This window comes from Calidris pugnax, unplaced genomic scaffold (genome assembly GCF_001431845.1).
Source record: "Calidris pugnax isolate Ruff unplaced genomic scaffold, ASM143184v1 scaffold31, whole genome shotgun sequence".
In the NCBI taxonomy this organism is placed as follows: domain Eukaryota; kingdom Metazoa; phylum Chordata; class Aves; order Charadriiformes; family Scolopacidae; genus Calidris; species Calidris pugnax.
The window spans coordinates 2600956-2745134 of record NW_015090786.1 but is presented as its reverse complement, the minus strand read 5'-3'; the positions used below and the strand labels follow the sequence as shown (position 1 = coordinate 2745134).

Below are 144179 nucleotides of genomic sequence, written 5' to 3'. Positions count from 1 at the left end.
CAACGCTGTATGTGAAAAACATTAATATTTGGGAACATTTAGGTCTAGATCCTGCTTCATGCCTCAGAGCCATTGCTAACTTGGTACAGTGGATCATAAACTATTTTAAAAAAGCTCTGTTTTCGGAGAGGAGTTTATCTAAACAGGAAGATTTTATGTTTTGTTCCAAACCCATAATTCTACATTTATCTTTCGGTCTCTGTCTCCCGTTTGTACAGTCTTTCAGAAGGGCATGGAAGGGACAGACCAGGTCTCCAGTGATGAAATAAAATTTACCAAAATCAAATGATGGTACTGTGTTCTGCCTTTTGCCAGTCTCAGGATATGGAGAGTCAGATCCAATTTCCTAGTCTGGCATCTCCAGCATGGCAATAATTTAGGAACACAAAGAACTAATGGTCAAAGCCTTGTCCTACTAGTCAAAAAGATTGTGCAATCATTATTTGCTTAATTTGTTAGTGTTTTTCTTCTTTCCAGTAATACTGGAATTTATGCTATGCCACAAACATTTTTGACCTGCTTTAAGATATTTGGGCTATAAAGCTGACATCTTGTGTTTAAGGTATGAACTACTAGAAGGATACTGTTGGGGAACAACTGAGTCAGACATCCACAGTATAAAAGTGTACAACCCTATGGAATAGAAAGCTGTCAAATATGATAAATATTTCAGGAGAAAACGCAAATTTCTCCTTAAAAATAATAAAAACATTTTGGTTTGCAAATTAGGAAGAGCAAGAAATACTAATGACCTCTCATTCTGTGGAGCAGCTCTTTCTCCCTCTATGCTTCGGAGTGCAATGTAAAAAGAGGTAGTAGTGGAGTAGAAGGGCAAAGGCAAGAAATATTAAAAGCATAAACAGTCTTTAGGTTTTTCTTATTTTATTGGAAGACACCAAAACACAATACATTTTAAATTCTTGTTGCAAATTTTTGTTTTATTAGCAGATCTCTGTATCTCAGAAGATGAATGAGGCTTAAACATGAGGAGACAAAAAAGTCAAGAGCTACAGCTCTAGTCCCGCCTTACAGTTTTAAAGGAAATAATAACTCCAGTATAATTATGGTAGTGGGTAGTGGGATGAGAGCTGGCAGCGTGTGCTGCTGATGTTTTAAAGCTACATAGGTTTTCTTCTATAGATTTGCTCAGTTAAGCTATGAAAAATACAATTTCTGCATATTTAACTGCTACTCTATGAGACCATCGGTTTCTAAGAGGGTTATATGAAGTCTTGATCGCATATTTAACTGCTACTCTATGAGACCATCAGTTTCTAAGAGGGTTATCTGAAGTCAGGCAAACATAGTTAGCAGATGACTTCTGTCTAGCTTTAAAAATAAAATAACAACTACAAATAAAGTAATAAAAATGGGAAATAATAAAAACCCTTCAGGATTTTGTGTGTGCGAGGGGAAGATTTAGGTTCAGTTTCAACTGACAGGAAGAGAGTGAACCATAGATCTCTAACATGAATCATTGTCCCTTGCTCTTCATAAACTACTAATTTTCAAGTAGTTTAGCCTCAGATTACCGGAAATAATTTTTGGTTCCACTCTAGATAATGTTGATGAGCAGCTGTAGATTTAAGGGTCATTAAAGAATTCTTATTCACAAAATTATGCACTTACCTTTAATCACATATTTAATTCTTATTGAAGGTAATGGGGCTTAAAAATGTTCTTCAGTCCTTTTGCTTTCAGTGGAACTTTAACATTTTCTTTGACTGTAGATTTCCTTAAATGTTTTTCTTAACTGGGGGTTTTCCCATCTTCCTGCTCTGCAGGATCAGCCTCCAGGTCATTTCCCCATGGCAGGTTCCAGCCTCCCAGGCACAGGGAGCAGAGAGAGCCAGGATCTGAATGGGGAGAGGGGTTGAAGCTCTACTGCCTCACTTTTCTCTGCAACGGGAGAGACACTACATGAACCACCAGGGACAGTGCATACCTGTATGGGAGAAGGTCTGGAGCCTCCCTGGTACAACAGTTTCTGAACCACCATTCATGCAGCACAGGCAACAAGTACTGCACCTTGTTTTTCCTGCTTCAGATACAACTAAAGATTTTTTTCCCCCTGCTTTTCTTTGGACAGAGAGACACCATTCATGCAGCACAGGCAACAAGTACTGCACCTTGTTTTTCCTGCTTCAGATACAACTAAAGATTTTTTTCCCCCTGCTTTTCTACATATTTGGACAGAGAGATGATGGTTTCCATTATTATTTTTCTGCTATAAGTGTCTTATACAAAGAAGTACTAGTTAGGATCTGATAGATGATTTTCAGTCACTTGTCCTCAGCATCTCCTTGTCCCTGGTGTGTTCTCTGCTTTCTAGGGAAATTTTCCATTTTGTACATCCAGCTAAACATCCTCAAATGCAAGCAAGAGAGCAGTATCTTGATATTTCATTTTATAAGGTTTTATGAAGAACTGTATTGATTATTGTTTACTATTTTGTTTAAAGGAGAAGCTCCATCCAGGGACAAAGAAAGCAACCCGTTCGGTATAACCGGTCAAATGACATTCCAGGAGCATTAACGTCACTGGGGGTCCCTAGTGACTGAAACTTAAAAATGTTTGGCTTCTCTCTGTTTATTTAGTGACAGAAAATGTGGAATGCTTAACGATGAGTAATCTGAGTTTTCTGTCTGTTTTTCCATTCCCTGTGAAATTCAGCAGTAGCACCTAAATTCATTTGTGATGTGCTTCTAGCCACAGAATAAGAAAAAGAAATGTCTGTAGTGAAAAATATCTGACTATGTATTGAATATAAGGCCAGGATGGAGAGCCATGGGGTAGTCAAAGAGAAACATGGGTAAATGGATTTTGTCAACTTCAATGTGGAGCCATTTACTGCTACATATCACATAGGCAAGTTTACCTAAGCTTTTATTTACCAAACAACCAGTTTGTCTTTTTTTTAAAAAATACCTCTACATCACTGGAAGAAAAGAACATAGTTTAATTTTATTTTTCTTTGCCCCTAGGTAGAAATGTCCTAATTTATTTTTTTTTTTTTTCAATTTGTAAAGGAAGAAAGATAATGCTAACAATTCTTAATTGTTACATTTGTTAAACATTGGAAAGAACCATAGCTGTCACCCTGGTTCACAAAAGTTCTGTTAGCACAGAGAAACACTTGTCTGCACTAAGGTCAGCCCATAACTGAACGTGCCACCTACAGAACCGGCTCTGCCTGACCTCTGCCAGGACTAGCCCTTCCCTGGTGCTGGTAGAAGAAACTCAGGGTCTTGGAGGATTTGTTCTTAATGAGTTTTCCTCAGGACCTCTCTGTACTTCTGCATGGTGAGTGCTCGCTTTGCAAACCTAGACGTCCCCTGAAACACCAAGAACCAGAGACCTGTGGGATCCCTCTCTTATATCCCAGGGGACCCCACCTGGTACCACTCTTAAAAGTATACCCAGGCCTGGGCCAGCCAGAGCTTTCCAGTGCCAGGAACATGGCTGTGAACACCTCCCTTGGCTTTACATGCAGGGTAGGCGTGGGATGGCTGGGGCTCCAGGCGTGAGTCTGCTCCTCAGGGTAGCAAGTCAGGAGACAAATGCTGTGCACTATTTCTAGCAGGAGACAAGACCTGTTGTTATTCAGTTCCCAAAATAACTTTGTTCTTTTCTCCCACAGAGGTTGAGGTGAAGATGTCCCCAGCGCTGCAGAGAGGAGCCTTCCCTGCAGGCTCCATGCCCCAGGGCGGTGCAGAAGTCACACCAGCTGCTTTTGGACAAAAGGTTTGCTGAGCAAGTATAGAATAGCCTGAAGCAGGTCATTTAACAAGAAAATAGAGCAGGCCTTAGGCTTAGCACATTTCCAGGTTTGGCCCTCTGAAGAAACCTACCTCAGCTGCAGCTGCCATGCTCCTCCACTCCAGCACGCCCAGTCAGCCCCCATGAGACATGGGAGAGCTCTGCCCAGGCAACACTCCCCCTCAGTTGCCTCCAGCAGCACCACAACGCTGTAGGTACCCCAGAGAAACCAGGACCTGTTGCCTCTCCTGAAGGGTCTTCCCAGTCTACCCTGTCTTCTCCTCTGGTTCAGTAGGAACTTTAAACCCTCAGTTTCACAGAACTTCAGAGGGATGCTGTCCTTAAGGCATTCCAGGGCAAGACCTCTGCTCTGTGTTTCAGCAGTGCATATGGAATCAAAAAGAAATACTGGTCCAAAACCTGCTCTTCAGCATCCCCTGTATTCTCTTTATATCTTTTATATGTCCTTGCTCTTCAGAACAAGACTGCCTGAGAGGACTCCCTCACTCCCAGCAATGCCAGTGCTCAGCAGAAGAGGAGTTTACCATGACTAGGACCCTTGCCAGAGGCCAGTGGATGAAGAGGAGAGTGGTGAGGCTGAGGAGGACAGAGCATTTGATAGCACTGGTGGCAGTGGAGTGGGGCAGTGTGGTAAATATAACACAATATTTTGTATCCAGATAAAAGCCATGGATGTTAAAGTTGTCTCTGTCTGAGTATTCATGCAGCTGGGCTACAAACAGGGCTGGTGTCTGTTAGAGGTGGCCAGCTGGCTAGAATAAGCTCCAATGACTTTTATTTTCTTTTGGACTGGGGATGAGAAGGAAAGGTAACAAGGAGCTGCCCTGGGACAGAATTAGAGTCAGACGCAGACACTTGTGGGATGCAAGCCAGTGAGGTACGATGTTATTTTCTTGAGCTTTTCCAGCTCTGCTGAAGCTGGCTACCAGGGAGATTTTGTCAGCTGACAATCACCAGTAACAGAGAAGAGCTCAGGATGGAGAAGGAAGGGGAGATACTGTACGTCTGAGGCAAGGAGCTGAGGGAGGCAGCCATTGCAACCACATTATCCAGGCAGATCTCTGCCAGCGTGGTATAGGGAAGGCACCTTCTGACTCTGGCCATAGCCCATCCCTGGTGAGAAGAGCATGTTGGCTCAGCTCTGGTGAGCGGGACATCTCTGTCCAGCTGTTCTGCTGTCATGCAGAGCGTACGAAGAGGCTCAGCACATGCGTGAGCAGTGACAGTGCTGGGATGCAGACCCAGGCTGGTCAGGCTGTGCTGCTTCATGGATCCTTCAGTGAACTTGGGCTTCCGTCACTCCTTAAGCCTAGAGGAGTGCAGACTACTTCAGAAGGTTGAGGACTAGGTGCCCTCAAGGTTTTTTTTCCCAATAACCGAACTAGAATGCTTTTTTTCTGATTCTGGGTGGCTAGATGCAGTCAGAAGCTGCAGAAGTTACCCTTGAAAGCACTGTGAGAGGCAGCCTATGAAATCATATCAACCTTGTCATCTCACCTTGGTCTGTGCTTGCATACCTGTTTGTATACTCCTTGCCATCTTTTACTTTGCCATATATATTCTGGTTTAGCAGCAGACCAAACATCTGAGATACAGTAACTAGGTAGCCACCATAGGAGAGGCTATAGGCTTCTCAGGGAGGTGCTGAAGTACCATTCTCTGGAGACATTCAAAACCGCCTGGACAAGTTCCTGTGTGACCTGCTCTAGGTGGACCTGCTTTGGCAGGGGGGTTGGACTAGGTGATCTCCAGAGGTCCCTTCCAACCCCATGTGATTCTGTGAGAGAAAAGATTAAAAACTTGTTTAGGAATAGGAAACAGAATTGAAAGAAACAGTCAGGCCTTGAAGTCAAGAAGACTTTACCAATGTAGTTCAGATCCATCCAGAGATCTCTACTGTTCAACGTATTTGTAGGCAACCATAGCTCGCTCAGTGGCAAAGAAAGGTTGTATATGATCCTAATTTGTTTCAGGTGGTAAGGCTAACTGTGGGATGCAGGAAGATGTCACAAGACTGAGTGAGCTGGCAGCAAAATGGCCAATGAAATTCAATGTATGTGCACGTGAAATACGGAGGTGATTTTTTCCACTGTGAGATGTGGATCTAGCTTCTCAAGCCAAAGAGGTAGATGTTAAAAGGAGATCTGGAACAAGTTCATAGCAGAGATACTAAATGCATAGAAGCTATATCTAGGCTTGAAAGGCAACAAGCTGGAAATAATTGATGGCTGGATGAGCATTAGATGTCTGCATTGCACATACTTGTCCTGTTCTTACTCTTCCCCGAGCGATCTTTTATGACTACTCTTGGCAAGAGTACAATGAGCTAGATGGACTGTTACACAGCAAGCATTATACCAAATAAACCATGAGCATGGATAGCACAGTGCTTGCTGTTCCTTCCTATCTTCCTGCCTTCCTTCTTTCCTCCTCTCCCTAATGCAAGAATTGTGTAAAAATGTTGAAGGTTAAACAGACCTTTAAAATTTTCAGCAGCTGCTATTTGTAGGGGGGAGGAAAAGAAACCCTGCGTGGTCACTGAAGGTAGGTGTTTCCAAAAGGAAACTTTTAATTTCCCATGATGCTCCCTCAGCATCCATTGGATGAAGACATGGGCAATAGGGGACAGGGTTACATTGACTGAAAGACAAAAGGCAACCGAGGCAGAGAACAAATTGCTCCCTGTTAGTGGGATGATTTAAGGGCTTTATTTTATACACATGGCAACACTGTTGTAATTGTGATAGTCTAAGAATGTAGATGCAGCAATTTTTGAAGAAGAAATAATACCTTTTGTTAGGCAGACTGATAAAGCAGCAAAACCCATTGTGCTGTGCTGGAGCAGAGGCACCGTGGCCTTGGGCACACACAACCCTTCCTCCAGGCTCAGGCAGACGGCTCTGTCTGGGACACAGTTTACTCTGAATCAGGATTTTTTCCCTGAGATGGGAAGAAGGGCTTCTCTGCCTGAAAGCTTGCTTGCTTTCTGCAGCTCTACCAGCTGGTCTAATACTGGAGATCACACCTCACTTAACTTGCTTGTGTCTGTTAGGGATCTCAGAGATGATGTGCCAGGAGACTCTGTGCAAGAGATTTCAGCACCACTTTTTGGATACTGTGAGACAATTTAAATTTTTCTGCAAATGTATTTTGTGCACGGTTTACACTGAGGCTTTATGAATGGGACTTCATAAAAATAAAGAATAGGGAACCTAAGATGAGAAACTGTCAGCAAAAAAAATGTTGGTTTATTCAGTAGCCAGTAATAGATAGATATTGAGTCTCCTCTTCAGACAGTCTGTGGGCTTCATCTGCATTGCTGGCTGTCTCAGGAGGTGGGGAGATGGTGTAAGACATGGGCAAGGAGCCACAGCTCGTCCTGTTGTCAATCGTCTGAAGTTTACTCTTTAAAAGGAGTGTAGGCATAGCCAGGACAGTCCCACACTTACAAAACCATTTTGCAAACTGGGGAATGCAGGCAGGGAGCTTTGCCTGCCTGCTTTTCTCTTTCCCGCAGAATCGCTTTGATGTGGATCCTCCACATCTCGAGTGAGCTATCTAATAAGTCACCTACTGTGTAAAAGCTGGGTACGGTTCCTCTTCCCACTGTATTTTTTAATGAAAATAACCATAGCATCTGCTTTCGTCAAGCCTTCAGGGACATAGCTTGTTTCATCTCATAATAGGGCTTGAAAGGAAAATAGGAGCCCAAATTTACCTATGTTACCAAAAAAATATGTAGGGAATTTTTCGGTTCAAACAAGATTTGATGTATCCCCTGACCAGGACTTTCATTTCATCTAACATTGGTCACCTAAAAGGGAGGCATCTGGTCTAGTCCTGACCTTCTCTCAAGCAATAGAGAAAGTACCTTGCAACAGGAAGGCAAGTCATCCCCTCTCATGTCAGTCCCTGTTTAGGGACGGGGTAGGAGCAACCCACTTCTCTTCACTTTTGCCAGTCTGTAGTGCAGGTCCAGGACTACCTTTCTATGCACAGAATTTTACTGGTACTAAATATCCATTATTCAGATGGTCTCACAATTACACATCATAAGTATGCACAGACCAAAAATATAATGGTCAAATAAAAAGCAACCATAGGTCATTACTAGTCTCTAGGAAAAAATGCAAAAAATCCTCAAGTATTCACTCTGAAGTAGAAAAAAATCCAAACCATTTCTGTGTATTAATTATTGGCCAAGCCCTTCAATCAAGAGCACCAACTTCTCATTACCATAGAAGATAAAGTGATAAAACCTGCAAAAAATACAATTCCACAGGGTCAGTTTTCTGTGGGAAGATGACATTTAAATTTATACCTTTGATGATTTTAAAGACAGAATGTCTGTTATTCCAAGCACATCATAAATATTAGCAAAAAAGACCTGTAATGTGTGGTTTAACTCCAATAATGGCATTAGAAGCACCTGAAATGTGATGCCAAGGCTGCACTGGAGTCTGTAAGTAGGACACTACAGAAGACATAGCCTCTGAAATCTCAATTTTAGAAAACTGTGTATGAACATAACAAAGTACCCTATGTGTGAGAAACAAAACATCAGCACATATATTACATTTTTGGACAATAATTCAGATCATTCATAAAGTCATGTTAGGTACTCCTGGTAAATATTGCTGGGAACTTTCTATGACTATTTCTTTCATACTTGAAGGAGCATTTATAGTAGATACCTGTGTTTAAATCTGCTGAAGTTCTTGGTTCAGTTTTTAGAAAATCTTTCAGAAAGTTAACTCATGGTGCATAGTTTGAGCCACTGTAATCAGATCAGGGATAATCTTACAGAAGTTATAGCTTTCGGTGTTATTTTTGGGTTATTGTTGCACTATTTGCAAATTAAGTTTAAAAAAGTCAAAAGAGAAGCAACTTAGAGCTTGTGCACACAACAAAATGGCAAGAACAGACATATTAAGGTGGGAGAGTTATTTTTCTTTTTTATCTCTAAACTCCATGCCTCTACTGGATGAATGTAAAATTAGCCTGATTGCTCTCCAGTTCCCATCTTTCAGACTGACTTATCTCAGCAGTTCCAGTAGGCTGTTTTCCACTTGGCTGCCCCTTCTGCACTCACCAACACTTATGCCACGATCATCTCATAATCCTAGGAGGCGTTTACGTCACACAAAGCAGTCAAAAAATCTTTGTAAGACATATTTCTGCAGTTGGAACATACAGGTAAGATTAAGAGCATTGACTGATGTTAAAGTCCTTACGTCTTGGCTACATCGAGCACAAAATTATTTAGAAACATTTTTAGAAAAATGGCTGCCATTAAAGTTCAAGCTATTTGCCCATAATTTCTAGCATCCTTTAGCTTTGCAAGGCTCCTTTAGTGAAAATCAATCTGGTCCTAGAGCCCCCTCTCCTGTGCATTTATCACCAGTGCAAGAAATTCAGCAGTTTGGTCAGCTCTCTGGCGCTTATTTCTTGCATACTTATGTAGGGACTTAAAAGTTTGCTCATTATTCCAGGTTTGAACAGTTCATAGCTAGTAGTGAATTTATCGTCATTGCACCTCAGTGTGTTAGGGGTGTGCCATTAAAGCGAGCAGCTAAAAAGAAGGCAGAAGCAGCCGCAGTTTTTAAAAGACTTATGAAGATCAGCACCTGCTGGGTAATTCAGCAGGCTAAGTATCTAATTTTCAAAGGGAGTTTATTAGAACCTTGTTTATGCTTATTTGTCTCCCTGCTAAATGCCAGCCTTCACCCTGGGGCTTCTAAACGCCTTTGAAAGTGTGCTGGAGAAGAGCTGCACGTCTCGGCTCCAGTGGAGGCATTAAAACCAGTTGAGAGCCGGATTTCATTTTTCAGTGTCACTCCAAGGTCAGTCAGAACTTGCCTAGTAGAATCGGAGATTAAACCAGGGATTTAATCAGGAAGCTATCATTCCTTAGGTAAAAGATGAAGCTAATTTTTGTGCTGGTGGCTCTTCCTCAAAAGCCAGCTCTGTCAAGCTGTCTGACCTGTCTGTCACACACAGTTCAGTCGCCGTGGCTTCCTTCACCCCGGCAGCACAGCACTGGCAAACTCCTGGCCAGCTGAGAGCCAGTGGAGCCTTTTGTTCTCTGGCTGGAGCTTCTCTTCTGTACCAAATTCATCCCAATTTACTGCATTGCTTATTCTCCCGTTGTTTTCATGGGAGGCTTCTGTGTGTGACATAGGGATAGGAGCAACAGAGCTGCTGCCACGTGCCTCCTCAGCTCTGGAGCAGTCCCAGCTGCAAACAACTGCTAAAAGTAGGTAATATCTGCAACACTAATGCAACTACTGCTTGGGTCACCAGCATTACCTTAACTCTTATCTTGGTAGCATCAGTATTACTTAGCACTGTTCAGTATTACTCAGCCTAAAATCGACCCCAGCCAGACTGACAGACTTCTAACCCGTTGTTATATACTCTCCTTACAATAAAGTTAAACACGGGATTCCCTCAGAAAGACCCATCTTGTTGATAGGAAGATGGAAAAAGTGAGAAACAGAGCACCAATGGATGAGGTGATGTGTGGTTGGAAGAAGAAAGTGCCAGAAGTTGGCATTTGGTGTTTCTGCAAGCCTGGCCCTGGTTGTTGGCTAACCACAAGAGACAGATGTTGGGCACAGTGAGTGGCCAGCAATGAGCAACTGGGTTTAAATGCCCTGGTCAGGACCACATAAACTCTGTGATAGAGGGTTGTACAGAATCCATTTCCTGGCTTTGAAGCTGACAGAACGGGGGCAATGTTCAGTTGTCTTTCCTGTGAGACCACCCCGTCCCTTCCTGTGACTGCCAACCTCATCCACCACGCACTGTTTCAGCTCCTCAGCAGAAGATTTGTAAGGATACAGCTCTCCTTCACCGCACTGTTCCTCAGAGGCCTGTCCTTTATACTGAACTCTGCAGAAAGAAAAAAGAGTGAAGGAACAAATATGGAAAATAGAGGTGAAATAATGCCTTTTTTTTAACATCCTGCAAAACTCTGGCAGAGGTACTGCAGAGAAACTGTGGAGAAAATATAATGCAGTTGACATAGCCCAAAATGGGAAAAGATTTTTCATGCTGAGCACCTGGTGTATCAAATAAGGTAAGTAAGAAAAAGCCACAAGAAGATACAACATAACCACTGCAGGTGAAATATTCAAATTATTTGGCTATAACCTCAACAGTCTTTGCTGTACATGCGGGATTGTGATGGACTTATAATTTGACCAATTTTGGAGGAATTTTTCACATGAATTATCAAAGAGAGTATGTTGAGACCAGTCCTCACCTGAGACCGCAGTATCACTGTAATGTATCAATAAAGCATTGCAAGGACATTTCTAATACCAATAAACGCATTGTCACATGAGTTTATTTTTTCTTGATGCATAAAAAAGCTTTGTCTGGGTGGAGAATTTAAAGAGAAATTTTCTTTAGGCTTTAGTCAGCTGAAAATAAGCTCTCTCTGACAGGAAGATCTGGGCACACCTAGCTACACCAATACTACTATCTCTGCTTACCTGGCTTCACAAACCAACAAATTTTATCAACAGAGCTGCACCTGTGGACTCACCTACTGCCAAAGAGAGTGGATTTTGTACCTACTGATCAAGAAGATTGGCATATCTTACTGCACATTTTCTGCAGAACAGCATACTTTGTAGATATACCTATTCTAGTCTAAAACAAGATTAACCCTTAGACATCGTGTTACACATTTTGCAATTCCAATAGTCTTGCCTTTCAGATTTACTCTTCTGCAAAACACTATGCCTGTAAAGCACAATTGTTAAAAAAGAAGTCACCTTTTCCTCTGATGGGGAAAAAAGGGAAACGGAAGCATTTATCTGTACCATTAGTTGTAGAAGCACTGTTGCAGATTAAGAATTTCAGCATTTGTCCATAAGGAATTTGGGTTCTGACTGTATCATAATTTAAAATAGAGGGTCCAGCTGCACTCCTAAGTATGGCTTTTACATGTGATACATGGTTTACAATCACTTTCGTGGTTTGAATGAGGGAAGTCTTCACCTACTTTGAGCCTGGGTGTAGGACACTTCACTATGAGTGTGCGTGGATCCATATGAAGAACTACAAAGTGACATTTCAGCTTAAGAAAGCACCAAGGCAGAGAAAAGTCCTGTTCTGGGCATGAAAAAACTGAGGTTTACCACCTGTGTTGGTAACCAGTTTATCACCACTGCTGTTGACCCATACACAGCCCTAAGTGCCGATGAGGACAAACCCTGGTCAGTGCTAAGACAGCTCATTTGATGCAAACAGCCAGGAGGAAGCTGCTGTGACCTGGAAGGTCCCTCCATGGTGCTGCTCCCTGACACTGAGGCCTTGTCACTCCCTCTGCTCACAGTGAAAGTGTCCCCAAACTCAGTTTTGGCAGGTAGTTGGCAGGAGAGGCAGCCATGAGGCTGCTGGAACGGGGGTTCTCCTGCTGCTCCCTCAGGCCCCAGCCCTCTCCTGTACCATGCACCCATGCCTGGAACCCCAGCTATGGCTCATAGATGATCTTAGTATTTGGAGTCAAAACTTTTTTAAAGAATGTGATTTAAGTCAGTAAATTTAAAGCAATAATTAGACATGAACTATTGAGTTTTGTGGGATGGTGCTTTTCATTTTCCACCTCATCCATCACCCTCAGGAAACCCGCAAATTTATTGCTCCTCCATATGCCTGACCTAGTAAAGCTAATCTGATGGTGATCTCCAGTGAGGCTGCAGAGGAAGTACACTGGTTAGTCCCCTTTTTCCTTAAAATTCAAATGAAAAGAGAACACCCTCATTAATCTAGTACTAAAAGGGTGATCTGGGACACAAAAAGTGCTGCCTTCTGCCTGCTGCAGCACACCCTTCCCCCCTCCAGAAACGTCTGGCCCAGGTTGTAGAGTGGTAGCATACCAGTGAGAACAACCTAAATCCCTTCTGTTGGAGTTACTCTGCTTCCCATGAAATAACAAGTGCTTCACAGGGATCAGAAGACAAAGAGAGCGCTGTTGGAGCTGAATAGTTGGGATAACCCCATGGTTTCCCTTCTTGGCTCCAAGGGCTGCTCACTGACTTCATACTGTGTAACATATAGGCATGAATGACATGAATAGAGAGTGCTCAGAGGAGAGACTGGAACCCAGGGGTTCCTCTGTCAACATCAATCCCTATCATATTTCCTCTGGTTTTCCTTCCCATCCTCCCCCAATGTTTTCTTCTCCTTTTCTATGCTATGACTGAAAGAAAAATAGATAGGAGCCAAATTTCAGTTCTATTTGGGAGGCTGGAGATGTTCAATTATTGCTTTTAAAATCACTGCTTGGGAGAAAAGCCATTATAAAACCAAAAATCGTTGTACTATTTAAGTGTTTCTGACCAATTGGACTAGTAATTCATGTATATAAAGAAAACAATATCCCCATACATTATATATTATGGATATCATGGTATTCATTAGCAGGGAAAAAAAACACATAGCAATGAAATGTAGCATTAGGAACGTTTTAAAGACTTTATCATTTACCAAATAAGTACCGCAGGGTTATTGTGGAGGGTACAATTTAAGGCCACCCTCCTGATCTTTACTGAGATTTGAGAGGGGGGAGAGCAAATGTGTATTTTTGTCCTTTTTTTAGGGTTTTTTGGGTTTTTTTGTGAGTCATTACTCTCTTCTTCTTAGTGCTTCTTATAAGAGTCTCCATGAGCTGTATATAATAATATCTTAGCTTATTTATGGATGCATTAAGTATCTTTTAAAGTTCAGTGCGTTCTATTCCCTCCAAGCTACTCAAGCCCTTTTATTACTTTGTTCTTCTGAATCACTAACAATATTTTACCCTGCTCTGATCATTATACAAAAGTAGCTGTTATATGGAAACAGAGATATGAGGAATCACTTTCTCTTATTTTCCTGGAATGAAAGCCTCATTAACCAGACTAATTCTGCCTTGGCAACTGCTCATTTTGACCCTGGTCTGGAAATACATAATGTTGTGCATAGCACATCACTAAAACTTGGAGAGTTTTGTTATGTATGGTCCCAGTGGGGTACTCATACCTGGGCTCTCATACCTGTTGAGAGTCTTTAATGTGATTCAAAGACAGAAGCAGAGTTAAAAGCTCCGAAAAGAAGTATCTGTTGTATTTTATCACTGCACACAATCAGATTGGGTGGGAATAAGCTAGCCATGAATAGACTAACATTTTCAATTAGTAGAAAGGGCCTAACTATGTGAGTGGAAAGGTTCAGAGACAGCATGTTTTGGCAGCAAAGCAATTTGACCTGTTTTAAGGAGTTTGATAACTATTCAATCACTTGGGTTAGTGACGAGCTAGGAGAGCTCACCCGCTGCTCTGTTCCCACTCTACATATGCTCAGTGTGGACATTGCAGAAAGAGTTTCAGCTGACTCTGTGCCCTTGCCTTGTTTCCTCTGCCTCCAGAGGAAGATTTTCTACATGGATGTAGATACTGCAGTGGTGAAGTTAAACTGTTCTGATCTTTCTTTGTCACTCGGAGTGCATTCCCAGTTCAATGTCTATCAATATCATTCTCTCAGGAGGCTTGCACTACTCTCAGATCATGGCCTGGACTGCTGCCTCCTGTGCCCGTGTGGTTACCTGAGAAGTCTAACTTATTTGTCATGCCTGCAAATTCTGGGAGCAATAACTTTGCTTCAGAAAGAAAAGTTATTGCGTAATTATTTATTAGACAAAATCACAGAACTTAACGCAATACAGTTACACACATTCACTCCTAGTTTGCAGCTTTTACTTCTTACAAAATCACAGAACTTAACGCAATACAGTGACACACACATTCACTCCTAGTTTGCAGCTTTCACTTCCCAAAGCCTTGAGTCCCTGAATGCTGCCTTACATAATGGCAAAATTGTCTCTTTGCTTTGGAATTTATCATCTAAATTTTAGCCTAGTCCTTTGATGTCTTCACTTAGATAAAGCCACCGCTGCTTAGCTGTCTATAGCCTTCTGCTATCAATGACTACCTCCAGCAACAGTAAACAAATCCTGTGACGTGATGGAGACAGAATGGAAGAGGTGTGAATTGAGTAGCTCCTAACGTCATTTTACAAACGTACACCAGAAATCCCACAGCCTTTATGCTTATCTTTCAAAAATTTTCTTTTTCTCTCTTGTTAATAGGTAAATAAAACCTTTCAGATGGAACCGTTAACAATTCAGTGAAGGTATTTGCTGTGTCTAACCAGAGCCAGGGCAGCAACCACACTGATGTGTCAAGGAAAGAATAAAATGGAGTTGTTGAAAGAGTGTCATTGTATTGAGTGGCTGGATGGTTTTCAGACACGTGAGCTCAGGTTCAGCTCTGGATAAAGGCATCTAAATTCACATGTCTACATGTAAGCTTGGTGTCTAGACTTCCACTATTCTAAGAGGCATTTAGGGTGTCATTCAACAGAGGAAACACAGATGTCTTATTTGGGGCCGAGAATCAACCAGAAAACTCCACAGATGGCATTGTCTAGTGCCTTGACTCAGTTATCTGAACACAGGAATCTAATTTTGCTTGAGATGTCCACAACGGCTTGGCTGAGATGACACACGAGCTGCAGAAACCCATGCCCTTCTGGAAGAACAGCTGGAGGTCAGTGAGGCATTTCTGGGTGTATTACTTGTCTCTGTGCGCGAATGTTTCAGCAAAAAACCTGAACCCTTGAATTCCACTGATAGCTAAGTCATGTGCAGAGGCTTAAATAGGTTCCAGTGAGCACAAGGACAGCTCTTGTCTCTTGCATTTCCTGGGGGATCTTCTGAGCCTGGGAAGAGGAATAAAGAGGCATAAAGCCCAACCTCAGCAGAAGTACCGTGGAGGCTCTGCAGCCAGTTCCCCCCTCCTGTGCTGTCTCGCTGAAGGTCGCTGCCTGCATACGTTTTCAACAAATGCCTTCAAGTTTTACTCTTTCATCAATAGATGGCACTAGGCAGTTAGCAAGAACCACGTCTGTTTATGGTATTTTTGCTCAGTAAGTAGACTATCTGTTTCAGTACTCAGTACCATGTACTTTATATGACTTAAGATCATATTTTCACAGATTCTACTGCTCTTCAAAATTTTCTTAGTTCTAAAGGACACAAGATGTAACAAGAAGCTTGCAGTTCTGACAAAGAGCCTCAGTAATGGTAAGCTTGAAGATTCTTTAATTAAGATTGTAAGCATGGCCTGCAATGGTAGCTTTCTCTGTGAAAACTCTGACCCAATCTTGATTTGACTGAATTTTGTTTGTACCCATAATTTCAGATCAAGCTCCTTAGCACTATTCTGAGCTGCAGGGAACACTTTGAGGCTATTGACAGAATACATTTTCCAGTTTAGTGGTGTATAGTGAAAATACCTTGTGAAGAAGGAGAGGGGGGAAGGAAAAGGTGATAGTGGGGGAATCCCATGAATTACTGATCCCATGAATAATGTGAATCTATCACATGTGATCAGGAGGGCAAACAGAGATATCGCTAGGTTTCTGAGAAGAGACAGGCATTAAAATCTCACCTGTAGCTCTACAGCTTTTTCCATCAGGTCGAAGTAGTTAATCCCTCTGCAGCATGTCTCATTCGTTCTGTAACTGTGATTGTTAGAGAAAAGGAAGGGGGAGAGCTGATAAGGTACTTTTAGCTCTTGTAAAAAACATTTATGAACCAGGATTAAGATTTCTTGATGGACTCAAGATAAAGTACATCAAATCCCCAAAAGAAGGTACAATAAGACCAATGGGAGAAGACCTTCTATTCGTGTCCAATATACAAAAGTACAAAGTGCAGTTTAGTCTGTTTAGCCTGGCTCTGTTAACAGACCCAGCTGCTCTCTCAGCAGACTGCATATGCAGCACTCTGTTAATGATCCAGAGCTATTTTATCCATGCAGGTTTGTTGCATGTATAAAAAATAGTAAGGCAAATTTAATTTTACTTTCCCCCCAAACTAGATTAACACATAATCCTAAGAGCGGCTGCTGGTGTTACATTTTCTGATGAGGCTTTGCCATACGTTTTGCTCTCGAGGGCAGCCTGATCTGAGTGTTGGAGCCTGCCTGCATGTCAGATCACAGGCACAAAGCTGAGTGCAAAAGAACCTGGAGTCAAATAGCGAAGAGCTCAGTGGAAGGCGTAAGTTTCCCATCTCTTTATTTCACCTACTGTTTTAGTAAGACAAAGCATTTTGGTCTGTCTAAATGCGCGCAGTGTTGGGTTGAGTAGGATAACTCTTCCTCATTCCAGCTACTGCTATCTACAGTATGTGCTGGGACTTTTCCTGCATTATAATTTTGCACTGATGACACTCTGGTGCTGTCATGAATGATGGAGATCAAAAAGGCATCAGGAGGTGCCTTCTTCTGCTTATACTTGCTGAGCCTGGGTCTTCTCTTCTTCTTGTATTAAAGTGCTATAAGCAACAAGCAGCCTTAGTTTGGAAGGAATACACCTTGCCACAGTCATTAACTGCTTTTAAAAATAGAATCTCAGCATTCAAGAGTGAAGGAAAAGCTGTAGATGCTCTATGTTTGGATTGCACTCCCGCCTTTAATTATGGTGTCGCACAAAATTGTAATCTCAAAATTAATTCAAATTGACTTGGAAAGGAAAACTTGTCATGCAGAGTGAAAGCTGACTGCAACACCATAAACAAAGGGTGATAGCAAATACAGATGCACCCCATTCAAAGCCAAAGGCTTGTGGCCATTCTGAGTTATAAATGACTGATACCATTTAACAACTTAGTGAATCATTTAAATTGTCTCTTGTCTGAAGCTCAGGACTGGAACAGAGAGTCTCTAGGGTTAAAACATGAGGTTGCTATGCAGCCTGAACTGTTGATGGGGGCTGCAAAAAACTCGCCTGCTCTGCAAGTGGAAGTACCAGGGGCATTTTTATCTTCCATGAGGCAATAAGTTACATTGAGACTATACATAACGCTGACATATGTAGATACTGGCAATAAATGCAAACACCCAGGAAGACAAGGAAAAAGCCTGACTCCAGTTCTCATAAAAATAAAGGAGATGATCACAGTCTGGTTTTTTTTCCCTGTTGTTTGTGTGTTTAGGTTTTCTTTTTTTAAAAAAAAAATCCTTTAGTTGAATCAGACTAGGAAAACAATGAAATGTGATTCAGTAAAAGTCATAGTAAGACACTAGGGAAGCAGCAGGTGCAATTTAAAGCATGTTCAGTGGGTCACAGGAACGTGGGAGCACCACAACTGAAAGAGACCCGTGGGTGATGGCAGACAGCAAAATTGTACTGCTCTCAGTCTCACAAGTTCAGGCTACGTATCTAACAGTGTAGCTGTGAAATTCTACACATGTATTCTACACATGATATCAATTATTTCAATACACTCATTTTTTAAAATGCCTAAAACATTCAGGCATTTTATGAAGTGACTGATTTTGTTCTTACAGTCAGGTTGTTCATCCTGATGTTCTGAGCATTTTGTGGTGCTGTGGCCGTGAAGAGTCAAATCATTATTGTGAAAGTGTTCTCAGCAACTTTTTACTGAAATAAATATGCAAAGTAAAATTTTGACAATATACAAAACTTACATAATATATTTTGCAACACATGCCACTGCCCTTGTATCACAATGTCTCCAGCTGTATCCCTCAGGCACCGCATAATGTCTAATGTCATGGGGCCCCAAGAAGTTGTTCTCTGAGTGCTGATGAAACCTGGTTTTAGTATCTGTCTTCATTGCAAATGTCAAACTGAAGGGTGATATTAGCCACTTCCTCAGTTTTTTTTCAAGCCTACTCAGCTGTCTATCTAGAAATGCCTCCCACCCAAACCCTACCTTTATAGGACTCACCTAGAACTGTGATCTCTCCGCTTCTGGCCACCTTATTTCAAAGTCCAAAGTTTTCGCTTAAACATGGGTTGCAGAATTGCATAATCCTTGGTTTCTAAGCAGGCAAAAGATGATCACAAACTGCAAAAATAAACGATATACATGTCTCTGCCGGCAGACAGGAGCTGAGGGAGACCAATTAGCTGAAGTACCGGTAGATCACAGCTACGCAACCTGTGTTCAGTTTGCAGCATGGACAGGGTTTGCTTATGGATGCCTGTAAACTGCCCTGAAAATTCAGATATCATGCAGAGCCAAGGAGTATGGCAGAAGTCTGTTTTGTCACAGACCTGACTGATGGGCATTACTTAACCTGAGCCACGACATAACACAGCCCTCTCCAACTGATTTGTGCCAGAGCCCTTTAAACATGGAGTTCTCCAAAGGCTGTATTAAACTGTAAGGTAATCTTGTATAAAACAGCAGGGGAGCCACTGCTAGAAAATGTGTTATGGGACAGAGTATGAGGAGATACTGATTTCAAAGTACCTGGACATGGTGCATTTGTAAGCAGGTTCTTGGATTACTCCAAAATTAGCAAAGTCTTCTCCAAGTTAATTTGCAGCTTGCAAACGTACGTACCAGAGCAAATGTGGCATCGCACTGTAGATCAAGCACCCTAAGTTTGGACTTGCCTCTGAACTCATGCCCAAAGGGTCTTCCCCTTAGCCAGGAGAAAAGAGGTGACTCAAGCTGGTTGTGAGGTGACCCCAGGCACGAAGGTGGCTGTGGCTGTGCCCTGCTGGTCCTGAGTTCCCATCCCCTTTGGCCACCAGTTGCTGCTGCCAGCACAGAATTTAAGGGAGCTGCTCCTCCAGAGGCTGGTCTTGTGTTCACTTGCACTTGCCATGTAGGTGGATGATTCAGAAAAGCCCAAGAAAGCCCTCTTCTCCCTCCCGCCATATCCGAAGAGGTTGAATAAATCCGTTATCAAACTGATGAACAAGTCTTGAAAGGCTGGCCTGCCTTCTCGTGCTAAGTAGATTTTCAGATAAGCACCAACTGCTTCTTTTGTGAATAAACTCCTTGACACTAAGCAAAGCAATTGTACTGGGTCTTCTGGGAATTAAATGTATTTACTGCTGATGTTGTTTTTAAAATAGATGTTTACAAGGTGTCAGATAGTAAGAGTGTGTATGATTCATAGCAAATTGCAGCATACCAGAACTTTAAACTCTCCTTGCATGGTAATTTGCCTGCTAGCTTGGTTGGATGGAAGGAGAATATTCATCTTTCTGCTGTAAATATATTTTATGATTAGCACTCTTAAAACAGAGAATGGGAAATACAGCACAGCAACTTCTGCTAAATTTGATATAAACAGCATTAATCAAGTTCCTTCTGCATTGTATTCTCCTTGTATTTATGCCCCAAATTGACCATTCTCTTCATCCTAGAAAACATTTTCTGTTACAATGTCTACCCTGTATTGTTTTTTGTAGTTTTTGTTTGTTTTCTTTTTTTAAATGTATATGGTTTGAATTTCATTTCAATGACCTTGCTAGACATCTAGGACATTTTGAAATATGTACGACCAGTTACTTCATTATTTATTGCACTGTAACTGCCCAGAAATGAATGGAAGATTCTGTTGTATTTGCCGTGGCACTGTTGGTGCAGAACCTGATTAGACCTGCTAGCATGATGCATACAGCTGCATGGGAATTTTTTTTGTGTCCTTACAGAAACTGCTCATACACAGTGTGGCAGCTCTTTTGAGCAGCTTAGACAAGAGAGGCATACACTGATTTTTTGTAGGTAATATTTTCTTACCTGTTGGAATGAAAGATGTCTTCTGCACGGGGCAAGCATGCCATATACTCTTTGTAGAACTATTTATCTGCTTCCAAGAATGCTTTCTGTCCTGAACTCAGATCAATGGTGGTAGAGCTAGTCTAGGAAGGCCTGTGAGAAGGTATCACCACTCCTGACTCTCTTCCTGGTCAGCGGCATCATCAAGGGACCAGAAAAGTGGGGATGAAGAAACTGGTGTAGGTATCCTAAGCCTTCCCATAGACAAATTCTATTTTACATGTTATACCAGGAGCTAGAATATAGACTATGGATCTATGTCCTATTCCATGCTGGGGATAAGTTTCTTAATTTTGCCAACCATTTAAAAGATCTGTATACTTGCTGGCTATTGGACAGCACTGAGACGAGAGATTAATTTTACTCTTGATAGATGGGTCATCTACAATACTTTTATTAATTAACTCTCCCCTGCAACATGCATACAATGTAGAAATGGATAAACACACACGTTCACTTAATTTCTGCAGATATTTTCAAAATATTTTTATTTAGGCATCGTTCTTACCTGTACTAAACAACTTTATTCACCTTCTGAGGTGAAAATACCTCCATGAAATCTGAAGTGGATTTAACTAAATTTTGATTTTAAATTTCTACTGCAAATCAGAGCTGAGGTTTGTGCTTGTACCCATGAGAATCTTTGACCTCAAGACAGGCTTTTAGATCTCCACAGCACACATCACCATCACAAAATTAAAGTACTATGGGTTATGGTGGAAATCAGAATAATGGCAACATTTATCTAAAATGCATCCAGTGAAATGTTTGGTGTGTCATTCTATTTAACAGTTACAGTTTGCAGAAGTTCATTTGTCTACTATTTTTCCTAGTGAAAGAAAAAAGTAGAAAGACAGCTTTAAAATTCATACATAAACCGGTAAGGGGAATACATCATGAACTAGTTCTTCTGCTATTGTAGTTCTAAACATTAGAGCAGTGAAAAGTATTTCTTTTTCATTAAATTAATTAATTTCCATATTTTTCTCTCTTTTCCTCTCTCATTCCAATTATTCTTTTCCTTTTTTTTTTTATAATGCTCTTGTTAAGTACAGCTGTAATCTGTTGCCACAGCATTTGTAAAGCTGAAAACACTACTGCATTGTCAGCATGTTTTCAACTTCATTAAATGTGACAACCTGGTAATCAGCTGTACAGACTGTACTACCACAGTTACAGGGAAATCTGAGCTATTTTTCTGCCATTAAGTCATCCTAACAGTAACCAGCACACTACAGAGCTCAGCTCACGTTTTCATGTTTCCTAATAAGTTGCTTTGAGAGAATTTGGAATTTGCTTTTGTACATCTCTCTGGAACAAAGGCTGCTCCAAACCCACTGTTTGAACTAGTGGTAGAGTGTCAACGTAGTTTGCTGGGTATGACCAGTTTTGAGGTAAAGTTTGAGCTGTTCTTCCACTGAATTGAAGAACTGGAATTTATTAGGGGCCAAAAGTCCTGTTCAAAGAGAACTGACTTTGCTTTGCATAATGCTGATTAAATTGCATCTTCATTTCACTGAATTGTGGTCTTTTGGAAATGTCATGTATGCACAGGTAGGCCATTTCGATTTTTCTCTAATTCCACCAATAAAAAGCGTAATGCTTCCTTACAGAAATGTTTTGAAAGAGGGCAGAGGCTAAAATCGGCACAAGTGAAAAGCAGTGCAATCAAGGAAGAAAAACTGGAGAATGACAATAACATTTTTTCCTTAAAGAAAGAAGAAGAATCAAATTGGCCATTCCTGACTAGACCTTTAGGACTAGGACAAAAGTATTTTAGGCATGGTTTGGTGGAAGAAAAGTAATAACTTGGTGCCAAGTTTGGAGATGTTCACACAAAACATAAGGGTTAGGATGGAGGAAAGTACAAAGGTGCTGATAAGAGAAAAGTCTAGTCAGAGTCAAGACAAGAATTGGTGACAGAGCAGAATTGAACCATGGGAAAGGAGACTAATTGTTTGTCACATAAAAGCCAGGTGATATTTTCTATAGGAAATATAAAGGAAGTAATCTGAAGTTGATGCAGGGAGACTTCTTGGAACAATTTAAGAGAGAGAGTCAAAGAGACATGCAAAAGAAGTGGTTCTCGGGCATCAGATGAATTTAAATTGGAAATATTTATAGAAGGAACAAAGCGACAAAAGCTGCAGTAGTCAAATGAAGCATCTCTAAGAGAAAACAGAGCAATTTCAGCAGGGAAGGACACAATGAATATATGAACAGAGGAAGAGGAGAAAGGAGCCAAAGATGACTTCCTGGTTCATAAGAATCATTGATTAAAAAATACATGATGGAGAGCTGTATAGCCAGAAACCAGGTATATAAATGAAAAAAGAAACAAATTATGAAGACAGCATCAAGGTATGAAAAGCAGTTGAAGGAAAGCATGTGGCAGAGCACAATCACAGGAAGCATGTAGTATCTGCCAAACCACATCATTCAAAGAAAAATGCTCTGAGGGGGCCTTCTTGCCAAACAGTTGATGTTCCAAGACCAGATAAATTTGCTGTTGGCTAGGGCCCTTGCATTTTTCTGATCAGAAGTCCCCAGACAAGAAGCATACAAATGTGGTATATCAACAGCAAGCATCTGACACGTGGTGTGTGTGTGTTGCAATGGCTGTGCATGCACTGGTTGCCCAGATTTGCAGTGCATGCATGGATCAATTCAACAGCACATGCTCAGTGGTTTCAATGAACTTGAAGTTGTGTGGGACTTGCTCTAAGGAGGAGACAAAGCTACCTTTTGTGTGGACAGTGACCATTTCTCTAGGATATCAGGATATCTGCCAGCCCCAGCTCATCCTTTTCTGGAAGGTGGAAGAGGTGGAAAGCTGTGCTAGTGTTGTCAGATAGGGATATTAATGAAGCATGTAAAAGCAAAGCATTCTGCACAACGTAGGCACAGAGAAAACTACAGTCCAGGTCCTTGCAGAGCAGGGATGGAGAATTACCAACAACCCAGCCACTTTCTCTTTTGCTGCAATGCAGTATGAGGAAATGTACTTATGCACATGGTTATGTCACCTGAACTAGTCTGGCAGAATAGACAGAACAACACGGTGTGTCAAGTCTAAGACACAACATTCATATATCTTGTACTGGCAAGGCTGATAGTGTCATGAAGGCATGCTGGGGAAATGCAGGTTCAGATGTAAGTATTTAGACAAATCTTGATGCCTGCGTGGTAGCGATGACAGCAGAGCCACTCCTAAGAACGTTTGCCTTAGCATCAGGAAGCCTGTGGGATGCCTATAAACTCAAGAGCCACTCCTAAGAACGTTTGCCTTAGCACCAGGAAGCATGATATCAGTGTTATAGCCTGTGGGATGCCTATAAACTCGTCTTCCAGCAGAAAAGATTGAGGAAGAATTTCTTGGTGTGTTTAAAAGATACCTGGTGCCTCCTGGACTCAAAGAATCCAGGTATGTCCAAATGCAGTGTGAGTAGTGCACGTGCCGTAATGACTGCACTAGTGACAGGGGACAGCAACATACAGATGAGCATAACTGAAAAAGGAGGAAACCTCAGAAGTTGAGATTATCAACACTAGCATGAGATAACTGAGCACGGACCTTCTGTACCTACCAAAATCAAGCATGGAGACTAAGGAGACTCTCTGTGCTGAGCCTAAGCTATCATGCAGCTCCCACACTTCTCCCTTCTGCTAGACTATGTGATCACAGAGGACATGACCCTTAGGGCAAGCGTCTCACTTGTCTCTTCTTCCCCTCTAAAGCCCAGTCTAACCACCCCAGAGGACATCACTTACAGGCCCTCTTCAGCAATTGCAGTCTGCTCCTGGACACTGTTAGATTGGACAAAGAATGAGTTGCAGTACACTTGTCTATGTAGAAGACAGCTCTTCCAGAATATGCCTTCTGGTATATTCATATAACATCTGCACAAGTCCAGAAAGGGTACAGTGAAATATTAGATGGAGCAGGAGTCCTTGCTTTTGACAGTCTAGTATATAGAGACACTCAACAAAAACCTAATAGCACTACTCATAAGATGGAGTGCCATCTAAAACTGAATCATAGCAAAATAAAAATTGGTATTGTGTGAGTTACTTTGATCAGACCTTGGAAAAAAAACACCTCTGGATCTGTTCAAACAAAGTGAAAACAATAAAACATTTTCAAATCTCCAACTTCTTGGTGGAAAATCAGAACCCATGATAATCACGATGGTTTACCTAGCACAGATTCATACAGCTCCCTGCTATGAAGCCCAAAATAAAAAGCAAAAAGCACATCTTATCGGGAAAAGTTGATGAGAACTTTGACAGCACAGGAGCTGTATAATTTTTAAACCACAATAAATGACAACAATAAATGGCAGCAACAAAGTCACTGGATGAGTTCCAGGGTATGTTCCTAGAAATTCAGGTCACAACACTGAAAAGGTAGGTATGCAGTAAATAGTGGACGAAGCAGTATTTTGCAGGAGACACTTTGGGGGCATAAGGATTGAGAGTGTAGAACTATCACAGGAAAATTATACTCAAATAGAAAAGAATTTACCACTGTCACTGATGTCAGTACATACTATGCAGTATAGCTGAAATAGATCACAAACCTTCGGGGATATTCTTGACAAATCTTTAGTTTCTGCACCATCTAGACTTCGCACATGATCATAAACCTACAAAGGCATGACTTCAAAGAGAAATACAAGCCCAGAAGAGAAATTCCTGCAGCAATATGTACTAGTGTCTGCAAAAAAGGAGCAGAAATTCTGAGGAAAAATAGAGAGCATCAATGTGATGAATCTTTTAAAAGAATAGGTCAGGATGGCTTGCCCAAAACCAAGTTCTCTTGGCCTATCAGGACTTCTGGAGTGTAAAAAAACCAAAGTTAACTGGAAAATGAAAGGAGAAAAAGCAGTGACACTGAAGAAAACTCCTTCCAGGCATCTGAAAAGATTTATGAATCTAACAATGATGTTATGGGAAGTCTGAGGATCAAACATACTTCACTGGTCCCAAATGTGTGTGAAAGAGTACATGTGGTCAGGACATGCCGATGCTTTGTATCTTTTTATTTCACATGGCAATAAAAAATGTATGGCAACATTTGAATAAGCTAATCTGCATTAATGAATTAATAGATGCTTCCACTATGGAAACAACTAAACAGATGATGCACTTTAGAGAGCCCAGGAGCAATGGATAACTGATCTAGAGGATACCCTTAACCTGATACCAGACTGTTACTACAAAACTATTTTTGAAGTAGCTCCAATAGACAATGCATCGCTGATCTCTGGACTGGGTGGAACAAAGGGGCTGCTCGCCAGCTAAAGCAGCAGTAACGACCTTGCTTCACACAGTGAACCATAGGGCACATCTGAAAAATTTCAAAGCACTGGCGTTTCCTTAACGTGCAGGCACAGACAGAGGAGCAGAGGCAGGAGCAGAGGCAGGAGCAGAAGCAGCCTCCACCACTGCCCATCGTCCCGGGGGCTGGCTGAAGTGCATACAAACCAGCAAACGGATTCTGATACTGTTCAAGGTGGTCCAGAGTGCTACTTTTTTGTTTATTAAGCTGCTAAAATGCACCTCGGGAGGCCAACATTTGACCTTCCCAGGCTCTAGCAAGCAGAAAGCGCAAAGCTGTAACCCCTGTGAAAAGAGTGTCTTTTCCTTTCGAAAACCTCACGCCAGGGTGAAATGAAAGAGCTGAGTGAACAGAGGGGAAAAAAGTAGAAATACTACTAAAAGATAAAAATGCCAGTGTACAAAATTGCTTCCAAAACACTAAAAGATAAAAATGCCAGTGTACAAAATCCCTTCCAAAACAGTATTGTAAGGGTTAGAGCCACTCTGTTGAGATAACTGATCGCCCTGGGCTGGGTGTTAGTGGGCCAAAGAGGGGGTTCCTCTCTGGGTGAAATTGCAGATACTTAGGGGCTGCTTGTATCAGTATGAGCATGGCAGGTGGTGACCAAATGACCTCTGTGACACGTGGAAGGTGATTCCCAGCAAACGACCTGCCTCTGGGAATAAACAGGCAACGCAACTCACAGCCTGCACACCCCATGGCTGACCTAGTGGCAATACATACGAATACACAGAACAGGCCTTGATACATATGTGGGAGAAAATCCAGAGTTAAAAGTCAGGGGGGCTACATCAGCATCTGCTGAGATGTCTCCCCTCTGTGGCTTAACCATATTAATTGCTAGCATCCTAACTCTGGTTCAGACCTTGTGGTTTCTTCAAGCCTCATTTTCGCTGTGAGAGCAAGCACCCAGAGCTTTTGCTCAGAGACTCCAAAGGTATGCTTACTTACAACACGAGACATTTACTCTACACAGCGAGTTTCCTAAATGCAATGTCCTCTTAGCTGGACTTGTGTTACCCGTGGAAGGTGGAACTTCACCGTCACATCAACTGAAATGGAAATCCTGTCCACCTGCATCTGGGTAAGCAAGCTCATGGTTTGGTCTTGTAAAACCTGACCAGGCTCTCTCTTGATATGAAATATACACATCTGGTTCATGGCCTGCTCTAAAGCTCCTTCATTCTTTCAGGGTCTTCCTCTGCCATGAACATATCTCCTTTCTAACACTTGCCTTCCTTATTTAACTGTTGATGACCTTCTGGTACCCGTCTAAAGAAAGAAGTGGAATAGCACCAGCCACCTTCTCAGGGTGTCTAGGGGAATTCAACCTACATGGGAGCTCAAGATCTAGCAACTCTCTGTGATAAGATCCTCCAAATCTCACAGGCAAGATCTGGGGTACTATCTGTTCCAAACATCTTACTGCCTTAAAGGTTGAATTGTTTCCTATCACCATTTGTGCATTCAAGGCAGGTACTGAGCTGATTTAAATGTTCTGCAGTGATTCTAGCACTGCACATTTTACAATTTTGTATGCTTAAACTTATGTAACAGAGAAGCGTATAGACCCTGAGTTTGTAAGAAGAGTCATGCTAGTCTCAAACGAAAAGCTCTGCTTACTGGCTGCCAAGGATGCCTGCTGCTGCCCTGCAAGAAGACACGTTTCCCTGAACCACAGAATGGCTCAGGTGGGGAGGCATGTTGGAGATGGGCTAGCCCAACCCCTGACTGCACAGGGACATGGAGCACAGGTTGCCCAGGTTCTAAGTATCTGCATCAGGTTTCTGAAGTTCCTTTGCATATTCGAGGTTTACATTTTGACAGACAGCATTTCATTAGTGAGAAACTTCAGGGCTGGTATCCCAATTTTCAGTGAAGTAAAAAATTTGCAAGTGATGGGATGAAGGAAGGGGTGCATTTCAAGTCCAAAGGGTGCTTTATGAATAAGAAGATGCAGCAGCAGACTTTTTACATCAGCTTGGGGTCTTATTTGGAAAGACAATACCCAAGAGAGGTGATCTGTCTAAGGAATTAGGCCCTAATTCTGATGAGTGTGAAACTGTCATGTCAGCTTTGCCAGCTGAGCAACTCGGGCAACACAGCCCAAGCCTCAGCCAGTACACGGAGCATTTTTAAGGTGTGCTGTCATTTCATTTCTTCGTACTCACTTCCAAAGCCAATAAACAGTTCCCTGACTTTTCTCCATCTCTTCTACAGTAAATATCTCTTCTTTAAAGTTATGTTTTCTTCCATTTCAGGAGCTATTTCAGGCTGCTGTGATAAATATTAATAATTTTACTCTTCAGGTTGGGAAAAGTGCCTGGAAGTTGTCGCATGTATCCAAGGCACTTCTCTACTAACTAACAAGAACTGGTTGATCCCTTGCTATCAGCCAAAGGCAGGGAGCAAGTGGCAGAGAGATGCAGAGGAGCCCTGAGACCTGAGTGTCGTACTGACTTTGACACCTAACCTCACTCCTCGCTGACAGCACGACTCTCTGGTGTGACTCAGACCTGCAAACCCACCATGGACGTGTAAAGGAACATTTTGCCAGAGAGCAAATTCCTCAGCGACAGTTTCCCAAATGCCCCAAGCTCCCAGGTTCTGCACTGAGACTCTCTAAATCCCCATGGAAGATGTGCCACCACAGTTCATCCACAGCTACGCCGAGGGCTGGCATCTGCAGATTTCTTGTTTACAGCAGAGTGTGACAGAACGCGGCTGGAGTGCAGTGTTTCAGGATGTTTCTATAACACCACTTTTTCAAGAGAGGCATAGTAAATGACCCCTAAATAGTGTTTCTTGGTTGCTATCGGGATGTGCCAAGCCTGAGGTGCTGATAACAGAATGTTTTTTACATCATTATTAATTCGAAAGCCTGTTACATTTATTTCAGGCTAGTCTGATCCTAGATCAGAAGTCAGTGCAGTAGGAAGGGCAGTGAGACTAGCAGCTGTCACAGCCAACAGGATTGGGAAGAAGACCTTTTTTCTGAACCTGTCATTGAATGGATTAATAATTTGTTGCTATGTAATGCCATTGATTTCCATTCTTTTCAGTGCAGTTAAGACCAAAGCCTGGATGGAAGTCAGGGTAAAGTTATGCTGTTCAAGATGAGAAAATAAGAGAAGAGACTCTGAACTTTTAGTAGAGACAGTTATTAAATGACCTGGTACCTGATATTAAATGGTACCTGCTACTTGGAGAAAGAAAACATTATATATGCAGTTGGAGGCTTCTGAAGTTATTGAAATGCTGATTATACAAAGGCTGGCAAGTCTTCTTTAAGAAAGAAAAAAAAAACATTTTTTTTAAAAGCAGTTTAAGCTCACAATCTTCTGTTTTAGCTACCTACACCATACTATGGCTCCTGTAAATACTAGCTGATACCTTGAAATCATCTTCTCCAGGACACCATGCTCAAGTACATGTGCCATGCCCATAGCTTTATGTCCCGTTGCCACGCCTGTGAGTAATCTATGCCTTCTCACATTTTTTTTTCTCTCTTTAACAGAAAGTGTCAGCAGCAAACCAGACACGTGCCGGTGGTATTTCTGCAGATAGCTGCACACAAAAGCCAAAGCCTGACGGTTACCATGGGATTCTCTCATTAAGCTTTTACTGAATATACTGCGTTCTTCACTGTCTGTTAATCTCTGCTGCTCTTCCCTCCCCCTGCTCTCCTCTAATTCTCTTGCCCTCTGTGCAGGAATGTGAGTTGTACCAAACCCCGGCCAGGGTAGGAGAGCTGCTGTGCCCCAGCACCCGGCGGTGGGGTTCCACCATCACATTCAGCTTGAGAAATCTTTCAAACTCTCACCAAATAAGCATCGCTGTGCATTTGGGAAAAAAAATAATAATCAGCTGCTGCACCTGTTGTTATTTATGGATAACAATAAAAGGCTTTGAAGAAGGAGGGTACTTAATCTGCCCTCCTGCTGAGCGTCGGACTGGGTTCTCGTTCTCATGAAGGAGGCTCCCTTACTGCTCTGTTAGCAAGTGCAGGAGCTTTCAGATGGGTGTGTTTTGCACTCTCACTGCCCGGAATGCCCCTTTGCACTTTCAGAGAGGCACAAGAGGGTCCCAGTAATAAAGATTTCATGTGAAGCAGTCCTTTCTGGTTAACAGGTGTGTCCTGTGTGTCCAGGCTTACAGGCACGGTCCCCTGGGGAAGACGTGGCTCTGCAGAAACATCAACTGTACCTCGGCGTCTCAGCAGACAGATTTCTGTCCTTTTGGATCCTACAAAGAGCACGATATAACCAGCTATACCGAAACCCCCAAGGGAGGCCGGAGAGACGCTTTAATGCACATCCTGTTTTACTTAAGAGAGCAGGGCTTAGGAAGGGCTTTTTTTTTTCCCACTTAGCTTCTCAGGTAAAAGAGCCTGAGTGACAGATTTTTTTTTTTCCCTCTGTTGTCGAAATCTCCAGTATGCTCCAGATACGTCAAAAAAACCCGTCAGCTATCACACTGCTGGGCTGCTATGGATGTGCCTTTTCTGAGACAGCTGCAGATCTCCAGTATGCTCCAGATACGTCAAAAAACCGTCATCTATCGCACTGCTGGGCTGCTATGGATGTGCCTGTTCCAAGACAGCTGCTAGCCTGGATGCGGCGGCCTGCGCCAGGCCCAGGTGTTTTTCGGGGCCTGCGGCACAAATCCGTGGCTGCTGCAAGCCCTCCGTGGGTTTAAGAAAGAAGGGAATTATAGTGACTCGCTGCTGGCACATTCCTGTGTTTGCTCACTTTCTTCAGGATCTTATGAGAATTACCAGTGAATTCGGGTAAGTGACAGGATCTTGGTCATAATTAGTAGCAGCTTCCCTTCTGACACATGGGAAGGGCTAACAACATTTTTCTTTAGGCAGAGTTGTTATGTTATCCTCCAGAGGGGTGCTTTAAAAAAAACCCGCATTTTCTGGCAAAAAGCCTCTCCCACTTGTTTAGGACAGATGGGAGAGGAAGGGATTCTGAAGTGATGGAGTTAGAGGCTAACAAAGTATTGTACAAACTGTGGCAGTGTGTGGGCTGTTGCAGATCAGCTATTTTTGTTATTACTGACACGCATCTGTTGTATCGTGAGCTCAAAAAAAAAGTCACCAGTGGCAAAATAAAAATATCAGCGCAGATGTGGATGAAGTTTCTATTTCTCTCTCCATACAAACCATGAAAAATCTCGGGGAAATTAGCGGAGTCTGATACATATAGAGCCCTGAAACTCGCGGGCTGAATCAGATTACTGCCTTTATTTAGCCTGACAAGAAAAGTGTACCTGTCCTCAGGGTCAAATCACAAAGCACTGATTTTTAAAGGTCCTTCTGTTCCATTTCAGAGGAATTTGAAAATGAAAATAAACATTAGTGGGACTTTCTAAAAGGCCTAAGAAGCTAAATACCCAAGAAGACTTTCAGTGAAACTGGGGGGTCTGGTTTGGGGTTAACTCTCCTCGAGGACACCAGAGAAATAGGTGCCTGAAGGAACAACTTCGGCTGCTGAGTTCAATTCTTTACAACTGCAAACGGCCCCATAATGTTTGAGAAGGCTCAGTCTGAGGGACCCTTCCCCACCTGTGTTTCCCTGGAAAGTCCTGTAGTTTTATGTGCCAAGATATCCTTCTAGGAATCCGTCTGGTCTCTCTCTCCAGGGACAGAAACAAAGTACAGAAAAGGAATAATTCGGGGACAAAATCTGAATTATGAACTTCCATCTCACAAGCTCTTAAGAGAGCAAGATATAGCAAAAGCCATACGGCTGGGAAATGGTCTGGGGGAGTGACTTCTCAACCCACTTAAACAGAACTTAACAACTTGACTTAAACAGAGCTTCTAGCCGTAATTTTGATGGCTTCCAAGACTGAGAAGTTTTTTTCAGTGTCAATGGTCTGTAGTTCTGAGTTTGGGGATGAGATTTTCAGATTGATCCTGATGGTTAACACAGCAGTCCTCCAGTGTTGTATAACACTTTCATGTCAATTTTTCCTGCTATTTCCTTTGATTTTTCTAAATGTGAAACGTACTTCTAAAATGCAAAATGTTCCCCACTGAAACGGAGAATTAAATAAGTAAAGCGAATAAGTACATCAATAAACTAATAAAATAATGACACTAAATAATTGTGCATGTGACTCAAGATATCTTCACATCCATAAAAGAGGTTTGAATATGTTCAAGTTCAAATAGTGACTTAGCTTTTTCATCTAAGGTTTATTTTTCAGAAGTGCACCTGAGCTATAGCTTTCTCAATGCAAAAGTTTTGGAGTGTTGTTCCTGCTCGCCAGAACTCCCTCCTCTAATTGAACTAACTCTTTAGCAAGTGCAGAGTCTCTGAGGAGTGAAGCAAGGTAGGGCTATGACACCTAAAATATAAAAACTGGAGCCAGGCAAAAGTCTGACTGCTTCTCCTACATGAAAGGCATGATCCAAGTTAAAACAGAGACCTGGGAAGAGATTCTTGCGGACCTAGACTTCCTTTTTTTGCTGGTGTCAGGAGGATGTGCCTTCTTGGATGGTCCCGTTGGTTGGGGCAACAGTCTTAAGCATCCAGGTGTGAGAAAGACGAGCTCAAGGGAAGAGGCCTGAAGGAGCACTGCTAGTTTCTCATATATTTCCTTGCATGGAGCAGAATTTGAGGTTGTACATGTCAATGACTGTAAGGGTGTGGGTCTCACTTGGACAGAGTTTTGTCAGGAACTACATTTCAGGCTGTGAAATAATGAACGAGAGGGATTTTTACACAAGAGGAACTCCAGGCTGAGTGATGCTTTTGGCAAAAGTATTGGATTTCTAGAAGCACTAGATATTATTAGCCCATCTTTTGAGGTTGTGCTTTATCCTTCTGTTATGTGAATTAGTTTGCTCAATGGAAAGCTTATCAAATCTGAAGAGCTCTGTGCAACTGAGCAGGAAGCTAGAAGGATGTGAAATATTTAAACTGAGAATTGTAGGTTACAACTAATACTTCACATTTATTTATAAAGGAAAAAAGATATCATGTAGCAGATTCCCACTATCACATAGGCCATAACTATGGAAATGTCTTTGGATTCCTCCTTAAGACTCATGTTTTGCAGAAAGTCTCCCAGGGTGCTAATCCCCTGGAGTGATATTCATTCACATGAAATGAAATACACAGAAGAGTGGGAATGATAGAAAGATTTTACTGGTACAAATGTGGCAATGAGCAAGTTATGTAGGTCAGCACAAATGAGTATAGATAAAATTTTTATATCACCATACCATACATTTTGCAAATGCTCCTAGCCACCTATAGTGAGGTCAGATTTTGGCCAGTGCTGATGACGCCTGAAAATCACACCCTTGCTGCAAATGTGTATGCAATGAACATGAGAAATGTTTTTGTTTTAATTTTTTTAGAAATTCAGTGTTCCTGATAGTTTAAAATAAAAATATTTGTCCAAGTCAAAGCATGGTTTCCATTCTGTTTCGGGTCTTCTTCCTTCACAGACCTCTGTTGTGCCCAGCATCTGCCATTTTGTAATTGGTAATTTGATCTAATTTTGCCATTCCTATGTATTGACTTTGAAGCATATGCTATGACAATATTAAAATAGAAAAGATATCTAATGCTATGGAAAACATGGTGAAACTGCTGGCATTCTTAAAACATTCTTGCATTGTTCTCCTGGATTTGAACTACAAAATATAAGGCCAAATCAAAGATGGAAAAGTTATTTTATTTAGCGTCAACAGTGTTCAAAAGGCTTTTCATAGTAAGTTTCTTTCTAAAATTTAAGGAGGTGCCCACATATTATACTAGACAAGACCTTACATCCCTGTCATGTTGAGCAGACAGTGAAAGCAAAGATTAATGGAAAACATGTCTGTATATTAATTATAGATGGCTAGAATTTCTCAGGACCTGAGGGAAATAAACAAAAGTTCTCAGCTACTGGAAGCTTGGAGTGTATTGCTTTAAATCAGTAAATGTGGAAAATTTACATTCGCAACATGCCACATATCGGCATAAAAATATTTGTCAGAAATTGATGAATGAAACAAGAAGAATAATGAAGAAAAATGACAGTACACATACCCTCCAGAGAGCAAAATAAACAATGTAAGTGTTTGGTAAATAAATCCCTGCAGATCTCTTAGAAATGACTTACTGATTAATTGAATCAATCCATCAACCTTTTGTGATGGCATCAATTTGCAGTCCCTTCAATGTTGCTCTTCTTCCATAGCTACTGCTTTAGATGCCTCTAAAATGTAGGATATTATATAATACATTCATGTGGAGTTATCATAAATAATTGGATATTCTAGTGACATATAATTGGCTGATTCTTTTTTTCAACTCCCATATGTACACACTTAAACTAACCATATCACCTTATAATTGTACTTTTACTTCCCCTTTTTTCCCTCCTTTCTCCTTTTCCTGAAGTTTTTTGGCACCCAATTTTTTGATTAATCAAAATTTAACAACAGAGTGGGACTGTGAGATAATATTTTTCTTTTTCTTTTTTTTGTAAATTGAAATGGCCTCATTTACTTTATTTAACATACAAACTCTTTGCAGAAAGGGCTGTCTTATTTACTATGTTCACAGATTGTACCATGCCTGTACATCCAGTAAGTATCAGAAATTGCAACTTTTGTAGACAGAGTGCCCATCTGAAAAATAAACACTTGAGGTTTGAATCTCTTAAGAGGAGGGATAGAAAAAGCTAAGTAGAAAAGGAGAAAGACTCTGTGTGTGGTTTTGTATCCCCACCTTGAAAGGTATGCAGATAACAGATATGTATGTGTATGTGCATGTATGAATGAACCAACATTTAGCTCAAATGCACATAGATGCATGAATACTGAGAAACCCATGTAAATTAATGCAATTGCACATACTTACGTGTTCTCCTAGGAACAAAAAGTTCACCTGCATGAACAGAAACCAATGATCCAAATGTTTGCAAGAGAAAAAAGCAAACTGAGACAAATTTGAAGAGACTGAAATATGAATCTGATTCAGTCAACGTGTTCACAAACACATTTTCTATGAATTTTCTTCTAGTTCACCTGTGCCTTTTGTAGCTGTGGATATTTATGACTCTCCTTGTACTCACTGAACTATAGCTTTAGCAAATGTAATTGCACATTTGAAAGTGTTTCCTGCTAGGGCTCACTGTACCTCACGGCTTCTGTAACACTGCCAGCCTTTGCCCTTCTGTTAATGGTCTCCTGTATCTGGGGACTTTGGGGGATGTACATAACCTTTGTGCTTCCTCTTCTTTGCACATATCCACAGTGATACTGTCCTCCACGGCTGGTATCACAGTCATTATCTGAACAGTTTGAAACAATGGATGTGACAAAGAACAGTACGCAATTTGGGAAGGGTATTTGGAGTTATGTTCAGGCAGAGGGGAGAGTGAGAACGGGACAAGAAGATGGTGACAGGGAGAAAGAAATGAAATATGTATGGAATAGCATTCTGTGTGGCAGAACAGAAGACTGCTGAGTATGAACATGCTTCTTCACATTTAGGTCCATATAACTTATTTCCCAGTAAGATGATGGTGGGGATACGAAAATGGTTAGGTAACAGATGGCAGCAAAGATCCTCTTCTACTGATGACTATAGAAGTCTGGCCTTTGAATGGGACATTCATTTTTGAATCAGAGATGACCACAAGCAGTTTTTAAAAATTCTTAGGTTTCACAGTGCTCCTATCTATCCAAATTAATAATCTCAAGGCATTTGGAAATCCCAAGATCTGTCTACTACTGAACAGAGAGCAGGAAAGGTGGTGTTTTGATAGGACCTCATTAAAAAACTCTTAAATGATCTTTGCATGATTTGGAAGACACTTGTAAAAGACATTATCTGTCTTGGTTTCTGAGAGATAAAGGAAGAGTGCATTTTAAAAGAGCCTTCTTTCGTACATGCAGAGAGAGATGCGCAACAAAGGTATGAAAACGCCACATTTGGTAAAATATCTTTTTTCCTGTCCCACTCAGCTATGCAAAAGTCACATCTCCAACTGGCTGTAATTGCCCCTCTTGGTGAAGGTCTGAAAAGAAGGGAATTGTCAGGACATGAGACCAAAGAGAGATGATTTCTCCAGTCCATGGCTGGGAATGAAGCATATTAGTCGCTACAGGAAGGAAACGTCTTTTGCTGGCTCTTTCTGTGTTGTGCCAATTCTATACCTGAATGAATAGCTGCAGTCTGAAGGGCAGTTTCTTTTGTGCATGGTGATTACATTTTATATTGCACGTAGCTTGGAGCGGACTGATTAACATAACAACAGTATACGTCTTTCTCCAAGCAGCAGTGGACACGGTGCTGTCTGCAGTATTTCTATGCATCAGCTTTTCAATAAAACCTGTCTGTCTCACCTTTGGTGCCTGGCCCCAGTCCACATGCACTGTGAAGAAACCAGATTCAGATTAGCTAGAAAAACTCAAGAAGTCTGTCAATTTTGTATCAGCTATATTGAAGAGACTCATCAGGAGAAAGAAAGCAAGCAATACCTACACATTGAACATTCATGGGGCTTTCCACCTTTGTGAGAAAAACCCTCATCCTCTGAGTAATTGCGCTGAAAAAGGACACAGAGGACTGGATATAAATATATTACAAGCTGGAAGAATTCACGGTGTATGGGTTTTTGTTTTGCTTACTATCAGTGTGCTCAAATGGAGGGGGAGAGTGCAAATGATCAAAACCTTCAGACACTGAGTTAGTAGCCACTCCTTTCTGGAGACATCCAGGGATCAATAGATACTGCACTCGCCTTTGTCAAAATGCTATATGGCAGTTGAGTATTGCAACCAGTACTATAATTCAGCAAGTGGAGCACAAACCGTTTCTCCTTACCTGACTGAAAAGTGTCACTCACACTATAATTATGGCATTAAAAATCCTAATAACAATAATTAATGAACGCTCTTTCTTAGGACTAGTTTTAGGATAGCACAACTGAGTATCTGCAAATGTAAACCGTTCTGCTCCACCTTTATTAAAGGATCTCAGGCAAGCTGTCAATATATGTGAGCACTATAAAAACGTTGCCTAAGACAGGATTTCATCATTTCAGCATAGGGACAATGAACAGCTTATAAAAGAATATTAATGCAGTGGCAATATCCATGTTACATAGCTCCCTCTTAACAAGGATTACTTTTGCAATACTTAACACTGCTGGCAACTGTAAACCTATCATAGGCTTAAAATTCCTGATGAGTGGGCAAAAATCCCCATTTTCTAAGTGAAGAGTCTATTGCATTCAGCCTTGTAAAAGAAACCTTTTAGTGTCAGTGATAATGAAAATACCTGCTACCTATGACAGAGCTAAAATGGTGTCGTGACCTGGCGATTTCTATTCAATGCTGTCACATCCGTGCACTGCACAGATCAGGATTGTCATCATGTAAATGTAATAGCATTCTTTATCCTGCATTGTTGCTCAGTTGGGAGCAGTAATTCTGAGTTTCCTGAAAGTTGTGAATAGCAGCAGGGGGGCATGAATAGCTTGGAAACCTATATTTTTTCCATTTATTTTTTTAAAATGCAAATTACACTAGTAAGTCAAAAAAATCACTTTTGTTAAAAATACATTCAGAATTAACAAATGCCAAAAAAGAAAAGAAAAAAAAAGACACATTTGGATTGTATCTCTTGCCTTCTGAATATTTAAGTTTATAACAAAAGCCCAGCTTAGAAAAATAACATTCTTTACTGGATTTTGAGGAGGATACAGCTGTACAAATCAAAAATGTCATCCAGATATTCTCACATCACTGTGCTCTAAACTGCTTCCAGAAGAGATCTGTCCACTAATCATTTAGTAGTCAACAGTCCTAATTTCCTTTTAATGGTGGTGCTTTAACTGCAACTTAAGCAAGATTATGAATACCAACTTCATACAGGTATGTATGTATATATATATGTATACTGCATGTATGTGAGTGTGTGTATATCTACTCTATATGTAATATATGAATACGCCTGTATATTGTAGCACTTAATAGTTAGATGTGCTTCCTATTTCCTAAGCGCATTACAAACATTAACAATTTAGACCTCACAAAAAGCCTGTGAGGCACATATTATTCCCGTTTTACAGGTGGGAAGACTAAGACACAGAGAAGTTAAGGCCAAAATTTTCTAAATTAAAATCAGGCCTAAAAGCTACATGTAGACACTTCACTAAATTGTCTGACTTCTAAAATTGCTAACTACCAGCAGCTGCTGTAGTGGGAAATCACTGAAACGTATGAAGAATTATCTTCTGAAAATTGGGTCACTGCTTAGGTGCCTAAACTGGTTTCTTTTAGGGTTTAAAAAAAATCATCTTTATAGAAATATGATTTTGCTTAACCATTATACAGGGAAAACCAAAATACCCTGTTATGACATTTTCAGTCCAGTTAAGCCTCTACATTGTGTTTAATACTGTACATCTGCTATACTTAATATCATGTGGAGAGGGAACTTTTCCAGTTTTTTAAGTTATGGGAAATTTCAGCCTGGCTCTTGGAAGGTGCATGATTTCCCAGGGAGTGAAAAGCAGCTCTACTCAGAACAAATTCAGAAGTTCTGGTACCCAAGTATGAAAATTTAAATTTGAGATGCAAACTTGCCATGAATGCTTTATGGGAGCCAGCCTGGGGCACGTGCCTGATTCACACAGGATCCAGCAGGGTCTGGGGCTGGAGCCCTTGGCCCCCTTTATCCTTGGCTTCCTGGGTTATGCAGCCCCTGTCAATAGCTATTCCTGTGTATTTTATATACAGAGACATACACACACACACTCTTACATATATATATATATATATAAATCGCTCTGAATAAATGCAAGCATAGTTCCTGAACATGTCCCGTATCTTGTTTTCACTGGTGAATGCCTGTTCCTCTGTCATTGTCCAGAGTTGTTGCTTGTGAGACTGTACATCCATGCAGAGACAGCAAAGGGCACAGGTTTGTACAGGGATGGATGAGTGGGAGCTGTGCAGGCATGAGGGTCTGGTCAGCAAGGAAGAGGGAGATGCCCGGGGGCAGCTCAAGTCTTTCCAAGCACTGACCTTCCCCCTTGCCCTCAAAAGCTAGGTGGTCACCTCAGGTGTGGGAGGTGCGTGCGTTCGCCTATGCAAGGTCTGAGCAAAGAAACAATGACAATCCAAGTTTCTTAAAAGCCTGAGCAAAATATCGGGTTTTTCCTAATGAAAGCCACCTAAGTGCTTGAAAATACAGATCAGATGTAGAACAAAACATATGTTCCTAGGAGTTCAGAGTATTTCATATACACATTGACCTACTAGCAAAATTCCCAAAGGCATCTTGTTGCCAACTACGTAACAGCACAGTTTTTTTTTTCAGCCACGATAATACAGGAAGATAAAGTACACGTTCTAACACACAACAGATCCCCCAAATATACCACAAAAAGGTCTTCAATATTCTTCAACTCAACTAGCCCCTCCCTGCCCTCCCTAACTGAAACCATAAAATAAAATATATGGATCCCTTATGGTTCAATTAGAAAAAAAAGCTCACTTACAGAGAATTTTCAGTTGAAATTAGATATAAAAGAGTAAACGTAGCTAGTACATATTCAGTTGGCCTTTGTTGATAGAAATCTGCAGATGTCTCTGTAGTTAGTAAAAGACATTTAGAGATAGCTATAAAAGCACCTACAGTGCGATAAATAAAAACAGCGGGATTAAGAAGCACTGTTTCTGCTGCTTATTTCCAGTAGGTTCAATTATTAGTTTATGTTACCCTTTTCCCCACCCCAACCCCCAAAAGGTCTCTTTTTTTTTTTTTTTTTTTTTTTCTTAACCATTATAAACTGTTTGTTTCTTGACCACTGTGGAGCCTCAAAAGTAAAGCACTTCTCAGACAGCTGGCAGTTTTCTACTTGGTCGCTCTGGAGCTGTGGAGCAACAGAGCCTTATTCCCTGACATGAAAACAAAACAAAACCAAACAGAAGAAAACCACTGACTTAGAAATCGTTCCGAATTAACAGCAGCATGTTGAGCCTAAAGGATGTTACTTCAGAAAGCTTGCACGGAGTTTCTCTGATGTGCAATGCAGTTGGGTTAAGGCAAGTATGAACTGTACAGCCTTCAGGGCAAACAACGTGCTGTCTATTGACTTCTGCTGCAAGGTCATCCTGGTATTTTTAGTGGTGTGTTGACTAAGGAGACTCGATGCAGCCAGGAGTGCAGAGTGGGCTCCGAAAGCACCAAATGGGCTGGGTTCATGTCTTAATCCAGACGGGCTGCACCGGGGGCAGCCTGGGTAAGGAAGAGCCAGAAGATGACACCAACGCCTCTGCTCTGGCCCTCTGGTGCTGGGAGGAAGGATGTCCAAGGTGGGGGTCTGGGGCATCTCCCTTAGTACCTGTTAGAAAGAGGGGCCGAAGGCGTCTGTTGCTTTTTGTCTCACTGTTCAATCAGCTATTTTAATTATTTTAGCATAAAAACTGGATTTTTTTGAAGAACCAGGGGTCATCCTGAAACAGTTTCTCTGACAGGTCCTCCAGCCCACGTTGAGTAGCCCCTTTGTTTACTTTGACCTAGAAGAAAGGCAGAAAAAGAAAGACACTTATAAACCAACATGTACTTATGCAATCCTTGCCTTGCTGCTCTGGTGCCCTGGTGCTGCTCTGATGCTCTGGTGCAAGTAAGTGTAAGCCACCAATCAGTAATGGTTCAGGTACACATGGGATGAAGAGGACAGAAAGGTAAGTTGTTTACTCAGGTGATCGCTTGGCTCACTCTAGAGCATCATCAGAGAAATCAGCTCAGGTTTTCTAAAGGTAGGAGTGGTGTTTATTTAGACACTTAACCATATAACCGTGTGTCAACTGGAAGATGACCTGAACTGTAATAATTCATCAGAAATATATCTGTCTTCGTAAAAGCAAGAAGTGATGCAGCATGTAGGACAGAAGGGCTGAATCTCAGGTGCCTGGGTAAGTCACCAGAGGCTCTTTTGCAAAGCTGAGAGCATGTGTGAGTGCCACAGCCCTGTACACCTGAACAGTCCTGTCCCAAAACTGTGTTTTGTAACTCCAGCTTTCAGTCTAAAACAGACAAGATGTTGCTGGTTGCTAGACAAGGACTAGCTACTGGTTTGTTTAAATGAAATGTTGCCCGTAATGTCTGAATCCCACAAACATGAATCTTAAGGAGACCATAGCACATCGGATTTGTACTCCATAAACTTGCTAAGTGTCACAATGGTTATAGTCCAGGTGCTGTTTTTTGTGTTGTGCTTATGCTTCATTTATACTTCAAGTGAATGGTAAAGTAGGTGGTACTTTCAATATGTGCAATTATTTAGACAAATACCTGCAGCCTTAGAGTAGGAGACCATGACCAGCATAATGCACGTGTAAATACAGCAGAGAGAAAAGATAGGGCCAGATACCAGGGCAACTACATTAACCCCTCCTACACCCCTTTGTCTCTGAGTTATTGACTTGAAATCTCTCTAATGTTTGTGAAAAGTAGGGTCTCATTAGCCAGAAACTATCATTAAGTGCCTTCTACTGAAAAGCAATGCCTACCAATTCTTGTCTTGTGTAGCAGAATACACATAAGTGAACATAGATATATACACACACACACATATATAAATGGGTCTGTGTGCACATAGATGTGTGTATTTCTATGCATATATAGTATGTGTATATACATATAATACAAAGATTCATAGAATATGAGAATAAGTGAACATAGATATATACACACACACATATATATAAATGGGTCTGTGTGCGTATAGGTGCGTTTCTATGCATATATAGTATGTGTATATATATATCTAATACAAAGATTCATAGAATATGAGGAAAGCAAGCTTCACTTCAGGGTTCAACTGCTTTTGAGCAATTTCTCCAGTGCATTAGGCATCAGCATCAGACACGCATGCTTTTTTTTTTTGCTTCACTTCTTCTTTTCTTGAGCAAACAAGTTTACTGTGAAAAACTTAAAGAAAAATCTCCCCTCCCTCCTTCCTTCTATTTTTAGAGCAGTGATCATGCAGTGCAGTCTTGTTCCACAACTACAACTGTGTTTTCTCATATGCAGCAGACCCAGTGCCATGGAGTATTTAGTCACCTTCCTCGGTCACCTCCCAAGAGCAGAATTTTCTCTTGACAATTGATTTCCACCATCTTATTGTGTTCTTGTCCCATGGTCTGGAAATGAGCACCCGCATCTCCCACACAGAGTGCCAGGAAGCTGCTTTTTAGTACATCAGCTGTGACCACACTGCAAGAAGGTACACGAGCACCGGTTCTGTCCCGTTCTGTTTAAAAAGCGTATTCGTTTTGAAGGGACTGTCTGGGCTTCTTGGCTTGTACAGCATAGAGCACACTGTTGGCACTTAAATAATAGAAAAAAGCCATTTATAACAGGTAGATAAATGTCATGATAAGAATTCTCCCCCAAAACACCAGTTTTACTTAAAACATAATTTTAAATGGAATATATTTTTCTCTATAAAAAGTAAGCTGATTTAAATTAAATGTGAAACTGGAAGAGATGATAAGGAGAGTTATGATTGGAATTCAAAGCCTAAAACATAGAGAAAAGAAACAAAGTGAGACTGAACCTAATAATTCTAGACTGTTTAAGGAAACAGTAGCCAGAGATTCAATTCACTATCTACAGCTAATACCTCTTTTTCATAAATCAAGATATTTTTTCCTTAAGTATCCTGTTCATTTATGGTATTTTTACATAACTGCTGAAATTTCACACAAATATACTGTATGTGTTTAAACCGAATAGGAATGTTTTTATAAGTAGAGCTTGATTCGTATCACAAATAAAAAGTAATAATTCTTTAGATAAAACAATCCTGACACAATAGAAATGTAAACATGAGAAACCTGAATAAATCAATATAATTATTTAATTGCACGTGTAATTTTGCGTAGGTTCAGTATAACCTCCAAATTAACAAAATGAGGTGCTAACTTGAGCACACAGGAGGAAACTGGTTACAAAACAGTGTGTCTTAACAGTTTGCAATTACTAAACCCAGCATTTCTTCAGGATAATAATTAAACTGTGGATGTATAAAACAGTTAAAATTGATTTAAATTACTTGGATGTAAATCTGTCTGGCTTGAATTGAAATAAAAGTTTGTGTTGATGGAATTCTGTCATAGCAATCCACTAAATCAACTCACATCAAGCAGCAGTATGTGGGTGATGACTGAGACCTAGTACAGAACTCTATATGTCTTTAAGTGTTGTACTATTTCCGTATGTGACTTGATCTACCAAATATAGGGGGGGTTCTCTGGGTTTATTGCTGAAATACATGCTGAATTTTTAATTTTGACAGAATCTGTACAACCATTAGAAGCTGATACTGTTTTGGTAAGCTCTTCAAAGCTGAGGCCATATGTTCTCCTTCGCTTTTGTAGCATGCCTACTACACCTGTAGGTAATACCATGCCACAGACAACAAAAAGAGGTGTTACTGTGCCTTTGGATATAGACAATAACCAGGTGGTTTAAAGGAAACTGCTTCCTATTTCTCTCATAACCTCAGAGATCCACATGAGTTGCACCCAGTGTGAGCCTCAATAGTAGAGGATGCAGAGGGGACAACAAGCTATCTCCATATTTTCTTGAACTTTTGCAAGAATTAGACAGGTTGATGCTTAATATATCCTCCTCTGCCTTTGGACTTAAAGATGTTTTGTAGCAATTGATAAAGTTGTGGAAATAATTAGATGAATACAGCTACATGGATATGTATGGGTATGGTTGTATCATGATGGGTGTGATTATACCTTGGACGGTGGTGAGGGTATGGCAATGGACTGCATAAAGCAGAAGGTGTATGATTCTTACCATTTACTCACCTCCTAGAGATGCTGAGCATTGTAAAGTGCAGGTGATATTGGCCAGAGAGTAATATAAAGTTCTGTATTTTTTTTGTTTTCTCTTCTTGAATACTAGGGTGGCTAACACTGACGTTCTTTGGTGGCTAACACTGACGTTCTTTGGTGAACAAGATCCCGAGGGAACCATACCCTTCCTTCCAACAAATAAAGCTCCAAAACACCAAGTGTGGCTTGCTGTTGTCATATCAGTGTGTTTTGATTTCCAGTATGTAATATTGTTGTAAATAGTGCTACAAGCAGATCAAACCACGGCTTGATTAATTTGACATTCGAATTTGTCACTCCACTACCTAATGGTCTGCCTACATTTACAGAGCAACTGCAGTGTGAATACATATGCATGTGTACCTGCTGCGCCTCAACTGTAAATAACAGAAAGGTATTACTAAATGCTGTAAAGGGCTCTTAAAGACAGACTGTAGCAATTCTAGAGAACCTTGTCAAATGCTATACAGTCAGAGAGAAACATGAAGTGTCTTTGTTTGACTGTGGCTGGGACATGGCAATACTTTTGGGGGTTGATTGGACAAAGTGTCAGCTCACATACTGATTTCTGTCTTTCAGTGAAGACAATGAAAGAACCTATAGTCTAGCGAGAATGCAGCATTGAAATAAGGCGAACACAGTTTACATGGGTTAATCACATATCCCTTCATTTCAACTACAAGCTTAAAAATATTTGCCTCTTTTTTTTTTTTCTGCAGGGCTAGCTTTCCTTCCACTCAGCAGGAAGATGCTCTGTAAATGCAATCTGCTGTTCCGGAAGAAACACTGAGAACATAAAGAGAATGGGATAATATCTCAGCTAGAGGGCCCCATATGTTGATGACAAGGTATGGTATACTGAGAAAGAAATAGGATTAGAATTGTTCTAAGTACCTATGAGCCACACATAATACTTGGAAGGAAATAACATTTTCTAAATGCACGGCGCTGTGCCACAAGTGCAGGTGAAAAATCTTTACTTGAGCACAGACAGATGGGAAGCTGAAGTTAAGATGGCATTGGAGATACGCACTATTGTAATTTGAGATTATTAAAAAGCTCCTAGCAAAGCTCCCAAAGGGCCCAATCCTAAGCACTACCGCGGAATTGATTGTACCTCTGATAGAGGGGTAAATGTCAGTTCCATGCAAAAATCCACTAATCCATTAGCAGACTTGCTTCCACTAATCAGAAGAAATGAAATTACATTCAACAAGGGTGAATGGAAGTGTATGTTGGGATGGATATTGTTTGCCTGTATTTAGTTCTTTTCCTCAAAAGACACGTTAAGAAGAGAAACAAAGGAAAAAAGTAAATGTTGCCCCTTTGTGAGCTGTTCTGTGCTGTGCTTTTACTGTGTAGGTGATGGCAAAGAGTGATGGTGAATAACAAACATTTCAAAAGGCTGCAGCAGTGAGGTAAGATTTATCCGGGCAGTTGGGCCGTTCTGAATTGCAGTTGGCATCAGTACAAGAAATATTTGGAGATGATTATTCCTGGACTGGTCTACAGCTGGGTGTTAGCTCTTGTGTGAATGTATTCCAGTTGTCTGCTTGTGCTGAGATTTGATTACCCATTTAATCCCCAAATATATCAGGCTGCATTTCTAGGTGGTAGATGGAGTTGTCACTCACTGGTTAGGTAAAATACTGTCTTGTATTCAAACTGGTTTTAAAAGCCATATGTTGTTACATTTGTTCTATTTATTTATTTATCTTAAATGTGGAGACTGGAAATGAGGTACCTCAGTGAACAGATGCGCTGGTAAAACAAATGCTAAATGCATCCACTAAATTAGCGAATTGCTGAACTTTTGATAAATCTTAATAAAAAACACTTTGCAACCAAGATTTGTAAGATCTGACTAGTTTTTACTACACCATCACCTCTGAGTGGAACCTGCTGTAATGAAAGTGGGAGAAAATCAGATAAAAGCTGGGTGCTATTTAAACAACCGTGACACATTATATCCTGCCCTAAGAAATCATTATAATTTGATAGAAGAGTAATGTTGGCTCTTAAGTGTAGCTTGAATTCGGTCTATCAAAAAAGGATTTTGCCTATTCTGAATTTCTGAGTCACGTCATGTTTCAGCTTAATGATCCTTTAATATCAGCCTGCCACTTTGCAGAATATCTCAGAAGTTAAGTACTTACATATACATGGGCTGTAGCTGTAAATGAGATGTCTTCTGTGGACCTTGATAGCCGTAAGAGTCAAATCCACCTATGAAATCAACTGAAAGGGGGAAAATTGCTTTCATTAGCAACATCTTTTCAGAAGGGATAGGCACATCATTCAAGAACCACCCAGCACACAGATTATTTTTGACGGCCCTCCAAATAATCTGTTAAAATTGTGGAGATGCAGGAAAAGGGTGGGGAAAAAAAACCACAACATGGTGTCTTTTTTAATTTGAAAATCAAATTAATTTTAAAATCACAGAAAGACAACGAGGAATTTATAACAGCCACCTGTCTGTCAGAAATAGCCGCATATCCCTCTTTTTCAAGTAGGCCACCTCACTGGAGTACAAAACAATGCGCTATTCAGCTATTACAAATGCTGAAAACCATTTATTTATTGGCATGAATGCATTGCTTCTAACTGTGATTACTGTGTCTGGCTTGCTGTCATACTGTGGCTCAGTGATGTAGAGGAGAGAGCACATTGATCCGACTCTGTCTGGGAGACAGAAGTTTCTCTGATTCCCTGCTTTGACATTTGGGTTGAAATGCACGAACAGAGAGCTGGAACAATTTATCTGAGCTTCAGAGATGAGGCTCCACTGATCTAAGGAAACCAGCATTTCTCTCAAGGTGCTGGAGGTCTGCAGGAAGGTTGTAGAGTGGGAGTTATTTATTAATTCACAGCACTGCCAGTTCCCGATGGTCTTCTCATGTTTATTTTAAACAATTTCCAGGGTAATTCAATCTCATCTGAGCCCGAGACCCCTGTTTCTCTGCTATAACACTTTCTTTACACAGGTGAAAGCACACCCTTTGCTTCCTTTGCACCAGGAGACCCAACTATTGGCTTTTGGGGGTTATTTGTGGGCAGCTCTCATCCCTGAAATATTGTCTCTTACACCACAGATGTGAATTTGACTTTACTTTGATAGAAAAAGGCCAAAAAGTTCAGGTATGGAAGTGCATTTTTCACAGGTCTGGACACTGCTACTGACAGACTGGCTCTGTGTACATTAAAAGCAAAAAAAAAGAGGAAAAAAAAGAAAAAAGAAAAGGTAGATAGAAGATAGCTTCTTAAAAGAGGAAAAAAAAGAAAAAAGAAAAGGTTCTTTGATAGAAGATAGCTTCTCGTGGATATAAATGCAGCAACATTCATATAAAAATCACAATTATAATCCTTGGTCTGAGAACTTTCACAGTGCTTGGGGTCCTTAAAACTTGCATTTATGAGGCTATTTTATACCAAGGTACCCCTCAATGTATGCCACACTTAACAGTGCAGTTACACGCATTCCAGACATGTTACAAAATCAAGTGGTACCCCTCTGTCCACCATTTACTTTGCAAGTGAAAAAGCACAGAAACACTAGGCTGGAGTGGTACAGTACACCTCTGCTGAAACCACAAACATGTTGAACCCGTCATCCACCTTCTTCCCTGCCAAGAATGGTCCCTGCAGAAATAATTTAGCTGAATCTGTGCTCTATGGCAGCATTACCTATACTCCTATCCTGGAATGATGTTTTACTAAATTAGTCCCTGACATCTCTAATAAAGGAGGTTCTATAGTCTCTCTGTGTTGCCTTTCCCTATGCCTAACTTTCTAATGTCTAATTTAAATGTAATTTCCTGCAAATTAACTACTTTTCTACATTTTGGCCTTTTCTCCCTATGGATATGAAGAAAAATGAGCCTTTCTTTTTTTTTTTTTTCATAACTACTTTTAAGCATTTTCGAAAAGTATTTTCATGCTATCCATCTTTCCCAGATTTTTCCAGATTGCCACGGAGCCCAATCTGCTTCAGGGCAGGTAAGAATGAAGATTCCTTCATGGCAGCATTACCTATACTCCTATCCTGGAATGATGTTTTACTAAATTAGTCCCTGACATCTCTAATAAAGGAGGTTCTATAGTCTCTCTGTGTTGCCTTTCCCTATGCCTAACTTTCTAATGTCTAATTTAAATGTAATTTCCTGCAAATTAACTACTTTTCTACATTTTGGCCTTTTCTCCCTATGGATATGAAGAAAAATGAGCCTTTCTTTTTTTTTTTTTTCATAACTACTTTTAAGCATTTTCGAAAAGTATTTTCATGCTATCCATCTTTTCCAGATTTTTCCAGATTGCCACGGAGCCTTTCCCTATGCCTAACTTTCTAATGTCTAATTTAAATGTAATTTCCTGCAAATTAACTACTTTTCTACATTTTGGCCTTTTCTCCCTATGGATATGAAGAAAAATGAGCCTTTCTTTTTTTTTTTTTTCATAACTACTTTTAAGCATTTTCGAAAAGTATTTTCATGCTATCCATCTTTCCCAGATTTTTCCAGATTGCCACGGAGCCCAATCTGCTTCAGGGCAGGTAAGAATGAAGATTCCTTCATGCTGGGGAAGGAATCTGTAGCAAAAAGGGCTGACGAGAAACTCCTTTGGGGGCTTTTTGGAGCTTTTTGAAGCGGAGAGGAGCCCTTTGCTTGACCTGGGGCTGTCAGCTGGTGGATGGTGCTGCTGAGGGTGCCTGGGTGGAGCCACCACCACCTGTGGCTGATCAAGCTCCAGGTGATAAGTAGCCCCAGGGAGGGCAGGGACTAGTCCCTGGCCACAGAGCCCAGAGGGAGCCCCCTGTGCTGGGGGTGTCCCCAGTGGGTGCAGCAGCTGCAGTTTGTACGGCCGGGCCCTGCGCCTCTGCTCCAGCACAAGGTACGTTCAGTCCGTCTGGGGGGGCTCAGCTGTGGCTTCTACCCTGTCGAAAGCTGTTTTTAGGAAAGCTGTGGGCACCCAGACGGAGGCCCCACACAAACATGTGGGTGTCCAGGCATCTGGCTGCAGAGGGTGCCGGAGCCTGGCACTGGCAATGGCGGGCAGCAGGGACAACACCTGTGTCAGGTGTGAACAGGTGAATGGTCTGCTCAGCCTGGTGGCCCAGCTGAAGGGTGAAGTGGAGAGGCTGAGGAGCATTGGGGAGTGCAAGAAAGAAAGTAGTAGAGGCACCTGGCCACAGAGCCCAGAGGGAGCCCCCTGTGCTGGGGGTGTCCCCAGTGGGTGCAGCAGCTGCAGTTTGTACGGCCGGGCCCTGCGCCTCTGCTCCAGCACAAGGTACGTTCAGTCTGTCTGGGGGGCTCAGCTGTGGCTTCTACCCTGTCAAAAGCTGTTTTTAGGAAAGCTGTGGGCACCCAGACAGAGGTCCCACGCAAACACGTGGGTGTCCAGGCCTCTGGCTGCAGAGGGTGCCGGAGCCTGGCACTGGCAATGGCGGGCAGCGCGGACAACACCTGTGTCAGGTGTGAACAGGTGACTGGTCTGCTCGGCCTGGTGGCCCAGCTGAAGGGTGAAGTGGAGAGGCTGAGGAGCACCAGGGAGAAAGTAACAGAGGAGTAGGGGAACAGGTTGAGCCCCTGTGTAAATTGGAGGACCCCCTCCCCTCTTGTCCCCAGGCAATAGGAGGAGATCTCAGAGAAGAGGGGGAACGGAAACTGGTCCCTGCTTGGGGAAGCAGCCAAGTACCCTTCCAGCCCCTCCCAGCTCCCCAGTTACCCCTGCAGAACAGGTATGGGGTCCTGCAGGAGGAACTGGCTGATGGAGAGGAGGATGGCATGCCAAGACCCAAAAAGTCAGGAAGTACACATCATTATAGACACACCATCCCTACTAGCTCCAAAAGGAAAAGGAGAAGGGTCCTTGTTGTGGGTGACTCTCTGCTGAGGGGGGCAGAGGGACCAATATGCCTCCCTGACCCACTTCACAGGGAAGTCTGCTGCCTCCCTGGGGCATGGGTCAGGGATGTGATGGACAAACTTCCAGACCTAATAAACCCATCTGGTTGTTACCCCCCATTAGTATTTCAGGTGGGTAGTGATGAAATGGGTAGGAGGAGGCCAAAATCAATTAAAAGAGACTTCAGAGCCTTTGGATGGCAGCTCAAGGGAACAGGAACGCAGGTTGTGCTCTCGTCTATCCCTCCAGTGGCAACAGTGAATAAGGAAATTGACAGGAAGAGGCAGCATATCAACTTGTGGCTCCGTGACTGGTGTTATCGGCGGGGCTTTGGGCTTTTCGAGCATAGGTTGTTATACGAGACACCTGGCCTGCCAGTGCCAGGCGGGATACAACTGTGCTGCATCTGGACAGTGCTTCCCTGGCCTGCTTACAAACCTTTCGCAGGGTCAAAATCTTGCTAAAATCAAGATAAATGCCATTTGTTGCTTCCTACTTACTTGCTGTCTATAACCATCAGAATAACTTTAACAATGTGATCGTGTCTTTGGAAGCATACTAAGTTTATAGACACAGAATAAAGAATTCGCTATAGAAATATTGTTGAGTGAAGTGCTAGGGTCAGAGGAAATAAAAACTCTTATTCAAACACAGAGATTGGAGCAAAAAGAATGGATATGTCTTTGCTGTAGCTATGGGTGGATGTTCTTTTGCACAGTTTTCCTTTTTTTCTGACTCGACCTCTGGCAACAGAAGTCAGAAAAGACCTGTGTTGGATGAAGTGTCTCACTTGTGTCAACCCATGTCACTTTATGGATGTTGCTTATATGCATTTGTCTGGCTTTGCATTTCTTGTGTACTTCCCAAAGCACTTCAAGCAACCATTAGAAGGCTGCAGGTGTAGATACTCTGTTTTGCAGTTGTGGGACAAAAGGTCTTAAGGGTGATTTTAGGATTGTTTACAGAAACCTAAATCAATGTGTGAGGAAAAAGCTTTCTTTGAGTAAAATGAATTTGTGTGGGTGTGAGAGAAAGATGCATGCTGAATATCTCTGCATGCATTGCGTCTTTGCCCTGTTGCACAGAGTAAACACAGCATTAACAAGCCAGATTGTCAAGTGACAAACAAGGCAAGCTTGTAGAGACATTTCTATGTTCAGCTGACAGTGGAAGTTCTCACATGGGTAACCAAACGATGGCAGGGCAGAGAGCACTACTGTGACCTTGCTGTAGATATGTAATGGCTTCTTACACACAACAAACTTCACAAGGTAGGTAAAGGTAGGTAATAAAAAGTGAACTTCAGTACAAAAGGATTTCAGTAATCTCTTTGCAGCAAGTTTTCTTGAGTGAACTTCAGTACAAAAGGATTTCAGTAATTTCTTTGCAGCAAGTGGCAAGTGGTGGCAGTTTGTCAGCAGTGCAAAGCCTGTGGTGTCCAGACGGTGCTAAAAGCTCTCTGTGGACTCTGAGCTAGTTTCTTTAAAGTATGCAAAATGCTGCCCTTTCTGCAGGCATTTCATCCTGGCTGTGCCTGAAAGGTCACTAAAAGTGTCCTACAACTGATACATTCCTGGCAGCAGTAACATGCAATGAATAAAACAAGGCTCATTAGCTGGATTGCTACGGAGGCTTCCATCCTTAACCTCATCCATCAAACACATTTTGGACCATTCTATTTTACATTCATCTTACATGTCACTTTTATCAGAAGTGTCTGTTTTGTCCTGTTTTGATTTAATAAAAGCATATGTGCATATACACACAAACACAGGATCCTATTCCTTTGAAATATTGGGTGCTGAGATGCTTATTTTCCGGGCTGGACTTGACCAGGATAACGAGAGTACTATTTATTTGTAAAATGTTTTACAAGAAATTCAGCCAGAGTGTTTTCTTCTTTTGCTGGTGTTAAGGGGCTTGTCAGGCATATGACTGTGTTTACAAGTGTAACACAAACAAGACATATGGCTCAAAGCAGTGATGTATTTTCTCTCGCTAAGTACCCACAGGAATGTGAAGTTTCAGCCTTTGCTCACAGTCCCAGCCCCCATTGTCTCTGTTGTATACCAGGACAGGATGAGAGGCATAAATTTTTTATTTCTGGAAGCTTGTGGTATATAGAGGGACCATTAAACTGGGAAGCACAAAAATGCCCCATTAACATGAAAGTACATATGGGAGAAGGGGCTATAGAAAACTAGCTGTGAGAAACAATGAAACTGATTAAATCAACAGATGGACAAAGAGAAAAGAAACAGTGTGTAGTAAAAACAATAACATCTTCCTGTGAAAGCAGAGGGAAAGATATTGAATAGAAATCGGAAGACTACACACTATTCTCCTTATAGAAGTTTTCCTCTGTAAGATATAATCATAGAAGCATAAAGATTCAGATCCACAGCTGATATATATTTTTATAGCTTCAGTGACTTGTTTGAAGCAATGATAATTTACATTAGCTTAGGGTCTGACCCAAAGAGTCATTTAGGGCATATTTGTATAGAAATGTGTCTGATGCTATGGCTTTCCTTGCATTTTAGTAGGCATAAGAAAACCAATGCAGACTAGATATGAAAGGGTATAGAGTTTCAGAATGGAGAAGTGGCTTTTTCTGCAAAGAAAAGGAAAGGGAAAGGTTGGGAAACAGACATGTTCTTGGCCAACATGTGACGTGCAGTATGGATGACTTCTTGACTGCTTTCAAACCCTCTCCTGACTTTGTTCCTTTGCCATTGTTGTTTGTTTTGCTGATTATCTCACCCCTACCCTTGATGCATGAGGCCCTGCCTCTCACAGCGGTGAGTGTACTGCCAGCACTCGGCCCTGCCTTCACCACAGCATCTGCTTCCTGCCCATGGCTCCCTCTTTAAAAGTGAAAATGTCTTTGGCAGTAAATCTGTAATGAGAGTGACTTCTGTCATGGTTTCATCCTCTTCTCCTTCACTTTGTTCATCTCCCTGCTGAAGCAGATTGGCTCCCCTACTTTTATTAGTTCCACCCCGGACACCCTCATCATCTTCTTGTCTGCTTTCCTCCTCCTATCTCCACACGTTCTCTGCACTCCATCTCTCCCACTTCTTCTATGGGCAAACTGTTAAAGCAGTCCTCCGTTATTCAGTTTGCCAGCCTTTTAAACTCCTTTTATAGTGCATTTCCCCCTTCTCTCTTACTACAGTCACAGGAATTTTGTCCTGTAAAACTTCCGCTTGTCCTAGTGACAGACTCTTGATCCCTTTTTTTTGTATTTCCTACCAATACAAATACATGTAAATCCCTTTCATAAAAAAAGCAGCCCCACCCTTATCCCTGCTTGTCCCATTCTCCCTCCTGATGGTTTCAAACACTTTCCAATACTTTCCTCCATTTTGTAGAAGAAAAAGGGAAAAAAAAAAAAGGAAAGCTGGTCATTCTTCAAGGAGGCACTCTTAAAGGCGCAAGATAAAGCTATTCCCAAGTCCCAAAAATCAAGCAGGAAGGGAAGAAGACCAGCCTGGCTAAATAGAGAGCTTCGGCTGGAACTCAGGAACAAAAAGAAGGCTTATAATCTTTGGAAAAAGGGCCTGGTAGATAAGGAGAAATACCATGAAGCGGTGAGGATATGCAGGCGGAAAATTAGAAGGGCCAAGGCTCAAGTGGAGCTCATCTTGGCCACCAATGTTAACAATAACAAAAAGGGTTTTTTTCAGTATGTTAACAGCAAGAGAAAGGTTAGGGATAATGTGGGCCCACTGATGGATGAGGTGGGCACCCTAGTAGTGGAAGACGCAGAGAAAGCAGAGTTGCTGAATGCCTTCTTTTCTTCAGTCTTCACTGTTAGGACTGCCCCTCATGAATCTGTGACCTTGGAGGCAAGGGGGACGGTATGGAGAGAGGAAATTTTACCTCTAGTAGAGGAGGACCAGGTTCGGGACCACTTGGCCAAACTGGACATTCATAAGTCCATGGGGCCTGATGGGTTGCACCCACGAGTGCTGAGGGAGCTGGCAGACGTTATTGCTGGACCACTCTATATCATCTTTGAGAAGTCGTGGAGAACAGGAGAGGTGCCTGAGGACTGGAGGAAGGCCAACATCACTCCAGTCTTCAAAAAGGGCAAGAAGGAGGACCCTGGGAACTACAGACCAGTTAGTCTCACCTCTGTCCCTGGGAAGGTGATGGAGAGACTCATACTAGATGTCATCTCCAAACAAGTTGAAGAGTGGGGGGTTATTGGAAGTGGGCAACACGGGTTTACCAAGGGTAAATCATGTATGACCAATCTGATAGCCTTCTATGATGCCATAACCGGTTGGTTGGATGAGGGGAGGGCAGCAGATGTCATCTACCTTGACTTCAGCAAGGCTTTTGACACTGTCTCCCATAACATCCTCATTGGGAAACTGAGGCAGTATGGGCTGGATGAGGGGACAGTGAGGTGGATTGAGAACTGGCTGTGTGACAGGACCCAAAGGGTAATTATTAATGGAGCAGGTTCAAGTTGGAAGCCTGTAACCAGTGGAGTCCCCCAGGGGTCAATACTTGGACCCGTGCTGTTTAATATATTCATCAGTGACCTGGACGAGGGGACAGAGTGTATCCTCAGCAAGTTTGCTGATGATACCAAACTGGGAGGAGTGGCTGACACCCCGGAGGGCTGTGCTGCCATCCAGCGAGACTTGGACAGGCTGGAGGGCTGGGCAAAGAAGAACCTCATGAGGTTCAACAGGGAAAAGTGTAGGGTCCTGCACCTGGGGAAGAAGAATGTCAGGCACCAATACAGGTTAGGGGTGGACCCGCTAGAGGCAACTACTGAAGAGAAAGATCTAGGGGTCCTGGTGGACAGTAAAATGGCAATGAGTAAACAGTGTGCTCTTGCGGCCAGGAAGGCCAATGGTATCTTGGGTTGTATAGGGAAGAGTGTAGCCAGCAGGTCAAGGGAAGTCATTCTCCCCCTCTACTCTGCACTGGTGAGGCCACAACTGGAGTACTGTGTCCAGTTCTGGGCTCCCCAGTTCAAGAGGGACAGGGAACTACTAGAAAGAGTCCAGCGTAGGGCTACAAAGATGATTCAAGGATTGGAGCATCTCCCTTATGAGGAGAGACTGAGAGAGCTGGGACTCTTTAGTCTGGAGAAGAGAAGGCTGAGGGGAGACCTTATCAACGCCTACAAGTATCTCAAGGGAGGGTTGAAGGAGGAGGGAGCCAGACTCTTTTCAGTGGTTCCCACCGAGAGGACGAGGGGCAACGGGCACAAGTTGGAACATAAGAGGTTCCACTCAAATATGAGGAGAAACTTCTTCACGGTGAGGGTGACGGAACCCTGGAACAGGCTGCCCAGGGAGGTTGTGGAGTCCCCTTCTTTGGAGATTTTCAAAACCCGCCTGGATGCAGTCCTGAGTAACATGCTCTAGCTCTAGGCAATCCTGCTTCAGCAGGGGAGTTGGACTAGATGATCTCTATGGTCCCTTCCAACTCGTGAAATTCAGTGAAATTCAGTGAAATTCAGTGAAATTCAGTGAAATTCAGTGAAATTCAGTGAAATTCAGTGAAATTCAGTGAAATTCAGTGAAATTATCCCATCTTATGCCCTGTCCCTTGCATGCATCTGGAGCCACAGTCAAATCACTTCCTCCTATCCAAATTTGGGTGCTGATAACCCGGTGCACACAGTCATCTCTGCAGTCATCCACCATAGCCACTGCTCTCTTCTTCCTGAAACCTTTGCCTCGCTGGCTTTTGCTCTCTCCTCTGCAAGTGCTCACCTGCTTCCTCTCATCATTGCTCTCCTCTCTTGGTTGTTCTCCCTCCTGCATGCTGCTGGAGTCCCACGAGCAGCAACCTCTGCCTTTTACTTTTCTCCATCTCCTGCAAATGGGGCAGTTGCACTTGCAAGCACAAATTCTGCTGTCATTGGCTCTCTGAAGTGTCACAGGGCACCCGGCTTGTGCTCACTCTGCTCCTTCTATACAAACTCAAATCTCAGCTTCTCTCTGTGATATTTACCCTTGGATAATTAAACATCAATTCCAGTTCAACATGGCTAAAACCAGAACTCTTAGCAGCTCCCCCCTAACCTTCTCTACTGCCTCTCATAGTGAATGATGGCACTTGTATGGTCAAGTTTGCCTGTCACTTGAGGATATGTTAGATGTCAACTTTGGTTTGGGCTGTGCATGATTTAATTTCTGAAGATTATTTTTGCATATTGAAGAGGAAGATTTCTCTGTCTGTTGAAACAGCTCTAACATTTACCCAGGGCTCTCAGTGTCAAACACCACAATTGTTCTTTTTTTCTAAACTCACCAAATGTGTAGTTGAGACAAAAGCTGCAAGACTCATTCTCCTTGTTTAGGTTACTCCTCTCTGCATCCTGCTACTGATTTAATCTTCTAAATTACATCAAGCAGAAGCTAAATCTTTTTACATTTAAAGCCTTTTGTAGAGACTCCATATCAGTCTGTCCTTCCAGTTCTAAAAGCTAAACTCTCCCCCGTGCTGCCAGCCTGACCTGCATACTTGCAAAATTTCCAAACACTTTCTCTCATAATGTCTTCACAAACAGTTCTCTCATTATTTTCCCTAAAACTTCCAGCCTGACCTGCATACTTGCAAAATTTCCAAACACTTTCTCTCATAATGAGAATGTCTTCACAGACAGTTCTCTCATTATTTTCCCTAAAACTCTTCTTTGCTCCTTTGGCAATAATTCAGTTGCCAATGTCCCTGTATTTCTGTCTACCACTGTGAATAATATTTGCTCATAGTTTCTTTGTGCTCACTTGTGCTCAATGGTGGGTGCCTGTTGTTTAATATGTAGATTAGAAGCTCCCAGAAACAGGGCTGGCGTTCACGTTTGTACAGTGCTTGGTGCTATGGTGGTCCTTAAATATATTAATGAATCTAAAGCACTAAAATAATATCAAAAAATTTAGTTACCCATGATAAAGATGGTGCCATTTAAAAAGTGCTAATGACCAGGGAAGGGTATGTGCATGTGGATGCTTCCTCTGCATGCATGGCATGACTAAACATATTTCCCAGGTGATATAGCAGAGAGAAAACATGGTGTGCATGTCCTATATCTGACATGTGAAGTCTAAGGACTTATGTACAAAAAAAAAAAAATGGCTTTGGAGGCCAAAGACTTGGCCCCCTGGACTCAGGCCTCGGAGGTGCAGTGATTAAGCTTCACTGCCACAGCAAGGCATGTGTAGCTGGGAGAGAGGAGAGATGGCAAACTGCAGGCACGTTGGTGCAGAAGTGAGTATGTGAAGCAAGAGAGAGCTGTGCACAAATGCTGGCAGCTAAAAACTGGCCAAACTCAGGAAAAAATGGAGGGGAGCAAAATTAAGCTTGGTTTTAATAACTTTGGAAATGGCATACAGGAAAAAATATAAAAGAACATATGCGGACGCCCTTGCTCCTGCAGCTTTGCCAGGACCCTGCTACCCGCCTTGCTGTTTGGTGAAGACACTTCCAAACACTTTAGTGCTGCTGCCTTTTGATGCTGCGAGCATGGCCTGGTGGCTGTTCCACCGTACAGCACACAGGGGGAGGTTTGCTTGAATACAATCTCAATAAAGTTTGTTTACAATGGTAATCAAACGTTATTGGTCTTTGTGCTGAGTGCACAGCGATCTCGCAAAACGGGATAGAGCCAAGCCCTGGCAAAGCAGAGGGAAGGAGGACATCTGTCAGTACACGAGGCTGTGCCCTTCCTGCTGGCACAGGGGGGTTCAAAAACAGCGTAAGGACTTGGGCACTCGGTCCAGTTCTTGTGGTGCAATGAACTGCATTTCTGCTGAACAGCCAGTAGCTGCCTGTGAGTGCTCTTAGCTCACTCATTTGCAAGGCGAAACTAAAAACTCAGGATTTTAAACTGTAACCTCATGGAATTTCTGAGCCCTACAATCATCACAGGAGCAGCAAAGGGAAACTCCTACACAAATTTCAGTGGAGTTTCTCAGCTCAGATTCTGCCCCACTGCCGCTATTTCCATGCTGCTTACTTTTACAATAGTCAAAACTTGTAGTTTTTTGCTTCACAGGGGCTTTTCCTCCAGATTTTTCTCCTCCTAGTGTGTTTCTTGTTGGATAAGGGCTTGCAGCATCTTCTGTCTCTGTTGCTGCTGATCCCTGGGCTAATTCTTTGATCAGCCCTTCTGAGATAAGATGTAGAACTTGGGAGGTAGGCAGGTTTGTGAAAACTGATAAGCACCACCTGGTCTTACAGAGGTACTGATGGGGATCTCAGTCTGATACTCCCTATAATTAGGACCAAGCAAAGATGCAGATATTGCATTCAAGGTTGTACCCAGAAGAAAACATCATGATGAATAATACTGAGCATCTAGAAATTAGAGAAGGTAAAATGCATCTCAGACTCTCAGGTGCAGAAGGGGTCTGGTCAATGGCAGAGCCTCAGGGCAGGAGGCAAGGAAGACTATGCTCTGGAGCAATGCCTCAGCAAGGTAGGGCTGGCCAACAGCAGGAACCATGCCAGGGAGGTGGGAACCAAGGTCACAGCTGAGCAGAAAGAAGCCAGGATGAAAGCAGGCAGGAGTAACCAAGCAAAGGCTGGGAGGCATGAGGGAGTCTTTGACAGCTGAAGATAGAAACAAGGACCAGGGCAGGCAAGAAGAAGAGTCAAGAGGCCAGGAGGAGATGGCTGGAGCATAGCTGCAGCAATGAGAAATCCTGGCCTGAACTGGTCAGTGCTGCCTTTTCTATCTGCTAAATGCAGCAAGCCACCTGTCAAGCTCACAGATCTGGAAATAGGGTTGCAATCAGGTAGGCTGCTGCTTGACCCCTGCGAGGCTTTGCAAGGCTTGTCTAGGCTCCCATTGGGGCTCAGTAATGAGTCTGTAAAAGACCTCCACTCAGCTATGAGAACATTAATAGTCTGAGGAATATATTATTTTTCTAAACTGGACAGGCCTGGACACTGTTGGATAATAGCCACTTGCTTTCAAATTTTCATGCTTGAGTAGTGAACAAAAAAATATAGCCCTGAAATAGTTTGTGACTGACAAATCATTCTAAGAATTAAAAAAAAAAATGTGGGGTAGACTGAATTATCATAGAAGTTATCAAATGAATTGTTAGGAAAAATGTTCTTAGCCAGATCATTGCTAGGGGCAAGCAATAAAGAGAGGAAAAAATTAAAAAGGAGGAAAAAAGAAAATGCCTGGGGCAGTGGACTCCAAGTGTGACCACCACACTAATAAATTAGAATAAGAGTCATTAGTAAGTGCAACAAAGTGGAGAATTAAGGCCCAAATCCATGAAAGTTAACAATCCAGTGCTAATGAAGACCTATCTAGATATTCAAAAGGAAAAGTAATAAGGAAAACTTTAACAGAAGGCATGCCAGTAAAAATAATTTAGTACAAAGCTATGTCCCAGGCAGGAAGGAAACTGCGAGGAGCTCACGCTGACTGTCTCAGTGGGGAAGATGCTAAGAGGCTGTAGGTAGGTGTCCTTTTCAGGGCCACTGGAAGTGGTTAATGAGACCAGTCCACCGGCAGCAGCTCATCACTGCTCCTCTCTGTTGCTGTCCTTTGGTCCAGACTGAGTGTTGCTGGCCAGGCCAACCTGTTACACCCCCTCATTTTGGCTGAACCCCTGGGGTGGCAGCAGCCACCCACAGAGGCTGGGAACCCAGCCCTGTTCTCAGTGAGAAGGGGTGCCGAGCTGTCCTCCTTCCATCAGGGTGATGGAGAAGTTGCACCAAGATGCATCCAAGGCCTGCTCTTCAGTGCAAAGTAACAATGAATGACTCGCATCAAAATGAAGTCTTTCACTGGCATCAAAACAAAACATGACAGTATGCCTGAAACCACTTTTTCCGTGCAATTTTCAGCTTCTGGAGAGCCTCGGATTTTGCTGATTTTTCCTGATTGTGAATATGGGTTTTGTTAATTTTTAAATGTCAAAACATTTCTGTGGCCAGAAAGACCATGTCCTATTCAGCTACAGCAACAACCTGAGCATCTCTTCAAATCATCTGTAGCTTTTGTTGTCAGAACTGTCACTAGTTACTACCTCATTTCTGCTACTGATTTGACACAAACGTGTGGGACATTGTTTCATGATCTGGACTTCTTTGTGTTCCTCTCCCAAAACAATTAGCTCATGACAAGTAATATTTTCAAAATGTTTTGTTATGAAGTGTATCTTTCTTTGTAAAAGAGATGTTTACTCTTCATTCCCTTTTCATGTGTGTGGATCGTTTCCAATAGATGCAACTTCTTCAACTTGTCTTTCTTGAAAAAATAAGACATGGGTGGTGAATAGTTAAAAAAAAAAAGATGCAAGGTGAGTATATCTCCCTGGCTGTTACAATGCATTGATTTTATTAAGCAGAATCCCATTGTGATGAGCTGCTGGAATGGAAATGTTGCTTCCTTCAAGCTCTACATTATGTTATTTAGACATTTTTTAAACTTGAGGTTGACAATCCCCACAAGAAGCGGTGATGGATGCAAGGGGAGTGGCAGGGAAGACAGTGAGGGAGAAGAGAAATTATCGTAGATGGAACCAGCAACACCACCATTTTCCCCCGTGTGATTTTTTTTTTTATATATTTGCCTCATACCACAACCCTGTCTCCTAGGGATTCCTTGAACATCAACTTCATTAGTTACGAAGGCAGCAATCCATAACCAATTTTCTTTTCATGTCAAGCTTGTTCATGTATAAACCCAGCCCTTTTGTTGGAAACATTTGCAATTAATCCCACAAACAAAGAAAATGCAAATCGTACAGTCTACCCTAAGCAACCCTTCTGACTCAAGGCCCTGACCACCATCTATTATACACTAAAATGAATTGAAATTCCCACTTTGAGTCTAACCTAATTTTCTAGTGATAATAGGCACGGATTCCCAGAAGCATTCTATGCATCTAGATAGTAACATCCTAATTTCCTTTCCTGGTAAATGTTTTAAATAAGATTTTAGCACCAAAGGAAATTAACCTTTAAATTAATTGTAATTATAAAATGCCATCACTGATTTTGTCTTCAGACTAATTACTTGCTATTATTTAAACAAACTGCACCTCCTCTGAGCTTTAAGTTTGTTTCTCTTTCTGCAGTGCGGTGCCAAATGATCACAGACCAGGCTGTGTAACATCTGCCAAGCCCTATGACACCTTGGACCGCTCAGGTCCATTTGCATCTCAAACGCAGCTGGTTTCAGTTGCCATATCTTCCCGCCCTAGGCTTTTCCCCACTGTGCTTCAGCCTCGTGCTCTGCAGCCCAGACAGTTTCAGCCTGTGCTTTCTCACCAGCGAGCACACCTTGTGGGATGGGGAGTCCCTGTGCTCTGCGCCAGTGAGAATGAGATGCCTTCTGCTCTGCCCTCCAAGACAAGACATGGCTGGAAATAACGACACAGGAACCAGCTATCGGTATGTTCAAAAGGCTGATGCTGTACAGGCATCTCAGGGAATTTCCTAAATGTTCCTGGTGGCACCGCGGCTCTCTAAGACAGATCTCTTTAGGATGATAAGCATGAGGCAGTACCATGGGATTTTAAAGGCTTCTCTCCCTCTACGCTTCCATCAGCATCCTGACAGCTGAAGGCATCCCATTTCCCCCCCCTTGGTTTACTTAGTTCATGTAGCAGTCACCACACTAAATGAAATAACTAAATGGAAAAAGCTTCTAATTTCGCCACAGGCTGTAAGTCGGAGAGTGCAGCTGAGCAAAAACAAGCTGTAGCTTTGGCTTTTGTAGCCTGTTCATTGAATTCTCATTCACGAATGACCTGTTCAACAGTTGGACAACAATTATGTTTTAAATTTTGGCTTGTATTTGTCCCTATGCTGATTTGCTCTTATGTTCCCTCTGCAGACTGCCTAGGCTGTTCTTAGCATTAACCAAACAAGTCAGAGTGTTGTGAGAGAGGTGTCTCCCACAGACAGGGCAGATTGCTCTTTGGAGTTGCATCCCTGCCTCCGTTGACTGTGGTGGAAGTTAGTTTAAACTACAGGCCTAATTACATGTGGCTGTAGGTATGTGATACAAATACCATCCATGACTTCTTGTGGCATCAGTGAGGGGCCCAAAAATGCAAATGGGTTCCTCCTCATGATACCACTATTCCTTTATGACAAACTTTGCTGCTCTACTTTCAATGATGTGAGGGGTTTGAAGATGCAGAAACCCCCTCCCATCTACCAAAAAATGATCACAAGTTCTGTGATACTGCTACATAGGCTGAAGGAGGCAGCTGATGATGTCTATAAATCCTGTGGCAGCATGGAAAAGGTGAAGATATGTAATGACTGCTGTTTTCCAGAGAAAGACACAGGACACATTGCACAAATGGTAGGTCCAAAACTAGTAAAATGTATAGCTGAGGTGCTGGAACTCCTTCTCTCAGGAGGCTGTAATTTATAAAAATGTTCTTAGTTCAAACATAGGAGTACACTTTGAGGAAGAAAACATCATTATGGGCATTGAAATATGATGAGACCACTTCTGGCTAAAGGAGACCCTGAATTGCAAATTACTGTCAGGATTTTTGAGGAACTACAAACTTGCTGTGTTCTTACATGCCTATATGGCAAACAGACATGGAAGTAAGTTTCAGATGTTCTTTGCTGCTGGATGTCAGATATTGGGCTGGATTGACCTGATACCCCCTATTTTCTGTTGTGTTACACAAGTATAACAGGCAACACTGTGTTGGTAGGGCTGCAGCTTACACTTCTCAGCTGTGGGGGGGAAAGAGACCTGCCACGCTGCTCAGGACAACAACATCCAGAGATGCATTCAAGCTCAGCCTTGATGCAGAAAGATGGTTGCAGTCATCTTTAGCCATCTCCCTCAGCCTTAGTTTCTGCTTTCTGCCCATCTTTCTCCTGTCTTGACAGTCTCAGGATTTACAGCCATATTCACCAGAACACAGGAAGGAAAAGAAAGAAGCAGAATTAGCAGCCAAATGTTTGCTACTGGTTTCTCTTTGTTTTCCAGATTTTTAAGCAGGGATGGAAGCTGAGTTATTATTCCTCTGTAATGTCTCGCTAAGCAGATGGTGAACAGCATTTGGCACAGAAATAAAGTGATACCTGAGCATATTCTGCACTTCAATAGTGCCTTTCATCCCAGAAGCTCAAAGTTATGAAGCAACACGCCTGTGAGTTTGTCTCTGTCATTATTTCCCATTTTAAATATGGGAAACAGAAGTATGGAGAGGTTAAATAACCTGCCCAGAGGTGGAAGGCAGCCTGTAACAGGCTAAAAATAAAAGGCTTTTCTACCTATCCCATAGGCTTGTCAAAATTTCATATCTCTTGCGACTAATGAATTTAATATTGCCGTTTAAAAGAAAATCTTTATCATCGTCTTCGTACTTCCCAGGTCAGGTTTACCAGAGTGGATTGTTGTTTGGCACTGAGGTTATTGGCACATAATTGCTATGCTGTATTGCTCACCAGTAGATATCTCCCTGTCTAGGGTATTGTCTTCCTGAACGTTTTCAGTAATTCAAATAGAATCTCAAATTCAAGATTTTATAGGGGGTGTGAAATAATTTTAAATGGTTATCTAGAGCTTTGCTGCTGTGCCAGACATCCCCAAAAGCTGGGCTCAGGGGAATATGCAGCAAAAATCTATTTAACCCAGTTGCAATTTCTTTTGCTTTGCAGTTTATCTAGAAACATTGCCAAGAGAAAAGAAGATAGTGTACGTATGAATTGGATTCCTGCTAGTGGGAGACAGTGCAAGGGTTGTATCTCTTGGGACTCAGGAAACAGTCAGTCAGGCCATATTTATTCTCTTATTGCCTTGGCATTGTGTTATGGTAGGTAAATGCTGTTTTTTACCCCTGTCTGCATCTACAAGGGAGCCTTCTGGATTGGGATTTCACTGTGGGACACAAACTGGATTGGTGACTTTCTCTAGGCTGGGGTTCCTTCCCAGCCAAAGCTGTCCCTCTAATAACAAGCCAGTCCCTTTCCCTCAACAGAACCTGCAAGGCAAGTGCAAAATTGCCACTTCAGTAACCCAGGTTTCTTTTATAATTGCTTACATACAAAAAGCCCCAGGAGGATGCTGCTTTATTGCTTACGTTCCAGGGTTTTCCACTAAATATCTGTATATTTAATAGCATTTTCAAAAATACATTGAATTTTCTTTTAGTAAGGCAGTAACAGCTTATAGCACAGAGCCAAATTGCTAGTAAGGAAATGCACATTAAACGAACATTTCAATGTTATTAAAAATAATGTGCAGCCTTTGAAAAATGCAGGCCTAATACGATTTTGGAAAACAAATGAGGAGCTCCAATAAGTTTACAGCCGTTGAATGCCTCCAAGTAATGATCGTTGCTGACATTTTCATGCTTTATTTTTAATTGCTGCAGCTAATAATGCTAATGAGGTAAGAATGACAATGGCTTAGGCATAACAGTGGCAATAGTGAAGAGGAGAGAGTTGAGTCGGCAGCAGCTCTGCTGGGCCCCTGTCCTGCCTTGTCCTTCCCAGGTGGAGACCTGAGGTGCTCTAAGCCTCAGAGTTCCTCCTCCCTGTGCAGCCACAGGGAAGGGGATGCAGAAGGGACCTTTGGGAGTGACAGCCCACCAACAAAGGAAGCCACCCTTGTCTGATGTTTCGTTCTGGTGTGCCCAGCATTGGAGCACTGCTTGGGACTGTACCAGAATGGAAAGCAGCTTCCTCTTTAATCCTCGATGCAGAATTGTTCTCTTGAAAGATTGAAAGCAGATTGTTCTCATGAAAGGTAGTGTGGACTTGTGCTTTGATTTAGGGGGCCTGCTGCTGGATTTATGTGGTGTGTAATTAAAACCTCTAAACTTGCTGATTCAGCCACAGTTATGACCCTGATTTGATCGCTGTATTGTTCCATTCCTAATCCTTTAGTGAGGTTAGAGTAGGTTAATCTTAGTGAAATGTTTGCTTAATTCTACCCTAGTTCATTTGTTCTCTTAATAAAATCTGCATAAAGAATGGTGAAATAGTAATTCTTTCAGCTTGTTCCAATTACTCTGAGAGCAAAGCTAATTCAGCTGAAGGAGCTTAAGAGCAACTTGACTGTGTTTCTACAGTTGAGGCTCTGTGCTAACGAGATGAGTCACCTTCTCTGCTCTGGAGCAGTGTTGATATGTTCCTCTGGTTAAAATCTGGAATGTACCCATGTCTAGTTCTCGGATGTTGCACGACTTTTTCTCTAGTCTCATGCCTTGCTGCCTACTCCTCCCAGGCTCAGTGTTTCTGCCACTTTTGCTCCTCTTCTGGACTGCTGCTGCTCCCGTGGTCCATTAGCAAAGCAGAAGAAACGGAATTGAGTTTATGGGTGTTCATTACATCCATTGTGAGATGCAAAAGGCTTTTTCTGTTGGCCCTGCTTTATCAGAAAGGCTTTTTCTATTGACTCTGTCTCATCAGACAGGACTTGTGGCTAAATGCCCCTTTGGTGTGACACAATATGGTTATCCTTATGGTCCTCTGTGATTGTTAGTGAGGCATCCCATTTTTGCAGGCTTGAGTGGTCCTGAAAACCAGAAATCTAGATTTCTTCTCTGACGTCTGTGTATATAGACATGAGGAAGGAGAAGGCAGTGTCCCTCTGTTCTTCATAGACCACTTCAGAAGCTGGGAAAGTAGGGCAGTGGTGTAGGAGAGCTTATTTGTAGTGACTCTGGTTTTGCCAGAAGATCTTTCACAGCTGACACATCTTTAGCACACAGAGGGAATGCCAGCTGCCAAACTGCATGCAAGCACAAACCCAGCCTCACCCCTTGTCAGGTATGGATGCTAGGCAGGGGTTGGTGGGCAGCAGAATAAGGCTTTTTTTCTGCTGTGCTAGATGTTCACCAAGTATTGGCGAGGGAGTACACTGTAAGCAGGAGGGGTATCTTCCTACCTCTGTGCCACAGAGCTTGCTTCATAGCAGCATGCAGGGGTGAGGAACTGAAAAAGGGGAAAAGGAGGCTATGGGAAGAGAAGCACAGCTAGTGGATCTGGAGTGACCTCAAGATCAAAGACTTGCATATGCAGAAAGGTCTAGCAATGGCTTTGGGATATATTCCACCTTTTCTGGAAGCGTTTCTCCTTTGCACTTGGTCTTCATGAGATGATCCCATCTCATGAACATACTGAGGCTTATGCCTAGGCATCTTCCTCTGGAGTATAAATACTAATAACATGGCATCCATTAGGCATACAACTCTTCTCAGAGGAGCATGACAGATGGATGTGTTGCCAAAATGGAGGGAAAAGGCAAAAAACCATGTCTAAATGGAAAGAAAAGAATCTAAAAAGTGAAACCTGAGCAGGGGGTATCTGTGCAGACTGCAGCGCCGGGCTATCACAGCAAGCACTTGGCACACAACAGAGTGATGTCTGAGCAGAGAGAGAACTAGAATCATTTTTACCCTCTGCTAAATGAAGCTTCTCGGTAGAAATTAAAGCTGCTTTAATTTTACGATACCTTGAGGGGCCCAATCCGATCTCAGCATTATTACAGTGTTGGGAAGACTCGGCTACAGACGTCTGCTTTTCCTCTTTGTTTCCAGCCATGCTTCTAAACCCCACTAGAGGTGAAGCTGCTGTGCATGAGCTTGTGCTGGCTTCATTGCACGGGGCGGGGATTTGCCCTGGTACCTCAGAGAGACACTCACAGATGGATAAGATGGCTCTTCGGCTGGAAGAGGAGGCCTGGCTGAGGTGTACTAGCAGAGTAATAAAAGCCTCAAAACTCAAGGCAAGATGATGGCAAGAAAAGGTTCAAAGAAGCATGACGATCTGTGGCTTCTGAACAACAGGGAGCTCCCACCGCGGTGAGCAGAAAACAATACCATATTGGCTGGGGTGCTTTGCTGCCAGGAAAGCCACTTTACAGACCACAGGAGAAATCTCTCAAATGTGCTCTGACTTCTGCACTTGTTTGGTGAGCCAAGTCACAAGTCCCTTACTTGCTTCTTACTTATATCATGCCCTAAAGCATTACAGAAGAGTGAAAAAAAGACTTAAGCCCTGAGAAGAGAGGGCAGAATGATGTTAAACGCAATTTTATTTGGGGGCCAAGGAATCACTCTCTTCCTGCTCTGTGGATAGTGAATGCATTTAATAGAGTAGGAGAAAACACATATGACTGGGTCCTTCCCTAGGAAGACAAGACCTACTTGTGATATACCCCTGCTCCGCACAGCTGTCCCAAACTCTTTTTACTATTATCACTTCCTCTCCTCTGCAGAAACACAAAGACAACTGAAACAAGCATAGTCAGAAAGACCTCTGAAGTGTGGTTTGATTTCGGCACTAAATCTCCCTTTGACGGCTCACAGCGGCACTGTATTGCCAATAGATTATAGCGTTGCAGCTATTTTCTACACAGGAGAACACACAAAGGACCCCCCACCAGCCCTAGCAGTGCTCTCAATCAAATAAAAACCCTTTAGCTTCCTGTTGCAGAGCTCTCTCTTGGTTTCATGTATATTTTATCAAAGTTACATGCAGTTCTGATACTTGTTTCTAAAGTGCTTTAGTATGAATCCCAAGATGTATTGAAATGCTGCAGTGGCCCTTTTTAAAAAATCAAGGTTAGAGCAGAGAAAAAATGAAATGGCTTGACTCCATAACATGTAATAAGAGCAAATTCTGCTCAACAGGCTTCTATTGATATAAATAAGCAGAAGAAACACAAACGTACATCTATATGAAATCATTTCGCTCCTTGAAATTGTACTCTGGGAGCAGCAGGAATAAAGAGGAGCTCCACAGTTTCACCTCTCATAAATGAAGGTCCTGCAATGATCTAAAGCTATTTTTTTTGCCAGAAGTGCTTTTACAAGCCAACACACACATCAACATGTAAGAGCTATACCCACAGTGGTAACCAATTGCGGTGAAGATAGTTAATAACTATCTGGAATAAGAAAAAAAAAAAAAAAAAGCTTTTATTTGCCAATTGGATTTTTGCTTTTTTTTTTTTTTAAATTTATTTTATGTCTTAGGATAAGCTGCGAGGGAAAAACATTGCAATGTTCTTTTCAGAAGAAGGAGGTATGCATTCTTTAAGCTGTGTTTCATGACTCCTTTGTCTTTCAGACAAATTTGGAATTTTAGATCAAGAAGAATGGACAGAAAGCATGTTCTGGCTACAGTATAGTAAGGCATTTAGGTTGAAGTCAGCAACAGCCAGTGTGGTGGAAGGGTGATTTAAAAAAAAAAAAAAGAATTCATTTTGTATGTAATAAAGCTTTAGTACTTACAGCTGTCCTCTTCTTCAGTAATACATTTCACAACATAACAGGCATAGATGAAGCCCGCCAGCTGAAACAAAATGTAATAGCATTAGACGTAAAGCAAATACAATAGAAAAACAGAGTTGGTTTTAGGAATGCAACATCAGAAACAGATATAACAAAATTCACCGGACCCTGTTTGATGAGGTAACGATAATTCTTCACAACAGTTTGTAAATTTTAATTGGAAAGTGGCATTGGAATTTTGCATCTTTCTTGAAAAACCTACCCTGCAATAAAACTTCCAAAAACTGATCAAAATTTTTCCATTACTGAATCGACCTTTTTAATTATCAAAAACCTGAAAACCAAACGAGTGGTTGGATGGTGGACTTTTAGCCACTGAAAACGTAAATATTTCTGTCAAAATAAGATTTTTTTAATCCCGTAAAACCTGACATTCTAGCAGAACTCTGTTTTCAGCGAAGCCTTGCCAACTAAACCAAGGATGAATTCAGTGCACTTGTAACCCGAGTTTATGGTGGTATTTTATCACTTGAAATTAGGGCTGTGGATTAGTGGGACTTGTTTCTGTATCTGCAATAGCTCCCTAGCCTTCAAGACATGGCTAGCACATTGGATAGGTCTGGATGTGTTTACTTCAGCGTCTCATGCTGCAGCTGGCACATTTGTATCTCATTCCCTTTGTTCCTCTCCTCAGAGCATGCCCAGAAGTGAATCGTAAACAGAAGCAACATGATTTGAAATAAACGAAAATCTGGAGTGATTCTTGAGTACCATGGTAGATTGCTTATCTTACATTATCACCTGAAAAAAGTGAAAAAAGGGAATAAATGGTCAATATCACACATGCCATGGGCCAAGTATCATGTAAGTTCTCTGCTAGTCCCTCCAAGTTCAGTCATCTCTAAGAAGTTACAGAAGAAATACTGGAGGAGCAGCATGAGCCACTTGGTGCTTGCTTTACGTGGCTTCCTGTAATGTAATAATCTGCTTCTGTATATGCAGATCCGGAGCAGCATGAGCCACTTGGTGCTTGCTTTATGTGGCTTCCTGTATATGCAGATCCAGAAAATTTTCTCTATTGATGGGCAACAAACCGTTTTTCATCCTTTAGCTCATGACTGAAGTTTGCATGGTAGGACGTCAAAAGAATTCAGGCTGTTTGATATCTTTGTAGTGAAAAGTGGACCATGCTGTTGAAATGTGTTACTCTGTACAGGTCACCTCACAGAGATCTTTTCGGGAGCTGTAAACCCAACTGTAGACTTTGGGAATTAGTTCTTTATATGGATAATAAAAATGCCTAACGGCTTCAGCCAGGACTGAGCTCTCTGTGTTCTTGGTGCAACATGCATAATCTTTGGCTGAAGCAGATAATGATCTTAATTTCAGACAAATTAATCACTGGGTGAGACAGTAAAAAGGGTGAAATCTCAGAGAAGACCATATATTTTTATGAATATTGGTTAGTACAAATGGATTTTTTTTTCATTAATCGATGGCACACCTACAATCACTGAAATATTGTAGGTTCTTAGAGCCCTCAATATTAGCTGTAGACATGAAATGCAAACAAATCTATTTTGTTTCCTAGTGCCTTCATACCCAAGGCAGTGACTGTGTCTAATTTACTCCAGCTCTTGTACATATATTCCTTGTATTTCTCTCAGTTTTCTATGTAGAAAGCTCTCCATACTGACAAATGCTAGCTTCTAACACCTATAAGGGTGAGAGATGGCAAAAGAAAGAGAAAGAAAAGGCCAGCCCCAAGACTCTTCTGAAGAGATCAAGACTTGATTTGGAGATCACACTGCAACTGGCATGGATGTTGTCTGCTAACTGCTTAAGTTCCTGTCAGGAGCCCAGGAGCTGCATTACAACAGAACTAAATCATTAATTTTGTCATTTAATATAAATTTGCCTTATAGTGCTGCTGGGAAGATTTTACACCTGGGAAGGATGAAATATTCACCACTGGACACAAAGAACACACTGTATCAAGAACAGTGGCATTCAGCTAATATCAGCATTTCATCCCTGTTTTATTGGATCACTGTTCCTTTTGGTTTCTTGGCTTCAAGACAGAGGGCTAATTTGCTCCTCTCACTTATGTCCTGCATAACCCCATTGACTTCAGTGACATGACACGAGGTTTAATTCAGCAACAAATTAGGCCCAGAAAGGTTGTCCATAAATGATTCCATTCTTGGTCGTGAACCTTGGCTTAATAGCTTTTCTGTTCCCTTTTTACAGACCATCAGATCCAAGATAGCTGAATAGTTGCATCTCTAGTAGGCGACTGCAATAGTATAGCTTTTCTTGTAATACAGTTCAATACTTCACTATCTGCTAAAACACCCCACGTTCACATGTTATTAACTAAACTTCTCTCACAAAGCACAGCAAACAAACTGTATCACAAACTGTGCTTACAACTGATCTTTTAATTGTATTCAGTTGCATCCTTTAAATGTCTAGGGAACTCCTTTGATATATAAGTAAATCCTACAGCATTTCATCAGATGAGCTTGCTGATTAAAAGAGTGCCTTAAAGCTAGAAATTGTTCTGTTCTAAATACAAATGGAAGATTGTTTCCCATGAGATAATCAGAGTTCATAAAATAAACCTTCCCTTCTCCCATATTTATCTAACCCTTTGCTTGGTACACATAATAATTTTGTTTTAATTTGAACATCACATTAGTTTTTTTTGTTTTTCTCTTCTTTAATGAAGCACTTTATCAATTCTGATCCAGTGACAGCTATTCAAGATTTATCTTCTAATTGCAGCAGCAGCAGAGGGCACACACCGTTCAGAACTGATGGCATCAGTTTTCACTTTGAGGATGCTCATGGCCTGAGACCATGGTGAACACCATCCCAAAACTCCCATCTCTGGGGTGGAGACCAGGAACATTCTGGACTCGGATGTCTGTGTAGCTCATCTACTCACATGGCAGAGATTTCTTGAGGACCAGTCAGCTAATTAATGTCAGTTAATGGATTCCCACACAGACGAAGGGCTCTCACAAATTTTTCCACCTTTGTTATAGTGCAAGATGCATTTCTTTGACCTTGTTTCTCTAAGAAAAACACATTGCAATGTACCTACGTACAGCACAAACTAAATAAAATAAATTCCAAACTAAACACTCCACTGAACATACTCCTCCCGCTAGAGAAGAAGATGTGAGAAAAAAACCAACAAACCCAAATGATAGAGGTTAATCACATCACTTGATATATTCCTGGGAAGCCCCCAAACACAGCACCGCCGAGCGCAGGATGAGAATTCCTGATTCAGTATCACAGGATGATTTTTTTCTCACATGAGAAGGAAGGGAATGAGTCCTCAGAGATAAAGAAGAGGAAGAGCCTGACTACTTTCTCAGAAAATCAGTTTAAACTAGGAAAGCTAGATTGAAAACTCTTGTTGCTTTGCATCCCCCCTCCAAAGGGAATGAGTCCTCAGAGATAAAGAAGAGGAAGAGCCTGACTACTTTCTCAGAAAATCAGTTTAAACTAGGAAAGCTAGATTGAAAACTCTTTTTGCTTTGCATCCCCCCCCCCCCTTTTTTTTTTTTTTTTAAAATTAACCAAACTTGCTCTTATAATCCACGTAGCAATAAAAAGAAATAGGTGCAATGAACAGATCAGTTCTGGATCTCACACCCATTCAGATTAGGTGTCTACATCTGTCCCATTCACATTTTAATGCTGTAGTATGGCCCTCCAGAGGAGAAGGAACCATTAACAACACTCCTGCTCACTTATACATATAGTGATTAGTGAATGCATGTTTTTATGAACCTCATTTTCTGCAGCTTGAAAAAATCTGTTCTTTACTACTTTCCCTGATGTGTCCATATGAGAGTATAACTGAACATTGCTCTTTCTAAAAGCCACACATTGCTTATCCCTGCACCAGCTCCCTAGGTGTTACTTTGATGGGATTTGATGGCCATTTTTATATACAGAGATCTCAAACACTTAAAATTTTTTTATTTTTTTTTTCCCCTCTATAAACACCTCAATAAAACCATCATTCCTTTTGTCAAGGAAAAAACAAAGACAAGCAAAAACCTAAAATAAGTTAGCAGTATAACAGCACTACTAATAGTTTGGCAATGAGATTAATTACAGAATTAAGTTAATGCATCATATTGCCTAATTAGAGCCACATAAGGCAAACAGAAAAGCAGACAGAATATTCCCTATCCAAGTCAGCAGTCTCCTCTTACACTGCTACAGACTCTCAGCAGATCCTGAGTTTTCTGTGAATTTACTTCCAGACTTGTTCAAAATGTCAAGTGCTGTGATCAAACTTAATCAGAATCAGTATTGATCAAAATCCTGTCTGGCTATTTTTTTCTCACCTCTTTTATGGTGATGAATGTTTTCATACACTGCAAATAGCACCAGATTTTGGAAAAAGGCTATTATATGAAACCCCATCATTCCTGGCCAAAGCCCCCATCTTTCCCTCCTTTAAAGCGATATCTGTATGGATAATTATTAAGGGTTATCTTTATAAAGCCGGACACCTTATAATAAAAGAATGACAGCAATGAAGAAACAAAAACTAAAAGCGGGTAAGATCTGAGTGGGATAAGGTGATGAGGAGAAGGCCTAAGATGAAGATGGATGAGTTAAGGTTTATGGAAATACTACATGGTCTTGGCTTCACTGAATGAGTGTGGTTTATAACTGGATTTTGTCAGGAGAAAAGGACTTTAGCCTAAAAAAACACAAAACCATTGTATTTTCCCATGGAAAGATATTATAGTATCTTCTGAAACAGCTGAGGCTTGTGTATTTACTTTTCATGACTAAGTTTTTGCAGGATTCAACAAATACTGTGGTTTGAAGACCTTAGCAAAAAATGGGCTAGTTCAAGCAGTAATAATGCAGAATTACATGGAGGTTAATTTTGGCCCTAGGAATTTTATATTGCAAAGCTGTGCAATCTAACCATATTTCTTACGCTTACAGGAGGCTGCACGTATAAAGCCTTTTTAACGCTGTACATTTAAGGAACAGTGTTTCTTTAAAATGGATTTTTGGAGGCTGGAGAGATATATATTATAAGACACATTATAAGCAACTGAAGAACTGGAGAATTACTATCTAGAAATCTTCCAGTGTATTGATTCTCAGAAAAATCATGCTCATTATTTAGCAGAAAAGGTGAGACAGAGACCTTTCTCTCAATATCTGTAGAATTAAGTCAGTGTCATGGGGGTTCTAAAGTTGCCCCCTGCAAAAAAACCTTTCAAGTATGATTTCACTGCCTGCAGCACTGCTGCATCGGTGAGTGAATATCACTGCTAGAGTTTAATATAAAACTCAAGCTATGTTCTGCTGAAACTACTGTGTTGAGGTAGGCTTGTATGTGTGTGTACATTTAATATTATGAGAAATCTGTCATTCCTCCAAGTTTAACCATCTTTCATCACAAGAAGGAGCATTGGAAAACTATTGATATCAGGCCAGATTCCTGATGGGGAATGTAGACTGTGTGGCCTTGGTCATTCTTTAACAGAGCTAACTATCTATGTGCTGTCTGGAAAGAATATTTCATTAGTATGGCCAAGTAGGTTTATTCTGTGCAATAAAATAATTATTAAAAAAAGACAATATCAAATGGCCATGTCCACAATAATATCTGGTATGCAATCATGAAATTTAAAACCAAACCAAAATCATAATTTCTTAGCCTATGTAGTTGTCAATTTCTTTTTCTTTTCTTTCTTAAGCTGAAGGCTGCCCCGGAGTTTTTTGATTTTGTTTTTCATCAGGCACAGTATGAACATGAATCGTAAACACAGACAAATCTAGGCACATCGGAAAATAAAAGCGTGATAAAAATGGCATTTATTTCAACTAGCGCATCATAATCTTTTTTTTATATCAGCTGTCTAGAAGGTGCTTAGCATAAAGTCTTTCTTTATTTCTCAGTGGACTATCCAATTTTCTGGAGATTTCCTTTTTGTGTAAGCATTTGAAGATCACCGTGAAGACCTGCTAGAATGCTTTTGTTTGAAATGCTGCTGGGCGCTTGAGAGCGTTTCTGCCTTGTTCAGGGCAGCCGTTCCCTTAGCGTCTTCCCTGGCAAGCTTTTGCACCTGATGAATTGAAGAGACCACAGGGGCACTGAAAATCACAGCACTGTGGCTTGTCAGATAAGAGCTGTGCAAGCCTTTAACAATGGTAGAAAGCAAGAGACACTTACCTGTTTTGAAGCTGTGTTACAGACGCCCAGCTTGACCCAAATTTCCTGAAAGTTTAGCGAGACTTTCCTGCAAATCTGACCTAAAACTTTCTATAAATCTTCCCTCTTCCTAGGTATTTCAGTGTGATTTACGCTTTTGATAACCACATGGTATTCGGCGCTTTTCCATGATTTCACCTCGCAGCTAAAGAGTAGGATGTCCTTTTTCCTGTTTCAGACATCAAAGACAACCCAAAATACAGGGGCTACTATCTTGTACGAGGTGGAACTAGAGATCGCTTATTGCTGACCTCTGTGTTAACTGAGCTGGAGAGCATCTTGTAGATTCAGGTGAACTTTACATTCCTGGGGTGAAATGCCCCAGCTGGAACTCTGCTGGATTCACTCAGGAAGCCAAAGCAGGCACATCTGAAGGGGCAGAGGGGAGGGCACAGCAGGCTGACCTGTCCTGGTCCCTGTATCACAGCTTAGAGCAATGATAGGGCTGGGAAGCCAGGGGGAAAATTCTCCACCAGCTGCATTCAGCAGGTACTGGGTGCAGCTCGAGCGCACATTGCACAGCGCAAGCTGAAGGCATTAGTGCTGAAAAAACAAACCCTCTTAAAAACTAGAGAAATTTTAGTTTAGAGTTTTCTGCTTTTGTCGAATCGTCTCCGCTTTACATTTTTCTCACTTGATTTGGGTTAGAGGATGTATTTGGTTATGTATTTTTTGTTAATTCCATCCAAACTGAGTCTATGGGAAGCAATGAAAATGGAAAAGGCTATTGCTCAGTTTCCTCTTATGGTGCAGCTGAAGGCATTAGTGCTGAAAAAACAAACCCTCTTAAAAACTAGAGAAATTTTAGTTTAGAGTTTTCTGCTTTTGTTGAATCGTCTCCGCTTTACATTTTTCTCACTTGATTTGGGTTAGAGGATGTATTTGGTTATGTATTTTTTGTTAATTCCATCCAAACTGAGTCTATGGGAAGCAATGAAAATGGAAAAGGCTATTGCTCAGTTTCCTCTTATGGTGCAGCTGAAGGCATTAGTGCTGAAAAAACAAACCCTCTTAAAAACTAGAGAAATTTTAGTTTACAGTTTTCTGCTTTTGTCGAATTGTCTGCGCTTTACATTTTTCTCACTTGATTTGGGTTAGAGGATGTATTTGGTTACGTATTTTTTGTTAATTCCATCCAAACTGAGTCTATGGGAAGCAACGAAAATAGAAAAGGCTATTGCTCAGTTTCCTCTTACGGTGCAGCTCTGAAACCCAACTTGTCACTGTTAGAACAGAGCTCTGATTGTATAGGGGTCAACAGTGTGCAGTGACTGCTGTTCACATCAAAGGGATTTAGCCATTAGAGCTGTGTAGATTGGGAAAAATCATCCCATTTATTTTTAAAACAGGGCCATCTGCCTCTATCCATTCCACAACAGCAAAACAACAAAACAAAGAATGAAGTTGAAACAAGAAAACTCAAGTAAAAGGCTTTAAAATACGTATCACCCTGGTCATTCTGTTAATAACAGGAATGAATTATTAAAGCAAAAGTGTATATGTCTGTATGTGGGCTTTGCTCTGAGGTTTTATAGCAAGAAAACTTCTATGGAAAAAAAACTTTGGACCTTTTTCCCCTCTTGTCTTCTGGGAATGCTTTGGAATGGTTTAATCATCCTGCTTTGGTATCTGACTGCCTTTGGCAGCAGTAGCTTTTCTTATCACTATGTCTAACTGTGTGTCACCTTTTCCAGACAGCCATAGGATTAGGATAAGAAAAATTGGTTCTTTATGCTGCAGATCTAACAAAGCCACAGACTGCTTACAGCCCACCAAATGAATGCCTGGCATTTTAAATTGAACTGCATTAGAAGAAAATGTTGATTATCAATGCTACTCACTCTTTTGAGAGGCAGTAGGAAAAAAAAAAATGCATATTTGGAGTTTGTGCAGATTGTACAGGGGGAAATATTTAGATGGTACAACAGAACTCAGAATTCCTGATAAATAAACACATATGAATGCTTCCATTCAGTGAAAATCCATCCCTCTGTGTTGAGGCACCCATATGGCAAGTGAACCTTGATGATGTGAGTGTGAACACCGGGCCCTCGAATCCGGGAAACAGAAGCATTCAGAGGAGAGTCAAGAGGATGAGAAAGGGAGTAATATGTTGTTGTGTCTGCCAGATTCTCAGGATTATGGCCAACCATGAAAACTGTGCAGAATAAAAGTTCAGAAAGGAAGCACAGGTAATTTGCTCATCTCCATCATTACATGTTAGATTAAGCTAGAGCAATGCTGTCATATAAATGACAAGAGCCAGAACATTTAATAAGAGGTGAGAGAGGCTTTCCAGTAACAACTGACTCTCCCTGTGATGCTATTTATTTTACTTTTGATGAATTGCTGTTTATTTGAAGGCTCTGATGGTGGTCGTAGGGTCAGGAAGCTTGATGGTACATGACAGCTTTGGCACTACACCGGCTTCATGGCGGTGGTCATGGTGTAACAGCCTAATAATGTTCTGATCAAAAAGCTCTACGATGGCTGGTGATGGTGGTGTTGACAAGGCAGATTGATGGACAGTATGCAAAGTGCACAGCTCAGCTGAAGCAGCTCTTCAGCAACCTGAACAGTCAAGTTCATTACGCTGACTTACAAAAAGAAAACCAAATAAAGCATTCATAAGAAAAGCTCTAGATGGGGTAATCTAGACGAATAGGGCCTGAAATGATAAAACCTGAATGGTGATTGATTATTAAAAAAAAAGTAGTAGTAGTCATTCAGAAGCCCAGTAGGAATTGTGGACTAATAGCAGAGGAATAGACAGCTGTCTTTGACAGTGACATCAGCAACAGAGCTGCCAGGAGGGTGACTAAGTCAGGGGGAGGCTTTGCCTGTCCTCTCTGGCTGTCTGTGCCCATGCACAAGATGGGGTGTCTGACAGGATAGCCCCTCTCTCTGGCAATGCAGGTAAGGGAGATTAGGAAGAATGAACTTAATCAAAGAGCTCCCTCAAGCCTCGTGCTCATGGGTAAGGAAAGAGAGATATCTCAGTGAAAATACAAAGCAGTCTGCATGGGGTGCTCCACATCATTACATCTCCCTAGGATCCATACATCTAGCAAATGCATTGCTTAGCACAAACATTTTGCTCTAGATGCACAATATAACAGCATCAAGTGTCAGGGGGGTTTCAAGGTCAATAAAACCTCTTCCTGTGCCATCTAATGTTAAAGTAACTGAACTCAGCTCATGTTTCAATGCTATTTTTCCTCTCAGCATTAGCCTACTGCAGGCTTTTTCCACCTTTGTAATCTATAATAAAAGATATGTTTCAGTGCTACCTTTTCCATTCAGCAAAATCAGCTAAGCAGGCTTGAAAAAAAAGCAAATGCCAAAGCACTTTGTGAAACCTTTCCTGCAAAAGGAGAACCACTGGAGAGTTTAAAGAACTATCACACCATGCAGCCTAGGCTGGTACAAAGAGATTACCCTCTAGAGCCTCCAAGCAGAAGGACAGTTTGAATTCCATGGCCAAAGGTACCTTTCCCCTTACCAGCCCTTCTGCTGAAGGGCAGGGGATCACTCTCTTGTTTATTCAGCATGAAAAATAGCGATCTCCTTGGCCTGAATGGAAATAGTTTTATGGCAAAGGTCCCAGTCGCTGCCTGCAGTGGCAGAAGATGTATGAATAAAGTCTGCACTATGTGTGACCAAAAACACTTGATCCTTTTAGCTGAAGATTCCAGTAACATCATATCACATGAGGCATTTGGGGGGAATGACGAATTGCAAAGAGAGAACATTCTCGGAAAGGCCGTGTCCTCAGAGTCTGTGCCTCATTGCAGAGAGTTAAGTGGATGAGTTATATCTGACAGTTTATGAACCTTGTTAATATAATGCAGTACCTGGGAGTGTGCCAGCCACGGTGATCAAGGAAGTCTAAATTAGACCTCTGCCATCGACAGACATCAGATGCCCATTTAAAACTGAATGTTTCATCTGAACCAGGCACATTTCTCGTTATCCTCTAAAGCAGTGATTGTCAGCTTGAAGCTCTGAAGCTCGGTGTGTCTCTCAGTAGCCAGCACACATCTCTTCCCTAGGTCTCAGTAACAGGCTATTTAACATGCTGATGCAGAAGCTGCTCCAGTAGGAAGAGCACAAGCGACAGCAGTACTTTGACATGTTAGTCTTCATGAAAAATGTGAGGTTTGTGAGTTTTTTAAGCCACACACGGTGAAAGCTGTAGCTCTGTCGGCTGTAGCTCTGTTACCTGTCCCAGGCACAGGTCACTCAGGGCAACCCGTCCAGTGGCAGATTGGGATGCTTTGACCCCTGCAGGAGAGGTGAGGAGAAACTTCTGTGCCAGCAGAGAAAGACAATCTCCATCCAACCTCCACACTGGCAATGGACTACATGGAGTGAGAGAAAAGACCATAGCCCTTTTCCTTCTGCTTTGGCAGCAGCACACAAAATACCCACCATGCTGGTATAGCAGCTGTGTTCCTTCTTTGTCCCTGAAAATGCCCTGCCTTTCTTCTTATCTCTAGAAGCTCCTACTTCTGTGATGCAGAGCCCAAGTGCTTCCTAACACAAGATTCAAAACAGCACAATGATTTTTTTTCTTTTGCTTCCTAACACAAGATTCAAAACAGCACAACGATTTTTTTTTTCTTTTTCTTACAAAATCTGTAAAATGGAGATAATAGTGCTTGTTTCACCAGGGCACTGTAAGGTTTCAGTCATCATTATGATTTTTGATTTGAGATTTTTGATGGAAAGCATGAAAAATGCTGCAGCGATATATTCCTTCGTACATCGTTAATCCATTATTAGAGTACTATGTGAAGAATAACAGCAATGGGTTATGCTTTATTTTTAATATTGTTCATATTCAATTTTTGTATTCCAACTGCTTAGAGTATCTTTTTTATTGTAACTCTCAGACTCAGCTCTGACAGAGAATCTTTGGTAGAGATTTGGTGTTATTGACTTGAACAGATGCACCAAGTCTTTGAAAAATGAAAGACAATGTTATATCCAACTGAGGGTCAGAGAAGAACTGATTCTTCGATGTTAGGTTCTCCTACATCACCAGTTCAGTGCCAAAATTGAGAAGTATGACCTAATTTCATCTGGTTCTGTTGTCTTGGCAGAATAAAGGGCAGGGAGGATAATTTAATTGGCAAGACATAAGAGAATGCAATATGACACTGTGCAATGAGGTCCAACTCGCACAGCCATCTTTGAAGACAGCCGAGTTGTGCAGCTGCGTAGCAACAAGAGACATAATCTAAAGCCAAAATACATCATATTTAATGAGATTTTTCCCCCCTTGGTTTCTTATATATCCACAATAAGTGGACAAAGTTCTATTGATATCTTTAAAAGTTAATGAAAGAGGTATAAGAACTTTAGGAAAAGTTTGCATAGTGTTGAGTTAGACCTTTCAGAAGAAGCAACACAAAATTCTGTTGTCACAGGTCAGTTCTAATCGTGTATCCAACTCAAGAACTTTCACCTGGAATGTTTTCTATGATTTAACCTATTTTCAAGGATACAGGCATCATGATGCCAGTCATCAGCCAACAAAGTTGTAGCTACTAGGAAGCATCAGGAGAATGTTCCAAAGGAAGATGGAAAACATTAATTGCAGTATAATGCACTGGAGAACTCCCCAGAGAAAAATGAAACAGTACCTGAAGGCATAAAGTGTGTTGTCAGAGGGGAAGGAATAAATGCCAGCACAGATGGAAAAGAGACCAGGTGCTGGGATGCACATAGGCATGTCAATTTGCCCTTCATTTTTAACTGGTGGCCTAGCAGTAGAGTATATTATCTAATGTGAACAAGACAATACTGGGAATTAGGAGATATATCCATACTGTCTAACAGCTGTCTGTTAGATCTCCTTTAATCATGGACACCTTATAAATGATCTACTGACACACAAGAGACACTACCATTTGGCCTCATCTCTAGTTATGTAGTCTGGTAGAGCATGAAGACCTTCTACTTCATCAAAACTCATGGATTAGGCAGTTAAGTTAGTTATTTGGAATGATTATTTGATTCTCAGGTCAATAGCTAAGGAACTTCAATATTATTGAGCTAGGATATTTATTTCTGAAGCTATCCTGCTTTACAGAATAGACAAAACTAGGTATTTTCACCAACTGGTTACTCTCAGCATCCTCATCTTTCCTTGTGCCATCACGTATGTCAGATCTGGAACAAATAAATAGTAAAAAGCTTCAACCAAATCCTTATCTTCATCATCTGAAATATAACACATTCAACAAACATCATTCTTAAATACCTTGGCATTGCCAGGTAAGTGTGGAAATTGCTCTCTCTTAGGAGGAGCGAAGACAGAATCTGACAAACAGCTGATGATGCTGTGTGGAAAAACCTTGCTTTGAGCTAGTGAACAGCCCTTACCAGCTACTTTGGACTTCTGCCTTCCACTGTGACAAGGTGCCAGTGATGATAATTGAAGCAAAAATATGTATGCCCTGCTGTTACGAATAACTGTGAAAAGCTATTACTTCTATAGGCCGTGTATTTGCAGGAAACTAGCAATCCATTTTACCAAATTCTGCTCTGTGATTTAGACAGAAAGTTAAGAAGTTCATCCATGCTTATACTTACATAAGAGAAAAAAATTGGGCAGAGTGGACAACTATTCTATATGAAGTAAACCTGACATGGAAGCCCCATTTTTAAATTGGCCAAAGCGGAGAAGTGTGTGAATGAATTTTGAAAGTGGGATTTGAGAGCTTTTGAAAAAATTTTATCTTTTATAAACATCATATCAATTTAGGCATTTATTTTATCCTATTTGGTAGCAGTAAATGCAAAGTGATCGTTCTATTTCATCCACACAAACAAACTTAAGGAAATTTCAATTAAATCATAAAATTTTGTGATGATCCTAGCTAATCAGGTGAATAGATCCTGGAACTCTTCACTGTGGAGGAAAACAATTGTCTTTTAATAACCCCTTCCCTATTATGCTTTATTACTTTGTTAAATGCTGAGCACATCTCATATGCATTAATATATTGTTTGATCTAAGATTTAAAATAAGCCACTTTATCTTTGTGAAGGTTCCTCTTGTTACAGATGAGCTACACTTGCATGAACTCATAGATTTATTTGGTTTTGCACTCCTATTTAGTGCAGTAAAATACTAATGCTATCTTTTGAATGCTCAAGAAGATACATAGTTCTTGGAAAATGTATGACAGTATTAGCAGGCAATAAATCATAAGTCTGAAATGACATAATTCTGCAGCATAAACATGGTACAAGGTATAACCTATTAGGTATGCAAGTCCAGTGGAAGGCCAGAGACATTGCAGCATAAATTTAGATTTATAGAAAATGGATGAAAAGCAAACAGAGTCTGAAAACCCCCAATATTTTATGCCAAGACTAATGAAACAGCATCCAAACACCCAGTGAACTGGGACTGGAGTGGTAGCAGGCCTTATTAGAGATAAAAGGCACAATTGGCAAGGCTTGACATATGAATGTGCTACCCAGATAAAATAGATCCTTTGCTTAGATGTCTACAAACCAGAGTTGACACAGGTCCAATAAGTGGGTCTCTGTTTCCCGAAGAAATGAAGCAGATCAGATACATTAATAATACTGAAGAAATAGGTTAAAATTAAAGTTGAAAATGCCAGCAGACTTCACATCCAAAACTTGTTAGGGCAGAAACATCCCATTTTCAAAAGTGCCACAGATTGTGTCTAAATGACCAGTTTGGTTAAGCTGCTGCAATCTTGTGGTCTTGGTCCCTTTATCTGAATGACTGGGGACCTGGTTGGGACAAGCTCAGCTCCTGCTTAGCATGTGTGCCCAGATATTTTTTTTTTTTTTTTCTTTCTGTGGAAACCAGGGCATCAGAAAGAAGAAGATAAGTGTGCGCTCAGGTCTGAGATCAGTTTGGGCATGTGAGTGGAGATCTTTTCCCCACAGCTTTCACAGTCCTCTGTTCACATTTTCAGAGTTCTGCTGTTCCTCTGCAATGAAAGCAACAAATTTGCAGAAGCAGGTGGCTATTTACGTGCCCAGAAAGCTTGGGTGCTTGCAAGTTTTTCATGAAAAGTCTGCAAAATAGCCACCAAAGGCATAATTCCACAACACGGTGTTAGACTTCATACTTCATATGTGCCTGAATAGCAGGTGCTTGCCTCTGAATTTCATTCTGATCTTCAGCATGCAGCAATCCAGTCATGAAGGAAGGCTTTATACAACTGGGCAGCAAACAGATGTGAAGCTCTACTGGTATTCTGAGAGATGTTAATTACATGATTAATGAAGATATCTATTTTATCTGGAGGATTGCATTTAGCACAAAGGCCTGCTTTGGGATCTTTTTGTTTCATTCTGATTATTCTGATTATCTTTGAATCTCATAGAGTCATCCTAACACTCTTCTGTGTTCTTTTGGAGACATCCTTCCAAATTGCTTTTAGCTTTCTTTTTAAGTATTTAGTACTTTTCTGTACCAAATATGAAGGTCTTGATGATGGCATATTTTTTTCTTCATTCTTACATCAATTTGCTTGATCTTGAGGTCTTGCTGAGACCACTAAGTTGTACAGTTGTCTTCATTGTCCCTGTTGCTGCCTCAGTCAGGCACAGTTTTTCACTACTGAGGTTCTTCCCTGATAATATTTTTTTCAATCAGTTTAGGACCATCATTTGCATCTTTCCCATGTGCCCTTTTGCATGCTTTCATTATGTATGGCTTCTTCGTACTGATACTGTTTCTAACACATTATCATGGGGAAGTTCCATATTCTAATATAGTATTTTTGTCTTCGCATGTTAACTACTCTGTTTCCTCCTATTAAGCAGCAAAAATCATGGTAATATATTTTCTATTAACCATCTATCTGTTGAATTCCTGTGCTATTTCCAACAACTCCATTTTTCCCCTAGTCAACCACTATATCACACGTGGAAAATGTAATCTAGTCACAAGTATACTGTAATGTTGAATTAGCAGCAGCATTTACAGCTAACTTTAACATAACATGTTATTTGAATGTAATGACTGTGGTATGTATACTAACTTTGAAATACTTTCCAGTTGTCATGAAAACTTTTGAATGTAATGACTGTGGTATGTATACTAACTTTGAAATACTTTCCAGTTACGCCATCTTTGTCATGAAAACTCATGTCCAATACCAGCAAGGTAATATCAAAACAAGCACTCTACTTAGTGAGGGATTAATGGAATACCAATGCACTGGTGTTTCTTTTAACAGCCAAATATTCTTGCTTGTTGCTTCATTCTTTGTGGCACAGGGGAATGACCATGATAGAAATGTCAGACCACAGTTTGGCCCTCAGGTTTCACTTGCTCAGCATTGTTCTAGCAGCTTCTGAAATATTGACCTTCCAAATCATGAACAAAATAGATGACAATCATAATTATCTTCCTTTTTCCCCATGAATGTGAAAACAAATGCTGTCTAGCTTTCCTTTGCAATGCTTGAGAGATAGACACCTGCAGAGCTAACAAATCACTCCACCTATTTCAGGCATCTAAGTTATCTAAATTAGGTTGGGATGAATCTCTCTAGAAGTGTCTGTTTTTTTCCAGTGCCTGGGAAAGAATCCCCATTGCTATCAAGCTTCAGCTAGATACTAACTTTTAGATGACTGAAGCTTGGTGATTTAAGGTTAATGCTACTCTAGCAGAACAAAGTAGGAGATTCAGAGTTTATATATGCCTACAACAGTCTTAAAAATTGGCTGAATTTAGACTATGCAAAGACTAGAGGACTGACACTCCTTCAGAGCAATCTGGACCTCTTGTTATTTGAAGTACAAGCAAATGAAGTGTTTGAAAACCGAGAGGGAGGAAAGCCTGGCTCACAGATGGGGTGCTGTTGGAGTACTGACTCCAGACCTGTGGTTCATAGTGCATAATTAGTTCGATGTGGATTCCCAGTTTAACACCGAGGTTAAACATATAGTGTGCTTTGTGGTTGTTTAAATGGGAACTCTGAGGCTACATTTTGCATTTGACAGTGGTGCCATGGTACCACTCATACTAGTTTTCAAAATATTTTTCTGTGTTCACACACCAAAAACTATCTTGAAAAAATGGAGGGGGTTCAGAGAAGAATTGTGAGAATGTAAGTACCTTACAAAGTAGGGAGGAGATTAAGCAGGTTATCTAAACAAGAGGTTAAACATATAGTGTGCTTTGTGGTTCTTTAAATGGGAACTCTGAGGCTAAATGAGAATGTTACATTTTGCATTTGACAGTGGTGGCATGGGACCACTCATACTAGTTTTCAAAATATTTTTCTGTGTTCACACACCAAAAACTATCCTAAAAAAATGGAGGAGGTTCAGAGAAGAATTGTGAGAATGTAAGTACCTTACAAAGTAGGGAGGAGATTAAGCAGGTTATCTAAACAAAGGTTCAACAAGGCCAAGTGCCAAGTCCTGCACTTGGGTCACAAGAACCCCCATGCAGTGCTACAGGCTTGGGAAGAGTAGCCAGAAAGCCGCCTATCGGAAAAGGACATGGGGGAGGCTGGTCAACAGCCAGCTGAATATGAGCCAGCAGTGTGCTGCCCAGGTGGCCAAGGAGGCCAATAACATCCTGGCCTGTATCAGAAACAACGCAACCAGCAGGACTAGGGAAGTGATCGTCCCCCTGTACTCAATACTGTTGAGGCCGCACATTGAGTGCTGTGTCCAGTTTTGGGCCCCTCACTACTAGAAAGACATGGAGGTGCTGAAATGTGTTCAGAGAAGGGCAACGAAGCTGGTGAGGGGCGACCACTCATACTAGTTTTCAAAATATTTTTCTGTGTTCACACACCAAAAACTATCTTGAAAAAATGGAGGAGGTTCAGAGAAGAATTGTGAGAATGTAAGTACCTTACAAAGTAGGGAGGAGATTAAGCAGGTTATCTAAACAAAGGTTCAACAAGGCCAAGTGCCAAGTCCTGCACTTGGGTCACAAGAACCCCCATGCAGTGCTACAGGCTTGGGAAGAGTAGCCAGAAAGCCGCCTATCGGAAAAGGACATGGGGGAGGCTGGTCAACAGCCAGCTGAATATGAGCCAGCAGTGTGCTGCCCAGGTGGCCAAGGAGGCCAATAACATCCTGGCCTGTATCAGAAACAACGCAACCAGCAGGACTAGGGAAGTGATCGTCCCCCTGTACTCAATACTGTTGAGGCCGCACATTGAGTGCTGTGTCCAGTTTTGGGCCCCTCACTACTAGAAAGACATGGAGGTGCTGAAATGTGTTCAGAGAAGGGCAACGAAGCTGGTGAGGGGCCTGGAGCACAAGCCTTACGAGGAGCAGCTGAGGGAACTGGGGTTGTTCAGCCTGGAGAAAAGGAGGCTGAGGGGAGACCTTATAGCTCTCTACAACTACCTGAAAGAAGGGTGTAGCGAGGTGGTGGTAGGTCTGTGGAGGTCTCTTCTCCCAAGTAACAAGCAATAGAAAAAGAGGAAATGGCCTCAAGTTGTACCAGGGGAGGTTTAGATTGGATATTAGGAAAATTTTTACCCTGAAAGGGTTGTCAATCATTGGAACAGGCTGCTCAGGGAAGTGGAGGTAGATACGTCACTTAGAGACATGGTTAATGGTGGACTTGGCAGTGCCAGGTTAACAGTTGGACTTGATGATTTTAAAGGTCTTTTCCAACCTAAACTAGAAATTTAGACAAGGAACAAAGTTGAAGGTAAATTTTAAGAACAATTGTGGTGAGCTTTCCATCACGGGACGTTTTAAGATCAAGATTAAATGTAGTTTTAACTGTAGTTTGGCAGGAATTAATTCAGGGAATCTCTATGCCCCATGTTATGTAGGAGGTCAAACTAGACAATGGCAGCATTTTCTTCCGGCTTCTTGATTTGCTACTCTAATGTGGTGCATGCAATATTAGTATGCAACAATTTTAGTATATAGTACTTTTTGTGAAAAAAATTAATTCTCCAAATGGGGAAAAATGAACACGCTTTAATGGAAGAATAGCCGGGAAACTTGCAGTCATAGTAAAGTTTTTGCAATTAGCATCTAGCTCACTCAGGTACAGCAGAGTACAATTACCTTCAACTGTATTATGATTTCTTTTACTATTTTCTTCTTGAGTAAATTAACTTCAATTTGCACATTCAGTAATAAGTACCACGGTACATATTACACCATTATTACTACACCTAATTCGCTAGATATGTAATTTGCATTGCTATTTATATAAATGTGGAATTAAATCCAAAGAATCCCAGGAGAGGAGTAATGAGCTTACTCCAGACCTTAGCTTAATATTTAATAAGGAAATATGGGGAAAAAGGCACACCTCAAAAGCTTCAACCCTTATGTCAGGAATTGCATCAAAATCTCCAAAAAGGAAGGAAATAATATCTTAAAATATACCCCTGAAACAAAATGCAGAGGCTTTAATGTAGGTAAAGAACACTTGGGAGTAGGGCAAAGAGAAGAGAGGGAACATGCCACCTTGACTCCTTCTTTCACTTCTTCCTTTTCTTTTAATTTTTCATTCTTTACGGAGCACACTATTCCTGAGTTCTCTATTCTACAGAGGGATGTGGATTAGCATGAAATGTGCAGAGGGACGAAATTTTGAAATAAGCCTTTGTAGTGCTGGCAGGAGGTTGCCTGAGGCAAACACAGCTCCTCTCCACCGATCACCACATAACCACAGCGCCAGACATTTGCTCTTACGAAACGATCAGGTGCGGGGACTGAAGGCTACGAGAACACTGGGGCAGCACACCACTGGTGGAACCCTCCCTCATCAGCCAGTAGCCTTCATGAAACCTTATTAAAAGAAGTGAACTGTAGACCCAGCAATGACAGGAAGCTGTACAGTGACATAAATCAAGCGTCTCGTGGAATAGGGCCACGCTAATGAGGCAGAGGCACGGCGCTGCCTAAAGAACTGGAAATATTTTGTCTTCATAAAATAGAGCACATTCTTGGGACCTGGGTAATTAACGATGCAGGGAAAGATACTCTGGCTATGGCTGTGTTGCTTAAATAGGAGAGGGCCAAGGGCCAATCTCAGAATTCAAGGCCAAATTGCGTAGATTGGCTGCTGTCTGCATCGCTCTGGTGCAGCTCCAGCTGGGGCACAGGGTCTGCGTGCAGACTGCACAGCACTCAGCTGAGACTCCTGTGAGTCCTACGTGGTGGGACTTACAGTGCTGAGGCAATGCCATCTTCTCTGGTTTTTTTTTTTTTTTTTCAGTTCAAAGTGTCTGAAACAACGAGGGCTGCATCACAGCCCAACAGAGCAAGGTTTTGCCTCCCAGTATACTATTGCTGTACTGTAAAATGTCTGTGTCATATCATACCCATCTTAGCTTTTCTTATAGTAAAGGTGGCAAGGCAGAGGAGAGAGCAGAAAACATTCTTCTTTGATATTGATGTCTGCATTGAGACACTCCCTTGATTTTGTCTTGTCTGTAACTCTGCCAAGTACTCCTGGAAGTAAAACTGAGGATTGTGTCGCATCCTCTGGGTGTAGCAGGAGGGTATGACTGCTTGCCCAAAGGTTTGAGATGTCTGGGGACAACACTGGGAAACTGTAAGCTTGAAGGAGCTGAATATGGTGCTGTCTTAACCATCCTGCCTTTTGGGAGAGGTCTCTTAAAGGAGCTATCTCCAGAAACATGTGCATGTACATAGGAAATGCTTGTGGGAGTGCTCAAAAGAGAGGCAGGGGGTAAGCTAAAAAATAAGTAACGTAATTTATCAGGAGTCTAGTGTTTGGGCTCCCTCTCTGGCCCTCTCTCGTAAAGAACACAGATGTACCCTTTGAGGACACATCAACATCTATAATCCAACGGGCTGCCAACATACTTGAAACACATATTAGTGTTATTATTATTTTTATTATGCTGCAAATCTCCGCACTTACAGTAGTATTTACTTTCCCCAGACAGCCTTGCTGAGATTAATGGTCTCCTGACTATTAATACAAACTAGCACAAGCAATTGCTGCACAACTGGGACCGGTCAGACCTTTCCTTCACATTGTTCCATTGACCACATCTAAGATCTTTGCATCTGTGTGGGGGTGTACCCCTTGCATTCATGGTACTGTGTGAGGTGTTCACTCATTTGTACAGTGCATAAAAGAGATGGTACTTCTTATAAACTGTAGTGTTTCCTCCACTTCTATTTTCCAGGGATGCTAAGAATTCCTTTCAGGCATCCCTTCCCTTCCTCCAGCCTGCCACCTTTCAATAGAGGATGAAAAGGTGGTGAGAGTACTTGCTAGATTTTTGCTGTTTTAAAATATTACTTTGCAAAGGACATGTGTGTGTGAGAACATGCATATGTGCACATATGTAAGAGAGAGAGAGAGATTTTTGGCGCAAAGAGAGGAGATACTTGTTGTTCCGTTCTCACTGCTTCTTACAGTTTATGAATGTCTACATATAGGGAATGTATTTTCCTCTTCAGACTAACTATAGTGAAAAAGATGTTATGAGAAACACAGTCTGACAGCATCCAGCCAGCACTCTTCAGAGGCTTGATGGCACACCAACATTGAGCATTAATGTCATCCAGGCTTTATGTCCAGCTTTAGTTTAGTAACTAGTTAAGTAAATATTTAAACACCGAGTCAAGGAAAGCTCAGTGTAGATGCTAGCATCAAAAAAGAGTGTTTCCTACTGTGTCTGCTTAGCCTTTGTGTCCTCGCTATGGAGAAAAATGTAAATGGATGTGATATAGGCATTTTATGGCAGTGAAAGGGTGCACTAACAGAAATCAGAACACACAAAATAATATAGCAACTTCTTGAACCATTTTTGAGATCTACAGTAAAACTTGCCCAGTGGAAGCTGGTTTGCATGTAGCATCACTTGTCCAGATTTTCATCAGAACTGATGAATCTGAACTGTCTTTCCCACACATATGTTCAAGACCAACAGAAAGAAGTAATTCAAATGAATTTATCTTTTTCCACATAAACCAAGGAATTTACCACAGGTTATAGCAGAGTAGCAGGTAACTTATTATCTCCCTTTTTAGGTGGGGAATGGGAGATACAGTGAAATAAGTTCTTTAGCAGGACGTCACTGTGTTCTTATACTCTGAAAAGAACTCAAGAACACAAGTTCTAATCCTGGCTCAGAGACTGAATTTCTGTGTCATTTCAGGTACAAAGAAAACTTCTCTATCAGCAAAATTGGAAATCATCAGTACCTGGCTCTCAGCCAGTATTTAATTCAGGCCCAAAGGAAAACAAGTTCTTTTTAGGGGAAAATTGGAATATTTTAGAAATACTTTGGCAGGTGAGCCCATTATTTGGTTAAGAGTTTTCCACCCCATGTGCACACCTGATTTTGCAGCAGCTCTTTCTCATTCAGGTTTGAGTTTCATGTGCTCACCATTAGCTATGATTTTACCAGTTAACACACAGTTCTGCTGATAGCATCATATGGCTAAGGCCTCTGTCATCACACTCTCTACACACTCTGTGTTCATCGTGTTCTGTAATAGGCATTTCCAGAAAAAAATATAAACAAAAAAGCAAGTCACTTTTCTTACCTGTTAACAACCGCCTTTTAACTGTTCCCATTCTTTCCACATTCTGGTAGTATTTCCTGATAAATCTTTTATCTCACAGGCATCTCTTCCTCATTTCTACTCTTACTTTTGAAGGCTCTACTTTAGGTCTATGCACTAAAAGGAAAGCATTTTAAAAACACTTGACTTATTTTTAAAACACCTACACAGCAGTCTACTCACAGGAATTTTTCTATCACTTTGTCTCAAAGCATCACAAGTTTTCTTCCTAGCAGTCTTGCATGTTGTGGTTTCTTCCTCATTTTGTGCTAAGCTGTTCTTTGATAAGGTTCAGCTGGGGAAATTCATTTCTCTCAGGACCCAATCAGGTTTTTACATCAATTAGGCTAATTGACAGAAGGTTTAACACATTTCCTAATTATGACTGCAAATACGTTCTTGGAAGAAGCATCAAAGCACAGGAGAAAAAAAAAAAAAGCAAAAAAAAAAAAAAAAAAAAAAAAGAAAAAAAAGAGCTCTCTTTTAGTCAAATAATTTTGGAAATATTTAAAAAGTAAAACTCCAGGAAGGAATTTCACTAACGGATGGCTACCTCACCATGGCTGAAACTGCTTTCAGCCAGAAACTCTATGCCACACCAAAACGATCAACCTGTGCCTGATTGTGAAAACGTAAATAATCACAGAGTAGAGGAGAGTATAGACACATATAAAGGCTATGTGTGAAGACAGAAAACACATAAATAGCCACCAAAATAGCCGAAAAACCCCAAACAAAACAGAAGTTCAAATTCTGGAAAGATCTACTGGATTTTTTTCCTGATTTTGTACCAGGACATCTGAAATGATTTGTGAGTATTTACATTAGCTGTTTTAAGTTTTTTTAAACTTAGGTTAAACCTCATCAAGCTAAACCTCATAATTCAGTTAAGCATTAAGCTTAAAAGACAGTGTACTTTATAAAACGATACTATATATAAAGACTTACATATATATTTCTTTTCTGTTTTGGGTTCTAGTATTTTATATTAACAGAAATGATAAGGAGCTTCTGAAATGTAAAGAACTGCCCTTTCTTGATCTTTCTGTTTCTATATTTGTCATTCTGCCTCTGTTTCCCTGTGCTCTGTGTGATGCTGCAGGAAGGCAACAGAAAAAGGCAGTTCAATACTCTTCGGAATAACCCACAGTCATAAAATGTTTTCAGAAGAGGAACCCCTGAGGGAGGTATTTAGCCTCTGTCTTTTCTGGCATTTCTGAACATCTGGCCACCCTACTTGATAAACATTCTAGCAGTGTTGGGCCTTTTTTGAATGTCTGTGCTGCACAAAACCCAAACAAACAGTTTAGTGAATAAGAGCCCTTAGGGACAAAGTGTTTAAAGCAGTACAGAGGAGTTATATACATAAATCCCTTGGACATATTTTCTGTGTAGTACATTTAAAACCAACACTCTATTACTTAATATTGCTCCACTGGAGTTGAAATCAGTGCTAAACTGCAGCAGTGCTTTAAAATAAATGGGCCATGTTGCAGTTTTTGAGTGTATGTGTGAATACCAAGGAAGAAGGCCATGACATCTTTAAGTGCATATGCTACACACTGAATCCAATTGCCAAAATATCATTTCCTTTTCTAGCTACACTGCATCATCATCTCTTCTCTTTAGCACAGGATGCATGTCTCACGCCTGTACTCTTGAAAGCTTTTTTCTACAATGTCCCTCAACAGTATCACAGCAAGCGCTTCTTTCCTTTCAAGCCCCTTATTTTTTATTTTGAATACTGAGAAAGATGACTTTTTTTTTTTTTTTCCCCTTCAGAAATTAACCCCAACACACTAATGAATAATTTAGGCCAGAATATAACCTTGCAGTTGTTCTCCATACGTCTTCTAGCTCAGATGGGAGTTTACTAGCCATGAGGAGGGAAAAGACAGAGAGATGTCGTGGTACCTCACGCCCTGCTCTCAGGCTTATAATCCATTTTTAAAGAACACATGGGAACATATGAAAAATGGGTGGGAAGCACATCTACCGCCTGTTCCAACCTCAAGGCAGAGGTATTTTGCTGGAAGATTGAAAGGTGTCTAGGAAACCTCCCCTGGTAGCAATTCTTTGATTAGCCTAGTTGATCCATACCAGTAACTCCCCACTTCTATGTTCAGCACAGAAGTACTGTGCTGCTTCTGTGTCCTCCTTATTGCAATTTAAACCCAAGATTTGCTGCCCAAGTAAAATTAGGCATTGAAAAGTTTATTCCCATTTTCTTTCCTAGTGTTCACTTCTGAAACACAATTTCTCTAAGCAGGTGGGAGAAGGAAGAGTCCTGGGTTCTGGTCCTTGACTGGACTCAATGTAGGGTCCTGAACTCTAGCTTGGTCTGGGCTCACACCTTATGATTCCAGCATGGCTGCCATCAGGCTCGTTGTAGCCTTCTTGACTCCCCCTTTAGTAAGCACTGGAATTATGAAGTCAGAAGCAAGCACACCACCATTTTCACTTTGCAGGGTCAGTTTTCAACCCTTATATTCGTTCCTCAGCTGCGTGGCTCTCAAGTGCCTGGGATGGGCACTGTGGGGCCGGCCAACAGTAAGAACCATGTTTCACAGCCAGACATCAGCCTCAGTTAACTGTAAAATCAGAGCAATTGTAAAATCAGAGGCCAGGGGGGCATAAACTAAATACAGTTACCTAATTGCTCAATGACAGCAAGACTGATACTTCTGAGCAAAACCAAAATATTAGATGTTAAGGGAAGTCTACCAGTGAAAGCCCAGGTAAATGCAAACTCCAGGCACTCATAGGGTGAGACATCAACAGAGAAAAGGCAGCAAATAGTTCATCATGCTGTCTGACAATGGGCATCTGACTGACGCTCTGAATCACCTCTGAGCCTTCTCTACGCTGTCTGTAAAGGGATTTTACATTTTGTTTGACATAGTCTGAATCTCACTAATCAAACGTGAATAGCCCTACTCTGCCAAAGCCCTCCTTTAGATGATTAATCTCTTTGTAGATCTAACTGCCAGAGCTGGTCCTATGAAAATCACAGTAATAGTGAAAGCACCAGTAAGAGAAATTGATGGTGGTTTTTTTTTTTTTTTTTTTTGATGAGTACAGAAATCATATTTGTACTTCAAAATGGTTCCGTAGAATAAATTGCATAATAATTCATTGAGCCACTTGATTGCTGTAGTTTATTAGACTTGCTGATAGCAACGACGAATCTAGTCTGTTAGCAAAAAGAATAACAATTGTTTTAGAGGTTTCTATAGACTTATCAAATTACTCCACCTCTAACTGTTCCCCAGTAACTGCATACTGTTCCCCAGCACAGCCAAGTATGGACAGCAATAAGTTTACAGCAATGCATTGTTCAGGATCTGAGCATGGTACAGATAGAATATCCGTACTTCAATCTGTTTACTGAAAAACAATATTCTTTAAAATGTGGCTTGAGAACATGCAATTCTTCCTTTTTTTTGCCCACCACCAGTGCTAGCGAACTGGTGCCAATTAAATTGTAGACAAGTGAGCATGCAATCATCCTGATACGCCTCGGCAGTTGTAAATTGGTTAAGGCTCAAATCAATGTTCTGGTCCTCAACGTTTCTTGAATGTGTTGAAAATCTAGTTTAATTGCGAGAGAGATAGCTGTCCTTTACTGGGAAGTAAGCAAAAGACTTCTTTTAGCATTGCATAGTACTGGACCCAATTGAACTTTCTATCTTTTGAATGCTTAATAGAAAATTCTCCAGCTTTATGCTTTTAAATGGTTCACATTTAGACAGAGGCTGTTCTAAGATTAAAGGCACAGCACGAGACTGACTGTTGTCTGAATGTTCTTCCATCACCTTGACTGTGCTCCCGTGTCACTTGGGCAAACTTAGGAGAGAACAGTCATGCTTCAGCTTTACTCTAGGTTTATTACTTCTGTGAAATGATTTCAGGTACTTCAGCACTAAAATGATCTTAGTGACCTTCCATCTACAGATGGTGTAGTTGTTCCAGTAGCACTAGCAAAATTTGTTAGCTATGTTGGGATGAGTGGTAGAACTCAGCAGCATTTTCATTCTCATATTTTATTTGCTGAAGAATACATATTCAAACTGATTGAAATTATTGGCAAATTTGTGTGAAGCTCACTGAATTTGTTTCAGTTAATTATTTTCTAAAAAGTTCCATGTTATTTCCTAAAGAGAGTATTTTGATTCTAGCAATAAATAGAATTATGAATGAAACAAAATATTTTCCTTTCCTTTCTCTTGGCTTTGAAGGGAACCTGAAAATCAAACATCTATGCAATTCTGAATGTGCTGAAGCAAACATAATCCTGACCTGTCCCCTTAAAAATGTCTTTTTCTACACTTATTATCCTGGAGCAAATCTTTGTTTTATTGGAAGTGCTACAGCACCTTGCATTTACTTCAAAACAAATACAATGAATACTAATGAAGAATATCAGTGATTACAAATTTATTTGCAAATAAAGCAATATTTTTATACTTACACTGGATTTGGCAAAACTATTATTCAAGATGTGATAAAACAAAGTTGCTTTTCAGACCGGTGGTAGTTTGAATTTATATATGATATTTCCTATTCTGGCACAGGTAATCTGTCTGCAAACAGCAACATTGTTCTTCCCAAATTTATTTTAATATCAGAGAGAAATTCAAATCCTACTGCTCTTGCAAAAAACCCCAACACAGTGTTTTTTTCTGATTTCCACTTGTATGCCTTTTTCTTACATTTTTTGCAAATAATACTCCAATTTTTTTTCTGTATTACATCAGTAGTTACACAGTGGCTATGCCCTTTTACTATTTCCAGCTAAAAATGAAAATGTTAAACAACTGAGTATGAAGATACAAATTAATTTCAGAGGGAAGAAACTGAAAGTGTATAGAAAAACGTAGCAGGTATTAAAACTATCCTACAGTATTGTCTAAGATGATGAATTACATTTCAAGAGTACTTAAATAACCTTTTGAACACATGATTTTATGTGTGTCTTTCTGTCTCTGGTATTTGGAATGTCTTCTCCTGTTTTCCTCCATTATAAACCAGCTATTACTGGTTTAAGTGCTGATATGATTACATGATTTACTTCTTTATTCCACAGCTGTTCACAATCTGTTACCACAGATTATTTCCTCTCTAAACTTCTATTGAGAGGGAGTCTAGAGTACCTCAGACCTTTTTGCTTGGAATGATAAAAATAATAATTTATCAGCATGATTCATATTCATTTATCTCTGAGACTGCACCATTCTAACACATTGAAAAAACAGGAGTGAAACCTGACAGGGATTTTTCTGAGTGTTGTATTAGCAGGCTGTAAATGAAAAGTTGTGGTAGACACCACAACTGAAAGCCTATTTGAAAAAGTGAGAGAAAGACTATTTTTAGCCATGATAAACATACTGTATTTAAAAGCATAATAACTAGGACAAAATCAGAGATAGCAGTCAAACTTGCATGCAATTATTTTTCAGTTTGCCGGTAACTTTCCTTATGAGTTAATGAAAATCAGATGCAAATTCCAAATGATAGAGGAACAATAAAGTGTATCTCACAAAGCTGTTGGACTTCTATGTTAAACAATTTAATCATGTCAGAAAAGACTTCCTTAAAGGAAAACAAATGGACAATCTAAACTATGGTGTCATGGGGCCAGATGCTGGACCAGATAAATATTCCTTGTGCTTTTCAGATGCATACTAAAGATATAGAAAGATCCTCTTACCTTTATACCACTTTGCTTCCTTTTTTCTCTCTCTCTTTTTTTTTTTTTTTGACTTATGCTAGAGGACAGCTAACCTGGGAATAAGTGCAATTGATGTACATCCTGATTCTACTTGATAGTCTAGAAACAGAAAAATACAGCTGTTCCAGGAGGATAGCTTGTTCAAAGATCAAAAGAATTACTTCTGTAACCTGAGCCCAGATACAGTAGAGAGAAACACAACGTATGGGGTATGTGCTACTAAAACCCTTTTCTTATACGAGAAAATAAGATTTCAGTTTTGTATTTAGTAACTTAAGAGTAAATGAAAGAAAAAAGTATCTTTTTGAAGATGAGGGGGAATTACAAGACCTCCAACAGAAGGCTCTTAAGGAGTGTCCAGACGATTTAGTAGCTCATTGAGTTGGTGAGAAAGGTGAGAAACCCTCTGATGTGACATAGTAATTCCTCTTTCTTTATTTTTTTTTTTGACGTTGTGAGTGAAATGGGAGCAACTAACAATGCTTTACTAGCAACTGGGAAGTAGATATAACTGTATTTGTCTTCAATATCACTAAACGCTGGCATATTTACAGAGCTCATTAACCACCATTTGTTTCCTTGAGATGAGGACAGGCATTAGCAACAGGGGAAATTCCCGTATTATTTATCTTTGCTCCAAAAGACAGTCCTGCTAAAATAGTGTAATTTTCTGAGACTCAATTTCCCATGATTAGAAAAGCATTTTTAATCCAGTGAAGAAAATGCACAAATGGCCATTTCTCCACCCTGCTCTGCCAATGCCCCTGGTTTATGAGCTCATCAACAAAAGTCTCTGTAGCTTCCTTGATGATTTAAATATCCAGGTCACGCGACTGGATATGCAGGTATCAATGACCTACACGAGGCATCAGGTAATAAGTCTCCATGCTTGGGCTGGACTAAGTTGTCAAAGAATGACTGACTTTGACTTAAAAATAATGAATAGTAACTTACCACAAATTGCATAAGCTGATTGATAATAAAATTAGCTTAGGAACTGTCTCTTTCCACCAGATGTGCGCCTGGCATCCTTTGGACTCATTTCATTATAATGTTTAGGACCCTTTTCCTTCCTAACTTTCAGGTAAGGAACAACTCACAAGGCTGGCAGTTATTTTCTGGTCTTGCAAATTCCTTTCAGAGTAGATGCAATCCAGGAAGAACCCCTGTACTGCTGAATGTGGCAAGTCTTATTATTCCAGTGAGCCCCGTGGAGAATTAGTGAACAGTGGCAATACAAAAGCAAGGCAGGGAGAATCAAAACAGGATTTTATTTTTTTTTTTAAAGCTGAATAAAATCTGAAAAACAACACCATCTCACAGTTTACCACTGTGTGGTATACGTCTCACTAAATAGGAAACACAGAAATGAGACACACTAAAATACCTCTGGTAAATTGAAAATGGGCATCACACAGAAATCACAACAGTGTGAATTCAGATTTTAGAAGAACAAAACAAATTGCCTCGTTTGGAACTTGTAATTTTATGCATATCTCATCAGTACGTAAAAGGAACTGTGAACAAGCTCAAGAATGCAAGTAGATGCGATACTATGGAGCGTTACATTTAGGCTTTATTATAGCACTCCCAGCATCCGCTGATGTACTTCTGCTCTTGTAATTCAAATTATTTACCTATCATTTAAGACTCTCCATAATTTGTACTGTCATGTGTTGTTGCCTATTATGTCACTATGATACCACGGGGATTTGATCAGTGGCTGAGCCGCTTTAACTCAATTAAGCATACTTGACAAACTGTGTGATACTCTAAGTTTCACAGAATTATTTTTAACTGTGACAAGATGACACATCATTGTCTCTTGACTGCTAACCTAGATTGGATGATACCGGCTGATAGCGGAGGCTATCTTGGCTGATATGTGTACATAGCAGTAACTGAGAATGCATCATGCTATTAAGCTCCAACAATTGCTTTACTGCTGTTATAAATGTCAGCTCCGACCTACGATAAAAAAATTTTCACAGCAGGGCTCCTACTCACACTTCTTTGGACATTAAGACTCATTTTTTTTTCTAGCAGTCTGGATATTCCGAAACATATACAGAGCTGAGAGAGTCTGAGTTCCTTCTCAGTAGGTCTTATGCAGCCAGCTGTAATGACTGTTTAGACAGCAGCTGAGGTCTATCTCACAGCCCTGAAAAGTGGGAATTTACATTGCTTCTGTAGAAATTTCTTTTAGATGTTCCCTGTACAACTTAATGAACATAAATACCCAAGGTTTTTTGAGATTACAAGGTGCTTATTTAGTAACTCAAGTTTCAATTATGGCTTTTCAGTGGACGAGACCAGTTTTCTGGCTCTTCACCTCACGCCCATATCTGCGGTGATGCTCATGATTTTTGTGTATTCAAGTGTTATTCAAAAAGCAAACCAGCTCATATATTTTATAACTAGAAGGATTTGTAAATGGTATGGCTGAAAGAGTTCCACAGTCCCTCAATATGGAGCTAAATCTTGTAAACAACACCCCTCACTGAAGTGAGTGCAAAAATCTTTACCCTAAACTAAAGATGTTCACCTATTAACCCTCAGGTGGTATCAATGCAGAGAGCCAGAGTACAGTACTAAGAGGCAGCTTGTAATTCAGATGATTTAGCGTAAGCAAATCTAAGGTGAGATTTGACAGGAGAATAATTTACATCTTCGATAACTCTCCATGGTATTTGGGTACTTGGTTTTGATAAAGTTCAGATTTTCAGATGTCTTTCCCACCACCAATACTATATTTGTTAATGGTAGAGAGGAATGGAAAATTACACATCTTTGTTTAGTTTTCAAGAATGTCTAATTTTCTTCATGTACATTACCATATCAATACTATATTTTGATCGTGTTGGTTTTGGTTGTGTTTTTTTTTTTTCTTCTTGGCTTTTTCATTCTTGCCTTTCCTACCCCTTCATTCTTCAGAGGAAAAAAGGATAAAAAAGAGGGGTTTTTTTTTTCCCCCAGCAGGATGTGAAAAAGGCTGTGAAAAGTGGTTACCTCTGAAAAACAAGTATCTTGGGAGTAAGCATAACTCTTTTTATCATCTTTCCATATTTCCAGTATATTTAATTATAAGGCCTGTCTTTGCAACAGCAGGAGGATCTAGGAGAAAGGATGCTGCATTTCAGCTGCTATTCTTTCAGACTGTGATACAATACAAGTAAAACTAACATCACAGCCTTCAGACCCAGAAGAACACTGGAAAGATAACTCCAGAGAAAGGGGTAGGTACTAGAAAGTTTTTCCATAACAATTTAAACTGCATTGTTAATCAGATTTTCCTCTAATAATTGGATGACCTAGACTATGACTGTTAGTATCATCGTAACTGAACTAATAATAGCTGTTGTGTTTTGGCAAGACTCTTCAAACTTTAATTGGTCTCAATAAATTCTTAGCTGCTTATGTCAAGCACGTTAAGACGTTGCATGTAACGAATGTATAATTTAAAATGCACTGGTGGGCCGGAGCAGAGTGGCTGTCAAACCCTATCAGCCCATCCCAGGAGGCTGCTTCCTTTGTTTGTGGGGTGGCCAGTTGTCCCTGTGGTCGGCTGCTGCTGCAGCCCTGAGAGGTGTTGGTAGCTACATTGGTGGCCAAGGTCTCCAGCTTGGTCTCACTTATGGCTGGGAATAGGCTGGCTCCAAACCACCTAGGAGCTTTGTACACATCTGCATACATGGGATGACTCTGCTCTCAACTACATTTGATCAGTCAGGTTTCCTTTCTGTCTCTGAAGACCACTTTTCCTCCTGAGAAGAAATTCTGAGAAGGAAGCAAGTCTGAAATGGGTCTCTACAGGATTTACTAATACTGACTCAAATCCATTGCTGATATCTGTTCCAGCCACACGGACATCAAGCTGTTTCCAAGAGGAGCTGCAGCAGTAATGGCTTGTGGTGAACAGTGGAAGTTTGGTTGGAGCTGATGGAGTTATAAAGGTTGGTTTCTTTGGACACGTTTGCTAATCTGTAAGTGAGGGTGTCAGCAAATGAATGCGGGAACAACTCGCAATGTGTGACATGCCAGAGGCCTTGCAAGAATATGAATCTGCACAATCAAAATAAGTGGAACTCTAATCCCTGGGGTGGTTGTGAAATCATTTTAGCTGTGGGGCTTCCTCCACTTCCATCCTAACCCATGTAAAGTTATGTATGTCATTAGTCAAATGGCTGAAAGACCTATTTCCAACCCAGTTATAACACTTGTCTGTCTAACTTCCTGACTTGACATGGCACAAAGTGAGGATATCTAGACTAAAACAAAAGGGATGCAGTCTGCAGAGCTGACTCTGATGGTGTGAGCCCATGGCTCAGTAAGCAGTACTGGTGCAATGTGAAAGTCTGTCACAAAGAGGCTTATGCTATTTCAAAGCTACAAATGAAAAGAAATTGAGTTCACACGCTGCAGTGAAGCAAATCAAACCCCATAACGTTTGTATTAATTGCCGAAAGCAGATAGTGCCTGGGAAGCAGAATAGAGGGTGGAAATGCAATAAATCTTCAAGTTTAAATTTGGAAATGAGCCCAGGTTTTGGGGATTTAGAGTCTGGTAGAACTTACTTTTTAAAGTATAATTCTATCAGGAAAAAAAATCAGTCTGAGAAGAATATTCTAGATCTTTGTTAATTTTTCTCTGGCCTTTAGCCAAATGTTGTTAATTGAAGCTCTCAGTACTATTTCACTCAACTTTGATACCCACAGAGAATTAAATGGTCTTTTTTATAACAACCAATGCTCTCAGACTTTTTTCATCTTGCTATTTAAAGATAAAATTAGTATGATATTTCTAGGCTCTTTATTGAAAATCCTAAGTGAGGACTGAAAATAAGCTAGAAAAATATTTACCTCTTTTGGTTATGGGCTACACAGGAGCAATAGCGCCAGGAACATTAGTTATTCTGAAAGTCTTTAAATAGCTACTCAATAAATAAAAAAAGGGGGGGGATTTAAATCTAATTTTCCCCCTCATTTTAATTACTTAATGGAAAAAAGAGCTACAAAGAATCAGAGTACTCTTCATTATATCTAATTGTATATTTTATTTAGGATAAAAATATACAGAAACATCAGAAACATTTAAATTAATAATGCAGTGATTTGGAACTATTCTAGGGGTTTTCCAAATTAATGAAAAGTTGAAATGCAGTGAAACATCACTGTGCAACGATGCTCTACTAATTTTCTTTTCTGCTGAAGAAGCAGCCGCACAGGTCCTGAGTTCATGAGGATGCTGAGTTAGATGAGGTAGATGTTTAGCAGTGCAATTACTGTTGCTGCATCCCAGTATCAAATGTGCATCAAAGCCCTGAAGGAAATTCATGCTCCAAGAGGTAGGTAGTCTTACACCTCTGAGGCTGATGAGAAGTTGAACGTTTTCTCAAAAAAATGGGGTGAAGATTTGACTGCATACGTGTTAGGCAGCTGTTGTGCTGTTGTTTTGTTCTGTTAAATCGTCAATAGCAGAAAGGAAAGAGGAAGTGGCAGGAAAAGATTTGGGTGATGCTAACAGCAAAGGAAAAAAACAAAGAAAGAAAAGTGAGAGCAGTGGAAAGAACCATCTCTCCCTTGACTGCCACCACTTGACCTCTCCTTTTCCAGTTCCTTTCCTGCCATCTAGGACTCCCCACCGGTTGTCTCCAGTGAAGCCATGCTGCCTACATTAGCAGGGGTTGCTTTATGGGTAGGTCAGAAAATCTGTTAAGGAAGGAGTTCAGGGAGTTAATAGCAAATATATTGTGAAGCCACAATGTCATCTGCAAGACTTTCTGGTGCTGCTAAAAGTTACATATTTTATGCTCTACAGACAATGTTTATTCTGTTGAGAGGAAGGGCAAAGGATTATGTTGATTGCATTGAATCATTTGCTCAACATTTTTGCCCACAAGCCAACAAAGGAAGAAAAAGCAGGGGGATAATATTAAAATGAAAGCATATATCTGCATTGAGAATCAATACAGCCACATGAGCAAAGGTTCCTAGAAGAGATGTAGAATATATTCACAGTATCAGTTTTCTGCTGCTATAGCTTAAGCCATTTTCATGAGCAGATTTCAGAGTTCTTATTTTTAAATATAACAGCATGAACATCTATGCTTTTACTGGTAAAGTTATATAGCTGGGGGCAGGAAAATGAACTGGCTCTAAAGACATTTATAATGGCTTTGCATGAATTTTCAAATCCTTATTACCCATTTATATTTCCACGAAGATCCAACTTTTTATTTTCTCCTGTTCCAGACACATGTACATCCTCAGAATCTAGTTACATATATATACAAATTACTTGTTTCCTGGACTTTGCAAATCACATCCTACACAGATCCATGCAAATCTGAAAGAAGCAACAGCTCAAACAGATCAGGGCTTAAAACGAGCCAACTTTCTGATATATCGACTCCTTCTGATAGAAAACACATGTCATTCCAGCCTAACGTACTTGAGTTACTTTCTGGTAGCTTAATTGGAATAGCTTTTTTAGGCCGAGAGAGAGAGAAAAAGGGGGGGAAAAAAGATTGTCTGGGTGACAGCACACATAAACAGAGACACTAACTTGTCAAAGGCTAGACCAGGTAAGGTGTCCCTGGTGAGTCCACAGCACGCTGGTAAGAAAGTGAAGTAGTTGCTCTGGCGTTTTCACTGCACTGCTGTTGGGATTTTCCTTTCCTGCCTCCTCCTGTGAAGGCATTTGACATATGGTTCTAGTGCTGCTCAATTACACATCTCTCTTCCACCTCGCTTAGCATTTTTCATTTATTTGTCATTTCCCATTTTTAACTAGAATTATACTTTATTCATCCTTCCGCATAGCCTTATGTTATTAATTTTTATCAGGGAATGGAAAAAGTCTAGTCTACCATTTGTGAGGAGAGGAAGTTTAATCAGTACAAAACCTGACTGAGAATGAGATATAAGACTTTCCCATTTTAAATGGGCTGATTGGTCACCAACACAGTTTTTCCCAAGTGCTGAAAATGTGTTTAAAACTATGCCATTTGATTAACTTGTAAAGTCTGAGAGTAGCTAGCAAATTCAATTATGGATTCAAATTATGTTACTAAATTGCTCTAATTTTTAAAAGTGATGAATGAAGTGCATTAAAAGAAAGGGATAATAAAGGTCTAAAGAGGAATTGCCAAGGACTCTATTAATTAAAACTCAATGAACATATGCACATCTTTGTTATGTGGATGAGTGTGCAGCTACAAATACATTGGTTCTACATCAAAAAGCCAACTTTACATAATGTTTACATTACACCAGATTTAATTTCCTACATATTTGAAATTCATTGAAAAACATGTTTATGATGGCAAAAGATATTAGAAACCTGTTCCTAATATTGCAACAAGCAATAACTCCATTAAACATGTTAGGATGCAGTGCCTTTCCTGGAAGACAGAAAACTGTTTAAAAACCTATTGAATGGCTGTGCAAGATATATATTGATATCTGGCCATAATAATGGCTTCTTTTGGTTGGGTCAAAGGCCAAGGTGAGGGAGGGATTCCCAGGCCTAGCTCTGTAAGGTGCAAAAATAAAGTTGCTTTCTGAGAATGCCCTTGCTGTAAATAAGTGCATGGGGCACAGAGTTGCAAATGCTTTACCCATAGGCCAGCCCTCAGAGGCACAGGGGGCACATCAGACCCTGCCACAACCCAGGGGCAAAAAGACAGGAGGTGACTTAAAGCTGCAAAGTTGCTGCATGGACTCATGACTCTTAATCCTCTGCTGTAGCTTTCACCACTCGGGTTCAGGCCATATTTAGATTTCTGCCTCCTGTGTTGGCGAGGTTTTATTACCACGTCCCTTTTTTCCAAGGGTGGGAAGCACCTGCTCCAAGTCAATTTTTTTGAAATGAGCACTGGTTCTTTGTGGATTTTCATGCACCCCTTGTATATGAGACCTCAATCTCTGTTCACAGCTCCTTTCTTGCACTGAGACAGAGCCCATACAAGTTTTCTTGCAACAAAAAACATGGACCAAACCCATATCTGCATTTTCAGTACATCTCTGTTTTAAGTAGAAAGAGAAAGAATGGAACAGCCCTCTGGAGTATTTATCTTCCTATCTTTCTCCAGTATCTACCAACTTAGAACCTTACTTCGGCAGACTAGATCAGGACCTACATATTGTCCCTTTTCATCCAGCCTTCTTTTTTCTGCAGAAGCTTATTCTCATCAATTGTTAAGAAGCTGGCATGCTTTCTTGCAGCTGATAAAGGAAAGCACCTGCTTGCATGCACGTAAAGAACAAAGCTAACTCCTTGGGGATGGCCCTTTTCCGACAGACATAGTGTGCAGCTTCTGCAAACACTCAATTACATTTTCAAGATGAAAGATTAGAATTTCAAAGGTTGTCACAAGCAGACCTCAAACTGTTTAAATTTCAAGTATTTTCAGAAAATAATTTCTTTTTAGTTTTAAAGGATTCGTAAGAAATAAGATAAAGTGGGGTGCTTTGAGTCCCTTGTGGGTGAAGCAGGGTGAGGAGATACAGTGTTATCTGTGAGGTGGGTCTCTCACATGATGGAGGCTGGAGATTAAGGGAAGGGCACAAATTAACAAAGCAAAACAAATAGTCCTTGTCAAAAACAAGTAGAGACAGCTTGTGTTGTACAGGTCAAACATTACTCTAGCAAAATATTCCACAATTCTTAATGCAACCTTTGACTGATAAGACTGTCACATAACAAACAGGACAGTTGGTAGCCTGTGAAAGGATGCTGCCTTCTGTCAAAAGAGTCCTTGATTCACCCAGTTTAAAAGCAGGAGCTTTCCCCACAGTCATTCAGGCATCCCTGCTTCCTGCTTCAGAGACTCCATCTCCTGGAAATAGCCTGTCAGGTCCCATCTGTTTTTTTGTGAAGCTGCCAGCCCCCTGAGAGAGGGTCCTCCATTCCCATCTCCTGTCTGATGCTGGAAAACCAAAGGGGAATAACCTCTGCAATCTGCCAGAAATTGGTTTTCTGAAAGCAAGGACTCTGCTTCAGGGAGCTGCAATCTACCATACTTAGAGGAAAATTAGTTTTCTAAGTACACTGCTTTCTTCTGCTGGCTGCTTCAGTCCTCCGTCTTTGCCTGTAACTACTTCTCCTCACAACGCGGCTTGAGGAGCTTAAGCTTAAATAACTCATTAACAAGCAAAATTCAGAACACAAAATTTCTTATAAAAACAGGTATTGTGAAAGGAAGGAAACAATGGCAAAGTAACTTTCAGAGACTCCTTGCCATTGCAGTGGTAGTAAAACTTTGCCTGAGCACTAAGCAGGCATAATTAACAACTGTTATATTTGTAAGTACCTCAAAAACAATTAGCAGGTGTCCTAGTTGATATGACAGATTCATTAATCACTGGAAGCTTTCCTTCAAATTGATTTATCAGTCAAATAATTGTGCCCTCACTATTGCTGTACAGAGTGCAATAGCTTTAGACTGTGTATTATAAGCATAAAGTGACATCCTGTGCCCTAAAGGACTTAGTAACTAAATAACACAAGACAGACATACACAGTAAATGCACCATGGGGTGAAAACTGAGAAAAAGGAGGATTTGCCATGAGAACAAGGCAACAGAGAGTTTGGAACAGAGAAAAGTTGCTAACTGGGGAGGAGCTGTTAGAAAACAAAGTACAAGTCACACAACTAGGAAAAAGGTTAGGGTAGTCATAGCCAGTCATTTACATAAATTCAAATGTTTGAAAAGCTTTAAGGCAAAACAGAAGGCTTTAGGGTGATTCAGCAAACATCAAAAAAAGAGCATGCAAGAAAACCAGCACCATTTGGCAGGAAGAGCTAGGAACACAAGAGAAAGGCTATAGAAATGAAGTTGTAAGTCTAAACCAGTTTTGGAAGTGCAAAACTGGGCACTTGGGAAATGATAAAAAGAGAAAGTGGCCATACAATTTAGTGAGCTAGAGCATCCACAGTGAGCAGAGGAAGAAAGAAAAGTGACCTAGGGTGCTGCATGGAACAGTTTCAGACATGAGAAGGAGGGGATGTTCAAGATTAAATGACACAGAACAGGTTGGTTTTGGAAAAGTGACCTAGGGTGCTGCATGGAACAGTTTCAGACATGAGAAGGAGGGGATGTTCAAGATTAAATGGCACAGAACAGGTTGGTTTTGTTTTTGGTTTTTTTTTTTTTAACTCCTGGAAAACTAAGCAATTTGTTACTTTATTAAAGGATGGCCCACCCTCCAGCAAAAATGATTTCTCATGTGTCATCATTCAGACTAGAGTACAATATTACCCAGTCAATTCATTATGGGAACAGAGTTACCTTACAGCTTCTTCTGTGACATTGTTCATTGACAGTCTCAGAGGTAGCCTTTTGATGTTGATGGATCACTGAGGTATTCTGATGTCTATATAATAGATATAAAACAATGTCTTTGCTGAATTTCTACAACTTAGTATCCAGACAGCACAGGCTGGGTCTGAAGCTGAATATAGTCAAATGAGTGACAGAAGCCATAAATCTTGACAATTTCTTTACATGTCATATTTGTGTTCCACAGTGCATTGTTGCATCCTGGGCTGCATCGAAAAAAGTGTGGCCATCAGGTCAAAGGAGGTGATTCTGCCCCTCTATTCTAGTCTCATGAGACCCTACCTGGGAGAACTGTGTCCAGCCCTGGGGCCTCCACCATAAGAAGGACATGGACCTGTTGGAGCGAGTCCAGAGGAGGGCCATGAAGATGATCAGAGGGCTGGAGCACCTCTTATATGAGGACAGGCTGAGAGAGTTGGGGTTGTTCAGCCCCAGAGAGAGGAGAAGGCTCCAGACAGAACTTATGGTAGCTTTCTGGTAACTAAAATGGGCCTACAGGAGAGATGGGGAGGTACTCTTGATCGGGAGTGGAGCGATAGGATGAGGGGTAATGGTTTTAAACTGAAAGAGAAGAGATTTAGATTAGATATTAGGAAGAAATTTTTTACTCTGAGGGTGGTGAGACACTGGAACAGGTTGCCCAGAGAAGTTGTGGAGGTCCCATCCCTGGAAGAGTTCAAGGCCAGATTGAACGGGTCAGATTTCAGAGTTCTTATTTTTAAATATAACAGCATGAACATCTATGCTTTTACTGGTAAAGTTATATAGCTGGGGGCAGGAAAATGAACTGGCTCTAAAGACATTTATAATGGCTTTGCATGAATTTTCAAATCCTTATTACCCATTTATATTTCCACGAAGATCCAACTTTTTATTTTCTCCTGTTCCAGACACATGTACATCCTCAGAATCTAGTTACATATATATACAAATTACTTGTTTCCTGGACTTTGCAAATCACATCCTACACAGATCCATGCAAATCTGAAAGAAGCAACAGCTCAAACAGATCAGGGCTTAAAACGAGCCAACTTTCTGATATATCGACTCCTTCTGATAGAAAACACATGTCATTCCAGCCTAACGTACTTGAGTTACTTTCTGGTAGCTTAATTGGAATAGCTTTTTTAGGCCAAGAGAGAGAGAAAAAGGGGGGGAAAAAAGATTGTCTGGGTGACAGCACACATAAACAGAGACACTAACTTGTCAAAGGCTAGACCAGGTAAGGTGTCCCTGGTGAGTCCACAGCACGCTGGTAAGAAAGTGAAGTAGTTGCTCTGGCGTTTTCACTGCACTGCTGTTGGGATTTTCCTTTCCTGCCTCCTCCTGTGAAGGCATTTGACATATGGTTCTAGTGCTGCTCAATTACACATCTCTCTTCCACCTCGCTTAGCATTTTTCATTTATTTGTCATTTCCCATTTTTAACTAGAATTATACTTTATTCATCCTTCCGCATAGCCTTATGTTATTAATTTTTATCAGGGAATGGAAAAAGTCTAGTCTACCATTTGTGAGGAGAGGAAGTTTAATCAGTACAAAACCTGACTGAGAATGAGATATAAGACTTTCCCATTTTAAATGGGCTGATTGGTCACCAACACAGTTTTTCCCAAGTGCTGAAAATGTGTTTAAAACTATGCCATTTGATTAACTTGTAAAGTCTGAGAGTAGCTAGCAAATTCAATTATGGATTCAAATTATGTTACTAAATTGCTCTAATTTTTAAAAGTGATGAATGAAGTGCATTAAAAGAAAGGGATAATAAAGGTCTAAAGAGGAATTGCCAAGGACTCTATTAATTAAAACTCAATGAACATATGCACATCTTTGTTATGTGGATGAGTGTGCAGCTACAAATACATTGGTTCTACATCAAAAAGCCAACTTTACATAATGTTTACATTACACCAGATTTAATTTCCTACATATTTGAAATTCATTGAAAAACATGTTTATGATGGCAAAAGATATTAGAAACCTGTTCCTAATATTGCAACAAGCAATAACTCCATTAAACATGTTAGGATGCAGTGCCTTTCCTGGAAGACAGAAAACTGTTTAAAAACCTATTGAATGGCTGTGCAAGATATATATTGATATCTGGCCATAATAATGGCTTCTTTTGGTTGGGTCAAAGGCCAAGGTGAGGGAGGGATTCCCAGGCCTAGCTCTGTAAGGTGCAAAAATAAAGTTGCTTTCTGAGAATGCCCTTGCTGTAAATAAGTGCATGGGGCACAGAGTTGCAAATGCTTTACCCATAGGCCAGCCCTCAGAGGCACAGGGGGCACATCAGACCCTGCCACAACCCAGGGGCAAAAAGACAGGAGGTGACTTAAAGCTGCAAAGTTGCTGCATGGACTCATGACTCTTAATCCTCTGCTGTAGCTTTCACCACTCGGGTTCAGGCCATATTTAGATTTCTGCCTCCTGTGTTGGCGAGGTTTTATTACCACGTCCCTTTTTTCCAAGGGTGGGAAGCACCTGCTCCAAGTCAATTTTTTTGAAATGAGCACTGGTTCTTTGTGGATTTTCATGCACCCCTTGTATATGAGACCTCAATCTCTGTTCACAGCTCCTTTCTTGCACTGAGACAGAGCCCATACAAGTTTTCTTGCAACAAAAAACATGGACCAAACCCATATCTGCATTTTCAGTACATCTCTGTTTTAAGTAGAAAGAGAAAGAATGGAACAGCCCTCTGGAGTATCTGCATTTTCAGTACATCTCTGTTTTAAGTAGAAAGAGAAAGAATGGAACAGCCCTCTGGAGTATTTATCTTCCTATCTTTCTCCAGTATCTACCAACTTAGAACCTTACTTCGGCAGACTAGATCAGGACCTACATATTGTCCCTTTTCACCCAGCCTTCTTTTTTCTGCAGAAGCTTATTCTCATCAATTGTTAAGAAGCTGGCATGCTTTCTTGCAGCTGATAAAGGAAAGCACCTGCTTGCATGCACGTAAAGAACAAAGCTAACTCCTTGGGGATGGCCCTTTTCCGACAGACAGAGTGTGCAGCTTCTGCAAACACTCAATTACATTTTCAAGATGAAAGATCAGAATTTCAAAGGTTGTCACAAGCAGACCTCAAACTGTTTAAATTTCAAGTATTTTCAGAAAATAATTTCTTTTTAGTTTTAAAGGATTCGTAAGAAATAAGATAAAGTGGGGTGCTTTGAGTCCCTTGTGGGTGAAGCAGGGTGAGGAGATACAGTGTTATCTGTGAGGTGGGTCTCTCACATGATGGAGGCTGGAGATTAAGGGAAGGGCACAAATTAACAAAGCAAAACAAATAGTCCTTGTCAAAAACAAGTAGAGACAGCTTGTGTTGTACAGGTCAAACATTACTCTAGCAAAATATTCCACAATTCTTAATGCAACCTTTGACTGATAAGACTGTCACATAACAAACAGGACAGTTGGTAGCCTGTGAAAGGATGCTGCCTTCTGTCAAAAGAGTCCTTGATTCACCCAGTTTAAAAGCAGGAGCTTTCCCCACAGTCATTCAGGCATCCCTGCTTCCTGCTTCAGAGACTCCATCTCCTGGAAATAGCCTGTCAGGTCCCATCTGTTTTTTTGTGAAGCTGCCAGCCCCCTGAGAGAGGGTCCTCCATTCCCATCTCCTGTCTGATGCTGGAAAACCAAAGGGGAATAACCTCTGCAATCTGCCAGAAATTGGTTTTCTGAAAGCAAGGACTCTGCTTCAGGGAGCTGCAATCTACCATACTTAGAGGAAAATTAGTTTTCTAAGTACACTGCTTTCTTCTGCTGGCTGCTTCAGTCCTCCGTCTTTGCCTGTAACTACTTCTCCTCACAACGCGGCTTGAGGAGCTTAAGCTTAAATAACTCATTAACAAGCAAAATTCAGAACACAAAATTTCTTATAAAAACAGGTATTGTGAAAGGAAGGAAACAATGGCAAAGTAACTTTCAGAGACTCCTTGCCATTGCAGTGGTAGTAAAACTTTGCCTGAGCACTAAGCAGGCATAATTAACAACTGTTATATTTGTAAGTACCTCAAAAACAATTAGCAGGTGTCCTAGTTGATATGACAGATTCATTAATCACTGGAAGCTTTCCTTCAAATTGATTTATCAGTCAAATAATTGTGCCCTCACTATTGCTGTACAGAGTGCAATAGCTTTAGACTGTGTATTATAAGCATAAAGTGACATCCTGTGCCCTAAAGGACTTAGTAACTAAATAACACAAGACAGACATACACAGTAAATGCACCATGGGGTGAAAACTGAGAAAAAGGAGGATTTGCCATGAGAACAAGGCAACAGAGAGTTTGGAACAGAGAAAAGTTGCTAACTGGGGAGGAGCTGTTAGAAAACAAAGTACAAGTCACACAACTAGGAAAAAGGTTAGGGTAGTCATAGCCAGTCATTTACATAAATTCAAATGTTTGAAAAGCTTTAAGGCAAAACAGAAGGCTTTAGGGTGATTCAGCAAACATCAAAAAAAGAGCATGCAAGAAAACCAGCACCATTTGGCAGGAAGAGCTAGGAACACAAGAGAAAGGCTATAGAAATGAAGTTGTAAGTCTAAACCAGTTTTGGAAGTGCAAAACTGGGCACTTGGGAAATGATAAAAAGAGAAAGTGGCCATACAATTTAGTGAGCTAGAGCATCCACAGTGAGCAGAGGAAGAAAGAAAAGTGACCTAGGGTGCTGCATGGAACAGTTTCAGACATGAGAAGGAGGGGATGTTCAAGATTAAATGACACAGAACAGGTTGGTTTTGGTTTTTTTTTTAACTCCTGGAAAACTAAGCAATTTGTTACTTTATTAAAGGATGGCCCACCCTCCAGCAAAAATGATTTCTCATGTGTCATCATTCAGACTAGAGTACAATATTACCCAGTCAATTCATTATGGGAACAGAGTTACCTTACAGCTTCTTCTGTGACATTGTTCATTGACAGTCTCAGAGGTAGCGTTTTGATGTTGATGGATCACTGAGGTATTCTGATGTCTATATAATAGATATAAAACAATGTCTTTGCTGAATTTCTACAACTTAGTATCCAGACAGCACAGGCTGGGTCTGAAGCTGAATATAGTCAAATGAGTGACAGAAGCCATAAATCTTGACAATTTCTTTACATGTCATATTTGTGTTCCACAGTGCATTGTTGCATCCTGGGCTGCATCGAAAAAAGTGTGGCCATCAGGTCAAAGGAGGTGATTCTGCCCCTCTATTCTACTCTCATGAGACCCTACCTGGGAGAACTGTGTCCAGCCCTGGGGCCTCCACCATAAGAAGGACATGGACCTGTTGGAGCGAGTCCAGAGGAGGGCCATGAAGATGATCAGAGGGCTGGAGCACCTCTTATATGAGGACAGGCTGAGAGAGTTGGGGTTGTTCAGCCCCAGAGAGAGGAGAAGGCTCCAGACAGAACTTATGGTAGCTTTCTGGTAACTAAAATGGGCCTACAGGAGAGATGGGGAGGTACTCTTGATCGGGAGTGGAGCGATAGGATGAGGGGTAATGGTTTTAAACTGAAAGAGAAGAGATTTAGATTAGATATTAGGAAGAAATTTTTTACTCTGAGGGTGGTGAGACACTGGAACAGGTTGCCCAGAGAAGTTGTGGAGGTCCCATCCCTGGAAGAGTTCAAGGCCAGATTGAACGGGTCTTTGAGCAACCTGCTCTAGTGGGAAGGGGGTCTGGAACTAGAGGATCTTTAAGGTGCCTTCCAACTCTAACCATTCTATGATTCTATGATCTGATGATCTCTTCTATATAGATTGCAGTGAATTCTGCTTCATTCATTTATAGGAAATCCTGTGATTGTGAGGCAGCCAGTCAAGTTAAACTCTATGAAATTGCTATACACACACACACACATATATGTGTATGTATCTTGTGTATATATATGCATATATAGAAGGAAGCAAGTATATTTGCTCTTCTCTGCACTGTCTCTACCCTGCTACAACAGAGGATCATTTTGTAGGGATACTGAATACTAGATCATAAGTAGGAATAGATGTCAGCATCAATAATCTTAGCTGGCCTCAAACCGCTTCCAAGCAGAGCTAAAGGTTCTGTCATGTCCTCTTTCTGGGGATGCAAGTCAAACTTGCTACTAAATTTTAGAGCAGAAGCACTGAAGGACTGGTCTAAAACTATGTCAGCTTCTGTCAGAAATTCTTAGTGCTTAATGTCTATTTGTACTTTAAATCTTGAGTACTCTTGCAATATTGAAACTCTCTAATGTCTCCATGGAAACTTGATAGTTCCCAGAGATGGAGGGAAGATGTTAGTATCGCTGGCAATATTTTTGCTCAAGTTGTCTGGGCAGAAGAGGTATTTTTTTTACTCTCCTGAATGTCACTGCCTTTTGAAAGTCTCCATTACATCAAAATGATGCAAAATATTGTCAAAAATTATAGTCCCAAGACAGGCAATGTTACTAAAAAGCAAAACAAACCGAAACCTCAGGATAATTAGTACACGGTTATTCAAAGGTATCAACAAGCAGACACTGGAAAAGCAATTACTACAGGAAAAATGTGAGTCTGTAAATGTAGCACATATTGCTTTCCTATGCTTTTTATGTAATCGGTATCATTATGCTACCTAATGACACCAATTACTTAAAAATTAAGCACACAATACTGCATACTTCATATTTATTATATTCAGATGGAGTTGCTATCTGCAGCACTTCAGGGCCAGAGATCCTTTAATAAATTCTACATGTGCCTTCAGTATTTTCTCTAGGGTTGTATCTTTTTAATGCTTACTCTTTTAGTGGGGAATCTCAGACATAAAAAATTAAAAAGGTCAATTTTATGATGAAACACATGAGCCTGGATATTCTAAATGGCACCCTAGACTGCAGAAGCTAATTGCTTTTCGACAGAAGAACTCTCTTAAGTGCTCACTCTGGAAACAGGTTCATGTGAAAAGCAGGATGCATCTCTGCTCTGCTTCCAAGCCTGCTGGGATTTGTCGAGATGAGCGGCGCTGTGAAAAATAGAAATCACCTGGAGCCTGTTAATATTATAATCAAGTGAAAGCACAATTGCCACTGTCTTAATCCATCTGTCTGTACGCATCCGCTCCGCTTCCAATCACCTGCTTTAGTCACAGGTGTATTATTATGGAGATGGCACTGAAAAAACAGCCAGCCCCGTGCACGTTCCAAATTGCTGTACGCTCTTCCACGACAGTGGGTCTGTCTCCGTAGCTTCAGAGCGGTCATTTGTCAGGAAGGAGAAGCAAGCAAAGGCCCCATATTGCATGGAGTATGGCCAAAGGGCCTTTGTGTGTGCAGGCTGGCTGAATGAGGCCCAGGTTTATGTTAACAGGTTGCAATTTTGACAAGCGCTGTTTACGATAAATGAGGGTAAAAAAAAAAAAATTAAAATCAAACATACTGTATTCTGGTAACTTGTGTAAAGCTCGGTAATGTTCAATAGAAGCTATATCATGTATCCGGAATGCTAAGGCAGCTTTGGTAAACAAACATAAATTTATAGTATATGACTGCAGTTCTACAAAAACAATCTGGCAGTGTGTGCTACTTAGTTTCTGATTTCACTCTGAATGATATTTGATACTCTAAGTGGTGGAACTGAGAAACAATAATTATATATGATAAAAGCAAATTACAACAACAACAGCATCGACAATCAAGCAATAACAACTGCAACAAACAAGACTACTCGGAACTTTTAATTTACAATAAGAAAATGCTAACTGAACTAAGGTGAAGTTCTCAAATTTCTGTAGGCAAGCCTTAGAGAGGAATATTGAATGGTTTAGCAATTCAGACATTTACCATTTCCAGCTGATAGGTCTTTTTCATGTGAAACTTAGGTCTCTCAGACATTCTTTGAAAAATGTTTGAATAAGAATTTCACCATTTGAGTCTTTGGTTTGTTAACTGTTGTGTTCAGAAAAATACTACATTCTAGGATTTGTATTAAAAAAATCTGCATATGTAATTACAGAGAGTCTTAAAACCCATTGTGGAAAGAATCTGAAGAATGGATTTTTGAAGGTAACTGTAGATAGTGGAAAATAATGATCAGTTCTTGTACACCTCTCTAAGATATTAAAAACAAAATTTAAAAAAGATTTAGCTTTCAGATGTGACAATAAATTAACCTCTGTGTTCATGTGCACAAACCAGGAGTTAAGATTCTGTAATTTTACAGCACTTTAGCTTTCGACCCAGTATTTAGAAGACATAAAACATTAAGCTAGTGAGTACTAGATGCTAAAGGTTCTGACACAAAAACTACATCAAAGATCCTCCTATATTTTAGAGCCTCCAAACAGTTTGTACTTTTGCAGCTGGCAGTCTGTTTGGAACAAAAATTTTTTAACAATCTTTTGGAAGAGTGCTGCTTTTTAATTTCATTGCAGTTTTGTTTAAACACCTGAAGTTAGAGGAAGAATTACAAAGCTCCTGAATGATCTGTGCAGCTGCATACGCTAACTCAAAAATGCCACTGAATCACTCTGTGAGGTGGTTAATGGTCTAATCGCTTTTCATACCCTCTTCGAAATTCCCCCTGAGACTTGTTCAAAGCCTCCTGCCTGGAGTCGAGCTCTCTAAGGAGCTGTGGATCAAACGGAGCCTCTTCAGCGTGCCAGGGCTGGAGAAGACGCCTTTGCAAAGTTCAGCCCAAAGTTCAGAGGTGGTCTGAGATCAAACTCCCCAGATTAAACATCGCTACAGCGCAGGGCACTAGTTCAGTCAGCTGATAGCGACTGTCACTGTCCCTTGTCAGGAAATAAGAGGGATTAATTTTGCTCTTCTGGAAGCCCATCACTTCTCGTTAGTATCTAAATTGAGATTATACCTCTCCCATCATCCAACGTGATCCCCAATAAGTGTGCAAAAGGATAACACCTTTGTATGATTTTATAAGCAAATACGTTTACTTGTTTTTAGTTTATGGGCATTACGAGGGAACAAAAAACTCACTCCTTTTTCTTGCTTATATTCTTCTAGATTGTTTTAATTAAAATGAATCATCAAGTATCAGGAAGCTGAACATCTGCACAAAAGAAGCATTTCAGGATAGGGAATATAATGTACTGTGGTGGGATTTTGTTCATCCTCAATATTTAAAAATCATAAATTAAATTACTACTACTTCTGGTAATTTTTAGGCTCTTATAACCACAGTGAGCCTCCCATTGGCAATACTATTTCCAAGATCAAAAAGAGACTGAGAACACAGCACATATTGCTTATCTATGTTTTACATCTAACTAGTATCGTAATTTTTAATGACACTAACCTCTTTCAGTCAGTCAGAGCTCCACAACTCATAAAAGTGTAAATGTGCCGAGGGCATTTGGAAAGGACCTGATACTTTAGAAAATGACAATTTGTTTAGTTCATACAGTTTACATTCCTGTAAAATTTGCTGCATCATTATAGTCTGATTGTTGCAGCAGGAAGCAATACTCATGGCAAGAAAGAGCTAACAGCCAGCAAAAATTCCTTTTCTTGTGACACACAGTGATTTTTAGAACCATCTTTACAAAACACAAAGCCACTGAAACCTAAAATGCAGGTTCAGGGAGAGCACAAAACAATGATTTAGGAGATTAATGCTTTTGAAGACGAGATCAATTCATGCAATTTGTAACAGAAAATGTTTGCAAGAGTCCACTGTAATCTTTGAAATGTATCTGGGTTATGTATTTTGTACAGTTGGTATCTAGCCACAGTGAAAATTCTGCCGACATTTCTAAGGGAGAATTGCGAGGCTGCCATCTGAAAATGAGGCGAGCACCACCAGCTGATACAGCAAATGCCAAGTGGCTATTTAGCAGTGCCAGCTCACCCTAGACTGAGAAAAAATACCTTCCCCCTCCCTTCTCCCACTTGTATCTAAATCTTCAGGAAACTAAATCACTTCCTAAAAGCAGGGATGGAGAAGGCAGTCTATTATTCCCTGACAGACCACAAGGTATTGTCCATATTGACAATCTGTTTTGTATAGGCAGGCTGCAGAAGCAGTAAATCCTATTAACCTGTTCAAAGTCAAATGAAGACATTTAGAAAACAGAACAGCTATTACATGCAGTGGTGAAAGAAGACCGTATCAAAGAAAGGTTAAATGGATGCACCAGCTATTAGATTATGCACAGTTACAACTAGAAAATCCCCCCAAACCTTTCTATCACCTGCTCTTGCCCTTCAGGATATTAATTATATCCCCCCAGTCGAACTAGCTGACCATTCAAATACTATCCTCTGTTCTGTCAATGCTAATTTTCGAGATAAAAAAATCAATTTCATGCTAACAGGACTACTATGGAAAATGCTTATGCTATACTACAGTTTTACTAATGCACACTTCCTCTACCGAAAACATATGGCATTTTGTGTGTAAAGACCACTCTGGAGATTTACTGTAATTATGTCATGATGTGCTTATTGTTATGGATTCGGCAGCCTTTCTGCATCTCTACCTGCTTTGTTCAAGAGCAGCTGCTGGCTTCAAGCTGTTGCCTGCTTCCAGCAGCAGAAGCTGAATGAAGGAGTGCTTTCTAGGGAAGACATGTTTTGAGGCAGACATACTGACAATAAACCAATTCACTAGGGAGGCATAACGTTGGATAAAAGTCGAGTAATCATTCTATGATAATTTACTGAAACTGGGTGCAATTTACTTTAAAATAAAAATTCCCTCTGCTGCTGATGTTGGACTTGGAGGCCTTTAACTGATAAAAGAGTGGCATTTGCTTTTATGAAGTAGCTGATCTTTGGAGATTCATTAAACCTCATTATTTCTTCTTGTGCATAAGGGACTATTAATACTTACTCACTGAATGAGAGGAATGGGAAGAACGGGGCTGTCTGAAACCAGGCTCAACAGTCCTTCTCTTCCACCTACTCTCCCTGCTTGTCGTGACTGAACACGTTGAATTCAATCATTAAGGCAAGCCTTGGTAATCTCTTGGTAACAGTATCCTCCTGGAGAAACTGGCTGCCCATGGCTTGGATGGGAATACCCTCTGCTGGGTTAAAAACTGGCTGGAGGGCCGGACCCAGAGAGTGGTGGTGAATGGAGTTAAATCCAGCAGGCATCCAGTCACGAGTGGTGTCCCACAGGGCTCGGTACTGGGGCAAATTCTTTTTAACATCTTTATCAATGATCTGGATGAGGGATCGAGCGCCCCCTCAGTCAGTTCGCAGACGACACCAAGCTGGGTGGCCGTGTTGATCTGCTGGAGGGTAGAGAGGCTCTGCAGAGAGATCTGGACACGCTGGATCGATGGGCCGAGACCAACGGGATGAGGTTCAACAAGGCCAAGTGCCAGGTCCTGCACTTTGGTCACAACAACCCCCTGCAGCGCTCCAGGCTGGGGGCAGAGTGGCTGGAGCTGCCAGGCAGAAAAGGACCTGGGGGTGTTGGTCGACTGTGGGCTGAACAGGAGCCAGCAGTGTGCCCAGGTGGCCCAGAAGGCCACCAGCATCCTGGCCTGTATCAGGAACAGTGTGGCGAGTAGAGCCCGAGAGGTGATCGTCCCCCTGTACTCGGCACTGGTGAGGCCTCACCTTGAGGACTGTGTCCAGTTTTGGGCCCCCTACCATAAAAAAGACATTGAGGTGCTGGAGCGGGTCCAGAGAAGGGCGACAAAGCTGGTGAGGGGTCTGGAGACTAAGGCTTATGAGGAGAGGCTGAGGGAGCTGGGTTTAGTCAGCCTGGAGAAGAGGAGGCTGAGGGGAGACCTTATTGCTCTCTACAACTACCTGAAAGGAGGGTGTAGAGAGGTGGGGGCCGGTCTCTTTTCTCAAGTCACAGGCGACAGGACGAGAGGAAATGGCCTCAAGTTGCGCCAGGGGAGGCTCAGGCTGGATATTAGGAAAAATTTTTTCACTGAAAGGGTTATCAGGCATTGGAATGGGCTGCCCAGGGAGGGGGTTGAGGCACCATCCCTGGAGGGGTTCAAAAGCCGGGTTGATGTAGGGAGGGATGGTTTAGTGATGATGCTCCTTGTTTGTTGGGTGGGTGTCTATTTTTGTCAGTTAGGTTGACGGTTGGACAAGATGATCTTTAAGGTCGCTTCCAACCTAGAAGATTCTGTGATTCTGTAAAATGGTGAGTGCCTCAGACGAGCAGGCTGCCCAGCATCGCCTTGATTTCTGTTTCTGTTTTCACTGTGAATCAGCTGTGTGCTGTCGGGCCTCACTCCTCCCAGCTCCAGAGAGAGCGAGGAGGACCAGGGGATCCAGCTCCTTGTCAGTAGCCACTTCCCAACAGAGCACTCGCAAAAAATGGGGCTATTTGAGGAGCAGTTAACCTAAACTGGAGTCAGGGAATTGCCTCTCAGTTCCATATATATTTTCCCTAATCTTTAAGAGAAGAGCATGTGAAGGAGAAAGGGTTAACTAATTAGGAAGAACAATAGGTGCAAAAATGTCAGAGATTCCTCTGTTGTGCTTCTGTTACACCCCCCTCGTTGGAAATGGCAGCTATTAATATTTTATTGACTTCAACCTCTGGGGTAGATTCCAGATGTCATTACTTGATCATTGTCTACATATAAGGAAAAATAAATTCTGTCGTGTCAATGTTGAATTCCCATCTATGGCAACAGTCGTTACCAGCAGACAAACCCTCCTGTGGTTCTGCAGGTAATTTTTTTTCTTAGGTTGTGACTATGCACACATGACCAATCTGTTCCTAGAAAACCTGGCCATCCAGAAATAAAATAAGGCAGAGGAAAAGTACAAACATTTCATTAGTAATTTGTATACATTAAGAAAGAGCTATTTCCTTTGCCACGTTCAGAAAAGAATGGAGGTTAAATTGCCAGAGCTCAAGGGTAGAGTTAAAAGAATGCTGCCTGCTAGGAAAAAAATCTGCTCTATTGCTTTTGAAAAGATGAATCACTTTATGCCAATCAGTTTCAAGCAGTCGGGTACTGAAAAACTGATATCTCAATAATGCTGCAGTTTAGGTGAATGGTGCTGCTAAAAAGCACATATTGAAAGCCCCCCAAAACACATCAGCAGTGCACGAGTGTGCTCTCTACCTGTCCAGCCAGTGCTGAAGATAAAACATCTATTAAAGAAGTGGTGAGAATTGGCTGAATTCTGCTGAGAATATGTGCAAAGAACTGATTACCTCTGATTTCAAGGGAGAGTCATTTTCTTCAACTGGATGGAAGAATGTTGTTTTTCACTAATGAATATTACCTGCTATTAAAAATCTGAGCTTCAGGGGGAAGTTTCAGCAAATTTACAACAAAAAGTTATCTCAGACTCCACTCTTAGAATTGCAACACTGCAGAAGCCAGAGAGCTACGAATCTTTAGGACATGTCTACAGAGGATCTTTCTTTATCACACACACTGCTTTGCATGCTGTGTAAGCACTAAAAAATTAGAAATTTTTCTACAAAGAATTAATTTTCCTCCCATGTTACTAGGTTCAGTTCATGTTCCTTTCCTGGACTCCAAGCTGTGGGGCCACAGCATGACTCAAATGCTAGCTGGATATCTGGTTAGTATTGGTATTACTACAGCTCTAGGGAACACGGGCTGTAATTGCCATGGCATTGTGGATGTAGAGAAGGGGATATAAACATAATAGCAACTGAAATAACTTGGAGACTGTCTTCTGGCCTTCAGGCCAAATGGTATGGAACAGCTTGTGTTCACACAAATAAGCTTTTCATATCCCCCAGGACAAGATGAGCAGATCCAAACAGGCTATCACAGATGCTCCCTGATTTGTCCTGCCCCTGCACCCATGCCCCAACAATGTCTGGGACACTGAGAGCTGCTCGGGGGTAAATACATGACAGGGACTGTAGCAAAAGTTAAATGTTATGGATAACCACATGGCAGTTTTTAGGATGTGTCCTGTCCAATTATAGAGGTACCAAGAAAGTCCAGAGCCCAAGCAGGAGATGAGAAATCGAGCAGGAAACCAGGTACTATGTTAATTGTCCCTTGCCTACACTTTAAATGAAGTTCATTGACACTGTTATGTTAAGACAAAACATTTCAGGGACAATGCATTTTCCAAAAAAATCATGTTTCTTCAGAAAATTCCCATTCAGCTCTACTTCTGAGATTGCATGAGAAAGTTCAGTCATAAAAGATAATATGAGTAGTTTTCTGACCCTAACTTCTTGGCCTGCCTCGGACACTTATTCCAAGTGTTCTAGGCTACACAGTTGCCACAGAAAGCTAGGTACTTTTTTTTTTTTCTGGAAGGCAAAAGCTTTGTCATGCTGTCTGTGCTAGAAAAGGGGGAAAAATGTTACAGAATTCATAGTGTAATATTATTGTTTTTATTTTATACACTCTAAAGATAAGAGGCATCTAAATACTTCCTAGATTTCCCTTTTCCCTAGGCATAGTTAGTATTTTTAATGGGCTAGTTAGCTCTACAAAAAGCACTTGACTTGGGTTACAGAAATTTAGAATCTGTCATTGAGCAGTACTTTCAATTCAGGTTCAGCTGCAGGTGCTGACATTGTTTGTCTTTGTTGAATTTAACAGACCAGATTTGCTGAACCATGGTATTGTGACTAAAACTGTCCTGACTAAAGCTGCAAAAAAGGTAATTCTATGTTTTCATAGAAAATGCTGTACTTTTATGTGCTCGGTTCATCTTTTGCACAGGAAGCTATGCTAACAGGACACAAAAATGAAACATGAAGAATACTACATAAAGTATACAAGTTGTGACACAAATTTGAAAGCCTCACCTGAAAACCAGCTAAAGTACTGCCCTTTTCTGCATTTTTTTAAAAAATACATTATTCTCCATAACCAAATGAGGAAGTTGGCTGTGTGTTTTATCACTCCCTCTCTTATATTCAGGAAAAAACTACCCTAACCCATGAACTGAGGCACCTTGCTTCCAGAACTGGTGGTCCTTCATGGGGTGTGGAGCAAGTTGGCAAAATACTAGCTGTTGCATTTGTATATGGCAGAACAAAGCTTTACTGTCATATCAGCAAGAATACCAAGTACAGTGATACTGAAGTACATCTGTGCTGTGGATGGTTTTTTTGTATTTCAAAGGAGCAGCATTCACTTGTTTGTCGTACCTCTAGAATCCGCTCAGGAATGGGGTTGGTGACTTGGCCATAGTTTTCAGTATGAAGAGGGATTCCTTTTTTGTTTAATTTCATGATGTAATGGAATATTTATGATTACAGAAGCTTGTGCGATTTACTGTTACTGCTATTCTTCTTAATATCATTCTTATATCTAAAGCACATGTAACTTGGTTTCTCTACCATATAGATTCACTTGTAGAGAAAGAAAATAAAATGGACTAGGCTCTTTGTCCAGAATCTCTTCAAGACATAAAAAAACCTCTAGAGGCTCACCAAAACTAGGTAAAAAGACCCGAAATCAAGGCTTCTGACCCGCATATAGCTGGAAAATGTTCACATAGAGCTCTTATGCTACGACAATGTCATAAAAATGGTAGCAGGACTGTGCTAGTATTGGAACTGAGGAATAATTTAAATCCCAGCTGTGGGAGGAAGCAAGTCAGCAAGCTGGCATCACCAGTCAGCCAAGCACCACCAGCATCACATAGCCCCAGGACAGCCATAAGGCAACTGAGCTTTGGAAACCATAATCTCATTGCTGGATCGTATAACTACCTACCCCACAGGGTCAGCCAGAACCAGAGTCCCCTGCGTGAAGGAATACATATGAGATGGTCAAAACAAATTCTCAGGAAAACTTCCCTCAGGCCTCAAAGTAATGAGTCTAAATGTTCAGCTCTTGTTTATCACAATTCCGATCCTCCCCCCCCAAAATCACATTCACTATTTGCCTTTGCTAGTGCAAGAGGATCTGTGAGAGGCAGAACTGCTTCTTCCAACCTCAGAGCTCATGCTGGTGCTGTGGCCTTTAATTCTGCCAGGGAAATAAACCTCTCAAAGGCAATCCTGTGTGCACTGGGCAGGTAACTCTATTTAAAGCTGACTTCTCTCCACTGAGTCGGAGCAAACTTGTTTTCAGACAATTATCATACAACTTAGCTTTCTATGAGCCCAGTTCATTAAGAAGGGAAGCTTTTAGGGAAATGAATGAGTTCAATTCTACTGACAAAGCTCCCTGCTCATTAAAAAAAGGTTTATGCTTTGATGTGTACAATTCAGTTTTCTGCAAGGAGTGGTGAAAATATGCAGGTAGAATTTGATAGAAGCAACAACAGATAACACTTGTAGGCATAAAGAAATCTCTTCTAGTAATCCTTCAAAACACTAATGACATATGCTCTAACATTATTGTCAAACAGAGAACCAGCAATATACTGTGCTCTGAGGCAATGTCAAAGATGCCTGAACCTGATGTTGCTCCTCTGCTAACACGGCACGACAGTGTTATTAAATTAGCACTTTACAACGATTCATACCCTCTTCCCATTGTGCTGATTCTGCCCAGTCCGGCACTGAAAAAAAAAAAAGTCTTTCTGAAGTACCAATCTATATCATTAAGAATCAATTTTCTTTCAATCATTGTGTTGCCCTAGAAAGGAACTCCACCTTAATTAAATAATGTTATTTTTCCCCATTAGGTTCAAAGAGTCAAAACTTGATTACATGAGCTCTTGTCTCCTTTCTCACATATAAATATTCTCACCACTATACAAGCACAGGAGGCAGCAGCTCATCTGCAAGGTATGTGCATGAGCAAACGCGTGGGGAAGAGATGGAGGCTGTTGTCCAAAGGGAGGTGGAGAATCAAAATTATCAAGGGTAAATCTGAGTGAGGGCTTTTATATGCAAGATATATGCTTCCTGCACAACTGAAGACCTTTGTGTTGGCTAGAAAGGAAAATGGCACCAGGCTTGTTACTGCAAATAAACATACTATATGCCTCTCTTGGTCAGCACAAAGGAACTGAGGAAAATTAGGAATCTGTTGTTAGTTTACTGCTGCATTTGGAGGTCAGATGTTTTGCAAGAGCTTTGGCTTTTGGCCTTAGCAACATGTAGATCTGATTTTTTTAAATTTTTTTTGGTAGCATATCACACTATACTTTTTTTGAGTGTAGGAATGGGATATGCTGGTTTACTAGCAGAACCCAAAGCCTATGTCACATGGTGACACTTCCTAAAAGATGAGAATCATCCATCTGAACTCAGTGAAGACCTTTAATATGGTAAAAGTTCTTAAGATTATTCATGGCCCTAAGTCTTTGTAGGTCTGACAAAAAAAACCTGCCTGTTTACTTTTCAGTATTTCAACCTGGACAATCCAGTGCCAACTCATGATTCCACTTATGAACTTCTGGGGATCCCCAGAAACACCCTTTTGCTGTTTGCCTCCTTCCTAATGACATCAGTAGTTAGGCAGTTTTTCTTTTTCATGCATTTCTATGACTGTCTCCCTCATCTCCCCTGCCTCTGCTCTTTTTTTGCCCCTCCTCCTATTGTGCAGTCTGTCCTGCTGATACACCCACACACTTTATTTACACCCACTACGTGCTTCTTTTAGTCCTGCTCTGTCATTTGCTGGTGTCTCTGGAGGAACTGCTAGTCTTTTTCTCTCATCAGGTCTCGTCAGTGTCTTCCCACATTAAAAAAAAAAAAAAAATTAAAAGGAAAAAGAAAAAAAGACATTCTATCTACTTTTTTTTTCCCTTACAGAAAACTCATTTCCCTTTCCTGCTCTAAATGCAGGAGTTTTACAAGCTCTCTGTTCCTTTAACCTCTGCCATCCTGCTGATGCTCTCCTGAGGTGAGTCACAGCTTCAGAGCAGCATCCTGCCTCTACATGTCCTCTCCTTGCTCCTGACCAATGCCTCAGTCCAGACTGAGCCCATTCAGAAGGCTACTGCACAGATGATTTTCCACACTTTGCTTTAACCCTCCATTTCTTCTCCTTAGTTTCTTCCAGTGAAATTCAACTACTCCATTCACCTGCAAGGTGAATCCCTATGGCTTGTCCCACCTGGCTTGTCCCCTCCTGTCAGCATGAGAGTGCACCACTGATGATTCACCAGCTAGTTGTCAGCCACTTAATACATTTCAAACTTTCACATACTTTCCTCTTTGGCTCCCTTTTAGGAGAATTTTCCAGCAGATAGTGCAAATTTTACTCATTATTCTGGTTCATAACCCTTTTTAGGGCTTTTTTTTTCATGCCTATAAAAAAAGCTGAGAGTGGTCACACAGGAAATGCACTGAAACTTGCAAACTTGTGTTCCCTCTCCGTTTTCCTGCCTTTCCCCTCTTTTCTGTCCACGTGAGTTGGCTGCCTTGTTTCGTACTTTGCAGGTTAGTTCTTTTGGACACAAACTGCTGCTTTGCTTTGCAATCATAGTGTCCTCAGTACAGTTGGGGTCTTTTAAGTGCTATACTGCTAGAATCATATTTGAGCATGTGGATCTAAAGCAAAAATAGACATTCCAGTAAAGACATTCCTGTGAGAGTAGATGGTTACTCACTACCCCCATCTTTCCACAAGGGCATGAGGATATTTGATATCACCTGTGCTACGCTAACGTTAAGGATTTTAAGATAACCCTATTCTAATTATTATTAATCCTTAAGAGATTCTATTCTACTGTTCAAAGTGCTTAAATACACACACGGACTACCTTCCTGTAATGTTTGATTACCTTGCGCTGCTTAATGGAATTATCCTGGCAACATCTTTCTGAAATATTTAAGAACCATTGTTTGTATATGACAGACAATAAATGGCATGAATTAAGCATCCTACCAAAGGTCATGCTGTAACTCTGCAACAGAACAGAGATTTTGAAGCTGGCGTCCTAACTGCATAGCTGTATTATTGCATCTTAATAACACAGTTATGCTTCATGATGCTCTAAATCAATCTGACAGCATCAGAGCTTGAAAGGTATTATACATGACGCAGACTTTGCAGAATCCCAAACAGTATACATTTACCGTAACTAGCATGGATGGATAATTACCTATTACAAATTTTAAAGCATGAAATCATAATTTTAATGATTGCATGAAGCATATACTCAAGTATAAATACAGGAAGGAACAAAAGGGAATTATGACTAATATATAGCACATAAAAGTCAGTGGACAGGATCACTAAGAAAATGGTCAATACCTTTATGTAACAGTTTACTTATGGTTTTATTTATTTGGTATGTAAGTAACCATCGATAATGTAGATACAGTACATAAGAAATGCTTTTCCCCCACTCGTTTTACTGGAATAATATTACACAGTTCATCTTTTCGAGGGCTACATAACTAAAAACCAAATTGGCTAAGGTGATCCCTTCACATTAGTCTTATTCCCATAACTCGGGCACTTAGTTCCACTAAAATCGATAGACTTGCGAGTGTGTATGTGAGGAGTAATAGACAAGCATAATAAATACTTTTAATCCTGCGTTGGCAAATAGATATGTAATTCTGTCACACTTATCTCCAAGGCTGATCCATTATTTGCATATTTTCAGAGTTTTTATCTCCAAATGGATTTTAATTTGTCGACTTTTGCAAGAACAGCCTTGTGGGAGTGGGGGCAGGTCACACATAATCAAAGAGTAAAAGACAGGCAGAAGGAAGATGCAGAGAATCTGAGCTCCATTTCTGCATGAAATGCAATTACCATTATTATAATTTCCTTGTACTGGGTGCCGTACATGTTCAGGGCTTTTTGAGATATCCCTATCTGGAATAGGATAGTCTTATTAATAGTCTTATAAACTGAACATAAAAAATTTAGGCACGTTTTGCTCCCTGCAGCACTTGGGAAGAGGCACAGAGAGATGAAATGACTTTCCCAAGGACATTGTGGTACACCTGGAAGCAGAACTCACTGACCTGAACCACAGCTCAGGGCCGGAACTGAAAGGATTTCCACCTTCTGCTATAAGACAAGAGTTCATTGAAAGTGAAAATGAAAAAAATTGCATGTAGGATCCATAGCTAGAATTAGACATCGATGGGTGTGGGTGCCTGTGAAACTGCAAGCTTTTGACCCTTTTTTAGCCTGGGATGAGTATAGTATTTATACACAGAGCTAACGACCACCTTAAGCACTGACATTACATGCCAAGCTTAGCTGGGGTGTGTACCCTGCACTGCGTCCCCCCTGGGCACTGCCTTCCCCCCAGTGAAGTGGCAGCTATACCTCTTATCATTTAGGGGTGGGTGGGGACTTTCTTTCATCCTCCACTCCATAAATACAACATATAGAATGCAACTCAAATTTTGCAAACCAGTAGCAAATCAAGTCTCCATTAGCACCGCTGACCTCACTCTTTACCTGGAAAAATTCTCTCCAGAGATCAGTAATTTAAGTATATCTATCCTTGATAACTCAGTAGTCCTGAAAATGAAATAGCTTCTCTGATGTAAGCAGCAAGAATCAATAACCATTAAGCACATAAGGACACTTTAATGTATGAAGCATATGGGGGTATTGAAGTCATGCCATCACCAGACCAGTTCATTTTGGTAATATGTAGGCACCAAGGACAGGAAGAGTTGTGGTCCTTGCAGAGCACATTCAATGGTTCAGGTGCTCAAGCTCATAGCCCTGTAAATGGGACTTTCCTGGGAGAGAAGAGTTGAGCTGAGAATTTCACCCACTACGTGAGCAGAGGCTGCGCTGAAGGTAAGCTTTGTGCAACAAAACAAATGAATTAGCTGTGGCTGAAACTATGCATTTTTTTTTCTCCACAGCCTTAAATAAATTACTGTTGCTGTCAAAGTACAACGAAGCTAAGATCTCACCTTTACAGATTCAGCTATGATATTCACCAGGAATTGGGGAGGGCAGGAAAGGAGGGAGCTGTTCCATAGAAACACCTTCCCCGTGTGTTTTCCCAGACCCCAGGGTTTCACACAAAGCAGAACAAATCACACCCTGAGCAGTTCTGTTCAGTTCCACACAGCTGCGTGCTGCAGGTGGTGCCCTAAAAATATGTTTAGTTTGCAGCACTGCAGGCTGCAAAGCTGCACTTAAAGTGAAATAGATTCCACTCCCTCGCATTCCTCCTCCTTCGCTCTGAACCCCTTTCTCTTTTCAACTTGCTGGAAGAAAATGGTAAGAAGGAGAGATAAAGCAATAGCAATGGGGCTCAGCCTTGAACCAAATAGGAGGTACTGGTATCTTTTCAACTTGCTGGAAGAAAATGGTAAGATGGAGAGATAAAGTGATAGCGATGTGGCTCAGTCTTGAGCCAAATAGGAGGTACTGGGAGCACAGAGTAAAAACTGACAAACATGGTGTGTGGCACTGAGATTTTGGGGGTGTCCCACTTCAGAGAGGCAACTACCACAATAACTGAGTGAAAAAAAATCAGCGGAAGTTTTGCAAAAATTAGCAGCTGAGCAAGAATTAATGTACTGACGTGGGCATGGCTACAAGACAGGCATAAATGTGCACTACATGGTCATTTTTTTCTGTCATACAAGGATTGGTTTATGGATAGGCTCTGCGGAGGCTGTAGTCTTCCACCAGCATCACCCAATGCACTAAGTGCTCTGTGTCATAGGAAAAGGAGAGGTTGCGGCTGCTTTGCAGCTCCCATTATCACTGTGGGTTATTCCAGCCCATCTTTGCATACATAAATGCTAAATACCCAAATTGGGATAATTCTTGTCTTATCAGAGAATTTTCTTGCACACATTAGTTCTCAATTCTGCCCTATTTTGAAGATTTTCTAAAACATGAACATTCAGCTGGTCAAAGTAGAGAGACCACCCAACTGAATTTCCTGTTACCTCTTCAGAGTGAGCGAAAGTAGCAATTTTGCCCAGTTGTTTGTTTATCCTGAGCAGAATTCCCTCCCCAGGAGAAGCTGGCAAAATACCTGAGCACCATCACACCTGTCTGTCTTTAGCCTCTAAAGCCAGTATAACACAATGAACACCACCATTCTGCACACTGAGGACTCTCCTGACCTTTGGGATCTTTTAACCTTCCGGCTGCTTTAACTACTACTTCATTTAAGCAGCAGGAGAAAAGAAAATTCTCCAAAATTTCACTCTTAAAAGACTAAAAATCTGTGTTGACTTGCACAAAATTAGCAGCAGCATTCACATGGTTCACAATCTGGTGCTGTTTGCTTCTAGGACATGTTACTCTGGGGAAAGAAGGTGTCTTGGAGACTATGAGTATTCTGCACCTCCTCAGCAGAGTACCTGTCTGTAATCCTCGAAATATTCCACAGCCCACCTTGAGACTTGCTTTTTAGAAAGCATAAACCACAGGGGTTTTATGGTTTTTACCTTAGCTGTAATATTCTTTCCACTAAGTAATCCACAGCAAATATCACATCTATGTGAAGCCTAACCTTCTGTAGCTGGATTCCTTGGGAGCTTACTGGCAAGCTCTACAAAATAGACTCAGTGTAATGTTTTCAAAGACTGATATAAGCGGCCCTTAGTGAAGCTGAATGTCTTTGTCACTTTTTATTTGTAGGCAGTAGAAAACATCCTTAAAAACGTGCTGCAGCGCCACCAGTCCATGAAAAAGCCAAGATCAACATTAGCTTGATCATTGTCATGAACACACAGAAATACAAATAGAAAGCAAGTAAGCAATTTGTAGGTTGCAATTTATAGTTTTACAGCTAAAGTGCAAGATCCACTTAAGTGCACATAAAGGAAAATTGGAAGGAAAGATTAATTTCTTTCTACTGACTGGAGATGAATCTCATATAAGGCTCGAGTTTGTTGAAAGCTAGTTTGCTGAAAATCAAGCAATATCTGCTCTCCTAACTTGTATTATATGTCATTGAGCAGTACCAGGCAATTCCTCTGTTCCTCACCACACTTAACATTATAGTGAATTTATACTAGCATTTCTATTTGAAAAAGAACCCCGTGCCCACAACTGGAAACGTGAAAATGATGCAAAAAGTAAAGTTGCAAGCACCAGGTTTGGAAAATTGGCCCATACTTATACTGTGTAGCTCTTTACCTATGATTATCACATTTATAGTAACACGAATGGAAATATAAACCCAGTTGTAGCTGTTTAGAGCTAGCAGACTACCAGTAGTTTGTTATTCTGCACCATTCCCCTGGCTTGCAAAGAACGACCTTATCTGGAAACACAGCGTTGTTTAGGCACAGACACACAAAAAAACTTGTTGCATCAGGAACAGAATTGAGTTTGAACTATATATTCCTCAATTTTCTTGTTCATCATTCATTACATACGAACAGAATTGAGTTTGAACTATATATTCCTTAATTTTCTTGTTTGTCATTCATTACATACAAAAAAAATAAAGAAAAATAGGCCTGGAGATTACCTTTAGAGGGCTTGAGGGCATGAAACTTCTACAGAGGGATCTGGACAGGCTGGATTGATGGGTGGAGGCTGAAGATATGAAGTTCAACAAGGCCAAGTGCTGGGTCCTGCACTTGGGTTACAACAACCCCCTGCAGCGCTACAGGCTTAGGGAAGAGTAGCTGGAAAGGTGCCCAGAGGAAAAGGACCTGGGTGTGTTGGTCGACACCCAGCTGAATGTGAGCCAGCAGTGTGCCCAGGTGGCCAAGGAGGCCAGTAGCATAGAGTCATAGGATCATAGAATTCTCTAGGTTGGAAAAGACCCTTTAGATCATCAGCTGCAACCATAAACCTAACACTGCAAAGTCTACCTTGAGAGACAACGAGCGTTTGTAAATAAAACTGTGAAGATATTTTAATTTTACTTACTTATTCAAGCTGAATTTGTTGCACTTTTCTCTTTGTCTCTTTTATATCAGCTGTAGCTTGTCAACATTGCAGGTGTGAACTATCTGGAGAAAGGGCTGCTTTTGTCTTCCAGGCATATCTAGTGCCTGCCTTGCTCCTTGGTCAGGGTCTCTTGGTCTGCTACAAGATGTTGAGCTGAGGAGCATGGAGAGGACCTGGGATGGTTCCACTGAAGGGAGTTATCTGGGCTTTCAGGTGAATCAGCCAACCAACCTTTTACATGCAAAGCCCGTGTAGAGATGTATTGACAAAGCAGTATAATGTCCCAAACTCACCTGTTTCTTGGCCATTTACAGCTAGGATGGGGAATAGACAGACGGAAAGGCTGCTCACTTTTTAGGTAACTGAGGGCCGTGTTATATATTATGGACTGTCCAACTGCCTTACATGAACATCTGGATTATTACAGGTAAATATGATTGAAAAACCTGTCAATTTTCCCCCAAACAAGCTGTTTTCATTCCTTGTAATTTTATTTTCTTCCCAGTGTAACAGTGGATTCTTATCCCTCTAAAAAATTTAAGATTTCTGGTTTTCATTTTCATACAATAAGCACATTTTTTTCTTTTGGGAAGAACCTTTCCCATTCACCTCAAATGCATACCTACTAATATGGTCAAAGACAAATCGATCAGTTTTAAGTCCTGTGAACTGATCAGTGAATCTATTTTTACTGTTGAAAATTTCTCCTTCACTTTGGCTTATCTTTTATATTCAATTTGGCTTTCACAGCAAAAGCTTAGTAACTTCTTCTTGTGTCACAACTTACATCCTATAGCATAATTTGAATGTAACCTGCTATAAAGGATTTGTGGCATGGTCAATGGTCAAAATGGAGGTCAGGAAAACAGAGTGTCTCATGTCAAGCAATAAACATGTATGTTAGAGCTTTTCAGGTACAGGTTTCTTAAACCAGCTGCAAGACAACACAGTTTCACAACAAAACTAACACTTCGAGCCAGGGTTTGTGGATGAATGCCACTATGCTGGTAATGACATTCTGCAAGAAGAAATCTAGAAAAGGTGATAGAAATGAAGCTATCTGTAAACACTTACTGCAAGGAAGATCTGAAGAGAACTGTGAGCCACTTCTATGTACTGATATTCAAGCAAACACCCCGAGACAGTGATATAACGATGATCCTCTGGTGCCCAGTCTGGGGCTGGGGTGACTGAGGTCACGGTGCAGCCCGGCCCATTCTCCATCCACCAAGAACGATGCATGGAGATATTAAAGGTCAGAATGAGATCTGTTTCCTGCAAAAGAACAAGTGAAGAATTAATGCACCGGGATGGTACTCAGAATCACAGAATCACAGAATTGTAGTGGTTGGAAGGGACCTCAGAGATCATCGAGTCCAACCACCAAAAAAACAAAACAAAACAAAACAAAACAAAAAACCACACCAGCTCCCACCACCTAAACACACAACAACAACCTCCAAACCAAAAAAACCATCACCCACCCACACAGCACCCCACCACAAACCAGTAATCTTGGGCACTAGAGCATGCCCTGAAGAACCACGTCTACACGTTTCTTAAATACCTCCAGGGGTGGTGACTCCACCACCTCCCTGGGCAGTGCATTCCAATGCTGGATAACCCTTTCAGTAAAGAAATGTTTCCTAATATCCAACCTGAACTTCCCCTGGTGTCATTCATTACATACAAAAAAAATAAAGAAAAATAGGCCTGGAGATTACCTTTAGAGGGCTTGAGGGCATGAAACTTCTACAGAGGGATCTGGACAGGCTGGATTGATGGGTGGAGGCTGAAGATATGAAGTTCAACAAGGCCAAGTGCTGGGTCCTGCACTTGGGTTACAACAACCCCCTGCAGCGCTACAGGCTTAGGGAAGAATAGCTGGAAAGGTGCCCAGAGGAAAAGGACCTGGGTGTGTTGGTCGACACCCAGCTGAATGTGAGCCAGCAGTGTGCCCAGGTGGCCAAGGAGGCCAGTAGCATAGAGTCATAGGATCATAGAATTCTCTAGGTTGGAAAAGACCCTTTAGATCATCAGCTGCAACCATAAACCTAACACTGCAAAGTCTACCTTGAGAGACAACGAGCGTTTGTAAATAAAACTGTGAAGATATTTTAATTTTACTTACTTATTCAAGCTGAATTTGTTGCACTTTTCTCTTTGTCTCTTTTATATCAGCTGTAGCTTGTCAACATTGCAGGTGTGAACTATCTGGAGAAAGGGCTGCTTTTGTCTTCCAGGCATATTTAGTGCCTGCCTTGCTCCTTGGTCAGGGTCTCTTGGTCTGCTACAAGATGTTGAGCTGAGGAGCATGGAGAGGACCTGGGATGGTTCCACTGAAGGGAGTTATCTGGGCTTTCAGGTGAATCAGCCAACCAACCTTTTACATGCAAAGCCCGTGTAGAGATGTATTGATAAAGCAGTATAATGTCCCAAACTCACCTGTTTCTTGGCCATTTACAGCTAGGATGGGGAATAGACAGACGGAAAGGCTGCTCACTTTTTAGGTAACTGAGGGCCATGTTATATATTATGGACTGTCCAACTGCCTTACATGAACATCTGGATTATTACAGGTAAATATGATTGAAAAACCTGTCAATTTTCCCCCAAAGAAGCTGTTTTCATTCCTTGTAATTTTATTTTCTTCCCAGTGTAACAGTGGATTCTTATCCCTCTAAAAAATTTAAGATTTCTGGTTTTCATTTTCATACAATAAGCACATTTTTTTCTTTTGGGAAGAACCTTTCCCATTCACCTCAAATGCATACCTACTAATATGGTCAAAGACAAATCGATCAGTTTTAAGTCCTGTGAACTGATCAGTGAATCTATTTTTACTGTTGAAAATTTCTCCTTCACTTTGGCTTATCTTTTATATTCAATTTGGCTTTCACAGCAAAAGCTTAGTAACTTCTTCTTGTGTCACAACTTACATCCTATAGCATAATTTGAATGTAACCTGCTATAAAGGATTTGTGGCATGGTCAATGGTCAAAATGGAGGTCAGGAAAACAGAGTGTCTCATGTCAAGCAATAAACATGTATGTTAGAGCTTTTCAGGTACAGGTTTCTTAAACCAGCTGCAAGACAACACAGTTTCACAACAAAACTAACACTTCGAGCCAGGGTTTGTGGATGAATGCCACTATGCTGGTAATGACATTCTGCAAGAAGAAATCTAGAAAAGGTGATAGAAATGAAGCTATCTGTAAACACTTACTGCAAGGAAGATCTGAAGAGAACTGTGAGCCACTTCTATGTACTGATATTCAAGCAAACACCCCGAGACAGTGATATAACGATGATCCTCTGGTGCCCAGTCTGGGGCTGGGGTGACTGAGGTCACGGTGCAGCCCGGCCCATTCTCCATCCACCAAGAACGATGCATGGAGATATTAAAGGTCAGAATGAGATCTGTTTCCTGCAAAAGAACAAGTGAAGAATTAATGCACCGGGATGGTACTCAGAATCACAGAATCACAGAATTGTAGTGGTTGGAAGGGACCTCAGAGATCATCGAGTCCAACCACCAAAAAAACAAAACAAAACAAAACAAAACAAAAAACCACACCAGCATAACCCACCCACACACCACCCCACCACAAACCAGTAATCTTGTGCACTAGAGCGTGCCCTGAAGAATCATGTCTACACGTTTCTTAAATACCTCCAGGGATGGTGACTCCACCACCTCCCTGGGCAGCCCATTCCAATGCTGGATAACCCTTTCAGTAAAGAAATGTTTCCTAATATCCAACCTGAACTTCCCCTGGTGCAACTTGAAGCCATTGCCCCTTGTCCTGTCATCTGTAACTTGGGAGAAGAGACCGACCCCGTCTCTCTACACCCTCCTTTCAGGTACTTGTACAGAGCGAGAAGGTCTCCCCTCAGTCTCCTCTTCCCCAGACTGAACAACCCCAGCTCCCTCAGCCTCTCCTCGTAAGACTTGTGCTCCAGACCCCTCACCAGCTTCGTTGCCCTTCTCTGGACCCGTTCCAACACCTCAATGTCCCTCTTGTGGTGGGGGGCCCAAAACTGGACACAGTACTCGAGGTGGGGTCTCACCAGTGCCGAGTACAGGGGGACGATCACCTCTCGGGCTCTACTCGCCACGCTGTGGTATCAAATGCCTCAGTAAGAGATTTCACAGGATGCATAAAGAAGCAAAGAGCAGAGATAAACCTGCGCTGCCACATGAAAGTTAGTGGATCTGGCCTGCAGCAAGCACAAGTAGCTGTACCTGGGCAGGCAGTACTGCCTTGGAGCAGAAGAATAATCCTGCAAGCCACGATCTGTTCCTAGGCATTATGGTAGCCTAGACTCTAGCAGTCGTTTCTGTTACATTGCTCATTTTCCTGTGGAAACCGTAAGAACTGATGGAGGTGCACATTTACACAGCTACCCTCCTCTGCTCAGATCCTAGAAATACATCCCGTGTTTTGGTGGTCTGATGTACCAAAATATATATACAAGAGTCCTTGGGAATCAAGACGTCATAGACTTTAATACGTGCGGGTCACCTGCAAGGAGTTTTGTCTCATGGACCCTGTGAAGCAGACCTGTGGTAGCTCTTCTGAAATATTGGAGAAGATGTGAAAAAAAAGATTCTGTACCTTTTCTTACGAGTACTGTCTCTTTTGTAACACCTTTTTCAGATTTCTAACTTCCTAGGAGTCTGTAAGGAAAAAGTTAGTGAGTGCTGCCTTCTCTAAACACTGCTTAGCTTGTTAAAAAGGAGGGGCAAAGAGGCCTCCAACCTTTAACTCCCATGCAGCTAGTGCAATGGAGTAACTAGTCAGCCATGCTTTCCATTAAGATTGTATTTATAAATAGTTCATAAAGGATTAATAAATGATTAATATACATCATAAACAATACTACGGATATGACTTTCATAAATTATACTTGGTTGCGCATTACTTGAGGGTGTTATACATAGTTATAACAAAACTATGGACTTGGTGGATTCTGTAAGAGCCTACAGTGTTTACCAGCCCCTTATAAATTATTTATAAGTGTAACCTCATTGTAAATTGTGACTATCTAGTCTGCGTGCACATGTGCTCAGTCATGCAAAAAAATTTGCTTTCAAGTAATGTCTTAGCAGAGCCAAACTCTCTACACACCTAACCTACATTTTTTTTCAGCCTGTTGATGACATTAATAATTAAGATTCTCATAAAGATTTTAAAATGTAACTATTTAATTAGGTTTACCATGGCAAAAGGAATAAATAGGATGCCATTCTGTAGCAGATACATTGTATCCACATTTCCCTCCCTTCAAAAACAGTCAGTTTGTCAATGCCACTTATTTTCTCCTTTTGCACTACCTCATGCAAAGGTAAGTCCATCCAGAGAGGTTTTGGATAATGTCATGACTGACATGACAATCGATACGTGGTTACACTTAATGCCACAGTGTAGCTGAATGTTTTTTCTTTAAGTTGCAGTCTAAAAATGCAGCTATTTTGTACATTTAAAAGAAATTAATTATTACCCTGCATAAGCATATCCATGTATCAGATTGTAGGAAGGACCAGAAATATTTTTGTGATGAATAATTACCCTACATTCTCCCAACAGCCCAGTCCAGCAAATAAACTGCATGAGAAAACGAAAATGAATTTAGTCATGCAACTAACTTCACGCATTTGAAGGTGATCAAAGTAACAGTGAATATGTGTATAAACTACGCAGAATTCCCCCAAATAGATATATTTACCTATAGCTATTAAGTCTTCACCCCCAACAAACCTCTCCTTCCTCTGGGCCCCTCTCTCCCAAATCTGCAGACCCTGGAAAATGTCTCCAGATGTTTCTTGGAAATGGGCATTTTTACCTTACATCCAAGCCAGAGGACTATTTTTCTTTCTGGATTTAGGGGTGTTATGGCCCCTGAGTAGCACGCTGGCCTTCTCACCTGCTGAAGTTGAAAAATGGGTATCTTTGGCGTAACTTTGCTTAAAATAATAGATTTATTCTTGAATGACTAAAATTGGAATCCATCATATTATTGTCGATGACATTGAAGCCCTTCTAGTCACCATGGAAAATTCTTAACCTGTAGTCTCTTATCAGAGATGTAGCATGAATGACTAGGACTCATTGTCTGGCTCTATTTTATCATTTGCAATCCCTTAAGAAGAATCGTGATGGACTAAAAATATTTTACAAAGTGCAGACAAGGGATGAAAAACATACTCCTTGAAAAAGAAAGGGATAAACTGGCTTGCAGGACCTGAATATTTGTTATGCGTCTGCCAGATGAAGTTAAAATGGATGAGGAGGAGCTAAACATAAAGATCAAAACTGGGCTTTCTGGTTAGAACATCATCACACTAGAGATGGTTATATTTGCTTCCAAAGGGTGCAGTAATCCAAAACTTTACAGGCCAAAAGCACAAGTAAATTTCCAAGTCACATTGGAAATATCACACATTAAAATATTTATAATCACATATATAAATAAAACTTCACCAAGTCCAGCTTTCTTCCATCCCTGAATTTATCCCCATATGATTTTCTGAAATAATTCTTTGTATTTAGACAACTTCCTTGCCCTCAAATCATCTTTTGGCAGTTAATTGAATGCTGTGACTAGGACTAAATAATCTGTTTTGTCCAGGAATAGTCTTTTAGTGCTTACTAGTGAAAAATTGCAGATCTTTATCAGATCCATAGTCTATTCCTATCTCCAAGTAATCAATAAAATGCTGTTTTGTTTCCTCTTATACAACAGGCCTGATACCTGTCACAGAAATACTATATTCCTCTACATATTAGTAAAAACAAATAAAACCTACTAAAAGCCCTAACTTCAAATCTTAAAGGTCTTTGAATAACATGGTTGAGAAGACTTTCAAGAGAGTATAGCTACTATGTATTGAATCAGTTAACAAAGAAAGCAAAACAATAAGTGGAGGTGAAATCTGGAGCTGATGAGACATCATCCACGGCTCAGCTCAAACTTGGTTGGGATAAGAATGATAACAAAGCCAGATTTTTCACAAGCAAACGCATAAGTTAAAACCTGTAAATTCCTATCTCCAAAATATATGGGATAAGAATAAACACAGAAGGAGCCTAATCACTACAAAGTCAGCTGCTGCACAGTTAGCTCTTCTCAGGTATAAATTGCTTTGAACTTGCCTATAACCTTCAAACCACGTCCTGCTGTATGCAACCATGTAAGCAGAGCAGTTCCTTAGTAGTGAAGGTCACCCAGATTATGTAAAAGTTTTACTTCTTAGTGAGAAAACTGATAAGGACTTGAATCTCCCTGTAGAGCTGTGTAAGCCAAGGGGAGGATGAAGCGTCTATCATTAACATCTCTCGTATTGAAAATATTTAGAGCTATTTTTGGACAAGCTCCACTTGCTATTTACTTTATTCGCTGTTTGAATGCAGTTTTAGTGGACGTAGACAAAGTCTACACTGGAAGCTGGGGATTTGTTGTACTCTCCAGTGTATTTGCTGCCTGTTTTCTTTCCAACATCTGTGGCTGAAACATTGCCCAGGGAAATGCAGAGAAACGGTCTGATAAGCCTTGAAGCTATGAAACCTAACAAGAACTGTTGATACACATTGGGCATGCCAATATGGTGGTGTTCACAGTCTGTATGTCAAGGAAGATTTCATTATTCTAAATTCAACAAACAGCTGCTTCCTTCATGGACAGAGAAATACATCTGTATGAGCTTTATTGATGATCACTGTGCCGCTTTTGTAAATCCTGCTGGTATTTGTAAAGCTTGTTAATGAAAATTGGTGCATTAAAGTAGATTTTGCTATTCATCAAGGAGGAAAAAAAACCCAGAAAAATAGGATATTTTTGCTGACATTCTTAAGGTGCTGGTATTTGTAGTGGTCAGGAGAAGTACTGCTGGATTAGGCAAAGGCTAAAGTTTGAGGTCTCAGAGACTCACATCTCAGAGATTAAAAGCTAAGACATCTTCAAATTAAGTCTGTAGTTTTATTTCAGGTCGGTTTGTAAAAAATGTTAAGCTCTAATGGTATGTAATACTGTAGATAACAACTTTTGCTGGGGTTAAATGCATAGTACGTAACATTTTCTGGCTGAAGACAGCTGATGACAGAACACGGGAGCAGAAAGCTTTCTAAGAGCTGCCAGAATTGAATACAACCTTCCTTGCATTAAGCAACAGCAGGAGGACAGCAATGCTCAAAATGAAGATAGCTCTGTGTGTATTGTGTTACTACTAGTACATATTAGTAAGTATACTAAGTCTATGTAGTAATTACATTATATTACTGTTTCAATGATATTTGTTAGGTGCAGCTTAGAGAAGCTGATTCCCAACACAGTGCCAAGAGAAAAAAGAGGCAGCAGTGATTCAGGCTGATACTCTTTGGAAGACCAGGAAATCTTGCAGACTCAGGGAAATTAAATTGTACTGACTTCAATGGCTGTGGCTTTCTGTCATGGGAAATAAGTTTCTTCCATTTTTCTAATTAGGAATTGCTGAAAACTGTGCAACCTGCCGAGCATCCGTACAAGTTTTGTCAAATACAACCATGTAACCACTTGTTTCGTTTTTCAAACTCAGGCTAGCAAGAACAGGCTGCTTGGAGAATGAACGATCACACAAAGTTTCAGTGATAAAAGATAATGGTCTGAAAGCATTTGTAGTTCTGGATGCCTTGGATACACAGAGGTCTCTACAAGCATTTTTTTCCTTCTGTTATCTCACTTTTCCACTAAAACTAGCTCCCGTCAGGCAGTACCATTTTCTCATTCAAGCGGATCTTTTCCTGTCTAAAGAAAAAACTGCCCTCACTGAGGGGTTAAAATAGAGCTTAACAGCTGCGTTTCTTTTTTTTTTTTTGCTTTTTAATCCACAGTTGACATACAGGCAATATGCAATTTGATTAACAGATTTGTCATTAATCAGGTAAGATTTAACAAGTCTGAATCCACCCAAGAGGTTTACTTCTGAGGTTCATCCAGGAAAACCAGCAAGAGTTGTCTCACTGTTAGCTTTTCTTAGTATTCTGTTAAAAATGTTTCAAGTGTAACAAGTGATTTACATTGTACTTCCAAAGATTCAATGAATTCCTTATAAAGATACCAGCACGAAAGCAAGAGATGACTCAGGTATCCTGATTTTCTTTTCTAAAATGAAACTAAAGTGTTACACTAATAAAATAGTCCTCAAAAAGTATAGGTACTACTATACAGGGATTAACATTGTCACTTACTATCATGTGATATGATTCCTATCAATAAACTTATTAAATTGTTACAGCTGCAGTCAATATTATCTTAATTAAGATCTCCATATTTTTCTAGTGTTGGGTATATACATTGACAAACCTAAGAATTTTTTCTGCTCTGTTTCAACACATTTAAGAAAAAAGATATGTGCCAAACTCCAGGACATTAATTCCATCAGCTCAGCGGTATCAACATTTTTCATTACCATCTTTGTTCAAAAAGTTTCTATCTATATAGTTCTTCAGTTAAAAATATGATAAAAATAAAGTAGAAACTTTCTGTTTGTATTGCATGGTTAAAATGACTATTAGTATTCCATGAATATTTTTCATATTTAAACAGAATATTTTTAGACTAAGAATGTTGTGGGGTAAGGTCCTATTAATTTTTGGGGGCAGAACAAGAGAACTAAGGTGATCCCAGTTGCCCAGCATCACTTATCACAAGGACTGAGAAGTTGCTATTATACATAATTTTTAATTTGGCTCTTGTACGTATTTAGTGAAGATCGTGAGCACTGGAATTTTTGTAATTTCTTGGAAAATTGCTTTCTAGTGGATTTAAGCTTATTCAATGACAAAATAAACAGGCAGCTGACCAGAGGCACTCACATCTCTGAGAAGTAGCTAACTCTGTGGAATCTTATTTCTCACTGTAATCAGGGATACCATTCTGGAATTGAGAAAAATTGTCAAAGGAAATTGACTTCTGAATGGTACCCAAGCCCTGTTTATTCATTTTGAGCTGAAAACATGTGATTTCACTACTTTCACAATATATCAGTAATATTTGTTTATGAGTAAGGCATAATGCTTTTAAAGAAGTTCAAGTTCTTTAGCCTCTCTGGACTGATTTTTTTCCCCTCTTTTTAAATGGTAAAGGAGGTATATCTCTTGTCTTTTTTTACTTAGTTTTTTTACTTTACTTAGACATATACAAAGATCAATAGTGCTTAGAATTTGCAGACACTAATATAAATAACCTCTTAATTCTAAATAAAACCCTCCTAAGCACAAGGACATCTTATATTTGGATAATATCCAGAAGACTATGCAGAGCTTCCAGTGAGCTGGGAACACTCTTCTGCAGGCTGCAAACAGAAAGGTGAAATATCAGGATGAACTGAATATCCTTAAAATGCTTCCCTTTTCTAGAATAAATGGTTTAGTGAGTTGCTGAACCACCTCAAGAGTACTTTGTTTGATCATCTCTGTCCAAGGCAAAATTTTAGCATGGTCCAACATTTAGTAAGGAAGGATGCAGAAGCGTATGGTTGTAAAACTTAAACATCAGTAGGTTTACAGAGTGTATGCAGAAAGAAGTCCCAGCTGATGTGGTTTGTTCAGTGTTGATTATTACATAATATTAAGTGCTGTAAAACAAAATGCATAAGTACAGTGACAAACCTTTGTTTTATGTTTCCTATGAATCTTCCTTATTCTCTTTCAAAATGCAAATAATTATGTTATCTGTCTCTTTTTCGCTTTAAACAGCCCGAATCATTCATGGCCCTAGAGTGGAGCTCATGTCTAGGGTAGAGAATTTTTTTTTCTTTGAATCATCCTCGGCTGTCAAATCTAGAAAAATCTATCACCTGCAGCATGTGCAGGAAACAGTAAGCAGACTTGAACAGAGTTCTCAGACCACAGAAACAACTTTGTTATCCCAGAAGTAGAGTTAGGAAACATAAGATCATTGTCACACAGAAGGACTTCATGAGACACCAGGCTGAGGATAAATGCATGTCTTACTTGGAGCTCTATAGACTAAGCACTTTTAGCCAGCAGTGATCTTACATGATCTTACAAGATTTCAGAATAATTAAAAAGAAGCCTGGGTGAGTCACAATATTACTAAAAAGCACGTGGAGTCATCTTACTCTGATTCAAATCTAGCCCAGGTGAATATTTTCAGAAGGGTTTACTTTTGTGGGGACGTTGCAATGAGCTGAAACATCGATTTAAAACGCATAGTTAGTCCTCACAACCCACTTGCATTCCCAGTGTGAAATAAAATAGCCAGATTTGTATGGTTTGCATTTCTCTGCAGTCAATAGAAAGGACCCAGCCGAACAGTAGGTGAAATTACTCTCTCTTTTTGTGATGTGATATTATGTCACTCAGCATGGACCATAGATTAGTTTTATTAAAACTAATTTGATTATGTATTACTGTCATCTAAGTGCAGAAATAATAAGATCTAACTTAGCTTGAACACAGAGTGAATTACAGAAGTTTTGTATATTGGCTGCTTCCTGCATTAGTGAATTATTTGAATTATTCCTAAGAAGGAAGATGCTGTTTCTCCTGTTCTAAAGAGATGGTTTTTCTGTTTTATTTTCTGTACTCTGCCTCAGAAATAATTTTGAATAAGAGACTACTCAGGAATTCCAGTTTTAGCTAATTTTAGACCTCAAAATGAAAATAAAAGAATGTGAACACACTGTTAAAAATGTGTTCCAGCATTTTCAGAAGAAAATATTACACTTTTCCAAACTTGACTTATCAGGCATTTAGGCAGCATTTAGAAATTGGAATGGAAAATGTTAACACTCCCACATAACCAGTGTAGGTGATATGTGTTCAAATCTCCTTGATTAAGAAATGCAAAATAAGCTATTCACAAACTTGTATTCTGACAATACAAGTCTCATGGAAACAGACTAAAAAGAACTTTGTCCCATGCATTAAAAAACAAACTACAATATCAAACAAACTGATGTCAGCAAACATTTCAAATGCGCATCCTTTCCTCTTGTGAGCTATTGCTGAGACGTGACAATGTCCACAACTTTAGCAAACTGCAGCCTCCTACGAACAATTCAAAGCCATTTAAAAAGATTCAGTGCATAACTTTGGGTAAATGTATGGTTTTTAATAAGTTTTCAGAAGCACACCCTGAGGAATAATATTATGATGCCACGCTAGATTTTTAGTTAACATGATGAAAAGTACCTGATGTACTGCAGAGGAACTGTAGCAATTTAAACCAATTAAGATACTAATCCATAGACAAATAGCCTGTCACTCTTTTACATGTTGACTACACAGCATGCAATGCTGCTAAATCACAGAAGACTACCTGCATATATAAGAATACATGTGTTACATATAATACAAGAACACCTAAACTAACATGGCAAAATCACCTCAATAAAAAGATCCATTATTTTGCTAATCTTATACTTAGCACCAGTTCATACAACATATATACCAGCCAGTATAAGATACATAAGATGTACAAAAAGTATTATGCAGATTAAGTGTGCAGCGTTACAGTTTTGAACAGGTGGTGCTATTAGGTGGGAACAAGTAATTTTCCACATATAACACTATTTCTTCCTAAAACTCTTTACATCAGCTTTTGTTTCCTGTGATTCAATTCTCTTTCCTCTTAGACACAAATGTTTTCACCTGGTATTCTGTGGAAGATATAGTGGTTAACAAATAAACCATGTTATTTAATGATGTAACAAATGCTGCTTGGTATTGTATTTTCCAGTGCAGTCTTATAAAAGCTTTATTCTCTTGTTAACAGTTAAATAAAATTATTATGAACAAAAATAATACAGACAGATCCAAATATTTAAAAAAGAAAATAGATTTTTTAGTCTTAAGAAAGACTTTTTAAAATAGTTTTTGTCCCTGCTTTTTACTTCAGGTATTAAAGTGCAAATATAGAAGAGAAATTTTATAAAAGACAACACAGAAAACCCTATTCATTGAAGAGCAGGACCTAGTACCTGGAAGGCACCCATAGAAATTAATTTATAGATAGCTATGTATTAATGATAGTTCAGTGACAGTTCATGTCGGGTGTCAACTCCACTGTCACTGAAGACGTTTGGATGCTTTGCTCCATCTCAAAGGGTTGTGCGAAAGGGAAAATTGCCTTTCAGTTCAAATTTACATTGATTGGTCCCAAGACAGTTCGAATGTGAGGGTGGTCTGGCTCTGCTCTCACACAGGACCGTCAGTAGTTTGCTCACTTTGCGATGAGAACGGAGCTCTCTGTGACTGAGGGCTGACTGGCAGGAGAACAGCTTTGCAGGAAAGGACCTGAGGTCCTGGTGGCCAACAGCCTTCTGGGCTGTGTTAGGAGGAGTGTCACCAGCAGGCCGAAGGTGATCCTTCATCACCCTTCAGCACTGGTGAGAGCCCACCTGGAGCCCTGAGTCCAATTCAGGAGTCCCCAGTAAAAGTGAGACATGAACATACTGAAGCCAATCCAACAGAGGCCACCAGGCTAGTTATGGACTGGAGCACAAGGTGTCTGAGGAGAGGCTGAGAGAGAAGGCCCAGCTCAGTGTTAATAGCAGAAGACTTATAGGCCTCCTACTGTAACTACCTGTAGGCCTCCTGCCTGTAACTACCGAATGGGAGGGCCTAGGGAAGGCGGAGCCAGGCCTCTCTCAGAGGCCTACAGCAGAAGGACTAGAGGCAAAAACCAGAAGTTAGAACACAGTAAGAAGAGAGTTACTCAAGCTCACCTTCCAACCTCAATCATTTTGTGATTCAAAGGGTCTTTCCTTGAAGACTTAGAAGTGTTGTTGCAGTTGTTCAAAAATCAAACAAAACCCAGCCAAAGAATCAAACAAAAATCCCAATTACAGAACGGACTGTCTTCCTGCAGCATGAATATCAAAATCCTACTGTAACCTACTGGGTAGCCCGGTCGTAGTAAAAGCACAGCAAATCAAATCTGACTTGTACAATACTCTGTAGGGAAAACATTCTTCCAGGAACCAAGAGTAGATCGTTAACATAGATGATGATTTCTGCCTTGATACAACTCAGACACGTCTCCTTCAGTGAGCTGGGGAAGGAAATGGTTGAATTGGAGCAATGTAGATATTGCCCCAAAGCTTTTTAAGAGATTTTGAATGATGCGGCTACAGTTAGGGTTCTTGCTAATGAAATAGCACAATTAACCAGGAATAAAACAATGAAAGTGCTCAAAAGTTGAGGAAATTTCTTTCAAAATGTTTTCTGCCTCTTGCATTCATGCCATTTGAATCATATAATCACAGTACTTAGGTTTGCATATTTTATTTGTAAGCATTTCATGCTGGCTAACTAGAATTTCACGTAAGAAAATCTCTTCATTATCCAGCTCTGTATCTGAAGACGTTCGTTTCCAGCCAGGATTAAGATGAAACACTAGGAGCAATGATCTTTAATGAGCGTAGGTTGAGAGAAGTAACTAGAACTGAGCTCTACCTCCGTAGACTGAATCAGTGATTGAAAACTTTATTTAAGAAGCTGACGGGGAGTAGATTTACCATTCTAACTGTAGTGTCTGTGTCAGTTTCTTAAATTAAGTTTTCAGGAGCTGATTTAGCCCAGGGAAATGCAGAAATCTGGTTGAAGGGTCTCTTGGGGCTGCTTATACTAAATTTTTTGTTTGTGTTTAGTGCTAATGCAGAATTAGAGGAACTCCACTGTCAAGATGTTAGAAGATCGATGCTTTTATTACTTTGAATTGGAAAGCTGGTATACACAATAGAACAGTCACAGGGGAAAGAATGATACAAAGAGGTCTTTGATTTCTTGGTGCTTAAGAATATTGCAAAACACTGTGA

At 40.8% G+C, this 144179-nt stretch overlaps 1 protein-coding gene across 2 annotated transcripts; it reads right to left on the bottom strand.

Moving 5' to 3' along the window:
* Positions 1–32934: 32934 nt before the first annotated feature.
* Positions 32935–130633, bottom strand: NKAIN2 (Na+/K+ transporting ATPase interacting 2). 2 transcript variants are annotated; one of them, XR_001414570.1, is made up of 3 exons: positions 67800–67857; positions 45831–45912; positions 32935–40335 (listed from the first exon to the last, which is right to left on the bottom strand). XR_001414570.1 is itself a non-coding variant. In XM_014966475.1 (3 exons), exons 1-3 carry the CDS (start codon positions 130595–130597, stop codon positions 45827–45829), a joined length of 315 nt encoding a protein of 104 aa, XP_014821961.1. In that variant the 5' UTR covers positions 130598–130633. The 2 variants fall into 2 exon arrangements, 1 of the variants encoding a protein (XP_014821961.1); XM_014966475.1 differs by lacking the exon at positions 32935–40335 and adding an exon at positions 130430–130633 and having other exon boundaries at positions 45827–45912; positions 67800–67860.
* Between the last annotated feature and the right edge of the window lie 13546 nt (positions 130634–144179).

Coding starts and splice junctions, on each gene's coding strand:
- NKAIN2 (XM_014966475.1), bottom strand. CDS start 130,597: ATGCATCGTTCTTGGTGGATGGAGAATGGGCCGGGCTGCACCGTGACC. Junction 67,861..130,429: donor CTCTTCAGATCTTCCTTGCA/GTAAGTGTTTAC, acceptor ATTTTGTTTCAG/CTGGCGGGCTTCATCTATGC. Junction 45,913..67,799: donor TACTGAAGAAGAGGACAGCT/GTAAGTACTAAA, acceptor TCCCCCTTTCAG/TTGATTTCATAGGTGGATTT.